Source organism: Euprymna scolopes, chromosome 42, assembly GCF_053919585.1.
Source record: "Euprymna scolopes isolate OS-2025 chromosome 42, ASM5391958v1, whole genome shotgun sequence".
In the NCBI taxonomy this organism is placed as follows: Eukaryota; Metazoa; Mollusca; class Cephalopoda; order Sepiida; family Sepiolidae; genus Euprymna; species Euprymna scolopes.
The window spans coordinates 48,500,073-48,644,251 of NC_136523.1; the positions used below are offsets into that span (position 1 = coordinate 48,500,073).

Sequence of the window (144,179 nt, forward strand, 5' to 3'; positions counted from 1 at the left end):
CATTCTCTTACAATTATTTCTAGCTTCTATAAACTTCTGTCTATTTGAGCTGGACTTATGTCGGTTGAATCTGCGGAACGCACGCTGCCTTTGACAAATGGCAGCTGCACAAGCAGAAGTAAACCATTGGGGAGAGTGGGGCTTGCTATAGAATTTCCGTGCGGGAACATGTGCTTCAATTGCAGTTTTGAACCATTCAGTGGTCTCATTTGCACACTGTTCCGCTGGAAGAGTAAATATATTTTGCCATGGGGCATCTCTGATGAGTTCCCTGATTGCTTCCCAATCAGCCTTTTTGTAATACCTCCTTGTTTTAAGTAGTGGATCTTCAGTTTTAGGGCGAGAATTTAGGCTGATTTCTACCATTATCACAGCGTGATCAGCATTCCCGAGTGGGCTGTGGGCATTTGTTGTATAGTCATCGGGAACCGTTGTCAGAAAGAGATCTAGAAGTGAGGTATGTTGATCTTGCTGGTCTGGGAAACGTGTCGGAAATGTAACCAACTGAGATGTGGAATGGGATATAGAAAAGCTATGTGTTGTGCTACCAGCTACGTCTGTGTGATTAGAGAATCCTAGCCAGTTACTGTGGTGAACATTGAAGTCACCAAATACATGTACTTGTGCGCTAGTATCGAGTATTGTGTTGCATATTTAGTCTGAAGCACATAAAGGCCTGGTCCTCTGATTCTAGTTTTATTTCTCTAGTCAGGGGAAGGGTGTTACGAATATAGACTCCAAGCCCATGCATATGTCTGTCCGAGTCCTTACGGTAGAGTAAGAGATAACCAGGCATGTTAAAGTGGTTAGAGGGAATGGAGGAGTGATGGTTAGTTTCACTTAATGCTAAGATATCCGGGGTGTTTACAAGGAGAAATGACTCAACATCATCTAAGTTAGTTCTAAGCCCGCAGATATTCGTAAATGCAAGCCTCAAGGGAGGAGACAGGTTGGTTTTCTTTGAGTTTGGTCCTGGTTTAAACGTAACTTTTGCTTGAGCTGTCATTTCATTTTATTTAAAATTTTCAGTTAGGGTGGGTGAGTGAGGGGGTGTGGACAAGTAGTTGTGCAGAATACCAGACATGCAATACAAGTAGACCATCAGCTGTCCTCACCCACAGGATTGTGGCCTCAGGAAAGCCCACCGGGGATGAGTGCAGGGTCCCTTTCCATGCGCGACATGGCACTACAAACATCCCGATATTATACAACTGTTGATGGAGCAGCCGCTCTAAGCACTACCAAAGAGTTAGGGCTCCTGTACTATCAGTCGGAAACAGCAGCCAGGAACTGTCAATCCGGTACCCTCAATCCATTAGGCAAAGCCAGCCCAGTCCAACTGCACCGACATATATGGCACTGAAGCACCCCACTGTGTCCAGTTTAGGGGGATGGGATGTGGTGGGAGCAGGGAAAAGCGGTGTTCATTGCCCTAGTCAGGAAACAAGGTCAACCACTGGGTGATTCAGACGAGTCCCTGTGATAGTACCTCTACGCCTGGCCAATAGGCAAAGAAGGATTATGAAAGCCGGGCGATAGACAGATCCTCCCTAAGCAGTTTAGGTTTGCCAACCGGTGATTTGTTTGAGTCACCAGCTCTAGGAAGGTTGTCGTCCGGGACTGAAGAGGCCTCCCTCCCCTAGGTTTAGCTTCAGAGTTTTCCTTCTCCTAGACGGATGACCTGGGAAGATCTACGGGTCCATCAGCTCCGAGGGGGTTCGCCCCGCGCCTGGGTCCTAATCCAGGTATTTCTGCGATCTCGCATGGGTAGTTAATATTAATTGGTTATTTAGGTTAATATCTCCTGAAAAAATCGGGTATTTAGGTTAACATCTACAGAAAATTTTCACTCCTCAAACGTGGTTAAAAAAGGACATTACTATGCTTTCCATTTTCATTTATCGATATTATCCTTCTATACCACCAGTCCACAACAAGCTACATATATATTTATTATACAAACATTTCTGATGTCCTACGCAAATACAATTTCGTTTCAATAAGCCATATGCTTTGAATGGACTGCAAGCTAATATGGAGTAATATGGAGACTATGAACTTTGCATTGTGTTCACTTCAAACGAAGCAGAAATTTGAGATTATCATTCTCTTTATTATTATTGCTCGGCACTTACGGAGCATATGTCTTGCTGAAACGCAATTGCAATTTGAATATTTATATATTGTATATGTAAACGATATTTACAATGTTTGTATAGAAACATTAACTTACAGAGCTCAATTTGTTTATTTTGCATTAGGTTAAGTAACAAGAGTTCTCAACCCGAGACGGAAGAGGGGTGTGCTTATAGACTCATTCACAGACAGAATGTTCCGTTGCATCTTCAGTGTGGCTGAACCAGCACCCACCCTGAACCCCCCAATCATCTAATTAGCAGTTGGCAGTATTTACCACTAAGTTACGAGATAGGCGCTAGTAAATTATATCGATAATACGTTATACAAATATTGACTACAATTTTCTGGTGCTCAATTTGTTTGTTTACATAAGGTACGGGTAAAAATGGCGGAAAAATATAGGGGGACATAGTTTTGAAAGTCGGTTTATCATAATTTTTTTATAAGTTTCCCGCTACTTTTTGATAGTATTTGAAAGATTAAAGACTAAAAATAATTTCCAAAAGGAAAAAATATTGTACACGTAAAAAAAAAAAGGTTCAGTGAAAAAATTTTTCACAGCGAGCTAACAAATTGAGCTAAATTTTAAAGTTAAATAAATTCATTGTAAAAATCCTTTGAAAGATAAATATTAGTTTTCGTGGTCTACTTCAAAGATAATTAGTAAAGTAAAGTCCTAAGATATTGAATTAAATAATTTTAAAAAAAAACACCTTGTTCGTACAAAAACATAGCTTCATTAGTCCCCAAAAGCGAGAGATTCTCGTTTTGCTCAACCAAAAACAAAACGGAAGTCGGTTAAACATGGATTATACGGAAGCCCAAAATGTCAGAAAGTCATAAGGATGTCTGAAAATGGCGTCAGATAGTTAAAGGGGACGTAAGAAGTGTTAGTTTTCTTTTTTCACCAGCTATGCATCTGTACATTCCTATTGTGAACATTTGTATAACTTTTACTATTTTTATATTTATTTATTTTTATGTTCCTGCTTTTAAATTAAAAAAAAAATTTTTTTCAAGATTATATAAAAATAAAGTTACACCGAAAGTTTCACATTCATTCAAGCAAGGAAAATATTAAAATCTTGCATATAAAAATTATGCGAAACCTGTAATCTGAAAAAAAAGTAAAAATATATTTTTCAATTATATTTTTTTGTATGAAAATATTAAATAAACAATGACAATATTGGCAGTTCGAAAAATTAATTTTTCTTCGATTTATATTGAATGCATTAATACGGACTTTAATGGATTTTTTCGTAATGTTCCTGAAAATAATTATTTTTGTAATTGTTACAATTTACGATGCTTTATTTTAATAAATAAAAAAAAGCAAAAATAAATTCATTCATTTTTTTTTTACTAGGGAAAAGTATAACTTTAGTAAAGGTGTTTCATTTTTTTCATTTTGTTTTTGTTTTTGTGAAAGTTTGACAGGGGGGGGGGCATAGATTGAAGTTCAATCAATCACTTGCTATGAAAATAGCGATAAAAAAGACTAGCTTGCAAAGTCTCTTCTGTGTGGAAGAGAAAAGGACATTACCTACTTGGTTTCGAATCCGGTTTTGAACCCTATTGAGGCTGGATAATACGTGCCAGGCATCTCCTGCCTGAATGTGGCAACAGTACTCCATTTTAGGATGTACCTGGCTCTTATACAGATAGAGAATTGTATCAGCAGTGAGATACCTTCTGGAGCAGTAGAGTGATCCAACCATTTTTCCAGCGATATTGGCAACAGATTAGATGCATGTGTTCCATTTCAGTTCAGGAATGAAGATCAGTCCAAGAAGTAGATTCCATGAACAAAGCTTCTTTCTTAGAACTGCATGCCTGTGGAATTGTCTTCCGTTTTCCTGCTTTCCGGCTGACTACAATATGGTTGTGTTCAAGTCTAACGTAAATAAGTTCTTGATGAGCCGTTCCATATAAGTTAACAAATTTACCGAATTTTCATTACTAATGATTACTATATTGTCCAATTTCTACTGTACACTCTTTAACCCTTATCCTTGAGTGGCCTCTTGGCCGTGATAATGTGGTGATGCCTGTGTAAAAAAAAAAAGAAAAAAAAAGCTTGTCAAGATATGGAGCTTGCTCAAGATGAGGACTATTCATTTCAATTGGAACATGATACGGACTTCAGGGGCTTTTGTCCTGAAAAAATTAATTTTTCTTTTTTTATTGTTACAATTTAAAATGCTTTATTTTCATTAAAAAGGCAAAAGTAAATTCATTCATTTTTTTTTTAACTACAGAAAACAATAACTTTATTAAAGATGTTTTTTGTTTTAACAAAATAGTACATTTCCACTAAGATTTAAATAAAAAAATAATGGGTTCATTATATTCCGCGATTATTATTTGATAAATGCTGAAACTTTCATTAACATTGGTTAATTTTCTAATTTTGGGTGAATTTTTAAGTAAAGAGAGGGGGGGTCAAAATGTTTATAGATTTTGAGTATCGGCTTTCATTTTGTACGTACTTAGTTTACAAAGCCCTTTGCATTACGCAAAGTATCAGCAGATCTGATATATATATATATATATATATATATATATATATATATATATATATATATATATAGTAATGTATCGATTAAGCTACACTGAATATTCCGCGTTCCATTCACTCTAGGACTCTTCAGGCTTAAGAGTCCTAGAGTGGATGAAACGCGGAATATTCAGTGTAGCTTAATCGCCATATATATTTTGTAACTCACTAACTAGCTCTACCTACGTATTGAGCACTTTTGAAGTAAATACTTAAAGTTTACGCATAAATCTATACTTTCGTATATTAATTTCATGTGAGTAAATTAAGTAGTTTATATATATATATATATATATATATATATATATATATATATATATATATATATATATATATATATATATACGAGATACCTTCAATAAGTTTCAAGACTTTTGTGTACACGCATTTAAAATTGTCGTCTACTCTTGAAAATTCAATATGTTATTGCTATACATCTTATGAGATGACTGAACAATTTTTATGGTTTCAGAGTTAAATAAACAGATACAGCAAGGATTGGAATACACCCTACTAAAGCTTGATCGTCACAGCTGGTGAATTTCAAAAATGTAATATGGACGTGAGGACACTTTAGAAGACGATATGCAATAAACTTGGAAAAATGGTGAGGGCCCCAGCTTGCGGGCTCTGAGGAGTGTGGAGCCACCCTTTAATTGCCATTGCAATCAAGATTCATTCTGACCCAGAGTGGTAGTACCTGTTAGTGTCCCAACTATGGGTTAAATAGAAACCGACTTGAAAAAAAATATATATATATTCTATTTAAAAAATTTTCTTCAAAATCACTGGATTCGGCATTAAATAACCTGAAAAGGGTTGATATGCCGTAAAACAACCAACCAACCAACCTAAACTTAGAAGAAATGTCAACGAAACTTATAAAATGCTTCAGACTGCTTTTAGCCAATTTTGCATAGATCGAGCATCAGTTTTTGAATGGCATAAGAGATTCAAGGAAGGACGGGAGTCTGCGAAAGATGATGAGATGGGTGGGAAGAGCAAGGAAGTCAGAACACCAGAGTTGATTGGCCAAATAAAGAATTTCATGGATAAGGATCATCATGTGTCAATAGAGACACTAAGTGCAGAGTTTTTTTTTTTTTTTTTTTTTTTTTTTACACAGTGATCACCACTTATCAAGGCCCGGAAGCCACTCAGGGATAAGGGTTATTGCAAGTACATTACGTTAGTGTGGAGATTTGATGGAGTGTTTACTTAAGGGGGCGGTTCATTAGGAATTTGTTAACATTAGACTTGAAGACATCCAAGTTGTAGTCCGGAGGGAAGCAGGCAGACGGAACAGAGTTCCACAGGCGTGCTTTGATGCCAGTGTGGGAATTGTATACACAATTATTCGCAAAAACGTGAAGATGTGGAAGATTTGCACAAAGTTTGTCCTAAGAGTGCTCAGAGAAGATCATCTTTGCTCGCCCTACACTCATGTTTCCATCATTCACACTGAGGAAGGCTGAAGGATCGGTCGAAATATATGCTTTTGAAAGAAACATTTTCGTTTTTTTTAAAGACTTTTTGTATTCCTACACGTCAACACATAGGAAATAAATACAAAAAAAGATATAAACCTTTATATATTTTTTGTATTGATATTTTATTCATATATATATATATATATATATATATATATATATATATATATATATATATATATATACACACTTCAGAATAGTTTTATTTAACAATAAGTTGTTATGGAAACGTGAGATTGTAAGGTTTACAAAATATTACTGGCAGTAATATTCTATAAGTTATCCCATCTAAACAAGAATTGCTCGATATGCAAGATAGAGCAACTAAATTAAATTGTAATCCAATGAATTTCAAAAAAAACTCTCATTGAAATGAATTTCATATCAAAGAATTTTTATTATTCTAAGCTTAGAATAATAAAAATTCTTTGATATGAAATTCATTTCAATGAGAGTTTTTTGAAATTCATTGAATTACAATTTAAAATATATATATATATATATATAGTAATCTATAAAATATATATGGCGATTAAGCTACACTGAATATTCGGCGTTTCATCTACTCTAGGATTCCTCAGGCTTATGCATAAGCCTGAGGAATCCTAAGCCTGAGGAATCCTAGAGTAGATGAAACGCCGAATATTCAGTGTAGCTTAATTGCCATGGTATTGAATTATATAGCGAACTTATAAATTGCAATTAAATAAAATTAAAGGTTAAGAATTAAGTAATACTAATAATTACAATTTATATGGTAATAAATTTGATTATAACATTAAAGAGAGTTTAGTTATGCATAGTTTTAAATTCAGATTAATAAAAATTAAATATAACTGGAAATTGGAAAAAAGTTTTTTTTTATTTTTAGTTTCGTATATGCAAACTTGTGTAATATATTATAATTATTGATGTTGTTTGGGTAAATATGGATAAATTAATTTATAAATAATAAATTTAATAATTAATAAGTAGAACATTTCTGGCAGAATATAACTAAATTAATAGAAATTGTTAGACGGATACTGTCAATATTGTAATTGTCAACTGAATGAAAGGAATAAAATTGTAAGATGGTCAACATCATGAACTTTGGAATATAGACTTTTGTCATTCATTCATTATATATATATATATATATATATATATATATATATATATATATATATATATAAACTACTTCATTTACTCACATAAAATTAATATACAAAAGTATAGATTTATGCGTAAACTTTAAGTATTTACTTCAAAAGTGCTCAATACGTAGGTAGAGCTAGTTAGTAATTTATAAAATATATATGGTGATTAAGCTACACTGAATATTCGGCGTTTCATCCACTCTAGATTCCTCAGGCTTATGCATAAGTCTATATTCCAAAGTTCATGATGCTGACCATCTTACAATTTTATTCGTTTCATTTAGTTAACATTTACTGTTCTTTCTTAGAACTGCACGCCTGTGGAACTCTGTTCCGTCTGCCTGCTTCCCTCCGGACTAAACTTGGATGTCTTCAAGTCCAATGTTAACAAATTCCTAATGAACCGCCCCCTTGAGTAAACATTTCAGCAAATCTCCTCACTAACGTAATGTACTTGCAATAACCCTTATCCCTGAGTGGCTTCCGGGCCTTGATAAGTGGTGATCACTGTGAAAAAAAAAAAAAAAAAAAAAAAAAATCCATCTAACAATTTCTATTAATTTAGTTATATTCTGCCAGAAATGTTCCATTTATTAATTATTAAATCTATTATTTATAAATTAATTTATCCATATTTACCCAAACAACATCAATAATTATAATATATTACACAAGTTTGCATATACGAAACTAAAAATAAAAAAAAACTTTTTTCTGATTTCCAGTTATATTAAATTTTTATTAATCTGAATTTAAAACTATGCATAACTAAGCCCTCTTTACTGTTATAATCAAATTTATTACCATATAAATTGTAATTCTTAGTATTACTTAATTCTTAACCTTTAATTTTATTTAATTGAAATTTATAAGTTCGCTATATAATTCAAGACCATAATTGTTTATAATATATATCTAAATTAATAGAATTTGTTAGTACGAATAGATGGGTTTTAGTGACTTTATTTCTAAATTCAAAATCGCATAATGGAAACATTATAAGGTATTTGCAGCTTCTCTTCCAATTTTCGGATTTTTAATCATGTCAAAACGCACTTAATTTTCCTTTTGATAAATTGATTGTAGCAATTTCTTCTGGTGAGTTAAGGGCAAAATAGATTCACTGATTGATATAATAATTAAGTGACCAATTTTGTGCAATGAAAACGATACTGTCAAGAATTGTAAATGTCAACTGAATTAAAGGAATAAAATTGTATGGTCAGTGCTTAACTAGCTAAAATATTTATCAAACTAAAAATATTTAGCAAGCTAAACGTATCTATCTAGTTAAAAAATATTTAGTTAGCTAAAGTATATATCAAACTAAAAATATCTATCTAAAAAAAGAATCTATCTAGCTAAAAATATTTAGAAAGCTAAAAGTATCCATCTAGCTAAAAAATATTTCACTAGCTAAATATTTAGCTAGCTAATAATATTTAACTAGCTAAAAGTATCTAACTACAAATATTTAACAAGTTAAAAGTATCTAGCTAATTAAATATATTTAACTAACTAAAAGTATCTAGCTAACTAAAAAATATTTAACAAGCTAAAAGTATCTGTCAAGCTAAAAAATATTTAACTAGCTAAAAGTATCTAGCTAGCTAAAAAATATTTAACAAGCTAAAAGTATCTGTCTAGCTAAAAAATATTTAAAAAGCTAAAAGTATCTGTCTAGCTAAAAAATATTTAACTAGCGCAAAGTATCTGTCTAGCTAAAAAATATTTAACTAGCTAAAAGTATCTGTCTAGCTAAAACATATTTAACAAGCTAAAAGTATCTGTCTAGCTAAAACTATTTAGCTAGCTAAAAGTATCTGTCTAGCTAAAAAATATTTAACTAGCGAAAAGTATCTGTCTAGCTAAAAAATATTTAACTCGCTAAAAGTATCTGTCTAGCTAAAAAATATTTAACTAGCTAAAAGTATCTGTCTAGCTAAAAAATATTTAACTAGCTAAAAGTATCTGTCTAGCTAAAAAATATTTAACTAGCTAAATGTATCTAGCTAGCTAAAAAATATTTAACAAGCTAAAAGTATCTGTCTAGCAAAAAAATATTTAACAAGCTAAAAGTATCTGTCTAGCTAAAAAATATTTAGATAAAAGTATCTGTCTAGCTAAAAATATTTGACTAGCTAAAAGTATCTGTCTAGCTAAAAAATATTTAACTAGCTAAAAGTATCTGTCTAGCTAAAAAATATTTAACTAGCTAAAAGTATCTGTCTAGCTAAAAAATATTTAACTAGCTAAAAGTATCTGTCAAGCTAAAAATATTTAAGTAGCTAAAAGTATCTGTCTAGCTAAAAATATTTTACTAGCTAAAAGTATCTGTCTAGCTAAAAATATTTAACTAGCTAAAAGTATTTAACTAGCTAAAAGTATCTGTTTAGCTAAAAAATATTTAAGTAGCTAAAAGTATCTGTCTAGCTAAAAAATATTTAACTAGCTAAAAGTATCTGTTTAGCTAAAAATATTTAACTAGCTAAAAGTATCTGTCTAGCTAAATATATTTAACTAGCTAAAAGTATCTGTCTAGCTAAAAAATATTTAACAAGCTAAAAGTATCTGTCTAGCTAAAAAATATTTAACTAGCTAAAAGTATCTGTCTAGCTAAAACATATTATACACGCTAAAAGTATCTGTCTAGCTAAAAAATATTTAACAAGCTAAAAGTATCTGTCTAGCTAAAAAATATTTAACTAGCGCAAAGTATCTGTCTAGCTAAAAAATATTTAACTAGCTAAAAGTATCTGTCTAGCTAAAACATATTTAACAAGCTAAAAGTATCTGTCTAGCTAAAACTATTTAGCTAGCTAAAAGTATCTGTCTAGCTAAACAATATTTAACTAGCGAAAAGTATCTGTCTAGCTAAAAAATATTTAACTCGCTAATAGTATCTGTCTAGCTAAAAAATATTTAACTAGCTAAAAGTATCTGTCTAGCTAAAAAATATTTAACTAGCTAAAAGTATCTGTCTAGCTAAAAATATTTAACTAGCTAAAAGTATCTGTCTAGCTAAAAATATTTTACTAGCTAAAAGTATCTGTCTAGCTAAAAATATTTAACTAGCTAAAAGTATCTGTCTAGCTAAAAATATTTAACTAGCTAAAAGTATCTGTCTAGCTAAAAATATTTAACTAGCTAAAAGTATCTGTCTAGCTAAAAATATTTAACTAGCTAAAAGTATCTGTCTAGCTAAAAAATATTAAACTAGCTAAAAGTATCTGTCTAGCTAAAAAATATTTAACTAGCTAAATGTATCTAGCTAGCTAAAAAATATTTAACAAGCTAAAAGTATCTGTCTAGCAAAAAAATATTTAACAAGCTAAAAGTATCTGTCTAGCTAAAAAATATTTAGATAAAAGTATCTGTCTAGCTAAAAATATTTGACTAGCTAAAAGTATCTGTCTAGCTAAAAAATATTTAACTAGCTAAAAGTATCTGTCTAGCTAAAAAATATTTAACTAGCTAAAAGTATCTGTCTAGCTAAAAATATTTAACTAGCTAAAAGTATTTAACTAGCTAAAAATATTTAACTAGCTAAAAGTATCTGTCTAGCTAAAAATATTTAACTAGCTAAAAGTATTTAACTAGCTAAAAGTATCTGTCTAGCTAAAAAATATTTAAGTAGCTAAAAGTATCTGTCTAGCTAAAAAATATTTAACTAGCTAAAAGTATCTGTTTAGCTAAAAATATTTAACTAGCTAAAAGTATCTGTCTAGCTAAATATATTTAACTAGCTAAAAGTATCTGTCTAGCTAAAAAATATTTAGCTAAAAGTATCTGTCTAGCTAAAAATATTTGACTAGCTAAAAGTATCTGTCTAGCTAAAAAATATTTAACTAGCTAAAAGTATCTGTCTAGCTGAAAAATATTTAACTAGCTAAAAGTATCTGTCTAGCTAAAAAATATTTAACTAGCTAAAAGTATCTGTCTAGCTAAAAATATTTTACTAGCTTAAAGTATCTGTCTAGCTAAAAATATTTAACTAGCTAAAAGTATTTAACTAGCTAAAAGTATCTGTCAAGCTAAAAAATATTTAACTAGCTAAAAGTATCTGTCTAGCTAAAAATATTTAACTAGCTAAAAGTATTTAACTAGCTAAAAGTATCTGTTTAGCTAAAAATATTTAACTAGCTAAAATTATCTGTCTAGCTAAAAATATTTAACTAGCCAAAAGAATCTGTCTAGCTAAAAAATATTTAGCTAAAAGTATCTGTCTTGCTTAAAATATTTGACTAGCTAAAAGTATCTGTCTAGCTAAAAAATATTTAACTAGCTAAAAGTATCTGTCTAGCTAAAAAATATTTAACAAGCTAAAAGTATCTGTCTAGCTAAAACTATTTAGCTAGCTAAATGTATCTGTCTAGCTAAAATATATTTAACTAGCGAAAAGTATCTGTCTAGCTAAAAAATATTTAACTCGCTAAAAGTATCTGTCTAGCTAAAAAATATTTAACTAGCTAAAAGTATCTGTCTAGCTAAAAATATTTAACTAGCTAAAAGTATGTCTCGCTAAAAATATTTAACTAGCTAAAAGTATCTGTCTAGCTAAAAATATTTAACTAGCTAAAAGTATCTGTCTAGCTAAAAAATATTAAACTAGCTAAAAGTATCTGTCTAGCTAAAAAATATTTAACTAGCTAAAAGTATATAGCTAGCTAAAAAATATTTAACAAGCTAAAAGTATCTGTCTAGCTAAAAAATATTTAACAAGCTAAAAGTATCTGTCTAGCTAAAAAATATTTAACAAGCTAAAAGTATCTGTCTAGCTAAAAATATTTAGCTAGCTAAAAGTATCTGTCTAGCTAAAAATATTCAACTAGCTAAAAGTATCTGTCTAGCTAAAAAATATTTAACTAGCTAAAAGTATCTGTCTAGCTAAAAAATATTTTACTAGCTAAAAGTATCTGTCTAGCTAAAAATATTTAACTAGCTAAAAGTATCTGTCTAGCTAAAAATATTTTACTAGCTAAAAGTATCTGTCTAGCTAAAAATATTTAACTTGCTAAAAGTATCTGTCTAGCTAAAAATATTTAACTAGCTAAAAGTATCTGTCTAGCTAAAAAATATTTAACTAGCTAAAAGTATCTGTCTAGCTAAAAATATTTAACTAGCTAAAAGTATCTGTCTAGCTAAAAGTATTTAACTAGCTAAAAGTATCTGTCTAGCTAAAAAATATTTAACTAGCTAAAGGTATCTGTCTAGCTAAAAATATTTAACTAGCTAAAAGTATCTGTCTAGCTAAAAAATATTTAGCTAAAAGTATCTGTCTAGCTAAAAATATTTGACTAGCTAAAAGTATCTGTCTAGCTAAAAATATTTAACTAGCTAAAAGTATCTGTCTAGCTAAAAAATATTTAAGTAGCTAAAAGTATCTGTCTAGCTAAAAAATATTTAGCTAAAAGTATCTGTCTAGCTAAAAATATTTGACTAGCTAAAAGTATCTGTCTAGCTAAAAAATATTTAACTAGCTAAAAGTATCTGTCTAGCTGAAAAATATTTAACTAGCTAAAAGTATCTGTCTAGCTAAAAAATATTTAACTAGCTAAAAGTATCTGTCTAGCTAAAAATATTTTACTAGCTTAAAGTATCTGTCTAGCTAAAAATATTTAACTAGCTAAAAGTATTTAACTAGCTAAAAGTATCTGTCAAGCTAAAAAATATTTAACTAGCTAAAAGTATCTGTCTAGCTAAAAATATTTAACTAGCTAAAAGTATTTAACTAGCTAAAAGTATCTGTTTAGCTAAAAATATTTAACTAGCTAAAATTATCTGTCTAGCTAAAAATATTTAACTAGCCAAAAGAATCTGTCTAGCTAAAAAATATTTAGCTAAAAGTATCTGTCTTGCTTAAAATATTTGACTAGCTAAAAGTATCTGTCTAGCTAAAAAATATTTAACTAGCTAAAAGTATCTGTCTAGCTAAAAAATATTTAACAAGCTAAAAGTATCTGTCTAGCTAAAACTATTTAGCTAGCTAAATGTATCTGTCTAGCTAAAATATATTTAACTAGCGAAAAGTATCTGTCTAGCTAAAAAATATTTAACTCGCTAAAAGTATCTGTCTAGCTAAAAAATATTTAACTAGCTAAAAGTATCTGTCTAGCTAAAAATATTTAACTAGCTAAAAGTATGTCTCGCTAAAAATATTTAACTAGCTAAAAGTATCTGTCTAGCTAAAAATATTTAACTAGCTAAAAGTATCTGTCTAGCTAAAAAATATTAAACTAGCTAAAAGTATCTGTCTAGCTAAAAAATATTTAACTAGCTAAAAGTATATAGCTAGCTAAAAAATATTTAACAAGCTAAAAGTATCTGTCTAGCTAAAAAATATTTAACAAGCTAAAAGTATCTGTCTAGCTAAAAAATATTTAACAAGCTAAAAGTATCTGTCTAGCTAAAAATATTTAGCTAGCTAAAAGTATCTGTCTAGCTAAAAATATTCAACTAGCTAAAAGTATCTGTCTAGCTAAAAAATATTTAACTAGCTAAAAGTATCTGTCTAGCTAAAAAATATTTTACTAGCTAAAAGTATCTGTCTAGCTAAAAATATTTAACTAGCTAAAAGTATCTGTCTAGCTAAAAATATTTTACTAGCTAAAAGTATCTGTCTAGCTAAAAATATTTAACTTGCTAAAAGTATCTGTCTAGCTAAAAATATTTAACTAGCTAAAAGTATCTGTCTAGCTAAAAAATATTTAACTAGCTAAAAGTATCTGTCTAGCTAAAAATATTTAACTAGCTAAAAGTATCTGTCTAGCTAAAAGTATTTAACTAGCTAAAAGTATCTGTCTAGCTAAAAAATATTTAACTAGCTAAAGGTATCTGTCTAGCTAAAAATATTTAACTAGCTAAAAGTATCTGTCTAGCTAAAAAATATTTAGCTAAAAGTATCTGTCTAGCTAAAAATATTTGACTAGCTAAAAGTATCTGTCTAGCTAAAAATATTTAACTAGCTAAAAGTATCTGTCTAGCTAAAAAATATTTAAGTAGCTAAAAGTATCTGTCTAGCTAAAAAATATTTAACTAGCTAAAAGTATCTGTTTAGCTAAAAATATTTAACTAGCTAAAAGTATCTGTCTAGCTAAATATATTTAACTAGCTAAAAGTATCTGTCTAGCTAAAAAATATTTAGCTAAAAGTATCTGTCTAGCTAAAAATATTTGACTAGCTAAAAGTATCTGTCTAGCTAAAAAATATTTAACTAGCTAAAAGTATCTGTCTAGCTGAAAAATATTTAACTAGCTAAAAGTATCTGTCTAGCTAAAAAATATTTAACTAGCTAAAAGTATCTGTCTAGCTAAAAATATTTTACTAGCTTAAAGTATCTGTCTAGCTAAAAATATTTAACTAGCTAAAAGTATTTAACTAGCTAAAAGTATCTGTCAAGCTAAAAAATATTTAACTAGCTAAAAGTATCTGTCTAGCTAAAAATATTTAACTAGCTAAAAGTATTTAACTAGCTAAAAGTATCTGTTTAGCTAAAAATATTTAACTAGCTAAAATTATCTGTCTAGCTAAAAATATTTAACTAGCCAAAAGAATCTGTCTAGCTAAAAAATATTTAGCTAAAAGTATCTGTCTTGCTTAAAATATTTGACTAGCTAAAAGTATCTGTCTAGCTAAAAAATATTTAACTAGCTAAAAGTATCTGTCTAGCTAAAAAATATTTAACAAGCTAAAAGTATCTGTCTAGCTAAAACTATTTAGCTAGCTAAATGTATCTGTCTAGCTAAAATATATTTAACTAGCGAAAAGTATCTGTCTAGCTAAAAAATATTTAACTCGCTAAAAGTATCTGTCTAGCTAAAAAATATTTAACTAGCTAAAAGTATCTGTCTAGCTAAAAATATTTAACTAGCTAAAGGAGGTTTTGTCATGATTTTGCCATTGCTTATGACCTCACTCAGATTGTTCGCGAACCCACCCGTGTGCCCGATACACCCAATCAATATGCAAGCCTCTTAGACCTTTTTCTTTCAACTTCCCCTGAGCTATGTTCATGTACCGTTCATTCTCCTTTAGGATCCTCCGACCACTCCGTCGTATCAGTTAAGATAAAAACAAAATGTAAGAAGCCATCAGACGTACCCCTCCACCGTACTGTATACCGATACTCTATGGCTGACTGGGATAGCTTCCGTACATTCATATCTGATTTACCTCTGCACTCCATGTTTAAAAAGGAAGTGTCCTCTATAGTATCAGATCTGACCGAATGGTTAATTGTAGGCATAGACCAATTCATACCATCAAAAAAATTCCAACAAAAACCTAACAGCCAGCCATGGTTCTCCCCAGAATGTGCTGCTGCTATCGCGCACAGAAATCACTTTTTCCATAACTACCAACGTAATAGATGCACTGAGACTAAAGCTGCTTTCAGGACTGCCAGCAACCACTGTAAAAGAGTAATAAAAAATGCAAGAGAGCTATATGCCCAGTCTGTTAAATCCAAGGTAGCTGATCAACGGCTTGGTTCCCACCAGTTTTGGCAAATAACAAATAGGATCCTGAACAGAAGTGTGCGTTCTATCCCAACCATTATCAATGGACCAGAGGTTATCCCGTCAGCGTCAGACAAGGCCAAACTATTTGCAAAGAACTTTGCAGCTAATTCTACCCTATGCGACGAAGGCCATCAACTCCCCATATTTCCTCCTATAACACAGAACAAGCTAGGTAATATACAAATATCCGTGCATGAGGTCGCCAAGCTAATAAAAAACCTAGATTCCAGTAAAGCAACTGGCCCTGATGGCATCCCAATTATAGTGTTAAAAAAGCTTCAACCAGAACTTGCTCCCATACTTACGAAACTATTTAAGCGCTGCCTTAAGGAGAAGTGCTTTCCGACCCCCTGGAAGACCTCATCAGTTTGCCCTGTATTTAAGAATTCAGGTGATAAGTCATCTCCCTCTCAATACAGACCAATAAGTCTTCTCTGTGTTATGAGTAAGTTACTAGAATCAATATTAAATAGAGAAATAGTCAACCACCTCAGCAGAAACAACCTTCTTAGTGACACACAATATGGTTTCCGCTCTGCAAGATCTACCGCAGATGTGCTGACGGTTATATCCCACAGGATTAGTGAATCTCTTGACAAAGGCTTCCTTTCTAGGGCAATTGCTCTTGACATATCAAAGGCCTTTGACAAAGTATGGCATAAGGGTCTACTTCACAAGATTTCCAGCTACGGTATAACTGGAAATGTTTTCTCAATCATTAAATCATTTCTCTCCGATAGGCTCATAAGAGTAGTGGTAGATGGACAAAAATCGGAGGCCTGCAATATAAATGCTGGAGTCCCTCAGGGGTCAATCCTCGGCCCAACTCTCTTCCTGATCTACATCAATGACCTCCCTAAACACATACTTAAATCATTCGTTGACATCTATGCTGATGACACGACCATCTACGGCAACACATCAAAGGCTGTAAATGACGAAGTTCTCTCGGATTCTCTCTCCTCTGATCTCGAGCGCGTGGTTCAGTGGGGGAAGATGTGGCTAGTTACCTTTAATGCATCTAAAACCAAACTCCTATCCTTACATCATCAACGCTCTGATCCCAAGCTGGCATCAATTGTGATGGATGGCTCTCGTCTGGGTGAGGCCCCGTGTTTTGACAAGCTTTTGGGTTTGACCTTTACTCCTGATCTGAAATGGAACACGTACATCAAGTCTGTTGCCAAGGTCGCAGGAAAGATGGTGGGATCCTTCTACCGCTCCAGAAGATATCTCACTACTGATGCAATTCTCTATCTATATAAAAGCCAAGTACGGCAAAGGATGGAATACTGTTGCCATATCTGGGCAGGAGCTGCCAAAAACAGCCTATCATGCCTTGACAGAGTACAAAATAGACTTCGTGGTTTAGTGGGGGATGCCCTTTTCTCTACCCTGCAACCTCTCTCCCACAGAAGAGACGTTGCGAGCCTATCCTTGTTTTATCGTTATTTTCATGGCAGATGCTCGTCTGAACTCCAATCCCTGGTCCCCCCTCGCCAAACTTTCACAAAAAACACCCGTCTAGCTGAATCCACTGTGAAAAATTTCCCCCACTCTATATCTGTGCCTAAATCAAAACGCGGATTTCATGAGCAAAGCTTCTTTCTTAGAACTGCACGCCTGTGGAACTCTGTTCCGTCTGCCTGCTTCCCTCCGGACTACAACTTGGATGTCTTCAAGTCTAATGTTAACAAATTCCTAATGAACCACCCCCCTAATTAAACACTTCATAAAATCTCCTCACTAACGTGATGTACTTGCAATAACCCTTATCCCTGAGTGGCTTCCGGGCCTTGATAAGTGGTGATCACTGTGTAAAAAAAAAAAAAAAAAAAAAAAAAGTATGTCTCGCTAAAAATATTTAACTAGCTAAAAGTATCTGTCTAGCTAAAAAATATTTAACTAGCTAAAAGTATCTAGCTAGCTAAAAAATATTTAACAGGCTAAAAGTATCTGTCTAGCTAAAAAATATTTAACAAGCTAAAAGTATCTGTCTAGCTAAAAAATATTTAACAAGCTAAAAGTATCTGTCTAGCTAAAAATATTTAGCTAGCTAAAAGTATCTGTCTAGCTAAAAATATTCAACTAGCTAAAAGTATCTGTCTAGCTAAAAAATATTTAACTAGCTAAAAGTATCTGTCTAGCTAAAAAATATTTTACTAGCTAAAAGTATCTGTCTAGCTAAAAATATTTAACTAGCTAAAATATCTGTCTAGCTAAAAAATATTTTACTAGCTAAAAGTATCTGTCTAGCTAAAAATATTTAACTTGCTAAAAGTATCTGTCTAGCTAAAAATATTTAACTAGCTAAAAGTATCTGTCTAGCTAAAAAATATTTAACTAGCTAAAAGTATCTGTCTAGCTAAAAATATTTAACTAGCTAAAAGTATCTGTCTAGCTAAAAGTATTTAACTAGCTAAAAGTATCTGTCTAGCTAAAAATATTTAACTAGCTAAAAGTATCTGTCTAGCTAAAAAATATTTAGCTAAAAGTATCTGTCTAGCTAAAAATATTTGACTAGCTAAAAGTATCTGTCTAGCTAAAAATATTTAACTAGCTAAAAGTATCTGTCTAGCTAAAAAATATTTAACTAGCTAAAAGTATCTGTCTAGCTGAAAATATTTAACTAGCTAAAAGTATTTAACTAGCTAAAAGTATCTGTTTAGCTAAAAAATATTTAACTAGCTAAAAGTATCTGTCTAGCTAAAAATATTTAACTAGCTAAAAGTATCTGTCTAGCTAAAAATATTTAACTAGCTAAAAGTATTTAACTAGCTAAAAATATTTAACTAGCTAAAAGTATCTGTCTAGCTAAAAAATATTTAACTAGCTAAAAGTATCTAGCTAGCTAAAAAATATTTAACAAGCTAAAAGTATCTGTCTAGCTAAAAAATATTTAACAAGCTAAAAGTATCTGTCTAGCTAAAAAATATTTAACAAGCTAAAAGTATCTGTCTAGCTAAAAATATTTAGCTAGCTAAAAGTATCTGTCTAGCTAAAAATATTCAACTAGCTAAAAGTATCTGTCTAGCTAAAAAATATTTAACTAGCTAAAAGTATCTGTCTAGCTAAAAAATATTTTACTAGCTAAAAGTATCTGTCTAGCTAAAAATATTTAACTAGCTAAAATATCTGTCTAGCTAAAAAATATTTTACTAGCTAAAAGTATCTGTCTAGCTAAAAATATTTAACTTGCTAAAAGTATCTGTCTAGCTAAAAATATTTAACTAGCTAAAAGTATCTGTCTAGCTAAAAAATATTTAACTAGCTAAAAGTATCTGTCTAGCTAAAAATATTTAACTAGCTAAAAGTATCTGTCTAGCTAAAAGTATTTAACTAGCTAAAAGTATCTGTCTAGCTAAAAATATTTAACTAGCTAAAAGTATCTGTCTAGCTAAAAAATATTTAGCTAAAAGTATCTGTCTAGCTAAAAATATTTGACTAGCTAAAAGTATCTGTCTAGCTAAAAATATTTAACTAGCTAAAAGTATCTGTCTAGCTAAAAAATATTTAACTAGCTAAAAGTATCTGTCTAGCTGAAAATATTTAACTAGCTAAAAGTATTTAACTAGCTAAAAGTATCTGTTTAGCTAAAAAATATTTAACTAGCTAAAAGTATCTGTCTAGCTAAAAATATTTAACTAGCTAAAAGTATCTGTCTAGCTAAAAATATTTAACTAGCTAAAAGTATTTAACTAGCTAAAAATATTTAACTAGCTAAAAGTATCTGTCTAGCTAAAAAATATTTAACTAGCTAAAAGCATCTGTTTAGCTAAAAATATTTAACTAGCTAAAAGTATCTGTCTCGCTAAAAAATATTTAACTAGCTAAAAGTATCTGTCTAGCTAAAAATATTTAACTAGCTAAAAGTATCTAAAATATTTAGCTAGCTACAATTATCTATCTAGCTAGAGATTTCTAGCTAGTGAGATAGCTAGGAAGAGATAGGAAGTAGATATTAGGTTGGTGCAAAACTAATGTCGTTTTTTTAAACGTCAAACTATATGTATAAAAACGACATTATTTTTGCACCAACCGTATATATAGTAAGATAATTGTAAGTAAGATCATTGTCTAGCTGGACATTTCTCTTTCCCTCTCTAGTCTTATCTTAGAGATACACAGGACAATTTCAATATTATTAAAGTATTTTATGACACACCTTTGCCTAGCGCAATCGATGATAGGAAAACAGTGGGATGTCGTGTTGTACACGTGAAAACAGATAGTAACCTTTAAAATTTTTTCCATGTAAAACGGAAACTAAAATGTTATAACTATAAGAGTTTAATTGACGAATGTTGAAACTTTTAGGAGAACTCGAAAGGTTAAGTTTTTCTTTGGAAGGGGGTTGATTGAATCACATGAATTTAAGGCCGACAGGAAATGACGACGAGACATGATTTCGGTGCAAAAGAGAAATTTAATATATAAACGGCTATATGTCTGTCCGTCTCCATATTTTCAAACTCCATCTCCTCCGAAACTAAAAGTCGCAGAGCGGCTCTAAGGGCCTCAAACGATTGGATTTTTTATGTACCATTCTTTTATAGGGTTTTTAGCCGGTTAAAAATGGGGTTTAAGGGGTCAAAAATGGGTCAAAATTGAAAAAAATCATTACACAGTTTGTACATTCATCTTCGTTTATTTTTAATCAGTTCATATGCGTGTCACGTTTGTCCAGTGGTAACATCACCAGCTTTGAATGCTACAGTTTCGGTTTCGATTCTAATTAATAGCACCAATATACTTTCTTTTTTTTTTTTTTTTTTAACTTTTGAAATCACGACTATAATAATATATATACAAAATCTGGACAAACTAAGATATTATATGTAAGCGTATTTTATGCCCAGGCAAAGCTAGTAATAATCTATAATATAAATCTCACCTGTCTGTTTGTATGTTTGCCTAAAACGTTCGACAGAGGCAACGGATTTTCATGGGATCAGTATTGTTTTGAAGCTCGATACTTCGGACAACAAATATCGAAAAATTGGCTAAAAACATTAATTCCTTCACCCTCAACTAGGCATTTTTCTACAGGGAGGGGTCGCTTTTTTCACCGATATTTTCAAAAATCATTCCCTCTTTTCAATAGACTAGCCTTAATTTAAACACTCGTCACTTCCGGTTTGGCAATGGGCGCAACAGCAAAGTTTCCGCCTTCACGGTACAGGTTCCAGCCTGCCTACTACCATTTTTTTTTTTTTGCTCTAGACATCTCCAAACATCTGGGCAACACCGGGCACTCAGACTAGATAATAGCTAGACAGTGTTCATTCAAAGAGGTTTATCTCAAGTGGGTTACTTGCAGTCTCTTAAATACCAAAAGTAAAGAGAAATGTAAGGTAGCGGCCATATCCAAATGAATGGGTGGGGGGAGATGTACTACAGGGTGTCTGAATGATGGGTAACGGCGTAGTTAAATGGGTTAAGGAGGTAAATTTAAGACAGCTTTGGGGATTAGAGTATGTGGGTAAATATGATGAAGAGGTCTAGTGGATGGGTTTTAAAAGGGTGCCTATAGACGGACAGGGCCGTTTATAGTATCACCTGCAACGTTTGCCATTTGTATGCACCACTAAACCATGCATGTATTTGAAGTGTTGAAATTAAAGTTTGCCTTTGAACTGCCGAATACCATTAAATCTTTTCCTGTTTTGACATTCGTAGAAAATCCGTCTTTCTTTCTTCCCACAGGCATGCGAATTAATCGTATGTTCAAACGACTCGGAGTCAAAAAGAATGTTCTCCCCAATGAAAGAAACACCAGCTTTTTATATGCTCAAATTCGACCGTGTTTTAATTTGCATATGTCGGTTGGGTTTCGAGTTTGACTGTCAGTGACTTTTTACAAAACACATACGCCAGTACGCCACCCTTGGACGCTTGTTTTCAAGACCATTGTCAGTTTGCTTTACAGATTAAAACAAAATCCTATACTAAAATTATACATCTATTAGTGTAAAATTTTACCAAGATTCCAATAGTAGTATTTATATACTATTAAAAAGTCATGTTTCTTTTGGAGTTTTTGTTCTTAAACATGTGATTGGTAAAAAAAAAAAAAAAAGAATAGGAGAAGTACACATTACTAAGGGAATTTTTATTCCTTTTTTTATGAAGGTTTTATAATTTTTTATGAAGTTTTTATGAAATCAGTACCAGAATTCGAATATCAAACAAATTTTTAAAATTTTTATTAAGATGTTTCTTAAGTTTTGCGATGAGGATTGATTATTCGTATTATTCAAACTACTATTCACAATGTTTCAGTTGATGTAACCACCAATCTTTGCCAAACTCAAGCCTTTTTGCCAAACTCGGGAATCTGAACGGAATTTCAAATGGAGCTCCTTATTTAACCTGATGAGGGGGGGGAAGACAAGGTAGCATGTTCTGATTCCGCCAATCGCCTTGTTTGTTTGGATGACCCATTTAATAAAAAAAAAAAAAGATTTTAAGTGATTCAAAGAAATACATGGTGTCCAAAAAGTGAAAAAAAAAAAAAAAAAAAAAAACGTCAAACACGGAAGAGATATTAAAAACGGTTTTATTAATTAAACAAAAGTAACAGTTCCAATGAACAAACCCTTCAAAAACGTCATTTTTCCAACAAAAAAAAAAAATCATTTTTTTAAATAACAAAATTACAATTGTAAGGCTTGCATAGTAATAGAAATTTGAAGACTTTTTTTTTTTTTAGTGTGCATGCTTCATACTGCAAACTTATCCTGATGAAGTCGTTCAATTAATATAGACAAAATATTAGCTACATTTGAGTTCTGTTGATCTACTTTTGAAAATTAATCGTTAAAATTTTGTCGGATTTTATCCAGCTCACTCGCATTCAAAACCAGTGAGATTAATCTATCCCTGACGATGAATCCAGAAGGATTGAAAAGTACTAGGACAAATATAAAATATAGTGATTATATCAGCCAGTTCCTGCCAGAAGTGAAGTCGTTATTTGAAAGTTGGAAAAGATCAAAAATAGATTATTCGACAAAATGCGTGTGTATATATATATATATATATATATATATATTAGTATATAAATATACGATATACACAGATATATGTGTGTGCATATATATGTATGTATGCCTTCACATAGATATAAGTAATAAATAAAATATACTTAGCCTTAGCAGTTTACTGCAGTTTCATTGTATCACCAACCATCAAGAGCATCTTCAACTAGCATCAATCAATTGGAGACAATTCTAATGATCAGTGAGACCATCAATCAATTGGAGACAATTCTAATGATCAGTGAGACCATGAAAATGCAGTAAACTCTTGCAGCTAAGTATATTTTATTATTCATATAGCGCTATCAAATAGAATAGCGAGCTCTTTATTTAAAATAAAAAAGAAAAAAAGAAAGCCTTCTATCTCTATTATGATTCTGTTCTGCTCAGATTCCGAGAGATTTGCTATATATATAATATATATATATATATCTTTTTTTGTAATATTTTTTCTTTAATTTTTTTTTATGTAAATACAGTCATATCTTGCTACGATGTGCAGACCATTTCAATCATATTAGATATCATCAGGCAAGAAAAATTAAGATACAAAAACTGAAAAGGTTCAAGTTCTTGCTCTTTTATGATTGAACCCTATCAATTATTTTCAATTTTTAGATATCTTCCCACCGGAAAACTATATATACATATATATATATATATATATATATATATATATATATATATATATATATGTATGACACATGTGTGCGTATATATATGTATGTATTATGATGATTCAACTAATTTTTCAGATCAACTTTCAAATAAACAACATACACAAAGGTATTATAATTGCATACAGCTGTTTCAAGAGAATGTTTCTTTTAAGCCATTTAAAACTGATCAGCACAGAACATAGATACCAGCAATTATGTGGTACTTTACTTCGAAGGCATAAAGTAAAATATGCAAGTCAATTTGTTCAAACTAAAAATCTGATGATTTCCTTTCGGAATGAAACAAGTGTAGCTTACTTGCCATACATATATTCTCATACTACTACTAAACTTTACTCATGTAGTGATAACTGTTGAAACTAATACTGAAAATATATTGACACAATATATCAACTTATAATATTACTTGTGCATGTACTTGTAATAATACAGGTGTATATATATATATATATTTAGTGGAGATGGTAATTAATAAAAACTGAAGAAAGTGCTCAATACTATTGTAGAGCAAATATGCGTTTTATTTTTTATTACCGTATCTTTCTGTTAAGTTACATTATTGTTTCGGCTATACGGCCGTTTTTTTGGCCGTCTGTAGCGTCCTCAGACTTTTACAGAAACCGTTTTCTGTAAAAGTCTGAGGACGCTACAGACGGCCAAAAAACGGCCGTGTAGCCGAAACAATAATGTAACTTAACAGAAAGATACGATGATAAAAATAAAACGTATATATATATATATATATATAGACAAATGTATTTAGATGAATCTATATTAATATGCAGTCAATAAATGAAAATGGTTTTACGATATCAATTTGTCCGCTGGGATTCGCCAACGTGTAATAAGCACTTGAATTTGAACTCAAACGATAGAATTTCTGCCTCATATTTAAAAAAAAAAATTTTTTTGTTTTTTTTCCTCTTCGTACAAACAGCAGCTCAGATGATTTTTTTTTTCTTGTCTTGGTAAAAATCAACAAAGTTCATTGAACCTGAAAAATAAAAAAATAAAAAATATAAGTAATATAAAGATACTAGCAAGCCGCCCGACGTTACCCGGTCATAAGATACGCTTAAATATGATATTTCAATTCATGCAGATTTCGTATTTATTATTATTGAGCCAATTCTTTATTGATTATTATATTAAACCTAATATATTGGAATGAGATCAAAACGAAATTATATATATATATATATATATATATATAACTACTTAATTTACTCACATAAAATTAATATACGAAAGTATAGATTTATGCGTAAACTTTAAGTATTTACTTCAACAGTGCTCAATACGTAGGTAGAGCTAGTTATTAATTTATAAAATATATATAGCGATTAAGCTACACTGAATATTCGGCGTTTCATCCACTCTAGGACTCTTCAGGCTTATGCGCGGAATATTCAGTGTAGTTTGTCGTTTTTATATGCGCATCTTTTATTGAAATTTTAGTAAGCCAATCAGCTTTCTAGTATCCACCGCGCCCTTCCTATCAGCCAATGAGAATGCATTTATCGGACAAAGGCCTATTGACCTCTGGTTGACCTGTTCCTTTGTGTGTGCTCTATTTAGCCTAGATATTTAGCTTCTTGATCTGATATATATATTGGTATATTTAGGCAGCATTTTTCATTCAAGCAAATATTATTGAGAATATGGAGACACTTTCCTTTATGATTTTTTTTTTCTTTTTTTTAAGTTTTCGATTTTCCATATATTCTTTTTTGTATCAAAATCAAAAATATTAATAAAAGTTCCAAAGTTGTTGCTGTCACGAGCGCTTTCAATTCGTCCACGAATCATCTTCAGGTGTTGAAGTAAAAGTGCGGTGAGACAAAAATTAGAATTAAAAGTGAAAACCAAAACATACAGTAAACGGTGTTAGGTGATGATAAGTTAAAAAAATATATAGAGTCGATGAAAGTCCGTCCGATACAAACTACGCAAGACATTTTAGAGCGTTACTGCTTTTCTCAAATGCGATATCATTTATAGTGGGTTGAAGGGTTCTAATATACGACGCTTCAACAATTTTTAATTTTTTAATATTATTTTCATGTTGTATAATTTTTATGTTGTCAACGAGGACCTTTCTAAGATTGGAGGGGGGGGGGGACAGTTATGATCTTTTATGGAACGTTTATATATAGCACTATGATTATTTAGATGCATGGTTATTCGCCGGGACAACGATGATGGTACATAGACAGACAGACAGACAGATTTCTCTACATAAGCTGCGCAACACTTTTTTCCTCTAACTAAATGCTAAAATGAAAAAAATGTCCAAGAATGGAGTACTGTTGCCACATCTGGGCAGGAGTTGCTAGAAGCCACTAACCCTGCCTTGACAGAGTTTAAGATAGACTTTGTAGCCAAGTGGGGGGGGGAGCTCTTTTCTCTTCCCTGCAACCTCTTTCCCACAGAAGAGACGTTGTGAGTCTGTCTCTTGCTTTATGATTATTTTCATGGCAAATGCTCATCTGAGCTCCAATGTATGGCCTCCCCCCACTTGCCAAACTTTCACAAAAAACACTCATCTAGCTGAAACCACTATCAATAATCTTTATCTGTGCCTAAAACCTAAACCCAGATTCCATGAACAAAGCTTCTTTCTGTGGAACTGTTCCATTTTCCTGCTTTCCAACTGACTACAATATGGTAATCTTCAAGTCTAATGTGAACAAGTTCTTGATGAGTCATCCACTTAAGTAATTCAATTTACCAAATTTTCACTATTAACGATTGTTACATTTTCCCCATTGGCTACTGTACACTCATTAACACTTATCCTCGAGTGGCCTCTGGGCTTTGATAAGTGGTAACTCCTTTGTCAAAAAAAAAAAAAAAAAAAAGTGTCAAAATCAAGATGGCTGCATCCAGTGAAAAAAAAAAAAAAAAAAAAATATGTAAAGAAGCCAAAACTATTTTCACTTTCATATTGGCAAAATAACATCTCACATTTTCTCGTTAATTTCGTTTTTGCACTTTTCTAGATCAGGAAATTACCAAGTGCGAAATTGAAATATGTTAGAATATTTGTTTTCCTTTTAAACAGCAATATTCAAAATATATACAAAAATCGATCGTCTGCTCGAAGAATCAGAATTGTAAAATAAACAAAAGAAACATAAATTATCAATTGATAATTTAGGTTTATTTCAATGCTGATTTTGGTGAGTTTATTATTCCTCTCCCAACGTCTATGATTTTCTAAGTACTTATTTTAGAAGGGTACTTTGGGCGGAAAGAAAAAAGATATTTTCAGAATTTTTGTATAGAGATTAGTTTCATGTAAAAATTTAAAGTAAAATGATATCTCATTTCTGGACCATTCTAATTTTATAAGAAAACTAACTAATGTTTTTACCACTAACCCTAAGTCTGAGTGACAAGGACATAAAATGATATTCAATACCCAAAAAAAAAAAAAAAAGTAGAACCTCCAGAAAAGAAACGGCATAATTTATCTGACACAGTAAAAAAAAAATGGTTCTCTGCTTTTAGATGCAAAAACGGTTTTAAAATGAGGAATCATTGTATGTTAAATTTATATGCGAAACTGATAAAAATTCTAAATTGCCTTCTTTTTTTTTGTTGTTTTTTTCTTTCTGTTAAATTTTTCAAGATATTCACACGTAATCGCCTAAAAATAGAATCTCAAATCTTTTGGGGAGAGAAGCAGACAAAGTTAACCTACAATAATGCCTTACAATAATTTTATCTGCAAAGTTCTGATATGAAACTTGTTTATCTATAATCTATATATATAAATCTATATATATAAAAGCGAAAATGTATGTATGTATGTTTGTGTGTCTGCTAAAAACTTTTGACCGATGGAACAAAAATTCACAAACTTGGTCTCAGATGAAAACCCCACCCTCCAGACGACAAATATCGAAAAATTGGCCCAAAAGGACCATCAGAAGTGCGTCAACTGATCGATTTTCTGCAGGGGGGCGGGGCAAAAAAATGACATTTTTATGTTAAACATTACATATTTTTAAATCGATTTATAACTGCCCAAAAAAAAAAAAAAAAAAAAAAAAAAAAAAAAAAAAAAAAAAAAAAAAAAAATCGGTAAAAATTTTTTTAACCCAAGCTAAACTATGAACTTCTACACTATGACAACGTTACCAAAGATATTAGCACGTTGCTAAAGATATTAGCACGTTAAAAATAGTTAGATACGATAGTTAAACGAAAAATAACAAGCCAAAAATGTGAAGTAAAAAAAAAAAATATGCTTACAAAAAATATTAACAATCAAAGTTTTTACAAAAAAAAAAAAAAAACAGCCAGACGCCATTTTCTTTTTTAGTAACACTCTTTAGAGTAAGGAAGACGAAGAGAGAGAGAGAGACGCAAACAGAGAGAGAGAGAGAGAGAGAAACGTTAACTTTTTCACCCCGAAATCAACAACGCATGCGTCAGATGACGTCATGACGTCGTGACCTGATTTACTTTAAATAGTTGAAAAACCGAACAAATTTCATATACGTCGCTTTAGCTCAGGTAGTTAAGGCCTTGATTCATTATCTAAATGTTCGAATCGTGGTGTGAGATGGTTTTTTTTTTTTTCGATTTTTTAAATTTAAATATTGAACCCTGTATTATTCAAGCCATTTTTCATGTAACGTTCGTTTTCCTGTTTTTTTTTTGTTTTTTTTGTTTACTTCACTTATTCTTAGCGACACTCCAAAACACCCTTTTTGAATTTAATTGTAGAATGTAAACTAAGAAATCCAATTTTTTTTTTTACAGAAATTTACAAAAATAATTAAAATTTTAATCAAATGTTCTGGATTTATCAAATAAGGGTTGGATATTATTTTAAATTTAAAATTTTTATGTGTGCAAGTTATTTACTTCAAATGCACATCTGTGCCTAAACCTAAACATAGATTCCATGAACAAAGCTTCTTTCTTAGAACTGCACGCCTGTGGAATTGTCTTCCGTTTTCCTGCTTTCCGGCTGACTACAATATGGTTGTGTTCAAGTCTAAGGTAAATAAGTTCTTGATGAGCCGTTCCATATAAGTTATTAAATTTACCAAATTTTCATTACTAATGATTACTATATTGACCAACTTCTACTGTACACTCTTTAACCCTTATCCTTGAGTGGCCTCTGGGCCTTGATAATGTGGTGATGCCTTTGTAAAAAAAAAAAAAAAAAAAAAAACACTTGAATATATTTATTTTTACACGGTCACGATATCAACAGTATATAACTACTGAAAAGAATGAACCACCAATGAAAAAAGATGGGCTCTGCATTCTAATTTGATTGACAATCTTTGCCAGTTAAATTAAAACATGAAAAAAAGCAAAATCTGGCAAAAAGTAAAACTATAATGTGCAGAGTATTTGGAAAAGAAACAGAAAAGCTTGTGAAATGTTCAATTATAAATTTAAAAAATACCAGAAGAAAATGGAACACACTTCATGTAAATGAAAAAAAAAAAAAAACTCAAGATTGTATAGCAATCAATGAGTAGTATAATAATTCTTAGTACTTGAAGCAACCAAGCAAAACTGGTAAAAAATTTAAGGTTTTTGTAAAATTCATTCACAACCGAAAAAGTGAAATCAAGAAAATAATGAGACTGAAAAGAAAAAAAACTTTGTCAAGCAGATACAAGAAATGAATGAGGTATATATATATATATATATATATATATATATATATATATATATATATATATACACACACTCATATAAAACAAGATATTTAAGACAAAAATTGATTAAAAATTTCCTCAATTGTGTTAAGTAGTCTTAAAATGAGGTCAAGGTGACCTTGACTATGTGAATAACATTCCAATGTCTTCTCTTGTTGAGTTGAAAAGAGTACTCTATGAGGAAACACATACACCAACACCAATCGAAAGAGACTAATCACAAAATTATACAGACTTACCATCACAACAGTAAACAATTCATGCACACTCAAATTCAAATCCTCTATCTATGAATCAGAGAAACACTCTTAGATAAGTTACATCTTCTGTGTTATGGCCACCAGACACAAATTTGCAAAAGGCTGAAAAGACAGTACTCCATATTTTATATATCTTTCTTGCATGGATAGTTAGTGTATCTGAAGTGTTAGGCACAGAAAAAATAGTGGATATGTTTGCATCTGTCCATAGAGAGCGTTTGTCTATTTCACAAGACATTATATTTTTAGCTTCTAATAGATGGACATTGATAGAAAAACATTTGGTTTGGTTGTACACCATCTGTCTAGATCTGCACAATTGATTGGTCTGTTAAATGTTTGGAACATTGTGCTTTTAATGCAGTTTTAAATTACATTGCAGTGCAAACTGACAGTGTTCTACGACAAAGACATATAGGCAGGCAGATACATAAAAGACAAGGCCATCAAGCCAGATATAGTAATATGGAACAAGCCCGAAATTACTGCACTCATTATCGACGTCACAGTTCCAAACGACTTTGGCCTTAATAGAGCAGAATGGGAAAAGATAACAAAATATCAGGACCTAAAAAATGATCTAAAAGCAACATGGTCTCTGAAAGTAATAAACATTATACCAGTTGTGACAGGAGCAACTGGCCTAATAAAAAAGAACCTTCCTAAATACTTAGAAGCAATCCCTGGAAAACCAAGCTGTAAGGAAATACAGATAGCACCCATAAAAGGAACAGTGTCTATTCTTAAAAGAGCTTTCGGATATAAATTTAAACTGTAATAGAATCAAGTGTTAGCCCCAGGAAGGAGCCCCTTGATCGCTTCAAACTAACAAAAGTAAAATTTAAAAAAAAAAAATAAAAAATCGAGAGGAATCGTGAAAAAAAATATCTTCCATCCAGACAATTTTGATATGCAACAATAATGATTTGGGTGAGGAAACGTTTTCTGGACATGAAACGACCCACAATAGAAGTGGTTATAATTATACAAAACAATGTATGTCCTATATCAATTACACAATGTTCCTCTGACATTTCAGCTTCATCTCTGAAAAGAACAAGGAAAAAACATTGACGCTACAAGAAATTCTAATTAGCCTTCGTGCAAATCCAGATGCCCATCTCCCTGATTGTTGTGGTAGGAAATTAAGTTCCAGGGAGTTTAATGGATTTAATAAAATGCTTCACCAAATGTAAACAAGTTAATGTAAAGACGTAAACATTAGTGCATGTCTACAAAACAAAATACAATGCACAGATATGTGTAAATGTTGTGAAATTATTGGAAATGATGCTGTAAAAAAAAAAAAAAAAAAAAAAAAAAAAAAGACACTGATGATGAAGTGACAAAACAAATAAAACTACATATGATCTTATTTTGTTGGTCCCCCGACATAAAGAGGGTGGACCTGTAAATTCACCCTTGTCCGTTCGTCTGTCCGCACTTTTCTCAATAACTATGACTTGGAAATTTTTGAAATTTTGCACAAACATTAAACATGATATGAGTAATTAAAAGTAACGGAACAGATTTTCCGGGAAAACTCCGCTTGCCCCCCCCCCCCCCCCCCCCGGGTGCCTTTCGGGTTAAAATAGCTAAAATTGACACTTTTGTGCTTACTAAAAAAAAAAAAAAAAAAAAATTGATGCCTTGGATTTTATAAAACTTTCTGAAAAATTGTAACTGATTTCTATATAATTTTGTTTGTCTATACTTCGCAATAACTCTTGGGTGTGCCCCAGGAGCTCTTTTAGGGCTAATGAAAACACTCCATTTTGGGGACTATTTTACTATATTTGTCCCAAATTTTCTGTTTATGTCAATTTAGCAGTTTTGCATGGTGCTGAACTCAAATTTAAATATGTTAAGGCCTTGGGGACTTTCGGGGCAAAATGGGGAGGAGGGGGCAAATGATGGACTTAGTCATTTCTTTTTATGCATGATGCAGAACTCAAATTTACACATGTTAAGGCTTAAAACTGCACCGTTTGTCCATTTTCACCAGATTTGGACGTACCCTGGGGACTTTGGGGGTTAAAGAGAGGGGCAAATATTGACCTCAGTCATATTTTTTTATGCTTCGTTCACTGTGCACTCATGAGAGACCATGCATGCTTCACTTGCTTTTTTATTTTAAGTAAACCGTCACAGATGATGGTTTCATGTTTATCAATAAGATTGTTTAAAGCTTACGTTCTTATTTGTAACTTGAAGAATAAAAATAGAAATATATAAGCTAAATTTCTTTGCAATAAAAGTTGACAATTGTTGTACACTAGCAGTTCAGCCCAGCTTTGCTCGGGCCCTATGTACTGTTCATAATTTTATGTGCATATGTATATATTAAAAAGTTTGACTCGTGTCTAGGAAACCTACATCTTAAATTACAAGTGTTTAGACTCAAAATTGGCGGAGGAGTTTGGTAGAGTCTTTTTTAAATAGGATGTTTTGCAGTTATTAATTGGGTTGGTTGGTTGTTTTATGGCATATCAACACTTTTCGGGTTATTTAATGCTGAATCCAGTTATTTTGAAGAAAATTTTTTTAATAGAATATATTTTTTTTTTCAACTCGGTTTCTATTTAACCCATAGTTGAGACCCTAACAGGTACTACCACTCTGGGTCAGAGTGAACCTGGGAGCAACGGCCTCACCATCGGATATAGTTTATGGTCATATCCAGGACCATTATTATTTGGGAGAAAGATTCTGGTTTGTTCTTACCTTTTAGTTTTTAAGCTTGATCGGACGGAATAGTGACAACCGCTTCATGGATCGCCTTAGCAACATAATCGAGATTTCCGTGGTTGAGTCCGCACATATTGATTCTACCTTGCTTGATTAAATAAATGTGGTAATTCTTCACTAGAAAGTCCACTTGACTCGCTGGAAAAGAAAAAAGAAAATTAATTATTATCAAAAAAAATTAGGTTTCATTAAAAAAAATATATATATTTTTCAATAGTTTTGCATTTTATTTTTTTTCTTAATAGCTTTCTTTTTTTTTCCTGAAAAAAAAAAAATAAATAAATAAATAAAAATAAAATAAATAAAATAAAATAGGCGCTTTAAAATTTCATATATGGTTTTACCTCCACCCACCCTTACAAAATTTCTTTTTATTTTTTGTCAAAAAATTTAGCTTTCCTTTTTCTTCAAAAGTTTTTTTTCCCTCAAAAAATAGCTTTTTCTTCAAAACAGCTTTTTTCTCTTCAAAACAGCTTTTTTCTACAAAACAGTTTTCTTTTTTTTCTTCAAAACATCTTTTTTCTTAAAAAAAAATTAGCTTTCTTTTTTCTTCAAAAAAAATAAAAAATAAAAAAAATAAAAATTTCTTACAAAAAAAATTAACTTTCTTTTTGTCTTCAAAAGTCTAAGTTTTCTTTTTTAAATTTAGCTTTTTTTTTTAAGTTTTTTTTTTAAAGTTTTTTTTAAGTTTTTTTTTTTTTTAAGTTTTGCTATTTTTATAAAAAATGTAATTCTTTTTATAAATATTTTGCTTTTTGGCAATAATAATTTTTAGATTTATTTTATTTTTAATTTAGCCTTCTTACAAAATTTTTTTTATTTAAATAACAAAAGACTAAAAATCGTTGAATAGAGAAAGTAAAAACGTAAAAATATAATGGCTTTAAAATTATCAATTGTCAATTGCTGAAAAGAATGCCACGTCCACACAGTAACAAAAATGTCTTGTTAACTAGTTTTACAAGTCATTCCTGTATCAACCTTTAGAATTTGTGGTAAGAACACAAAAAGGTCAGTTGTAGGAAAAAGATCAGAACAAAAGCTGTTGCAGTTTGAATTATTCCTGAAACATGTTTTCATTTCTTCGACCGTACAAATCTATTGTATTAGTAAAGGTCATTGTTCTCAAAACACAAAATATTCAACAACAGTAAAAGTTACAATCTATATATCTATAAAAGTGAGAATGTGTGTGTGTGTGAATACATTTCTCAACCTATATACTCAACAAATCTGATCTACAGCCTTGAACTTTAATATATAGGGTATTCAGTCACATACAGCTAGTCTCAAAGGATTCTACACTTTCATGAATCAATTTCTGCCACTTCTATCTAAAGCCATTTATTCCCATTGGTCCACAGATATTCCCTGTATGTATGTATGTCTTGCAAAAACTTTCAACAGCGGCGACGGATTTTCATGAGATTGGTATCATTTTGAAGTTTGATCCTTCAAAAGACAAATATCGAAAAATTGGCCAAACACATTAATTCCTTCACTCTCAACTGGGCACGTTTCTATAGGGAGGGGTTGCTTTTTTCGCTGATATTTTCTAGTCATGGCCTCTTTTCGATTGTCTAGCCTTAATTTAAACCTATGTCACTTCCAGTTTGGCAATGAATGCAACAGCTAATGCATTACAAATTTTTTTTTTTTTTTTTACTTTCTTTTCCCCTTCACAGTACGGGTTCGAGTCTGCCTACATACTACCACTTTGTTTTTTTTTTTGCGCTCGCAATTTTCCTTGTTTTTTTTTTTTGCTCAACCAACACCCCTCCACTTTCTTTTCCGCCTTCGCGTCACGGCCTGCCTGCCTACTACAACTTTTTTTTTTTTTTGCCCAACACACACCTCCAAACGCTCGGGAACACCAGGCATCCAGACTAGTTTTTTTTTTATAAAATATTTGCATCTTATTTTGTCTGTTTCTTTAACATTTCAAATTTTCTTAAAGACGTTTCTAACTACCCCCCCCCTCAAATCTCAGAGTTTTTATTAGTTTGAAATTATTTTTAAACTTATTATAATCAGAGGTTTGGTCTTTAATTAAGTACCATGCAATAAGATATACTTATTTTATTATTTAATTATTTTATTCATAACTTTATTTAAAATAAGATAATTTTTTTTTTTATTTAAGAAAAAAAAAAAAAAAAAAAAATCTAGGATTATTTGTTTGAACATAAAGGCTAACAGTTAGATATACCTACAAAAATAGTTATTTCCCTTGGCCCAAAGAAAGCGGAGTGATAACACTTGGATACGAACGAGTCAGTCATGAAAGTTTAAGAGGTAAACAAACCTTAAACATTACAGACTTTAAAATCATCACACATCTAGCAGCTTCTACATTACCATTTAATCTGTAAGTTGTTAAATCTGTTAACGGTTATACTTAGTCCATTAATCATTTTTGAGTGGTCATTAAACCAATGACATATCAGACATAACAGATTTTGTAAGTGTTGTGGTGGCAACCACTTATTTGCATATGCGAATAACATAACACTATAAATGGCAAGCCTAGGTTGGCCTTGGTGTGTCTTACTCAAATGCCACCAGAAGTGACGCCGAAGAGCGTACATGTCCTCCCACCAAGACTCTCTGACTCGACACCGTCATTTGTACATGTTGTAAATATACCTTTTCTTTAATACACTTATTATTGCGTTATCTTGTTGTTTGCGTCTTCATTGTATTTCCTTACTAATTATTGTTCAACCTTGCAACCACAACAGTTGGCGACGAGATATGAAGCGTCAAATATAACAGTTTGACAAAGAACTATTTAAAAAAAAAAAGTACAACGCAAAGGTTGACCATTTTTTTTAAGGAATGCAAAGTGTTGACGAGCAAACGGATTTTACGCTAAAGAGAAGTTTCAACTCAAGTGAAAAAAAAACAAAAACTCTAACGTGGCAAAAGCGACAATTTATGCCGTTTTCTGGGAATCCGACTTGCAAACGAATGTAAAAGTGAATTTTTGTTTTGTCGCTACACGACAAATCTTACTAAAGGACCAACTTGCAAACGAAAAGCGAATTTTGTTCTGTCGCAAAAACGACAGGTCAGACCCGTATTACGAAAAGCAAGGAAGTAACCTACGAAAAAAGTTCACCAGTGGATTCTAATTACTGTTCTCCGTAAACAAAACAACAACTAAAGGACTTTTTAATTAATGTTTTGGTTGACGTCGGTACTAAAAGGAAATACCACAGCTAAAACTAAAATTCAAGGAAAGGATTTTTTTTTTTTGAAGTTGTCACTGAATAACGGATAATACAGTAAAACGTCACGGAAAAAAAGGTAATCTCAATTTAAGAGGTATTTTAATTACTAAAATACTAGAGAAAAAAAAAACTCAAAGAACTAAATGTACTGCATACATTTATTCAATTGTGACTCGATTAAAAAAAAAAAAAAAAAAAAAAAAAAAAAAAAACTTTTATTTTGTGGAAAGAGTTACTTATTAGTAAGTGCCTGAAAACGGAAAGTCAATTCCATTTCGTGATTCCAGATAAACCTGTTTTATTTTTTTTTTGCAGCGTGACTCGCAAAAAGAATATATTATTGCAAGCAGCGATATTATTATTGAAAACAGGAGCTTACAGCAATTTGTTTTTTGTTGTAACCCAAACCGGTGTATATTGTACATGGTACAATATTTTTTTTTAACTACACACTAAAAAAAAAACAAACATGGAAGACTTATCAAAAATGTTCATGCAATTTTTACAAGCACAGGCTGAGCGGGATGAACGCAGACAAGCTACACAAAACGAGTTTTTGCAAACACAAATACAGGCACAGGCTGACCACGAGGAAAAGAGAGAGGACAGATTATTGAAATGGCAGCAGGAACAAGAAGAAAAGCAGAAAATGGCACAATTAAAGCAGAAAAAACTGCAATTGGAACAGGAAGAAAGGCATAAGAAACTACAATTGGAATATGAAGAAAGACAAGGTGAACGTTTTGCTAAAACACTGGAACTACTAAAGAGTAATCGAGAAAATGTCGATAGTGTTAATTTCTCATACAACTATTTTTAATAGCATGGACACATTTCATTATGTGCCTGAATTTTGAAGCATACTACACAAGATACGAGGATGTTTTTCAACTGGACTGTAAAAATTGGCCAAATAGTCAGAAAGTGAGCCTCTTACTCAGAAAATTGGGTACATCAGAACACAGCAAATTCGTAGATTACATATTACCTAAAAAAAACTGCGGAATTAGAGTTCATGGAAGCTGTAAAATTACTAAAAGAATTATTTAATCCAAATATATCTCTTTTTCATAAAAGATGGCTGTGCATGAATCTAAGAAAGATGGACAACCAAGATTATTTGACATACGCATCAGTTGTCAATAAAAACTGCGATAATTTTAAGCTTGCAGAACTAACGGTAGAAGATTTTAAATGTCTAATCTTCGCTCAAGGGTTAGTTTCCACGAAAAATGCAGAAATACGCAGACGAGTGTTGTCTAAGCTGGAATCTGAGCAAGATTTAACCCTCCAGAAACTAGCAGAGGACTGTGAAAGGGCCATTACACTAAAAAAGGATTCAAAAAATATAGAAGAATCCGGAGTGGCATATGTAAGAAAAGTTAGAAAACCATACGCACCAACCAAGAACTTTACAAAGAAAAGCAATGGAACGGGATATTCCAAAGATAATAACCATAAATATAGTACAGAATATAACAAGCCTCTTCCTAGATATAACTGTAAGAGATGTGCAGAAAAGCATTGGGAATCAGATTGTCCTTATAAGAAGAAAAAATGCTACATTTGTAAGAAGGTGGGACACAAAAGCGATTTGTAAGAAGGTGGGACACAAAAGCGATTGCTGCAGATATAAAGATTACACCAGAAAGAGAGTACAGCAAACAAAATCAAATACAAAATTAGACAAAGATCGGCGAAAATACGTAAAAGTGGAAATATTTAAAACATCAATAAAGTTACAACTCGACTCCGGCTCCGATGTTTCTATAATAAACCTGAATACGTGGAAAAAGTTGGGAAAACCGGCCATGATGAAAACTAGTAAAGCAGCCCGGACGGTAACTGGTGGTGATATAAAATTTGAAGGAGAAGTTGTCCTCCCGATAAAATTGAAAGGGATTTCGAAGAAATTAAAAATATTCGTACTAAAAAATAGTGAAAATCTGTTTGGAATAGATTTAATTGAGAAATTCGGACTATGGGATAAGCCAATCAATACATTCTGTAAAAAATTAGAATGTTCTTCAACAACAGTAAATATAAAAGACAATTTAAAAGAATTATTTCCTGAGGCATTCACGACTAACTTAGGTCGCTGCAATAAATTCAAGGCCTCGTTTGAACTTAAAGAAAACGCCAGCCCAATTTTTAGAAAAAAGCGAAATGTTCCGTTTGCTGGGTTGGAAAAGATTGATAAAGAATTAAATAGATTGGAACAGACGGGAATTCTATCAAAAATAGAACACAACGAGTGGGCAGCCCCCACCGTATACGTAAAGAAAAAGAATGACGAAGTTAGAGTGTGCGCAGACTTTTCGACCGGGGTCAACTCCCTATTAAAAGATCACCATTACCCCCTACCAAGCCCAGAGGAAATATTCACGAAGTTGAATGGAGGTAATATCTTCTTCAAGATAGACTTGAGCGACGCGTATTTGTAAATACCGGTCGAGGAGAATTGCTCAAAAATACTATGCATCAATACGCATAAGGGATTATACAAATACAACCGATTGCCTTCTGGCATCAAAGTAGCGCCTGCCATCTTTCAGCAAGCGATGGACACCATGCTAAGTGGTATTGAGTGCGCATGTGCATACCTGGACGACATTGTTGTCAGGAGCAAATCCCTAGAAGAACATAAGGAACATTTGAAACAAGTATTTACTCGAATACAAGAATTCGGCTTTAAAGTAAAAGAAAGTAAATGTGACTTTTGTATGAGCGAGATTAAGTATCTTGGACACATAATAAACAAACATGGACGACGCCCAGACCCAGACAGATCTGCGGCAATAAAAAATATGCCAGCACCCGATAATGTAACAACCTTGCAGAGTTTCTTAGGACTCGCAAATTATTATCAATCTTTTATTGAAGGAATGCATAACTTGCGAGCCCCCTTAAATAATCTGCTTAAAAAGGATACACCGTGGAACTGGACGCAAGAATGTCAAACCGCTTTTGACAAAATAAAGAGCGCACTAACATCCGAATTATTCTTAACGCACTTTGACACAAACTTAAAAATAGTCGTCGCTAGTGACGCTAGCTCCTACGGCTTAGGAGCATGCATCCAACATATTATGCCGGATGGGTCTAGAAAACCAATAGCGCACGCTTCGAGAACGCTGATACCAGCCGAAAGGGCATATTCACAAATCGAAAAAGAAGCGTTGAGCATAATCTTTGCCGTGACTAAATTTCACCGATATTTATATGGTAGACAATTCATACTTGAAACCGACCATAAACCGTTAGTCACGATCTATAGATCAAAAAAAGGATTGCCGGTATACACCGCAAATAGATTGCTGCGCTGGGGTACAATACTACTTAATTACGATTTCCAGCTACAACATCTAGCATCAAAAAAGATTTGCCATGCGGATGGACTGTCAAGACTGATACCACAGAAACACAATCTGGAAGAATCAGTCATTGCAGCAATTCGGACAAATGTTGAAGTAAAAATATGGTAGCAAACATCATTAAGGAACTACCCGTAACTTTGTCGGACATTAAAAGGGAAGCTGAGAAAGACGAATATATAAAGGACATAAAAGAGAAAATTATAACGGACACAAAGGTGCAGGAAGTTTTCTCCATATGTGACGATGTGTTACTGTACAGCGAGAGAGTGGTAATACCCAAAACATTGCAGAATAGGATGTTAAGAGATTTCCACACAGGACATCCGGGGATAAATCGAATGAAGTCGTTAATGAGAAGCTACGTGTACTGGCGTAACATGGACACTGACATAGCGACAACAATTGATAAATGTAAAGGATGCCAGTTAGCGGCAAAATCTCCACCTATAGTACACAAACCTTGGCCGAAAACCGACCAACCATGGTCGAGAATCCACATGGACTTCTCTGGTCCAGTAGGTGAAAACTATTATTTAATTGTAGTGGATAGTTTCACAAAATGGCCGGAGGTAATGCGTTGCAGGAATCCAACAACGAACAACTCAATAGGGTTCCTACACGAGTTGTTTGCAAGATTCGGTGTACCAGACACACTGGTCACTGACAATGGAACGCAGTTCACATCCGCAGAGTTTAAGGAATTTTGCGACACGTTCCGAGTGAAGCACATCACGACTCCGCCGTATCATCCAAGGTCGAACGGCCTCGCGGAAAGGTTCGTGGACACGCTAAAACGAGCGTTAAAGAAATCCATTGGAACACCAACAGAAAAAGCTTTGCAACAATTCTTGCAAGTATATAGGATTACACCACATCCTAGTACACCATCAAACATATCACCAGCTGATCTAATGTTTGCCAGAAAGGTAAAATCAGCGTTTGACAAACTATTGCCAAGGCAGGCAATTATCCGAAACACTACACACACGAGAAGAAAGAAATATAACTCGGGAGATCGAGTATATTTTAAGTGCTACAGAAATAACACATCTTACTGGGAATGTGGAGTAGTGGATAAACGCATTGGTGATTGTACATACATGATTAAAGGTCCACAGAATATACATAAAAGGCACCTAAATCAGATAAAAAAACGTCATATCCAAGATGATGATACGACAACAGCCGAAGAGGAGGACACCATAGATATCATATACGAATCTTTTAATTTGGAACCGCCTCAAAATGCACCTGAACCCCGAAGATCAGGTAGGAAAAGAAAAGTGAATGAACCATTAATGGTAAACCCAAAAAGAAAAAGATATTGAAATCTGTGTGACTTCAAATCTTGGGAGGGGGGTGTTGTGGTGGCAACCACTTATTTGCATATGCGAATAACATAACACTATAAATGGCAAGCCTAGGTTGGCCTTGGTGTGTCTTACTCAAATGCCACCGGAAGTGACGCCGAAGAGCGTACATGTCCTCCCACCAAGACTCTCTGACTCGACACCGTCATTTGTACATATTGTAAATATACCTTTTCTTTAATACACTTATTATTGCGTTATCTTGTTGTTTGCGTCTTCATTGTATTTCCTTACTAATTATTGTTCAACCTTGCAACCACAACAGTAAGTTAGACCCATATAGCAATCCGTTTGACATATCTCTTTGGTTTGGGCTATTTTTTCAGCAGTTTTCCTCGCTATGTTGTTCGATTTGTATTTTATTACTGCCTCCTCATCATCAGCATAAATTTGTAGATTCTGAAGAAGCCATCAAAGGGGATAAAATAAATTAATTTATCATAAGGCGTAGCACTAACCATGGAAACTTTTTTTTTTTTTTATTAATTATTAAATTATTGATTGGCTATTTATTATCTAGTTGATTTATTTTCATTTTTAACTACTTTTTAAAAATTGGTACTTCGTTATTAGATCAAAATTCAAAAGCCGAAACATTGAATCTCAAGTAAAACCAACGGTATCTACTTAATGTCACAATGATGAACATATCCAAAAATTATGAAAAACAATAAGGTAAAAAAATAATTATTAATGAAAACAGTTTTCAAAGACAATTAGTGAAAACTGAGTTTTGCTAAATTGGCGTAAGATTTAAAAAAAATTTTTTTTTTACATGGAGGTCACCAATTATCAAGGCCCGGAAGCCACTCGGGGATAAGGGTTATTGCATGTACAGTAATCAATGGGATAGTTTCGTAGTAATCGTTAGTATTGGAGATTTGATAAAGTGTCTTACTTAAGGGGGTGGTTTATCAGGAATTTGTTTATGTTGGACTTGAAGACATCCAAGTTGTAGCCAGGTGGGAAACAGGCAACCGGTAGAGAGTTCCACAGGGTGCAGTTCTAAGAAAGAAGCTTAAGAAAATTATCTTCCTTTTGTTATGATTTGAATTCCTTTTTTTTTTTTTCTTTTTTAGCAAACTTCAATTTTCTCTAATTTCCTTTGAAAACCATTTTCATTTTCTACCTTATTGGTTTACATAATTTTTGGATATGTTCATTACTGCGACATGGCAATTAAGCAGATACTAATGATGGGACGATTCCAATAATTTCCCCGATTCTGATACGATCACCAATTTCATACTAAATTCACGATTCCGATTCTTTATAAATCTCTAAATATTTAACTATGAAGTTGTTATTGTTTCCCTGATTACTGTAAACATACGTGTGAAATGTGCAAACGTAAAAACGCACTTGCCAATCTTTCACGAAAAACACCCGACTAGCTGAAACCACTGTCAATAATTTTCCCCACTCTTTATCCGTGCCTAAATCAAAACGTAGATTTCATGAACAAAGCTTCTTTCTTAGAACTGCACACCTGTGGAACTCTCTGCTGCTTGCCTGTTCCCCCCCCAATTCAACTTGGATGTCTTCAAGTCCAACACAAACAAATTCCTGATGAACCGCCCCCTTAAGTAATGACACCTTATCAAATCCCCAATACTAAATATTACTACGATACTATCCCACTGATTAGTGTGCACACAATAACCCTTATCCCTGAGTGGCTCCTGAGCCTTGATAAGTGGTGACCTCCATGTAAAAAAAAAAAAAGATGATCTTTATATTTTAGCGCTACCAGACATTCAAAATCAATAAATATTTATTTTATTATTACTCTCCTTGGAATTATTGCAAGATTTTTTTAGGGAATGAATGAAAACAACTGATAATAGTTACAAAACTTACAGATATATTAAGTAAATATATATGTGACATCTGCATTTAAGTAGCTTGCCAGAAAAAATATGCATAAAAATATTCTTATGGTTAAGGCCTGTGAAACTATACGTTTCAATCTGGGTGATAATGTGCTCCCACGTTATTTATTTTTTTCCTGTCTAGTTAATTTATTTTCATTTTTAATATTTTAAAATTAGTGCCTCGTTTTTAGAGCAAAATTCAAAAATCAGAAAAATTGAATCTCAAGTAAAGCTAATGGTATCTATTTAATGGTTATGTCACAGTAATGAACATATCCAAAAATTACGAAAAGCGATAAGCTAGAAAAATAGTTATTAATGAAAACAGTTTTCAAAGACATATAGTGAAACTAGAGTTTTGCTAAATTGGCTCAAATTTATATGTGACGTCTGCATCTAAGTAGCTTGCCAGAAAAAAAGGAAAAAATATGCGTAAAAATATACTTACGGTTAAGGCCTGTGAAACTAAACATTCCGATCTGGGTGATAATGTGCTCCCACGTTCCTGGAGTTCCGAGAGCCTTTAGTTTGTTGTAGAGTTGTTGTCTCATCTCCTTGATACGACTTGCCATAACTCTCACGCTGTTTTGCCTGGAAATTATACAAAGAAAACCAAATTCAACAACAGATTTACACACACACAAAAAAAAAAAAAAAAAAAATACAAAATCAAAGAAATAAACTGACTTTCAATCATTCTATAAGAAATTCTGAATCGGATCTGTCATCACTGGCCAGTGTCTGGTCAGTACAGATTACAACAAATAACCGAGGATTGTTATAATTTTCTGTTATTTTATTGTATAGACTGATTTCTCTAAAAATGCCACTCATTGTTGCAGGGCTTTACATTACGTAAACAGTAATTTTAATATTAAATTTATATGCGACGTTTGCAATTAAGTAGAAAAAATATGCGTTTACAGATTTACACAAAAAAAAATACAGAATCAAAGAGACTAACTTTGGATCATTCCATCAGAAATCATCAGAAATTCTGAATCGGATCTGTCATCACTGGCTAATGTCTGGTCGGTACAAATCACACTAAATAACCCAGGATTTTGTTATTTTGTTGTATAGGCTGATTTCTCTTCTATGTGTAATCTTTTGCATATGTGTATGACTTTTAGCCAACATCTGTGTTCCGTCCATCTTGTTGCCATTATGCCAGTGACATTTACGAAGAAAGAAGTTCCATGGGAATGTCAAGTTCACAAGTGGTCATCGGTCTCATGTATATAAACTCATTGACATGCTAAAAACATTAATTATTTGCCGGAAAACGGCAAGGCTAGATAGATGGAACTCAAGTCAATATTTTTTATTTAACTCAAGCCTGCTTTCCTACCTGCTGAACCAACTTGCCTTACATGCTTGTATTCCTGTTTTAATAAAATATTAAATAAAGTTGATTTTATTTGTTGAAGATCTCATTTTCATATGGAACCTGGTAACTGTTTCTTCTTCATTTCAAGTCAACTTAATCAGATAAACACATTTTCGGCAAGCCACTCTTTGACAAAACACTCAACGTTTCTGAATTTTTAAGATGAGGATTGGTTATTTGGATTTTTTAGACTACTGTTCTCATCTTGAGTCATTTTCACATTCTGGTCGATGTAACTTCAGATCTTCAGGTACCGAACTCTGGAATGTTTCTAAATTCAGGACATGTGGCACAGTGGTTAGAGTACTATGAAAAAATAATTATGAAAATGATATTCTCCTGAAGGTTGAAGAGTCAATTCTCAGTATAATTATTATAAAAATACAATTGCAAATTACTTAGGATCTCTATCTGGTCATGGCTGATAGAATGAAAGTATGCTATCTCCGTGAAGTAAATAAAGCGTTTCATTCAAAATTCAGTCAAAATTCCAGAATTTGACAGAAACATTCCAGAGTTTGACAAAATACACCTGAAGAAGGTCAGAGGTTACATCAACTGACCCAAACCTGCAGGTACGCTTTTCTTAAATTCAGCAGGGACACATTGGAAGCCAACTGGCGTCACTCTCGTAGCTTGCTGGCACAACATGCATGTTTAGTTCGTGGTGGTCCATCACTGGCCTCACCTTTGCTTTGTTGTGCTGAGCAACCATCATCAGCGGGATCAGGCCTTTGGGAGGTCCAGGTTCTTCATAGGAGTAGAGAATCAACCAGCCATCCTTGATCCATTCGCAGAATTCCTCTTCGTATGCAGGCCTCATTTGATCGAGCACTATTCCGCAGTTTGGCTGGTTCCTGATTTTCCAACCACCTCCATGAGATGGTCCAATCCTTCTACTGTTGGTCAAATTCAGCACTAAAGTCTGATTGGTCGATCCTCCGTGCTGTGCACACTGGGGTACTCTCCTGAAACTGTACTGCCCCGTCTGCGTTATGTGAACACCACTTAGTGCTCTGATGGCATCATAGCCTAGAAGCAGGTTAAAGCTCAACGTTTTTTTAAGTGCTACCAGCATTACTGATTGTCAAGGGTGGGTAGCATTGATGTGTGATGCAGTTAACTCCATTGGATCTGGCTTAACTCATTTTGGGTGAATATAAGTCAAACGGTTCACGCTAATATCACCTTTTATTTAATTAATATTTGGGCAAATGCATATTTTCTTTTAATTATATTTATTTTATTTGATTTCTTATATTATAACAGGAGAGTGTTGCAGTTTGCTTCAAACATTGTGAATCATGTATAGATAGGTTTTTTAAGGCTTTGGCAATGCAGGGGTATGAGCACCACGTGAAATAAAAGAATCAGTGAAAAACAAGATGATATAATGACTAATCATTTTCCTTTTTGCTTCTGTGATCAGTTGCATGTTACACTGTATTAAAGTTGTGATATTTCAAGGATATAGCTCCTTTTCAAAATACACTTATTTCAAATAAAATCAGATTTTTTGGCAAAAAGATTGCAAAGTGCTACATGTCATGTAAAAGGACAGTTAAAAATGAATATACAGAATTTGTTCGGTTTCTAAATTTTTGAGATGTGGATTGATTATTCGTATTATTTGAATTCTTTAAAACTAATATAGTGTTAAAGTAATTGGTAAAATTCGGTTGTAAGTTATACTCTTCTGGACATTGATGGTTCAAACCTCAGTGTGAGAGACTCTCAAAACGCAATTGCAAATTACACAGGACTTATACTCAGTCAAGATATAATAAAGAACTTCATTCGAAATTCCGTGAAGATTCCTGAGTCCAACAGAAAGATCCCCCCCCCCCAAGCTCAACAGAAAAATTCCCCGATAATCCCCTCAGAGATCAACAGAAGGATTTTCCAACCCCTCGAGATCAACAGAAAAATTCCTCCCCATACCCCAGTTCAACAGAAAGATTTCCTGCCACCCCCTTCAGTTCAACAGAAAGATTCCCAGAGTTCAACAAGATACACCTGAAGAAAGCTGGAGGTTACTTTGGCTGAAACGTTATATGAATAACATTCAAGATGAAAACAGTAGTCTGAAGAATCCAAATAAAACGAATAGAATTTGTTACATTTAACAAGTGTATTTTATATTAATGAAAATGTCTCCTGATTATTTCAGCTTTTTTCTTTTCTAAATTTACATTAGTGGCCTTTCAAATTTTTAATAAATTTTTCAGGTCCTGTGAGGGTTGCAATTGTCTATTTCTGCAATTTTTACAAGTCCTACGAGTAAAATAATTAAAAAAAAAAAAAAAAAAAAAAAGAAAACTCACCATTCATTGAAAAGAGAAGGATCATTTAAAACGGTACCAACAATCCGTGCACCATGGTTGGGAGGGTTAGACCAAATTTTTCGGACGATGAGTTCCAGTTGGGAACTGCACCGTTTCATGGCATCAGTGGTGTTGCAAACTAAAGCTAAATTACCAATACGTTCATCTGGAAAATAAAGGCAAAATAAAAGAGTTACTTCCCTTTGTTTAAAGCAGAGAAAATTTTTTTTTTTTTTATCAAAGACCAAAAGCCACTAGAGAATAAGGGTTACTAAATGTAAGGTAAACAGTGAGAAAACACTGTGATAATCACTAATGGTGGAACTCCTTAACTCCCTACATAGTATCTTTGCAAATTATCTCCCAAGTAATAGCGCAATCTCACCCCATATTAATGTGGCACTGTGCTTTATTTGGGGTGAAAAAGCAATAATTTTTTTTTAAACTTGTGGATTAGTTCAATTATATAAAAGGACAACTACAACAAGAACTTATTTACATTAGACTTGAAAACGACCATGTTATAGTCAGCTGGGATGCAGTCCTACGATAAAGTGTGTACATTACACTATCCAGGGAGGTGATAATAGTTAAGTGGACATGGACTGATGACCTGAGTGTGCAGAGTTCAAATCCAGATTGTTCTATAACATTCTCACTTTGCAATTTAGTATATTTACCTTTCTTTATTGTTTTGTCCTTAATGACCTTTTTTCAAACAGACAAAGGAAAGTCTGTTATGAAATGAAGTTCTCATTAAAAAAGATTTTTTTAAAATTACTTATATATATATATATATATATATATATATTTTTTTTTTTTTTTTACATAGGAAGATCTAATTTCACTCAGACTGTTTGCGATGCAGCCATCTTGGCAATTTCAGCTATGAAGAGGGGGCAGGGGAGATAACTCCATCTAATCCTTGAAGTTTGCCAAAATTTGATGAGATTATGTTTACAGTTTTAAATAATTTTAGGGATTCCTTTTTTCTTTTTCTTTCTTTCACAGAATCGTTTCAAAATTTATTAATAAAATTATTAGAACTTCATGTGAGTTTTGACAAACGTCAAGAATTAGATGGAGTTATCTCCCCTGATGTCCCCTCCTTTCTTGGTAGCTGAAATTGCCAAAATGTCTACATCATGACAGATCTGATTAAAATTTGATTTTCCTCTGTAAAAAAAAAAAAAAAAAAAAAAAAAAAAAAAAATACTTGATCAAATGCAGCGATTTTTTTTTTTTTTTTTTAAATAAGAACTTCATTCAATAATGGGGATGTACATCATAAAGATTTTTTTTTTATCTTCTTTTTTTAATATTGTAATATTGGTAATGGTGGAACTTTGGTTGTTTTTGTTTTACGGCATATCAACCTTTTTCAGGTTATTTAGTGCCGAATCTAGTCATTTTGAGGAACGATTTTTTAATGGAGTATATTTGTTTCTGAAGTCGGATTCTATTTAACCCATAGTTGGGACCCTAACAAGTACTACCACTCCGGGTCAGAGTGGACTTCGGATCAATGGCAATTAAAGAGTAGCTCCACACTCCCCAAGGCCCACAAGCTGGGGCCTCACCATCGGATATAGTTTTAGGTCATATCCAGGACCATTGTATAAAGGGTTCTTTTTAAATTTTTTTATAAAGGCCAATTTTTTTTTAAGATATGAGAGTATGGTGTGGGGATTGTTTTTATCAAATAACTCTTTAATATTGTTTTCTTTGTAGAATCGATTTCTTACTGTTACAAAATCAGTAAATTATATTAATATGTGTTTGATTGTGTTTGACAAGGTATACAGATGGGTTGGCTTTCTTTCTTTAGGAGATACGAGTGGGTTAAGTGGGTTAAGTGGGTTAGGGTTAGGGTTAGGGTTAAGTGGGTATGGCCTATTTTTATTCTTGTTAGCTTGACTTCTTTTCTATTTAATTTCATATCTTGTTCTTGTTTTTTGGCATGATTTCGTGAAGTTTGTTGTTAGGGTGTTCATTCCAGTAGGTTTGCCATTTCTCTGTTGTATATGTTGATACGTCTTTTTAGATCCATGTATGGAATTTTAAAATTTGCATCGATTGGGAGATTTAAGGCGTTTTTTGCTGCTGAATCTGCTAATTCATTACCTTTAATACCGGAATGGCTCGGTATCGAGCAGAAAATGATTTCTTTTTTACTGTTTAATTCAGTTAATTTTTGGAGTAATTTTGCGATTAGGGGGTTGCCCATCTTTTTATTTTTAATCACTGCACTGGCTGTTGTGTTATTTTGTTTAGACCCATCTATATAGATGCGTGTGTGGTCTGGATACTTTTCTTTGATTTTATGGAGATCATCATAAGTTATTCGATGAGTGTTTCTTTTCATATTTACTTAAACTTAGGTCGATGTTAGGGGATACGATTTTCCAGGGAGGGGTTTTGAGTAGGACAGTTTTGTGAATTTTGGTTATGGGTAGATTTGCTTCTTTGAAAATCGATTTTATTCTAAGTCCAAAGGTTTTGATTGCATTTTCTTTTTGGTCGAAAAGGTGTTTACAGTTTGGATTTAAAGTGCTATTGTGTGCTGGGTTTGTGGGGTTGGCTGTAAGTTTTGTGTAGTACTTTAGACCAAGGTTTTGATTTCTAAGCATTGGAGGAGTTTCATGTGCTTCTGTGTACAGGCTTTCTACAGAGGAGGTTGAAAATGCTCCTAGTGCTAGTCTAAGTCCGGAGTGACATATTGGCAGATTGATATATGAAGCTACCATAATCTATTTTTGATCTAATTAATGCTCTATATAGTTTGAGTAGTGTGTTCTTGTCAGCTCCCCAATCTGTATGGGCGATGACTCGTAGGAGTTGTAATGCTTTATTACATTTGGTTTTGATGTAATTGATGTGTGGAATGAAATTTAGTTTTTTGTCAAAAATGATCCCCAGGTGCTTGTGTTCGTTTACAAATGGAATTTTTTCGCCTTCAATCTGTAAGGTTGGGTCAGAGTGGAGTTTGCGTTGGTTACAGAGATGGATGCATTTTGTTTTAGTTTTGGAGAATTTTGTTGCCGCATTTCCCGCATATTTTTATTCCTTTACAGGCTTTATGATGTCCATATTTTTGGCAATAGAAACATCTTAATGGAGCTGGGATATATTGGTCTACTTATACATTTAAGTAGCCAATTTTTATTTCTTTAGGAATTGTTGGTTTGTTAAACATTAATATATATGTGTCGGTGGTTATTATTTTATTGTTTCTTTTTATGTTTATGCAGATGTGGTTGATTACTCCTTGTTTTTCTAATTTGGTTTTTATTTCTTCTTCAGTTGTTAGCGATAGTTCATAACTTCGAACTACTCCTTTCAAAGTGCTTAGTGTTTTATGGGGAATGACTTTGCACTGTACTCATGGAAGTTCATTGTGAGTAGAGATTGAGCATCTCTAAGATTGGTTATCTCAACTAGTAGATTTCCATCTTTTGTTTTTTGATCATTTTTGGTTTACTTTTTGTCGATAATGTCTTTTCTATTAGAGAAGGTGATAAATTTCCAATTTTTTTTATTTTCGATTAATTCAATAACCAAGAATCGTGGGAAGTTTCCTTCATCTATAGTTGGAACGGTTTTTCTAGTTTTGAATTTTTGTTCTTCATCTGAGCTTGAGAGGTTAGTCAGAGGAATGGTTTCTTTTAAGGGTTTTGAGGGGGATGCATTTGTTTTTATCAGCCATGGATTTTGGGATTTATTTTTCATCAACCACGCTCCCTACCCACCTCGGAGTCCAAAATTGGGGCATAGTAAGGGGGAAACCCATTCGCCTTGACCATGTTGGGGCTACGTGGAGGATATACTCTTTTGGTAAGGAGTTCTAAAGCACTATATTTTCTGTTCAATATGTCCTCAAAAATACATTTGTTCAGATGGAGTGTTGAGTTCTGGTCTTTACAATTGATTGACCCTTGCCACCGCCTTCTAGCACTTACTTGGTTTGCCTATTTTTTGTAGTGGAGGAAGAAAAAGGTACTCCCATCTTTTTTTTTTTATTTAAGTTTCGTTCTTTGTTGTCGTAGTTGGTACTTTGGGTGTTAGTGCTAAGGCTTGGCATGACTGGCCAATTGTTGGTCAGATCGGGCTTCTCTGATCGCTCGTCTAGCTGAAGTAAGGGCCAAAGTAATGTGTTGCAGTGCCTAGACTTTTATGCACCCAGGTCTAGGTTAGCTCAATCACCAGGATCACATCCTAAGGCATTACGGGTAGCAACCCACGGCTAATTGGTTGCCCCATTGAGGGATTTTTACCCTCTGCAGGGGGGCAGTCGGCTTATTCTAGTGCCCTACCAACAGGGCAAAAAGAAAAGAGAGGGGGAGGGGGGCAACGGGGTTGGGAAGAAAGGAAGGAAAAAGAAAGGAGAGGGGAAGGGAGTTGTTTTTGTTTTGTCGAACATAATTAAGTATTACAAAAGAGAATAGAAAACAAAAACAGAAAATCGATGTAGGTGCATTTCGTCTCAGGAAGCCAATAGACAGCCTGATCTGGTAGCACCAGGGAACTTTGGTAAGGTAATGGCCAAACAAGAACTTGTTTACATTAGACGTGAAAACGACCATGTTGTAGTCAGATGGGAAGCAGCCGTGCGGTATTGTGTTCCACAGATGAACAGTTCTAGGAGAGAAACTCTGCCCATGGAATTTTCATTTAGCTAGAATGCATAAGCACCAAAAACGTGCAATTTATTTTTGCTACAATGGTGTTCACCCTGTTTTGGTTGTTCATCTTTCTCCTCTGCTCAACATATGCACAGACAACTCTCTTCTATCTGCATGTACTACACAGCCCACCCAAAGAAGTAGGTAATACCTGGGAGGTTAGTCTTATGACAGCAAACCAGATACTACACTACCCCCCCCCTAAAAAAAACTAAAAATAAACGAGGTAATACTGGGAGGATGGTATTATGGCGAACAAACATATATATTGCACTGCCCCACTAAGGAGGAGATCATACCTGGGAAATAGTATATTGTTTCCAATCCTCTCAGTGTTTTGACTTATCGTCCACATGATAAACTCATTGACCCTGACTATCGAGTGACCTTTAGACCTTGATAAACGGTGACCTATTAGTATAAAAATGTTTCAGCTTCAGACATGCAGATGCTGAATTTTCACTATCAATAGAAGTAATAGTATAGTTTCGGCTTCAGACAGGTTTTAAATGCAAATATCAACAGATTTCTATCAAGAATTGTTCCTACAAGTATTCAAACTTGCTCCTGGCAATTGTTGCATCTCATTAACATTTCTCGAATAACATTTAGCCTTAAAAATTTGTATCTTAATTCCTAAGCATTTCCTCTTTGCATTTTTCATTCTTTTTAGCTCCTTACATAAAGACACTCTATATCTGGGCAGGAGCTACTCGAAGCACTCTCACTGCCTTGATAGAGTTCAAAATAGACTTTATAGCCTGATCCCCGTCTAGCATCAATTGAAATGAATGACTCTCGTCTTGGGGAAGTTCCCTGTTTTGACAAGCTTCTGAGTCTGACATTTATTCCTGATCTGAAATGGAACACACATCAAATTCATTGCCATGGTCGCTGGAAAAATAATGGGATCATTCTACCGTTCCAGTAGATATCTCACTGCCGATGCAATTCTCTACCTGTATAAGAGCCAAGTGCGTTCAAGGATGGAGTACTGTTGCCACATCTGGGCAGGAGCTGCTCGAAGCACTTTATTCTGCCTTGACAGAGTTCAAAATAGATTTCTTTACCTAATAGGGGGTGCCCTTTTCTCTTCTTTCCCACAAAAGACACGTTGCTAGCTTGTCTCTGCTCTATCATTATTTTCATGGCTAATGTTTATCTGACCTCCAATCTATGGTCCTCCCCTTGCCAAATGTTCATGAAAAACACTTGTTTAGCAGAAACAATAATTTATCCCACTCTTTATCTGTCTCTAAATCTAAACATGGATTCCATGAACAAAGCTTCTTTTTTAGAACTATCCGCCTGTGGAACTGTTCCGTTTGCCTGCTTTCCAGCTGACCACAATTTGGTTGTCTTTAAATAAACGTAAACAAGATTTTGATGAGCCATCCCCTTAAATAATCTATTCACTACTAACAATTACTATGCTATTGTCCCAATAACTACCGTATATTCATTAACCCTCATCCACGAATGGCCTCTGGGCCTTAATAAGAGATGACTCCTTAGTAAAACAAAAATAAAAAATAAAAAAATACCTTGTCTGGATCAATTTTCATTAATAATAAAAAAAAAAAAAAAATGGAACAAAGGGAAGATTACTCTCAGCCAATTAATTTATTAAAAGAAAATGAAAATTTAAAGGAAAAAATACAAAGCTTATTTTTGCTGCGATGGGTTGTTCACCTCTTTCTAACCTATGCCTCACTAGCTGAAAATATACCTATGCATAGAAGACCCTGCTTTATCTAGATTCCTCATAGAATGAATTCGCAAAAGGGAAGTAACTCAATAAAACAAAAAATCAGGTACTTCCCTTTAAAATGGTTGAATAAAAAGCCAGAACAACTAGTTAACCTCCAAGAGTAAATATATAGTTTTTAATATTAACTCTTAATTGCGACAAAGTTGATCATGGATGTAAGTTTATCAGTCTTTGTTTTATAGTTATCAGGGTTTTATGTTGCGAGTGAAATAGTCACATTTGCAAGAGATTTTCCCAAGTCGTAACTAGAAATAATAAAACACTTATCTTTTGCCGATTGTGTTTTTTTCCACAGACAATCTTACACAGCTCACTGTTGAGTGAAAAATGTATTTTTAACTTCTTTTTTGTTTAAATAAAATGAGCAAAGTCAAATTATTTGAACAATAGATTAAATTACTTGTAGTAATTTAAACGTGCAGCAGTTGCTCAAAGTCAGCAAAATGTTATTTAAAAAAGGGGAACATTCAAAGGAAGATGTGTTGGGCTGAAGAAGTAAATTAAAGATTGTCTCTTACAATGTGATTTTATTGTTTGTATTGAACTATGTAGCACAATATTACTTTGAGTATTTATTAGTATTATTAATTTATCTCATTTGGGAGAGTTTCTATATTTAAAATACAATGGACATTATTTTCATAGAAATGTTAATATTTGCTGTGTGTTATTGTTTTTTTTTTCTGCCCAAAAAACTAGTTTATTGCATTATCCTGAAAAATATTAGTTTTATCAAAGCATTTGTTGAATCAATGTTTCTTATTCTGTGGAATTTCTATGTGTCTTCTTAGCATTAAACTAATAGGAAAACTAAATTTATTCCTTCAAGAGTAAAATAAAAGATTGCCTTATATTTAAAAAAAAAAAAAAAAAACTTACTGTAAAGTCCAAAGTTTTTCGAATAAGATTGGGCAGAGACAAATTCAAATCCTCGTGAGACAAAGTAACGAGGAGCCCAAGCATCGGCTTCCAGGTCTCCTGTGGCGAAACCTTGGTATGCGATGTCCATGAGAACATTAAGCTTTTTCTCCTGTCAAAAAAAAAAAAAAAAAAAAAAAAAAAAAAAAAAAAAAAAGGAAAAATATTTAATCAAATTAAATAATTTATATCATTCAGACTACTGTTTTTTTTTTGTTTCTTTTTTTCCGGGTGGGAGGGGCCACCTATCAAGGCCCAGGGGCCACTCTAGGGTAATGGTTAATAAGTGTTAGGTAAACGGTGAGACAACATGATCAGTAATGGTGGAACTTGGGCAAGGAATAATTATTTAAGAGGATGGCTCAACAAGAATTTATTTACATTAGACTTGAAAACAACCATGTTGTAGTCAGCTGGGAAACAACTCCATTGTATTGTGTTCCACAGATGGACAATTCTAGGAAAGAAATTCTGCCCGTAGAAGTTTTTATTTAGCTTTAGGCACAGATAGAGCGTGACGGAAATTGTTGATGGTTGTTGTTGTAGCTTGACAAGTATTTGTTGTCATTGTTTTACAGAAGATGGGGGTGTGGGGGCATAGATCAAAGTCGATTAGAGCACCTGCCATCAAAGTAACGATAGAGCAGAGATAGACTCGCAACATCGCTTCTGGGAGAAAGAGGTAGAAGAGAGGCGAAATGGTCCTCCCCAACCTCTCAGTGTCACTTATTGGATAGATTTCTATCAATATTTGGTAATGGTGAATAAAAGGAGACAGGAGCTTTTAAACACACCGGAAGTTGGCACACGTCTCTCTCAATTTAGCTATGGAAGCACAGAATCGATACAATTTTCAATTATATTTTATGTCTATTTTTTTTTTTTAACTTAATTAAACATAGTTATTTAAAAAGATATGCAATGAGGATTTGTTTTGTTTTTTTCAAATATAGTTTTTTTTATTTAAACCTGCATAATCTATTACAATCTTTTTTTACTAATTATTTTTTAAATTTTTTTAATCGCATTCTTTATCAATTTAAAAAAAAATTTTTTTTTAATCGCATATCTTTTCAAATAACTATGTTTATTTAAGTTACTGTTATATATTTTGTCAAACTATTTATTTTTAAAATATATTTATTTACAGAAACATGTAAAAAAAATATGAAGGCGTCACAGTTTCAGCAGTTTTAAAAAAGGTGAATGTGCAACAGAAAATAGTTTAACAATTTAAAAATGTGAATATTTCACACATGTTAAAAACACTAATGTTGCACAGAGGGGTGGGGTTTTTTTTGTTATTATATAGTTGAGTGTTCATATTGGAGAGAGAAATATATCGTGTACATTTTAAAGAGAGACAGGGGACATGTAATAAACGATGAAAGGGGGATAGAAGAGAGAGGAGAACATTTATACATTTCTGGGAATGTTTCTTCTTAACACATATAGAAGAGGAGAGATCGGTTCTTATGACAAAAGGGGGAACAGTCATTACTTACGATAGAGAGGAAGACATTACTTAAGATGGAGAGACACATTACTTAAGGATGAGGTTAATACAATGTTCATTATCAAGATGAGTGTGGGAACAAAGTTCATTTAAATACGATTTCACATTACCTTCAATTTGGTAGAAAGACAACAACGAAGACGGCAGTTACAAAATATTATGTTTCTTTTATTACTTCGGCCAGTTGCAATGATTTCACATTCAGGAATTCAAAAGTCACTACATGATTACAACTTCTAACCCTTCGCTTCCAAAGGGGGACTCCTTCTGACCAATGTCAGCTCTGTCTCCCATCTGTCCAACTCTCTCCCTGTCTCACTAAAACTAGCCAACTATATTGAGAACTCATCCCCCGGCCATGACGTCATGCACATGTCCAAGAATGTGCTCCTCTCACGTGGTCCTGAACTCACGTGGCTAAAACATGCACTGTTCAGACATGTCTGCAGACGAGAATTCTCTGACCTATTTTCCAACATATTTTTTCTAAGGGACCTGGTTTCAATTCAATTTTCATAAAAAGAATTGAATCATCAAATTCCTCTTCAAACAAACATATCTGCTATTTTATATTAAACTAGCATGGGTGCCCGGCGTTGCCCGGGTGTTTGGAGGTGTATGCTGAGCAAAAAAAAAGGGGGTAATTTTTTAAACTTTGACCCCTATTATGACCCCTGAAAATTTATTGTTTTGGGCTCAAATCAAGTTATTAAGTTAGATCCATGTCCACGGAAGCTATATCTAAAATTTAAAGTGTGTAGACCCAAAATTGTCGGAGAAGTTTGGTAGAGTTCTCAAAGCTCAAATCGTTGGACTTTGACCCCTTAATCGCCAAATTTCTGGCTAAAAACCGATCACATAGATTTTTCCAAATCTCAGTACCCTGTATATCAAATTTCGAGTCTGTAGACTAAAAATTGACAGAGTTATTTCGTAGGGAAATGTACACAGACACACACACACACACACACTTTCACTTTTATAGATATATAGATTTAAAATTTGAGTCTGACAGAATGACAAAATTATATTGCAAACCGATATATTAAACAAACGAACTTCAAAGAGACAAATGAACACATAAGTAAAAACAATTTGTATTAGAAAACATTTATTATTCCACGTCTTTTTTTTACAGACCTGACGACTGAGGTTCGCTCTTAATAAAAATTGTTTTTTATAGTCTTAATTTTGACTTCCTTTTTCATAAAAAACTAAAAAAAAAATCAAGAAAGAAAAGAAATTTAATTTTATTTTTTCATTAATTTCTTTCTGTGCAAAGCAATTCTTTCAAACTTACTCTGTTTCCAAAATGTTTTTATTTTATTCCCCTCCCCCTTCATTCATTTTCCTCCGCATCCTGGCAAGATTACTGTACACATAGATTCGAAAAAATAGTCAAAAACAAATATATAAATAAATGTTATCAAAGGCAAGATAAGTTACTTTTCTACCTAACTGGATATCTTTTTTGTGTTTTTATTCAATGTAATATATTTATTCAGCTCGAAAAACATACAGTGTTTACCGATGTGTTGGAAAATTCAAGATGGCGTCTCACACCCTCTTTAACACCGTAAGTTTGGGAAAAGGTGTTATAAATAAAAAACTATACAAAATACTATTAAAAACCCGCCGAATATATGTCAACCTATGTCACGGTAACATATATTGAGCGAGTTTTTAACAGTATTTTAACAGGGCACATCGTAAAAACTGACCCATTAATTTTCCTGAAGTAAAAACTATATAGTTTTTAAACTTTTAAAACTGTACATTATAAAAAGAAAACTGTTCGAGTGATTTTTTTTTTTTTTTTTTTTTTTTACATGGGTGTCACCACTTATCAAGGCCCAGAGGCCACTCAAGGATAAGGGTTAATAGGTATACATTAGTCATTGTGATTTTAGCATAGTAAACAGTGGGAATTTTGTAACTTGGATTACTTGAAAAAGAAAACTGTTCGAATGATTGAAAATGAAAACAAAATAACAATGTAAATATATTGATAAGAAAAAAACAAAAACAAACGAAGTTTCCGTTTCAGGAACCCGAGTTTAATTTTATGTCGTAATCATTCAACTCGTTAGCGGTTTTATTCAGCGATTAGGGATAACCATACGACATATCTAATTACCAAAGCGATTTTTTTTTAATTTTTTTTTTTTATTAAAACTAAACCTGTTTAGTTTTAATGAACCAATTTTTTTAAAGCCAACACTTTAGTTATTTTGAGAGCGTGCAACTGCACCCGAAAGGTTGATTAGGAAACTCCAAATCCTTTTATGACTCGGAAAAAAAAGGGCTTTTTATCGGCTTAAATGATAAACTAATGTTAAATATTAGTATTTGCCATCGATTCTGAAATAAAATGAAATCCTGACATTGTGATCATTTTTGCAGGTGTTATGTGCCAAATATTGAAATAAGAATGTTTAAATTCAATTATTGTAATTTAAGTCTTTAATTTTAAAGTCGATTTTATTTATAAAATATCTTTTTAGAAATCAATCTCAAAAACAATCTGAACAATAAATCTCTTTTGTTATGGCTAAGTTTTTGTCAAGGGTAGAAATTATAATAGACAAGTATTCATCCATGATGACATTTTACCGATTTCCTGGTTTACAGGTATTCTTGCTAAATTTCTTCGAAAGAATTGACATAAACAATACTTCAACTAAATACGTATATTTCATGCAATAATGACTTTTATTTCTTCTGACTTTTCCTAAACTAAACATAAAACATCGGTTAGGGTTATTTAACATTCTGTAAAAGTACCTTCCGTTTTTTTTTTTGTTTGTTTTTTTTTTGTACTTCTGCAGAGAAGGTAAAAAACCGATAAAAACTGGATATATTTTTTGTGTTTTTATTCAATTTAACATGTTTATTCAGCTCGAAAAGAATACAGTGTTTACCGATGTGTTGGAAAATTCAAGATGGCGTCTCACACATTCTTTAACACCGTAAGTTTGGGAAAAGGTGTTATAAATAAAAAACTATACAAAATACTATTAAAAACCCGCCGAATATATGTCAACCTATGTCACGGTAACATATATTGAGCGAGTTTTTAACAGTATTTTAACCGGTTTTTTTATTTATTACACCTTTTTCCAAACTTACCGTGTTAAAGAGAGAATCGGCCGCCATCTTGAATTTTCCAATACATCAGTAAACACTGTATGCTTTTCGAGCTGAATAAACATGTTAAATTGAATAAAAACACGAAAAATTTGCTTTTGATAACATTTATTTGTTATATATTTGTTTTTTTGCAACTTATTCGAATCTATGTGTACAGTAATACAAACCCGAAATGAATTTAAGACCACGAGTGAAATGAGAAAAAGAAGTCAGCGGGTTTGGTTGCCATAACAACGTGACGGTAGTGAACGTGTGTGTGTGCGTGTGTGCGCGTATTTCGTGTAGTTTAGTTTCGTATAATAGTTTCGTATTTTTTTAATTTGTAAATAACAAGTTATTAAAAAATTAAACCCTTCCAAGATGGACAATAAATAAAGCCATAATATTTTATGGTAAAGGTAAGAGCGTAGAAACGATTGTTTTTTAGGAGATGTGATTATTGGATTAACCAATCAGAAATCGTCTGTGGCACACACACATCTGTTTTTATAGATATATATAGAAGATAGATATAGATATAGATAGATAGAAGATAGATTAAATGTTAAATAGATTTTGTAAATAGTACAGTTGAAATGATTAGAATATTTCCAATATGTAATAAGGTCGAGGTAATTAGTTTAAGAGATTTAATATAATGTGATATGCAAATGAGCATAAGTCATTCGATATGGGGGTGGTTTGTAGAATAGTATATAAAGAAATTAGGCAAAGATTCTTATGTCTCCTATAACAGAAACATCCTAAAATGGGTTCTAATGTTTCTCTACCAGGAGAGATCTACCCTCTTACCTCCTTTATATTTCGTTGATGATGGAGAGCTGTACACACAGACAGAAACACACAAACCCTATTACTTTATAAAAATATAGACTAAACAATGGGAATTCCTTCCTGAATCTATTCCCGACCTATTTCCAAAACTTGCTTTCCAGGTTCAAATCTCGATCTATCCTATCTCATTTTTATTTATTTAATGTTTTTCTTACTTACAAGAAAAGGGGACATGTTCTTGTAACACTAAATTCAAACAACATAAGTATGAATAGATTACGCAGGTTTAAATAATAAAACTGTTTGAAAAAAAAAAAAAAGGAAAAAAAAAACAAAAACAGAAAAAAAAAAGAAAAACAGCCTACATGTTTGAAAAAAATATATTAACAAAAGAATTTATAAAAAATATATAAAAATACATAAACTTTTTTATTAATTGTTTTTTTTAATCGCATATCTTTTTTGCAATTAAAGAATAAAAAACAATTGATTAAAAAGTTTACGTATTTTTATATATTTTTATTATAGGGGGGGGGGTGAAAAAAAATAAATAAATAAACATAAAATGTATTTGAAAATTGTATCAATTCTGTGCTTCCATAGCTAAATTAAGAGACGCGTGTGCCAACCCCAACCAATTTTTTTTTTTTAAACTTTGAACTGTTTTTGATGCTCAGAAGACAGTACGTTTTCGTCAGCCATCTTGATTGCATGTTTAAACTTAGCAGCTCAACAAGATTTCTTTTTCAAACCAAATAAAACCGAATTAAAACGCTTTTCTACCTACCTGGAGAAGTTTTGTGTAATTTATGTTGCTTTTGCTAACATTCATTTGTTACATTTTTTTTTTTTTAATTTTTTATTTTTTATTTTATTCGATTTTCACCCCAAACAAGGAACACTGCCACTTTGAAGTAAGGGGCTACTATTGGGGACATAAGTTGCAGGGGCATTATGAAGGGAGATGAGTAACAAGATGTCTGTTCACATTACACTTGAACTTCTGCATGTCAGTACAGTTGGGAAAGCAGAATTCCGGAAAGGAGTTCCAAAGTCTAGCAGTTCTGGGGAAGAAACTATTAGAGTAGAAGGCTTTCTTACACCAAGGGATCTCTAATGTGAAGGGGTGAGATTTAGCTACTTGTCGGGTTTGTCAGGGGTATTCATGTCGAGGGGAACTTTTAACTTTTTCCGTTTGTTGGTTTCGTCTTATTTTAGTATTTTTAGCTTTGTGCTAATTTAAATTTTATTTCACTCATAACTATTATTCTTATTTTTATTATTTTCTATTTATATTAATGCATTTTTTTTCATAATTTTTCAGAATAGGAAAATAAAAGCGTTGGGCAATGTTAAGTTAATGTTAGAAAATATGATTATTATTAGAATGGTCATCCATATTTTTAAAATTGTTGGCCAAATTCTAAAAACCAAGTTAGAGTTACTTACTTCACAGGCATCAGCAATCTGTTTCCACTGGTCATGTGTGGGATCAACTCCTGTGGGGTTGTGGGCGACAGCATGGAGGATAACCACAGCATTTTCTGGTGCAGCCTGAAAAAAAGAGGCGGAAGGGAGGCAAAATATTAAGAAATATAATCTGAAAATTAAAAAGTGAAACAAAAAAAAACTAAAAGAGATGTAAAGTAATAACAAAAAAAAAAAACAATACAAAAAAACAACAATGCAAAAAAAAAACAACAATGCAAAAAAAAAACAAACAATGCAAAAAAAAAAAAAACAATGCAAAAAAAAAAAAAAACAATGCAAAAAAAAAAAAAACAATGCAAAAAAAAAAAAAAAAACAATGCAAAAAAAAAAAAAAACAATGCAAAAAAAAAAAAAACAGGGGGAGAGAGAGACAGGGACAAGACGGGAGAGAGAGGGGGAAAACCGGTGGGGGGGGGACAAGATTGTGGAGGTCGAGAGACCGGTGGGGTGGGGGGAGAGAAGAGAGACGGGGGGGGGGACAAGACGGGGGGGACAGAGAGACGGGGACAAGAGCTGTGGAGGTCGAGAGACGGGGACAAGAGCTGTGGAGGTCGAGAGACGGGGACAAGAGCTGTGGAGGTCGAGAGACGGGGACAAGAGCTGTGGAGGTCGAGAGACGGGGACAAGAGCTGTGGAGGTCGAGAGACGGGGACAAGAGCTGTGGAGGTCGAGAGACGGGGACAAGAGCTGTGGAGGTCGAGAGACGGGGACAAGAGCTGTGGAGGTCGAGAGACGGGGACAAGAGCTGTGGAGGTCGAGAGACGGGGACAAGAGCTGTGGAGGTCGAGAGACGGGGACAAGAGCTGTGGAGGTCGAGAGACGGGGACAAGAGCTGTGGAGGTCGAGAGACGGGGACAAGAGCTGTGGAGGTCGAGAGACGGGGACAAGAGCTGTGGAGGTCGAGAGACGGGGACAAGAGCTGTGGAGGTCGAGAGACGGGGACAAGAGCTGTGGAGGTCGAGAGACGGGGACAAGAGCTGTGGAGGTCGAGAGACGGGGACAAGAGCTGTGGAGGTCGAGAGACGGGGACAAGAGCTGTGGAGGTCGAGAGACGGGGACAAGAGCTGTGGAGGTAGAGAGACGGGGACAAGAGCGGTGGAGGTCGAGAGACGGGGACAAGAGCGGTGGAGGTCGAGAGACGGGGACAAGAGCGGTGGAGGTCGAGAGACGGGGACAAGAGCGGTGGAGGTCGAGAGACGGGGACAAGAGCGGTGGAGGTCGAGAGACGGGGACAAGAGCGGTGGAGGTCGAGAGACGGGGACAAGAGCGGTGGAGGTCGAGAGACGGGGACAAGAGCGGTGGAGGTCGAGAGACGGGGACAAGTCCGGTGGAGGTCGAGAGACGGGGACAAGTCCGGTGGAGGTCGAGAGACGGGGACAAGTCCGGTGGAGGTCGAGAGACGGGGACAAGTCCGGTTGAGGTCGAGAGACGGGGACAAGTCCGGTTGAGGTCGAGAGACGGGGACAAGTCCGGTTGAGGTCGAGAGACGGGGACAAGTCCGGTTGAGGTCGAGAGACGGGGACAAGTCCGGTTGAGGTCGAGAGACGGGGACAAGTCCGGTTGAGGTCGAGAGACGGGGACAAGTCCGGTTGAGGTCGAGAGACGGGGACAAGTCCGGTTGAGGTCGAGAGACGGGGACAAGTCCGGTTGAGGTCGAGAGACGGGGACAAGTCCGGTTGAGGTCGAGAGACGGGGACAAGTCCGGTTGAGGTCGAGAGACGGGGACAAGTCCGGTTGAGGTCGAGAGACGGGGACAAGTCCGGTTGAGGTCGAGAGACGGGGACAAGTCCGGTTGAGGTCGAGAGACTGGGGCAAGTCCGGCTGAGGTCGAGAGACGGGGACAAGTCCGGCTGAGGTCGAGAGACGGGGACAAGTCCGGCTGAGGTCGAGAGACGGGGACAAGTCCGGCTGAGGTCGAGAGACGGGGACAAGTCCGGTTGAGGTCGAGAGACGGGGACAAGTCCGGTTGAGGTCGAGAGACGGGGACAAGTCCGGTTGAGGTCGAGAGACGGGGACAAGTCCGGTTGAGGTCGAGAGACGGGGACAAGTCCGGTTGAGGTCGAGAGACGGGGACAAGTCCGGTTGAGGTCGAGAGACGGGGACAAGTCCGGTTGAGGTCGAGAGACGGGGACAAGTCCGGTTGAGGTCGAGAGACGGGGACAAGTCCGGTTGAGGTCGAGAGACGGGGACAAGTCCGGTTGAGGTCGAGAGACGGGGACAAGTCCGGTTGAGGTCGAGAGACGGGGACAAGTCCGGTTGAGGTCGAGAGACGGGGACAAGTCCGGTTGAGGTCGAGAGACGGGGACAAGTCCGGTTGAGGTCGAGAGACGGGGACAAGTCCGGTTGAGGTCGAGAGACGGGGACAAGTCCGGTTGAGGTCGAGAGACGGGGACAAGTCCGGTTGAGGTCAAGAGACGGGGACAAGTCCGGTTGAGGTCAAGAGAGGGGGACAGCATTGGCTTAGGTGAGAAACAAAAAAAAAAAAAAAAAAAAAGTGACATAGAATATAAGAAATAGAGGAAATAACAGAACAGTCCAAAAAATTTTTTTGTTCTGAAGCAAACTATTTTCTACACAGTTTATCCTTGATATATTTTGGTAATTAAACATCAGAATAACTTACCTTGAGATCTTCAACCATTCCTTCGATATTCAAACTTCTTGTTTCTGCATCCCAATAACGGTATTCTCTAACATCTGTGTAACCTGACGCTCGGTAGACGCCCATATGGTTGCCTGCAAATAAACAAAACCATTTTTTTTAAAAAGCGATCACTTTATTGTAGCTTATCAAGAGAAATAAAAGCATGCATATCGGTTGATTCTAGCTTATAACAAGATCTATATATAAAAGCGAGAATGTGTGTGTGTGAGGACACTTCTCAACCTGTATACTCAACAAATTTAAGTTAAAATTTGGTATAAAGGGTATTCAGACATGCGGAAAACTTTTAATCAGTTTTCATCCAGTAAAAAGGGCTGTTAAGAGGTCAAAATTGAAAAATTGGTACTTAGGGGTCATCGGATTTTTGTTTTTCAATTGTTTCACGACTGTGCATGCTTGAATCATTCACATTATGTTAAGAATAAGTTTATGATGGCATGCACCTGAGATGGGGTGATTTCCAGATTGTCTAGTGTGGCATCTGTCCGCAAAGGAAAGTCAGGGAGGGGGTGGTTTGCAGGGTCCAGTGTGGAGTTGGAGGCAAACCGACTGGCAAGCATGTTAGCCTTCTCGGTTGCTGAGCAAACAGCCTCATGATTGTTGGATAGTGGAGGAATTGTTGATTGCTCATTATTTACTACACTGTTGTAGATTTTCCAGAAGTCACGGGTTCCTAATTTCTGTGCTTCGATGCGTTTTTTGGTGGTTTCAGTAAATTCTCTCTTAGCTGTCACTATTTCTTTCTTACAGTTATTTCTGGCTTTTATATACTTCTGTCTGTTTGAACTGGACTTATGTCGGTTAAATCTGCGGTACACATGCTGCCTTTGTGCAATGGCAGCTGCACAAGTAGAAGTAAACCATTGAGGAGAGTGGGGCTTGCTATAAAACTTCCACGTGGGAACATGTGCTTCAATTGCAGTTTTGAACCGCTCAGTGGTCTCATGTGCGCACTGTTCAGCAGGAAGTGAGAAGATATTTCGCCATGGGGCGTCTCTGATGAGATCCCTGATGGCTTCCCAGTCAGCCTTTTGACAATATCTCGTTGTTTTGAGTAATGGCTCTTCTGTTTTGGCTCTAGAGTTTAGTGCGATCTCCACTATTATCACTACATGATCAGCATTTCCAAGTGGGCTGTGGGCATTCGTAACGCAATCATCAGGGACTGTGGTCAGAAACAGATCCAACAGTGATGTGTGTTGTTCTTGCCATGGAAGTAACGATAAAACAAAGACAGGCTCGCAATGTCTCTTCTGTGGGAGAGAGGTTGCAGGGAAGAGAAAAAGGCTTCCCCCACTAAGCCACGAAGTCTATTTTGTACTCTGTCAAGGCAGGATAGGCTGTTTTAAGCAGTTCCAGCCCAGATGTGGCAGCAGTCCTCCATCCTTGGGCGTACTTGGCTTTTATATAGATAGAGAATTGCATCAGCAATGAGATATCTTCTGGAGCGGTAGAAGGATCCTACCATTTTTCCAGCGACCTTGGCAACAGACTTTATGTACATGTTCCATTTCAGATCAGGAGTAAAGGTCAATCCCAGAAGCCCATTTCAGGCCAGGAATAAAGGTCAATCCCAGACACTTGTCAAAACATGGAGTCTCCCCAAGACGAGAGCCATCCATTTCAATTGATGCCAGATGGGGATCAGAGTGTTGATGATGTAAAGATAAGAGCTTGGTTTTAGATGCATTAAAAGTAACCAGCCACCTCTTCTCCCACTGTACCATGCGCTCAAGATTAGAGAAGAGAGAACTTAGTCATTTAATCACATCGAGACGTCTAATCACTTGGTGATTTCCAAAAGCGCTTGAAGGGTATTATTTTTTCACTACATCATATTTGTCTATTTTTATAATAAAATAGTTATTAAAAAGGTTTCTTTAATAATATTCTGTATTGTTTTTGTTAAGTTCGGTAATATTTGTTAACATGTAGTAAAAAAAATAGAAAATTAAACAATTTCTAGAAGCTTCTTTACATTTTTCAATGAAAAATGAATTAAAATAAATGTTATGTTTATTGTTAATTTGTTAAAATGTTTTTAAAAAGTGGCTGATATTTACTTTAAGCGAACAGATAGCCTCTCCTCTAACCCTTGCATGATTGGCGATGGGGGGGGGCAGTTTTAACCTATAGATTTTAATCTCTTGTAAAAAATAACCCCAAAATTGTCAAAGGGGATAAAAATTTAACGTACATAATCACATAACATTATTACATAAATTGTAATTTTTTCCCTTGGGTGATGATTAATTGTCTCGGTCAAGTGATTAAATATCAACGTGATGAAAAAACCATGTGATGAAATGTCTAATGATTATATGTCCATGATTAATAGGGCTATAACAGCATATTCTTTTCATCATTTTGACTCGAGTGTGTATCCATTGATATCTTATATGCTTTTATATAGAGTGATGTGGTTCTCAGTTGATTGATTGTGTCAGATATATACTGATTAGTCAGTGATAACAAGGGCTAGGACAACAGCATATTCTTTTCGTTGTTTTGACTCTCGAGTGTGTATCCGTTGATATCTTATATGCTTTTATATAGAGTGATGTGGTTCTCAGTTGATTAATTGTGTCAATTGTGAGAGTCAAAACAATAAGAATATGCTGTTGTCATAGCCCTAGTGATTAATAGTTGGGTTATTAAACGTCAGGTGATTAAATGTCTGTAAACCTTCAACACATGCCAGCATGAACTAGCTGAGCATGTGGGGATCCTTTTCTATAAGTGAAATATTTATTTTCATCAGGACTAATGTTTGTGCAAATTTTTTTTTTAAAAATCCAAGGTATGGTTATTGAGAAAAGTGTGAACAAGCAAACGGATGACCGGGAGTGAATTACTAGGTCCAATCCCTTCTTTGTGGGGGGACCAAAAATGGATTTTAAATCTGATAATGTGAAATAATAATGAAAATTAAAAAAAAATTCCGGGCAACGCTGGATAGGGACAGTTAGTATGTAATAAATAGATTCAGAAAAGGTCAAGGAATAATTCAATAAGTTTAAGAGATAAAAAAAAATAACTAATAAACAACAACAAGCTAAAAGAAAAAAAAAACAAAAAACAAAAAACACTTGACCTCCTTGTCAATTTAAATGCCACTTGTGCTTTTTTTATCAAGCTGGTTAATAAACAAATTTTTAGAAAGCAAATTATACAGCAAGACATTTTTTCATGTGTTTATTTTTTTTTTTTATTATCTGATACAAAGATTTCAAGGTTAGGTCGCTAATGAGAAGACAGAGGAGACACAAAATTTTATGAACAAGTCCATAGTCTAATAAAAATAAACAAAACAAAAATATTTCCCATACTGCAATAAAGACCAATGTGTATTTAGATATATAATCTTCAAAGTTTTTCAACCTTTAAAACCGTAAAAGAAAAAAAAGAAAAACCTTTGAATTCCAAATCCTTCATTAGAAAACTCATTTGTTCGTCAATTAAATCTCTCGTGCATTAGTTTCATTCCAAGAATTTATGACAGTCTTAATATTATTGTAGGGATCATAAGTTGCTGACCATGAAAAACGGTTTCGAGGATTTAAAAAAAATAAATAGTATTCTATTGGCTCCCCAGCAGTGCTGATTAATCACCACCTCCTTCAAAACATGAGAACAAAAACGTTCCAGATATCAATGATATCTATATCTATCTATCGATGTATATGTATTTGCATGAATTAAAATACACTACTTATGCATATTTTGCAACTAGGCAACACCAGTGGCCTGCTAGTATATATATTATATACTGGCAGTTCAACCAGACTTTGCTCGGGCCCTATGTACTGTTCATAACTATGTGCATATGTATATGTATATATATATATATATATATATATATATATATTAATAAGTTTGACTCATGTCCAGGAAACCTACATCTAAAATTTCAAGTGTTTAGATCCAAAATTGGCGGAGGAGGTTGGTAGAGTCTGCAAAGGTAAACTCTTTCAACTTTGACCTCTTGGCAGCCAAATTTTTGCCCAAAAACTGATTTAAAAGAAGCTTGCTGCATTTCTGAATGGTTAGTAAAAATGATACAAGTTTGAGTTACTGATACATTTTTTTGGTCAAATTATTTTTAATGTTCATTTGTTTTATTAGGGTGGTTTATAATTATTAAATTTTGACCATCTGCTACGTATGCATCTGGATAATACTTCCTCTTTTAGGTTTAAACATGTTGATTGGGTGTCATTGAATTTCAATATAGCCAGAGATTCAAATCTACAGAGTACAAAATTCATCCCCAACTCTGTATGTCTTCAAGGAGCTTAATATTTCCCATTTTATATGAAAGGTAATTTTCCTATCTTTCAGGTTCCATATGTATTTTGCTAATTTGGTTTTTTAAGAATCTATTTTTAAAGGAGTGCCTGTGGGTACACAGGCCGGCACTTCTTTAAAAATAGATCCTAAAACGTTAGCAAAATATATATGATACCAGAAAGATATGAAAATTCCCTTTAATATAAAATGTGAAATATTAAGTTCCTTCTTTCCTTCTTTTGTGTTTCAGGTTCGAACCCATCTATTGTGGCTAATTTTTAATTAAAAAAATTTTTTTTTTCAGTCACACGGGCACTCGCTATTTTGATTGAAAGAAAAGTAGCTTTGATTGATTTTTTTTTTTTTTTAAGGGAGGTTGTCACCTACTTTTTGGGGTGATTCTATTCTTTTGTGAGGGTTGCTTAGTATAGCAACTGTGTCCAAACTGAATTTTATGTCCACCCGAACAACACCGGGTATCCCTGCTAGTCTATCATATAAAGGAGACCTGTGTGTGTGTGTATGTGTGTGTGTGTGTGTGTTTGTCTGTGTTTCTATGTTTACTAATAACTTTCGGCAGCCGCCTCCAACCAGGTAGAAACTGGTACCATCTGAAAGAACAATGCCTCGGATGCTTAATATGTGAAAATTAAAAAAAAAAAGATAAATTTTGTGGTGATTAACTGGACCATTTTTTGGAGGGGGGGGGTCAGCTTTCACGTCGCATTTTTCGCAAGTCACACACATGCATCAAACTGTATAAAAATGTTATTTTGCAGTGTCAAGACGTCATACATAAGCAATGGTGGCTGTAACAGCTTTTCTCTTCTTTTCACCTTTCAGGTTTGAACCCAGTTGCCACGGCTAATTGTTTGTATTTTATTTATTTATTTATTTTTTTTTTAGTTGCACGGGCACTAGCTGCTATTTTGATTGAAAGAAAAGTTGTTTTTGACTCCTTTATTTTATTTTTATTTTTTTGTAGAGGGAGGGGTGGGGTTCCAGCACAAGGGCAAGAAAAAGTGCTTCTCTTCAGCCGAAATATCTTTTGTCACCAATATCTTTTTTTGTATTTTTGAAACTGCTGTAAGGGTATCGATGAAAGTGTTCAATATCCTTAGCAAAGCAGGTGTGTCCAAACCAAACTTCATGTCCACCCAGGCAACGACAGGTATCCATGCTAATAATCTATACATCTATAAAAGTGAGAATGTGTGTGAGGACACTTCTCAACCTATATACTCAACAAATTTTTGATTTATAGACTTGAAATTTGGTATATAGGATATTCGGGCACGTGAAAAACTTTAATCAGTTTTCATCTGGAAAGAAGGTCTACTAAGGAGTCTAAATTGAAAAATTGGTACTTGGGTGGGGACATCAGATTTTTATCTGCTTTACGACTGCGCATTCGCAAATCGTTCACAATATGTTAAGAATAAGTAGGTTTGAAAACATTTTTTAAAGATCGTGTCAAGCTGGTCTAATGGTTATCATATTTAACTCACTGTCTTTAGATTTTGGTTTCAATCTCAGCTAGATTTTTTTTTTTTTTTTACTTACAAGAAGTGAACCGTTTAGAAAAAACACAATACATGCATGCACACGTCTCAGTTCTTTCCATTTTTTTTTTTTTTTAACTTTATTTTTTTAATGAATTTAACGATATGTTTAATATTGTGACCGGTTGGGTATTTCTAATAATTCCATAAAAAAAAATTTCTTCAATCTTACCCCAAGTTGGTTTAGAAACTAACACAGTCTCAGCTTTCCCAATATTCTTGAAGAACTCTGCTGAGAGTCGGATAGCGCCGGTTCCACCCAAGGCTTGTACACCGACCACCTACAAAATAAAGTCACAAGTAGTAAACATTTAAAACAATAAATTTTTGTGGAAATTTGGTGCTCAAAATCTGGCCATCAAATTCGTTTTAAATTTAATTACAAGTTTACGAATATTCTTAAACTTTAAGTTTGACCATTTTGTGAGGTAATGTTATGACAAATAATTTGGGAAGAAACAAAAATCTGTGATAGAAATTAGTGTTGGCATGATTAATCAGAATCGGAATTGGGAATCGGTAAAAATCAGAACTTTTTGGGGTATCTGAATCAGTATCAGAAAAATTTATACTTTTTTCTGATGCAAAAAACGATTCTTTAAATTGTGCTTTTTTTATTTGATTTCGTTTGAAGCAAAATCTTCCACTGCTGATAATAATGATTAAAAAATATTTGTTGATTTTGAACAAACAGTAAAACTAAAATAAAATCTAAAAATCATCACAAGTGTTTTTTTACGTGCGAGAAAATCTCTACACGTTTAACATGCGTTTTTATGGTAATCGTGAAAAAATAACTATAGTTAAATATTTAGAGAATTATAAAGAATCGGAATCGGTAATTGTATCAGAATCGGGCAAAATACTGGAATCGTCACATCACTGATAGAAATGCTGAATGAAGCTTTTGACAATTGGATTTTCTTTATAAAAGATTTATAAAAAATCAGAAATTTAGTACAGAATCGGGGAAAATTATTGGAATCGTCACTTCACGGATAGAAATGCAGTTCTGTGCAATAGAAATGATGAATGAAATTTCTGACAATCAGATTTTTTTTTTTTTTTTTAATTACGAACGAGTTGCCACTTATCAAAAACCCGATTGAAATTGAAACAAAATAAAAATCCAGACTATATTTTGTATTATTAATGTTATCTACTTTGTTGCATTTAAAAGAATTCGTCATTTTTTTAATGATATTGAAGATGTCTTTTTTTTTTTTTTTAAATTCCATTTTCACCCCAAACAAGGCAAAGCGCGAGTTTGAAGTAGAGGGCTACTATCGAGGACATAAGTTGCAGGGATATTATGAAGGGAGACGAGTAGCAAGATGTCTGTTCACATTACACTTGAACTTCTGCATGTCAGTGTAATTGGGAAAGCAGAATCCCAGAAGGGAGTTACAAAGTCTAGCAGTTCGGGGGAAGAAACTATTAGGTTTTCTTTCACCTACGGATCTCTACTGTGTAGGGGTGGGATTTAGCTGCTTGTCAGGTTTGTCGAAGGTATTTACGTCAAGGGGGTACAAGTGCTTGTAGTTCATCAGAACATTCACCATTAAAATACTTGTAGAACAGGCAGAGGGATGCAACATTTCATCGATGAGACAGAGGCTGAAGCTTAGATGATAGTTCAGGCCTATCGGGTTGACGACTGTCTTTTTAAGCCTGTCCAGGAGTGAGAGACTAGTAGCAGATGTGCCAGCCCAAATATGACAACACTACATAGACAGATGGTGGCCTTACAGAGGCACAGGATACTTATTGATTCTTATGATAATATCACTAAGGAGCATGTTTTGGTTCATTATTTAACATTCATATTTATTTTCTGATGATAAACTTTTTTTGCACTCTGCAACTAACTTTCCACAGTGAAACCAACTTATATCAAAAATCTCACATCATCACTGATATGTTTGAGGCTAACAACTGATAAAATTGTTCAAGTGTTCACCTTGACATTGATTGTGAGAGTTGCAACCTTGGTTGAAGTGAGTGTTCCTAATGATGGAGGTCTGAACAGAGCTGAAAGGGAGAAACAGACCAAATATCAAGGTCTCATGTATGATATGAAAAGAAACTGGAATCTTGGAGAAATATCAATCATACCAGTTATTATAGGTGTCACAGGGCTTATGAAGAAGAACCGGAAGTCCTACCTAACTAATATTCATGGTGAACCAAGTGCAAAAGAGATCCAGACAATTGCACTTAAGGGAACAAGGAGGATACTAAAAAGAGCTCTCGGTTGGTTTCAATAAAAAGGAGGGCAATATTGGCAGCTGGTTTGGTTGCCCCATACCCAGCGTTACAATCTTCAAAGGAAGAAAATTAAAAAAGATTTTTAAAAAAAAAAAAAAAAAAAACCTTCAAAGGTGAACCATAAATAAAGGGTATTCTACAAGTCAGGAACACATTTGGACATTAAATATCTCAAAAACTATTAAGGATATAAAAATGCTGATTATATACGTAGTCGCGCAAGATGGGACAGTGGTAGAGGTTTAGGCTTCTTTCCATGGGGTCCACTTAACTATCCATTTCTGCGAGTCAACTTTTTGATTGACATAGCTAAATTTGAACGCTTTTCACTTCCTGTCGGGTCATAGCGCAGCGGTAAGAGGTCAGGTTTTCTTTCACTTTCTTTTCCGCCTTCACCTCACAGGTTCGAGCCTACCTGCCTACTACCACTTTTTTTTTGTACTCAACACACCTCCAAACATCTGGGCAATGCCAGGAACCCCCGCTAGTTAGTCATAAATTGCAAAAACGATGTGCTCAAAAAACAAACCTCCATTTTTCGCATGTTTTTTAACTGACATGAGTCAGTTAAAAAACATGCGAAAAATGGAGGTTTGTTTTTGTTCTTTTTCCCTATTCTCTTCATTTTTTGGGTGTTTTTAACCGACATGAACACATTTTCTTTTGCAATTTATGACTATCATAAATTGCTGTTTTTATGTAATGCTTTAACCAGCAAATTCTAGCTCAGCTATAATTGTAATTTGTTAAGTTCTTTCTGTTCTGTTATGAGAAGAATAGCAAGAATAGCATTCTTTGAAACTCTGTGGAATAAGGATTTATTTGAGAACTAAATTTATCTAATTCAACTTTAATATTAACTAATATATATATATATATATATATATATATATATATATATATATATATACACACTTTTTTTTATTTTAAAGTTTGTTTTTGAAATGTTACTTTCAATGTATACCATTTTCATTTAACGGGTCTGGATTGTTATTTTAAAACCATTCACCGTTAATTTTGAGTCAAGCTCAATGTGTCTATTTAATAGGGACACAGCATATATAGTGCAAAGTTTTGTTGAAAATTCAAAGACTCACGTTTTTTTTTTTTATAACCTTCGTTTATTTCCTGGATTTTTCCATTACAGCTGTTTCATTAATGAGTGGCAATTTTACGATTTATGTTTCCGTAAAAATATCCTGTCTCCACCAACTTCTTCAGATGTTTATCCATTAGATTTTTACAACAAATGGTATATTTTTAACATGCTGGACATCGTATTCGGAGATTATATATATATATATATATATATATATATACACACACACATAAAAATCATTAATATTAAAGTGGAACTAGATAAATTTGGTTTTCAAATCATGTCACGTTCATTTAATGTATATAATTCAATAGATATAAAGTCTTGAAATTTTCCCAAGACTTTTGGAACACCATGTATTTTGATTGGTTTTGTTTTACAGCATATCAACGCTTTTCAGGTTGTTTAATGTCGAATCTAGTAATTTGGGAAAAAAAAAGTTTTTATGCTTCAAGTTCTTTATATCTTCAAATATTTATTCATGGTGTTTAGTTTAGTAATTGTTTTCGGTTTTGCATGGCATGATTGAGTTTTGTAAAGGAACAGAAAAAAAAAACTAACATCAATGTCTGGTGTATTTTAGGTCAGACAGCCAATATCTGGTAGCATCAGTAATCCTAGAAGGGAAGTATATTGATTATCATATTAATGGGAGTTGATCCATATTTGTTTCTTTAAGGCTTTTTTTTTCTTATATACTTTAATAACAATAGATATACTAAAATATACCTTAGTTCTGGGATTGAATTATATTTGAAAAGTAAAAAAATGAAAATTCTTCCAATTAGCTGTAATTTATAATTAACTCAACATGTAAAGAGTGATGGAGCATTACCATCTAATGTACATCTGTGCATCTATACACACCACAAACACACACACACTATATATATATATATATATATATATATATATATATATATATATATATTGTTGTTGGTATGACAGTCACTCTAGGCAGGTTGAACTGGCTTCCTCTAAAGGAGGAAGTGTCAAGAGAATATAAAATTCACAGGTGGTCCCCAGTCATCTGTAATATTTAGTGCATTTTGGGTCAGGATTGGTTGGTTGGTTGTTTTTGTTTTACGGCATATCAACCCTTTTCAGGTTATTTAATGCCGAATCCAAAGATTTTGAAGAAAAATTTTTTTAATAGAATATATTTGTTGTTTTCAAGTCGGTTTCTATTTAACCCATAGTTGGGACCCTAACAGGTACTACCACTCCGGGTCAGAGTGGACCTGGGAGCAATGGCAATTAAAGGGTGGCTCCACACTCCCCAAAGCCCGCAAGCTGGGGCCTCACCACTGGATATAGTTTAAGGTCATATCCAGGACCTTTTGGGTCAGGAAGCCAATATCTTCAGACAGCCTGATCTGGTAGTACCAGATGCCCTAACAGGTATCATCATTCTGGGGCAAAGTGCGCCTGGGAGTAATCTTCTATTATCTATCTATTATATGAAAGGTAAATGTGTGTGTGTGTGTGTGTGTTTGTATGTCCACTAAAAACTTTTGTCATCCGCATCGAAGCAGCACGGATGTGGTACCGTTAGAAAGAGCGACCTTTGGCACATAATATCGAAAAATTGGAAAAAATAGTTAATTATTTCATGTAGAAATGTCGTTTTGCTTTCGACGCTGTCTGTAAACCGCACAGGTGCAAACAGGCAATGCGTTCTTTCATTTTGAAAAAAAATTATTTACGTTATAACATCTATGTCATTGTAGACCCATCGATAACATATTCACTTACGAACTTAACTTTTACGAGTTCACACCCAGCATGCAACATTTTTTTCTTTTTGCTTACAAATTTTTTCTTTCAGTTTTGCTTCTGGCTTATGGCACCCAAGTTCTGTTTTGTTTTTTGTTACAATGCCAGGCACCCCCACCCAGCCAGTGGTAAATAAGAGGCAACTTCATATTCTCCAAATAGGGCCTCACCACTAGATGTCTTCTATATATGAGAGAGAGTAGAATGTGAACCTTCGGTTTACTTTTGACAGCTTCATAACTTCCTTTATTTCGTCAATTAGTCCTCATATACCTTGAACAATGTTTCTAACAAGGTATAAAAAAAAAGTGCAATTTTCTAGATCAGAATCTAATACTTATTGTTAGCTAGTTTTTGATCTTGAAGTAGTATTTTTTTTTTTTAGTTATTTACATCAAGTGGTTTCATACCTTGTCTGGAGTTGTTTCCATTAAAAAATTTAGATGACAAAAATAAATACTATAATACTTATAATACTTATTATTAGCTAATTTTTTATCTTGAAGTAGTATTTTTTTTTTAGCTATTTACATCAAGTGGTTTCATACCTTGTCTGGAGTCGTTTCCATTAAAAAATTTAGATAACAAAAATAAATTCCTTTACTTCAACATAATACTAAGCAACAATACTAACACATCTATAGATAATTATAATAATGATAATAATAAAATAAAACATAAAATAAAATTGAGACGATATAGATACAAATCTAAATAGTGCAAGCAAAACAGGACATTTGAAAACAATGAAAGCCAATTCTACCAAAATGTGAACGGAAGAAAAACAAAAACAGACTGACCAAACCCGACAGAAACAAAACTCTACTGGACTAAGATATGGAAAGAACGACAGGATCGCAATATGATGGCAGAAAAACATGAAGAGTTACAATAAATCTAATACTTATTGTTGGCTAGTTTTTGATCTTGAAGTAGTATTTTTTTTTTTTTAGATAGCAAAAATAATAAATTCTTTTACTAATCAACAATAAGAATACATCTATTAATAATAAAAATAATTAAAAAAATAATAGACAAAAAACAAGAAAACAGTAAATGCAGACTGTGGACAAAGAAACAAAACAATAAACCATATAGTAAGTGAATGTAGCAAACTAGCTCAAAAGGAATACAAGAGCAGGCACTACCAAGTAAGAAGGGCAGTACACTGGAAATTGTGCAAAAAACTGCACCTCGAACGCACGGACAAATGGTATAAGCATAAGCCAGCAACAGTAATTGAAAACAAGAATCACAAAACCTTATGGGACATGAACATACAAACTGATAAACCCATCCAAGCAAGAAGACCAGATGTTGTAATAATTAACAAGAAAGAAAAGTCCTGCCAAATCGTAGACTTTGCTGTTCCAGCTGATCACAGGAAAAATATCAAAGAAAAGGAGAAACAGAGTAAATAAGCAGAGCTAGTCAAAGAGCTTAAAGGTATATGGATGATAAAAAAAAAAATCAAGATAGTACCTATAATAGTAGGAGCACTAGGAAAAACTTTGAAAAAAGAATGGGAGAAATTGGAATCAGAGGAATGGCTGGAAAGATACAATGAATAACAATAATAAAAACAGCTGAAATGTTAAGGAAAACCCTTGAATGCGGAGACTAATACACATAAGCCACATACACGGACTACACAAGCTACTGCAGAAACAAAACATGAAGAAGCGTTACATGGAACCAAGAACATTGGAGATGCATATCCATAAGTTCTCTATTCCCTTCCCCATTCTCTCCCATTATCCAATCACTGCTGTCCCCCCCCCCCAAAGAATAATGCCAAATAGCCAAGAAGGGTCGAGGAGGATGGAAAGACCGAGGAGAGAGCACTAACCAGACCTCTGTTGGAGAAGTGCAAAGGGAACTGGGACCTTGGGGAGGCTTACTGCCACTCAAATTCCAGTGGAGACCAATGGCCGCTGCTAGTGAGAAATCAATGGTAAGCGGCTGTTGCAATAATGCAAATTTATTTGCAAATGATATCAAGTAGTGGAGAGTACTGAAAAACTGGGGAGACTTGTCACCCAGCTTCCAGGAAACACCACAGGTTGTTTTCAAGGAGAGTTCCTCTATGACCTGTGTGAAAGCTACTTGTGAGCCAATAATAATAATGATAATAATAATAATAATGATAATAATAATAATAATAATGATGATAATAATGATGATAATAATAATGATAATAATGATGATAATAATAATGATGATGATAATAATAATGATGATGATAATAATAATAACAATAATAATAATGATAACAACGATAATAATTGCCACTCAAATTCCAGTGAAGATCCAAGGCCGCTGCCAACAAGAAATCAATGGCAAGCAGCTGTTGCGATAATGCAAATTTATTTGCAAATACCATCAAAAGAGGTGGAGAGTACTGGAAATCTGGGGAGACTTGTTGTCACTCAGCTTTCAGGAAACACCACAGGCTGTTTTCAAGAAGATCTTTGATGACCTGTGTGAAAGCTCCTTGTGAGCCAATAATAATAATAATAATAATAATAATAATAACTGAAATAGAAATAAATTTAAAAATGCCCCTTCCTGAGAGGTGCTAGTCTGGGGGGGGGGGGCTCTGAAAGCCGAACAACAGTTGTTTTTGAACTTAAATAACTTGTTTGTCCTCCATCAGTCCTCCTGCTTTCAGACAACTTGTATTTATGGTTTCGTGCTGTGAAAATCCCGACAGTAATATTTGTCGAAAAGGTCAGAAAGAATAACACAACGAAAAAAAATATAATCTGGTAAATATATTTGTAAACATGACATGTTTATCATCAACAATTTCAAGATTAAATTACAAAGTTTTCGGGTCAAGAAAGACAGACAGACAGACATCTTTATCTAACATATAAAAGTAAGCAAGTCCGATTTTCAAAGTTATACCTAAATAGCAATGCAGCTGCATCACCATATCAGATTAAATGTCAGATAGCTTTTAAAAATTGACTTCCCAACTAATATACAGGCTTATTGGAATATAACGCCTTATTATTATTAAATGTTTGTAAATTTATTACTGAAATAGAATTGTTACAAGAAATGAATACAACAAGAAAAAGTGTAGCACCAGATTTTAATTATAATTCAATACGGATGCCAAGTAGCAGATGCGAAGGCGAGATGCAAAGATAACAAAAAACCGTATAATTTATAGTAATAGATGGATAAAACACAGGCTTCTTCAGTCTTTGATAGACTATGGATACCCACGTAGGGATGCCTGCGCGTGAAATTTTTGTGGCAGGAGGTGCACAATCTCCAACCACACCTCTCCTGAGTCGACCCTGCCAAGTGAAGTGTATGTACAGGACGACTGGAAACAAATGCCGAGATAAGCAGAGAGCATACACAGCACCTAGAATTCCCAAATGGTCACCCATCTGGTACTAACCAGCCTCAACATTGCTTAACTTCGTGATCTGACAAGAACCGGTGTGTCTACTCGATTATGCCGTACAATAGATGGATAGACAAAAATATTACAGATGCAAAGGCTAGACGGGATAGTAAGAAATTCTAAAGTATAGAATTTGCAGTAACGGACACACCGGTATAGAATTTGCGGTAACGGACACACCGGTATAGAAGTCGCGGTAACGGACACACCGGTATAGAAGTCGCGGTAACGGACACACCGGTATAGAAGTCGCGGTAACGGACACACCGGTATAGAAGTCGCGGTAACGGACACACCGGTATAGAAGTCGCGGTAACGGACACACCGGTATAGAAGTCGCGGTAACGGACACACCGGTATAGAAGTCGCGGTAACGGACACACCGGTATAGAAGTCGCGGTAACGGACACCCCGGTATAGAAGTCGCGGTAACGGACACCCCGGTATAGAAGTCGCGGTAACGGACACCCCGGTATAGAAGTCGCGGTAACGGACACACCGGTATAGAAGTCGCGGTAACGGACACACCGGTATAGAAGTCGCGGTAACGGACACACCGGTATAGAAGTCGCGGTAACGGACACACCGGTATAGAAGTCGCGGTAACGGACACACCAGTATAGAAGTCGCGGTAACAGACACACCAGTATAGAAGTCGCGGTAACAGACACACCAGTATAGAAGTCGCGGTAACAGACACACCAGTATAGAAGTCACGGTAACAGACACACCAGTATAGAAGTCACGGTAACAGACACACCAGTATAGAAGTCACGGTAACAGACACACCAGTATAGAAGTCACGGTAACAGACACACCAGTATAGAAGTCACGGTAACAGACACACCAGTATAGAAGTCACGGTAACAGACACACCAGTATAGAAGTTACGGTAACAGACACACCAGTATAGAAGTTACGGTAACAGACACACCAGTATAGAAGTTACGGTAACAGACACACCAGTATAGAAGTTACGGTAACAGACACACCAGTATAGAAGTTACGGTAACAGACACACCAGTATAGAATTCACGGTAACAGACACACCAGTATAGAATTCACAGTAACAGACACACCAGTATAGAATTCACAGTAACAGACACACCAGTATAGAATTCACAGTAACAGACACACCAGTATAGAAGTTACGGTAACAGACACACCAGTATAGAATTCACGGTAACAGACACACCAGTATAGAATTCACAGTAACAGACACACCAGTATAGAATTCACAGTAACAGACACACCAGTATAGAATTCACAGTAACAGACACACCAGTATAGAATTCACAGTAACAGACACACCAGTATAGAATTCACAGTAACAGACACACCAGTATAGAATTCACAGTAACAGACACACCAGTATAGAATTCACAGTAACAGACACACCAGTATAGAATTCACAGTAACAGACACACCAGTATAGAATTCACAGTAACAGACACACTAGTATAGAATTCACAGTAACAGACACACTAGTATAGAATTTACAGCAATAATCTTCCAATTTTACTTACTCGGTTCTCAACAATGGCTGGGTTGCCTTCTCCTAACAATAATTTCAGAGAAGCATTGCGAAATTCTGGTAAGCCCAAAATTGGTAGGTACTCATGGTTGAGAGTCGTGTCGGCAGCCATCTTGGACTCCACACTTTGTACTACTGGAAGAACCCATGGGTTTCCTTCTTCTGTGCGATAGGCTAGATAAAAAGCAAAAAAAAAAAAATTTTTAATTGATCTCATCATATAAAGCTTCATCTTTTAAGAATTGAAACAGAAACCAAAAAAACTGATGCAATTTTAAAATGAATAAAATTATTTAAATTTTTTGCATATTTGCATTTTGATACTTTCGATTCAAAGGCCAGCCTAACCAAAATCTATTTGATTTTCTCTCTTCAGATCTTGAGCCAAATTTTCGACCAAAAACCAATTAAAAAGCCTGCCCTGTCTGAATACACTTTATGTAAAATTTCAAATGTTTCGACCAAAAATTGGCTGAGAGGTCAAACTTTTTTTCAACTCCAATTTTGACCCCTTAACATTTTGTTTTGGGGTCAAATCAAGTTAAAAAATTTGATCCATGTCCAAGTAACCTACATCTAAAATTTCAAGTGTTTAGACCCAAAATTGGCAGAGGAGTTTGGTAGAGTTTTCAGAGGTCAAATCGTTGAACTTTGATGCCTTGACAGACAAATTTCTGTCCAAAAACCGAATAAAAAGATTTTTCCAAATCTCAATACCCCTTATGTCAAATCTCGAGTTTGCAGTAGGAAAATGTACTCACACAGATACACAATTTCACATATATATTTTTATACAACCATCATAAACTGTATATATGTACATAAATGTTTAATTTACATAAAAACTCCCCCTTATTAGTTTCTCTCTCTCTCTCTCTCTCTATATATATATATAGCCCTAAACATTTAAACCCTCTCGTCATTGACCATCCCTCCTGAGAAAGCCCGCATAAGACGGGCGAAACGTTGAGCCTCTAGGTCTCTCTGCCTCCATCTGAATTTCATGTATATATGTGTGTGCATATGGTGTGGCTAAGAGGCTAAGGAATGAAGGCAGAAAGTTGTATGTTTTGGTTTCAGTTCTAGCTGATGGTACCCAAGTCATTTTTTTTTTAGTTTTGATCTCACTACTATACATTAGGTTCAATATAATAATCAATAAAGAATTGTATCTATAATAATAAATACGTAATCTGCATGAATTAAAATATCTTATTTAAGCATATCTTATGACCGGGCAATGCCAGGCAATCTGCTAGTATGCATTAGAAACAATAATGTAGCAAGAATAAAATCATTTATTGGTTTTTATATTTTTATTTTGAGACTTACAATGTAATATAGCTTTCTAAATGCAAGACTTATTTTTTTCTTATTACTTTATTGGTATTAAACTGATACATACATACATTTAAACAGATAGTTGAGATTTATATTATAGATGAAGATTTGGTATTTGTCTGAAACCGTTACTATATTATTACTAATGGAGATTTATCATCTGTCTGAAACTATAACTATACTATAACTAATATATATATATATACTAACTATACTATAACTATTCCTATATAGGAACTATACTATAACTATTCCTATATAGGAACTATACTATAACTATTCCTATATAGGAACTATACTATAACTAATATATATATATATATATATATATATATATATATATATATATACTAACTATACTATAACTGCAACTAACTAATATATATACTAACTATACTATAACTAATATATACTAACTATACTATCACTGTACTATAACTAACTATACTATAATATATACTAACTATATTAGAACTATACTATAACTAACTATACTATAACGAATATATATATACTAACTAAACTATACTATAACTATACTATTACTAACGGAAATATATCTGTCTGAAATTATACCTATATTATTACTTCTATTACTAATGGAGAGTTGTAAATGAGAGTATTCTTCAAGCCAGCTAAATATGAGAGTATATATATTTTTTTTAATTTGTTCAAAAGAGAAAAAAATGAAATCTAAGAAAGTAACGAGTTTTAGTCATTTCTTTTATGGTGAAAAGTTTATGAATTAAAAAACAATAGGAAAAAAAGAGAAGGAAAAAAGAAATATAAAATGGGGAGCGTAATGAAAAGATGTACAAAAAAAATGTAAACAAAATGTAAAAAATGTGTCAACTGAAAAAGGAAAAAAAAGAAAAGATAAAGAAAGAAAAAGGATTTTTTTTTAAATTAAAGAAAAAAAAATCAAAGAAAAAAAAAAGAAAAAAAATAAAAGAAAAAAAAATAAAAGAAAAAAAAATAAAAGAAAAAAAAATAAAAGAAAAAAAAAATCAAAGAAAAAAAAAATCAAAGAAAAAAAAAATCAAAGAAAAAAAAAATCAAAGAAAAAAAAAATCAAAGAAAAGGTCACATCTTGAGATAACAATTCACAGTAACTAAAGTAAATCTATTCATACACCAAATGTTAACGTTCCTTTCTTTAAAGCTTTTCTTCAATAATTAATCAAATACCCTTTAGCCTGGGTGTCCGGTGTTGGTTTGGAGGTGTGTATTGAGCAAAAAAAAAAAAAAAAAAAAGTAGTAATAGGCAAGCAGGCTCAAACCCGTGATGCAAAGAAAGTGAAAGAAACTCTGACGTCTTACCCCTACTCCATGACGCCAGCGGAAGTTCAGAACGTGGAAATTAGTGAAGTCATTCCAACCGATATGATGACTTGCAAAACTGGCGACACAAAAAAACCGACCCTCCTTGTAGAAAACTGCCCAGTTGAGGGTGAAGGAATTAATTTTTTTAGCCAATTTTTCGATATTTGTCATCCGAAGAGTCGAGCTTCAAAACGATACCGATCTCACGAAAATCCGTCGCCTCTGTCAAAGATTTTAGGCAGACATACATACATACATTTAAACAGACAGGTGAGATTATTATAAATGGTAAAATATTTCTTAGTTTTGGGATTGAGCACATGTTGTGTGATACACTTAGCTCTTATTTTGTACAATTTCTATTACTCTTAATTCCGCCTCTTTCTATTTTCATTAACAGTCATAGGTAAGAAAATTATTAAATAGAAGATTTCACTTATCTAATATAAACAATAAGGTATATCGCTACAAGTATTAATACTATTTAAACTAACGCTAGGAAGAGAGGGAGGGTAGAAGAAGAAAGTGAATAAAGGGAACGGAAAAAATAATTTTTTATTTTGCCTTGATTCTTTTTTTTTTTTTTTTTTTTCTATACAGCTGCCTTTGCAAGTTTGCTTTTTCCTGGTTTAAAACAAACTAACCCAAACTCAGTGACTCAGATCATCACATGCGTTTGTAGTCTTATTTCAGATAAGTCTAAGCATCTATGTAAAAGGTTCTGTCGGTCTGTTACATTTAAGAGATTTCCACATGTGGAACACTCAGGACTGCTTCCCTACAAACTACAACATGGCTATCTTCAAATCTATACCATGGTGCTGCTTCCCAGCTGACTATAATATGGTCATCTTCAGGGCTGACATAAATAATTAAACATACCCAAGTTCAACCATTACTGACTCTCACAATGTTGTCTCACCATCCGCCTAATATTAATCCTTATCCTCGAGTAGCCTCCGATCCTTGATATGCAGTGACTCACAAGTAAAAAAAAAAAAAACAATGCAACAAAATCCTGCCATAAACTGCTCTATAAGAAATTAAACACCATCAAAGTTAGTACTTCCATAGTGTTCTTCAGCTTTAAACTGACCATCATTTGCGTCTCATTAAACACTGATCCTCGAATGGCTCCTGGCCTTCATAGTTTAAAAAAATCCAATGTCAACAATATTCTGTCATAAACTACTTCATAGGAAATTAAACACTGTTCATAGCATTAATTAATGCTAGTACTTCTATAGGGTTCTTCAGCTTTAAACTGACAATGTCCATCTCATTAACTCTTTATCCTCAAATGGCTCCTAGCCTTCATAGTAAAAAAATAAATTTAAAAAAAAAATAAACGGCATTATAATCACTAAAGGCAGACATCTTTATAATATGAGTTCTTGTATTTATAAGGTCAAGGTCACACGTATTCTAGTTGACCCTCAGATGACCTGATCTTTTCTTTCTTTTTCTTTTCAGCCGATTTGCTATATTCCCTTTCAATGACTTTTAATATACTATTATTTAATCGATGCCTACAGTTGCTTTATATTTGGGAAAAGGTAATCTAATAAATAAAAGGTAAGCTACATGTCTGTTCGTCTCCATATTCTCAAACTATCTCCTCCAAGAAACTAAAAGTCGCAGGGCGGCGCTAGAGATCTCAAATGATTGGATTTTTTTTTATGGGCCGTTCTTTTATGGGTCTTTAGCCGGTTAAAATTGCTTTTTTAAGGGGGTCAAAAATAGGCAAAATTGAAAAAAAAAAATCGTTAAACATTTGTATATTCATCTTCGTTTAGTTTTAACTTTTAATCGATTTATATACATGTCACATTAGTACAATCACCCACTTTGACTGCTATAGTTTCGGTTTCGAGTCTAGCTGATGCCACGTAAATACTGTTTTTTACTTTTGAAATCACGATTCTGTAATAATATATACGAAATCTGGACAAATTAAAATATCATATTTAAGCATATTTTACGCCCGGACAAAGCCAGGTGCCCCCACCCCCGCTAGTAATAATATAAATGACTAGTTAGAGTAACCCTGTGTTACCCAAGAGTCTTTATTTTATCATTTTTTTTTTATTTTTTATTTTTTTTTGACCTATGCAGTTTTGGTTTGTTTTTTGTTGACTTTTTAAACCAATTATTTTGTATTTATTTTTATTAAATAGGATTTGAGATTTGTATTTTTGGTCCATAATTTATAAAATTAGAGCACTTCTGCAGTTTATGGACCGTACTATTGTTTTAGGTAGGATTTTTTTTTTTTTTTACTCATGTTAGAGTAACCCTGTGTTACCCGAGAGTCTTTATTTTATTTAGGTAGGATTTTTTTTTTTTTTTTTTTTACTCATGTTCACCCCTTACAAAGCATATCACCACTTGGACGTAAGGGGCTACTATTTTGGGGCCATGTCTAGGAAAAATTAACAAGATATCTGTTTATGTTACATTTAAACTTCTGCATATCAGTACAGCCAGGGAATCAGGCAGTAGGAAGGGAATTCCAGAGTCTAGCTGTTTGAAGGAAGAAACTATTAGAATAAAAAGCTTTCTGGCATTTAGGGACAACAGTGAAGGGGTGAGATCTTATTGCTAAGCGGGTTTGTCGGGGATACATACGTTGAGGGGGTACAAGTGAAACAAGTTCATCAGAACACATTCCATTAAAATATTTGTAAAACAGGCACAGTGATGCAATATTGTGGCGATGAGACAGGGGCTGGAGCTTAGTTGATAAAGTGGGACCTATTAGATTGACTCTTTTTTTGGATTTATCTAAGAGGGAGACGCTAGTGGTAGATACACCAGCCCAGATATGGCAACAATACTCCATGCATGGGCAAATGGTGGCCTTGTAAAGGTACAGGATAATCTCAGGCGTGAGTAGTTTACTAGCCCGATAGAGGGAACCCACCTGCTTTGCAGCAGCCTTTGCAATGTCCTCTATATATTTGTTCCAGTTCATATTGCCTGCAAATGTTAAGCTGAAGAGTTTGAAAGTAGAATTCTCAGGCAGGGTGCTATTTGTCATGGATTGGAGAGGCGTCTTGTAATTGTTAAAGGAGAGCAGCTTAGTTTTTACTAGCATTAAAGGATCATCAAGTAAATTCAGTTTTTACGGACCTTTTATTTATTCAATTGTAATATGAAAGTACGGAATAGTTAAAGACCCCTTCCCCCCTTCATCATGTTAAGAATGGTTTTCTAAATATCATTTCAGCATGGTCTATCAAGTATAAAGGTCATTCCAAAAGTAATACATCCTATTTTTTTTCTTTAACTAAAAAAGAAAAAAGTTAAAGAGCTACAAAGACGGGAGTGATTCTATTAAAACGATCGACCTTTGATGCTCCAGAATTTAATTTTCTACATAGTCACCAACATTCTAAATGCAATTTTGCCAGCGATGAGATAGTGGCTGTGCATGGGCATTCAGAGCACGCTTTGTCACTCACATCTCGGTTGGCACACTAAAACCGACAAACTCATCTTCTAACTGTACCAACATAAACTGCATTGGTTTCATAAACATTTAATAGGCACCAATCAATGTTGAGCAGTTCGATTTTTTCAACAGAAAGGAATTCAATGACATCTCTGCTTCTGACACACATCCATGACAAGGTTGCTTTCTGAACATCTCCACCATCAATATCTGCAACAGAGAGACGAAACTTTCAGGTCATGAATGTCTAAGTTCAGTCACCATAAAAATGCAATTTGCAATCCCCTCTGATCCACTGAAGCGGAATAAAAAGATAGGAGGAAATACTTTTGGACGCCTCTCATGCCAAAATTTGAACTAATCGTTTATTGTTTTAATCTGTATTTGTCCAATGATCCCTGGTGTTACCAGATCAGGCTGTCTGAAGATATTGGTTTCCTGACTCAAATGCAACATACAATTAAAACCTTTTGGTGTTTGTCTTTTAACTCTTTGAAAAACAAAATCATGTTCTGCAAAGTGGGAAACAAAAACAACAGTCACCCTCCCTTCCCCCATCCTTTTCTTTCTCCCTCATTTGCTTCAAGATTTTTCTGTATTTTTTTTTTTTTTTTTTTTTAAATAAATGTAATTCTACATAAGCACCAAAATATTTTTTTATCTTTTTTTTTTTAACAGCTGTATAATGATTTATTAAGTCTCAGAGGCTACTCAAGGCTAAGTGTTAGAAAGATTGAAAACAGTAGGTGGAATGCACAGAAAAAGTATTTGTTTGCATTAGACTTGAAGACGAGCATGTTATAGTCAGTTGAGAAGTAGACTCGTGGTATCCTGTTCCACAGACGGCATGTTTCAGGAAATAAACTTTGTTCATGGAAGCTTCGCTTGAGATTATATATATATATATATATATATATATATATATATATGTGTGTGAACACGTCCATAAACATGAGTGCGCGTATCCTGTGTGTGTATATGTACGTGAAGAAGCATTTGTGGTAGTGCGCGAGTGTATATACATGTATGTTCACGTATACGAGTGTGTTAGTGGGGTAGCGTGGAGGGACTTGGTTTGGAATAGAAGCCACACAAGTTGCTGACCATTCCAAGTCGAAAATGCTGGAAGGGTCATATTCAGATAGATCTTTACCTTAATGGCTATACCCGTGCCCCTTCCCCTCGCTGCTAACTCTGCCCGCTCCCTCATGTTTTCTATCATTCACACTGAGGAAGATCGAAGGATCGGTCGAAAATTATGTGCTTTTGAAGGAAACATTCTTGTTTTTTTTTCAAAAGACTTTTTGTATTCCTACACGTCAACACACAGGAAATAAATACAGAAAAGATATAAACATTCATATTTTTCGTATTGATTTTTTATTCATACATATTTGAATATATATATATATATATATATATATATATATATATATATATATATAGAGAGAGAGAGAGAGAGAGAGAGAGAGAGAGAGAGAAAGAGAGAGAGAAAAGAAACCCCTTTACTGTGAATGTAGCTAGGTGAATGTTTGACAGGAGAGGGGTTCAGAGATGGGAACTCTGTTGAGTGGTACACCATGAACATAAAAATACAGGTTTTTTGCAGATTTTCATGATCGATTTTTCAAAGACTTTTCAAGGCCTGCTCCAGACAAAATTCAAGTTTTGAAAACAAAATTTGATATATAAACAATGATATAAACCTAAAAACTTAGAAATTAACATTTTGAATTGAAGTTTTGTGATAAAGGGACATAACTCTTAGTAACAATACCAGAAATAATACAATGCAATTTCAGAAGAATATATTTCAATTTTATCGTTAATATTTAAAAAAATCTTTTAATAGTATTTCAATTTGTATTTAAAAAATATTTTATTTTGAGTTTATTTTTAATATTACGGTGCAAATTTTGATTTAGAGATACTGAATTTTTAATATTACGATACAAATTTCGATTTAGAGATACTGAATTCCAAGTCAAACCAATGGTTTCTACTAAATTGTGATGTCGCAGTAAGGAACATATCCAAAAATTATGAAAACCGATAAGGTAGAAAATTAATTACTATTGAAAACTGTTTCCGAAAACAATAAGCGAAAATTAAGTTTTGCTAAATTGGCCAAAGATTTGCAGTTTTCAGAAAATATTTATCTCCCTTTTGTTACAATTAGAACTCTCCGGCTTCTTGTTTTTGCGAAACCTCAATTTTGCTAATTGTCTTCAAAAACTATTTTCATCAATAATTAATTTCTACCTTATTGTTTTTCATAATTTTTGGATATGTTCATTATTGTACGTAACATATGAATTCAGCAGATACCTTTGTTTTTGTTTGTTTGTTTTTTTTATTATATTTTCACCCCAAACAAGGCATAGTGCCACTTTGATGTAGGGGGCTACTATCAGGTACATAATTTGCAGGGATTTGTAGGGAGCTGAGCAGCAAGATGTCTGCTCTGCACTGCTTGAACTTCTGCATGTCAGTACAGTTGGAGGAGCAGGGACCTAGAATTCCAAAGTCTAGCAGGTCTGGGAAAGAAACTATTAGAGTAGAAGGCTTTCTTACATCTAGGGATCTCTAATGCGTAGGGGTGGGACTTTGCTGCCTGTTGGGTTTGTTGGGGGTATTTACATTGAGGAGGTACAAGGGTTTGTAGTTCGTCTGAGCATCCACTATTAACATACTTGTAGAACAGGTAGAGGGATGCAACAGAGGTTGAAGCTTAGATGACAGTTCAGGACCTATCAGGTTGGCGAAGGCCTTTTTCAAGACAAAATTTAAGGCCTTTTCAGGCCTGTGCAAACCCTGTTATAGTTCTTTTGTCTGCAGTAAATTTCTCACGCTTATAAAAAAAAAAAAAAAAAAAAAAAAAAAAAAAACTGGAAATTCAACATTTTAAAGACGTAAAATTACAAAAGTTAAAATAGATCATAAAAATAGTTCTATTCTTATACATTACGGAAATTATCTTAAGTGAAACTAGTTTTCACGTTTACTCCCCAAATTATTTTTACTATTCAACAAATGCATTTGACAAAAAAAAAAAAAAAAGTTTTTTCAAACAAGTCACCACTTATCAAGGCCTGCAGGTCACTCAAGGATAACTTATTTAATTTGACAATATGAAACACACAAAGTTCTATTTTATATAATAGTAGAAATAAAGATTATATAAAAAGAACTTTATTTATATTAATACGACAGAAATAGTAAGGAGGGAAATTTTCCATATGCTTACACCTATTTGCCTTAAATTCAGTGCAATTGTAAAAGTCTACACGTTTACAGCACGTCATGTCTTATTTGATAACGTGGTGTAGACGATGCATATATTTTTGATAAATTTTCACTGAAAAGCAAAACTTATTGTTTACAATATCTATAAAAGTGAAAATGTCTGTGTGTACATTTCCATACCAAGTAACTGTCTATTTTCGGTCTACAGACTCGAAATTTGATATACAGGGTATTGAGATTTGGAAAAATCTTTAATCGGGTTTCAGCCAGAAATTTTGCTGTTAAGGGATCAAAGTTCAACGATTTAACCTTTGAGATCTCTATCAAACTCCTCCGCCAATTTTGGGTCTAAACTCTTGAAATTTTAGATATAGGTTATTTGGACATAAATCTAACTTTATAATTTGATTTAAGCCCAAAACAATAAATGTTAAGGGGTCAAAATTGGGGTCAAAGTTTTGAAAAAATTGATATCTAGGGTCTCTAACAAATATGTCAGCCAATTTTTGGTCTAAACATTTGAAATTTCACAAAGTGTATTCAGACATCAGGCAAGCTTTTTAATTGTTTTTTTTTTTTTTTCTGAAAATTTGGCTTCCAAGGTGTCAAAGTTCAAAACATTTGACCTTTGCAGTTTCTAACAAACTATTAAGCCAATTTTGGGTCTAAACATTTGAAATTTTACATAAAGGGTATTCAGACTTTCAGCAAGCTTTTTAATCAGTTTTTGGGGCGAAAATTTGGCTGCCAAGAGGTCAAAGTTGAAAGAGTTGATATTTGAAGATTCTACCAAACTCCTCGGCCAGTTTTGGGTCTAAACACTTGAAATTTTAGATGTAGGTTACTTGGATATGGGTCAGACATTTTAATTTGATTTGAGCCCAAAATAATAAATGTTAAGGGGTTACAATTAGGGTCAAAGTGAAAGAAAATTTGACGTCTGCAGTCTCTAGCAACTTTTTTCTATGGTAGTTAAGGAAACCTATTATATAGAAAGGCATTACGGTACATATGCACATTTTTTAATATATACATATGCATATAAAGTTATTAGCAGTACATAGGGCCCGAGCAAAGCCGGACTGAACTGTTAGTAATTAATATTAGTAAAATTTATGACAACAAAATTTGCTGATAAATAGGCATCAGAAAACCGATTAATCAAAGGCCGATTAATCGGTAATCGGCCAATTTGATAATCAGTACATCCCTAATATATATATTTACCCGCCTCCGATTTTTTTTTTTTTTTTTTAAATCTCTAAATGTTTAACAATAGAGTTATTACTTATTCCAGATAAACCGTAAAAACGTCAAGTATGAAGATATTTTCTCAAACATAAAAGTACACTTCTAGATGATCTATCCATTTTAGTTTTAGTTGATTTAAAATCAATAAAAATAAATGTAGTAATTCGGGAAAGAAAGACGTTTTAATATTTTTTTCGTTTTGAGCGATACAAAAAAAAAAAATATATAGAACATGGCATCTTGTAAGACTCCATTTTGTTAAAATTCACATAATATTGGGATCGTTACCAAATTTCGTTTTATTGGGAAACAAATATAAAAACAAAAGAAAAAAAAGGGACAAATAAGAACTAGATCCGTGAAGTAAATTAGTTCAAATTTTATTTAAAATTTAAAAAAAAAAAAAAATCAGTTGATTTATTTCCCAAAGCAAGGGTTAAATTACCCTTAAATATCTGGGCAGGAGCTTCTAAAAACAGCCTATCCTGTCTTGACAGAGTACAAAATAGACTTTGTGGCTTAGTGGGGGATGCCCTTTTCTCTACCCTGCAACCTCTCTCCCACAGAAGAGACGTTGCGAGCCTATCTTTGTTTTATCGTTATTTCCATGGCAGGTGCTCGTCTGAACTCCAATCTCTGGTCCCCCCTCGCCAATCTTTCACGAAAAACACCCGTCTAGCTGAATCCACTGTGAAAAATTTCCCCCACTCTATATCTGTGCCTAAATCAAAACGCGGATTCCATGAACAGAGCTTCTTTCTTAGAACTGCCCGCCTGTGGAACTCTGTTCCGTCTGCCTGCTTCCCTCCGGACTACAACTTGGATGTCTTCAAGTCCAATGTTAACAAATTCCTAATGAACCGCCCCCTTAATTAAACACTTCATCAAATCTCCACACTAACGTAATGTACTTGCAATAACCCTTATCCCTGAGTGGCTTCCGGGCCTTGATAAGTGGTGATCACTGTGTAAAAAAAAAAATACCAATTCATTCATTCAAATAGTGTTCTGCCTGGTTCAGGCATTGATGTCTTTGACTCTCCATCTATTTTTTTTTCCTCAAGGCATTCATGAATTCATTGTTGCTCATCATTCACAAACTCATTCATGCTGTTTTTCTCGGAAGTGTTTTTGATGTATTGCCACAGCTTTCTTTGCTGTTGTACAGACAGTAGGCCGCAGTTTCTTTCTGTCTGAGCAGTACCCATACTGGGCGATTGAGCTGACCATTGTACCCAGAGAGATGGTCTGCCCACCAGCACGAGATACAAAACCATGAACAGAATTATTCCCGATCACTTCCATATTACATCGGTCACCTGCTTTCCATGACTTCACGTTACCCTGATTAGGGGGCTGAAGTGGATTCTCCACCTTGCCCAGGGGTCTCCCACAGTATAGCAGAGGGAAGGAGGTGTCTAACTTTGACAGCAGTGCTGCTCTGCCATCCTATACAGCATCTAGTATTCCCAAATGGTCACCTATCTAGTATTACTCAGGTTCATCGTTGCTTAACTTCGGTAATTTGGTGAGAACTGATGTGTCAATGTGATTATGTTATATGCAGTATTGCAGTACCAATCAACAAAAAAAACATGGGTTTGTATTACTGTACACAGATTCGAAAAAATTCTAAAAAAAAAAATATATATATATATAACAAATAAATGTTAGCAAAGGCAAAATAAGTTACTTTTCTACCTAACTGGATATATTTTTCGTGTTTTTATTCAATGTAACATGTTTATTCAGCTCGAAAAACATAGTGTTTACCGATGTATTGGAAAATTCAAAATGGCGCCCGACACTCTCTTTAACATGGTAAGTTTGGGAAAAGGTGTTATAAATAATAAACTAGAAAAAATACTATTAAAAAAACACCGAATATATGTCAAGCTATGTCACGGTAACATATAATGAGCGAATTTCTAACAGTATTTTGTCTAGTTTATTATTTATAACATCTTTTCCTGAACTTACCGTGTTAAAGAGAGAGTCAGACGCCATCTTGAATTTTCCAATACATCGGTAAACACTGTATGCTTTTCGAGCTGAATAAACATTTTATATTGAATAAAAACACGAAAAATGTATCCAGTTTGGTAGAAAAGTAACTTATCTTGCCTTTGATAACATTTATTTGTTATATATTTGTTTTGTTTTTTTTTTGACAACTTTTTCGAATCTATGTGTACAGTAATACAAACCCCAAATTTATCATCCAAATCGATTTTTTAATCATGAAAAACTTTCCCGTTTTCATTAATTAAATCGAAACATTTCCAATTAAACAATTACGGATATATGTTTTTTCACTTTCTTTACTTTTTTTTCATAGTTCTTTCCAGAAGTAATTAATATCTAGCTTAATTTTTTTGTTGTTGTTGTTATTTATTTCCTACTTCGGCCATAATTTAAAATACTGATTCTCCCTAAGATTTTAACGACAGGTGCGCGAAAAAAAAAAATGGTGTCTCCATTTTCGGCGATAAACCGTAGAAGTAAAAAAAAAAAAAAAAGGAACAAACCCAGTTGTGTTCATCAACGTTGCGTCTTTATTGCGAGCTTTGCTCTGGATGAATGAAAATATATTTTTCAAATATTTGTACTGGTGTTTTGTTTTCTTAATTTCATCCATCCAGCATTCCAGCAATTCCATTCCATATATAACAAAGTTGTATTTTCTTTAAATAAATAGAACAAAGAAAAGGTTTTGGTTTAAATTTTGTAGAAGCACACACACATATATATATATATATATATATATATATATATATATATAATTTGGATTTTCTTTGTGTATTTCATATTAAAACCCCTATATTTTTTTTTTTTTTTCCTGGTAAATTTTTACGATTTGCCCCAGCATATTATAAACACCCCAATCTCCCCATGTTAAGAATGGCTCTCGGAATACCCCCCCGCCCCACCTCGAAAACCGTTCTAAGCATTGGGAGGTTGGGGGGTATTCCGAAAGCCGTTCTTAACATGGGGTGGTTGGGGGTGTTTACTACGCTGAGGCAGGTCGTAAAAAATACCCTAAACTTTATAGTATTTTCAGATTAAATTCAAGTTTTGCGGTATCTTTTGTTTATTAAATTGGTTGGTGACAGTACATAATAGTTACAAAACACTCTCTCCATGTTAAGAGTGGGTTTCGAAATAATGTTATTATTTCAGTACGGTACCTTCTCTGCATAAGTACAATTAATTTATTAAATTTATCGGATTTGTCAGAGATACGAAAAAGTGGTAATAAACAAAAAAAAAAAAAAAAAACATATAACAAATAATTTATCCTTAATACTGTTTTTGTCTTAACAGAATTGGTGTTTATGCACTTATCGTACCGCGCTGAAATAACGTTATTATTTAGAAAACCATTCTTAACATGGGGAGGGTGTTTTATAACTATTCTGTACTTTCACCTAACAAAAAGAAAACCTATTGTTTCACGATTTATCTCCCTTGTTTGATCTGTCGCCTTTCTTTGTACCAGCACCGTGACATTATACATTATTTTGATCGGTCATCGATACCAGCGGTTTCACACAAACACCACCGGGAATCCCGTTAGTTAGTATCAAATGTTTCCGTTTTTCAACTGTTCTGAAAAATGGTATATATATATATATATATATATATATATATATATATATATATATATATATATATATATATATATGAGTTGTAAATGCTTACCTCCGACGCTAAGGTTGACTTTCTCCGGGTGCGTGTCTTCCCTGAAGGCCGCGCTCACGGCAAATACCTCGACGGGGGCCGCCACGGCCACATCGGCGTATTTTGAAGTCATCTTGGTTTATTTTTGTCGGTTGAGAATCCCAATTATTATACGAAGAAATAAATAACGAAGCTGACGACTGGAGAGGGCCTACCGATGTGGTTAGAAGTTATTGAAGGTCAAGTCGACTGTAGAAGGCCGCCGTGTTGAACGGTGCAATGCCAATGGGAAACGAATGAAAGAAAAAAAAGCGAATGTTGTTGCTTTTTGAAGGTCGAACGGAACGAAACGAAGAAGGAGGATGGGGAGTTCGGCTTTTTCCGGAAAATCCGACGGAAACAACCGAGTGACGTCACGCATCGCATCGACCGTGCGCGAAAAAAAATATGAACGCGTTCTGTTATCAGAACGCGTACCATTTTCCTTTCTCTCTCTCTCTCTCTCTCTCTCTCTCTCTCTCTCTTCCATTATATATATATATATATATATATATATATATATATATATATATATATATATATATATATATATGTGTGTGTGTGTGTGTGTGTGTGTGTGTAATTTGAATTAAATAGGTTTAAATTTATTGCACTAAAGGCCAATATTTTCCAAGTGCTCAATACATATGTAGAGCTAGTACCTCCAACGTACCACAGTTTTAACTTCCCCTATATGTAACACGATGTAATTTTAATTTAATTTAATATTATCATCCTAATTTTTTTACCATTTAAAAGAAGTTTCAAATAAACTACTAATATTAAAAAAAAAAAAAAAATGTTTACAGCTTACAAAAATAATGAAAATGCGAGACAAAATCGTGTTTACATTATTGACGCTTTAAAAACAACGTCCCTATGTAGTTGCGTTTTTTAAGCCGTTCGCTCACACACGCAGGTTTTAAAAATCTAGGAAAAATCAAATAATAGTCATATTTTCCTGAAATTTTCGATATTTATTCATTATTAAATAAACTTACATATTAAAAGTAGATTTCGTTAAATATATTAGAGGAAATATTTTGTTTTTAGGTGTTATAGCCCCCCCCCCTTTATTTCATGGTCCGAAAACTAAACAAAGTAAATGTGGGTTAATAAAAGTTCCAACATTTTTTAAAGGCCGAAAAGATCAAATAATTAAAAAAAAAATAGGAATTTTTATATACATATAACACTTACCTCAAAGTTGTAAATAAGATTGGACATAAATTCAATATTATGTTAAAAAGAAAAAAAAAAGAAAAACACTTTTTCTTGATAATTTTTGTTCTCGGTAATATAATTATTCGAATTACAACAACAACAAAAAAAACAATTATAAAAAATAATTATTTTTAAAAAGCTTTAAATTATACTAAATTCAAATATTACGCGATATGAAGTTTAAATTGATTTTTTTAATAGCAATAATATAAGAGAATATAAGACTATTGGTGTTTGTATTACTGTACACATAGATTCGAAAAAGTTGTCAAAAAACAAATATATAACAAATAAATGTTATCAAAGGCAAGATAAGTTACTTTTCTACCAAACTGGATATATTTTTCGTGTTTTTATTCAATGTAACATGTTTATTCAGCTCGAAAACCATACAGTGTTTACCGATGTATTGGAAAATTCAAGACGGCGTCTAACTCCCTCTTTAACACGATAAGTTTGGGAAAAGGTGTTATAAAAAAAAAAACTGGATAAAATACTGTTAAAAACTCGCTTAATATATGTTACCGTGACATAGCTTGACATATATTCGGCGGGTTTTTAATAGTATTTTTTCTAGTTTTTTATTTATAACACCTTTTCTCAAACTTACCGTGTTAAAGAGGGGGTGAGGCGCCATTTTGAATTTTCCAATACATCGGTAAACACTGTATGGTTTTCGAGCTAAATAAACATGTTACATTGAATAAAAACACGAAAAATATATCCAGTTTGGTAGAAAAGTAACTTATCTTGCCTTTGATAACATTTATTTGTTATATATTTGTTTTTTGACAACTTTTTCGAATCTATGTGTACAGTAATACAAACCCGACTATTGAGATAATAAAAATTGTAAATCCAAAATCGACCTTAAAAAATTCGTTTTGATTTTATTTAAATTGATAGAGGGTGGTCTTGGTCTGGTCCTCATGTTTGACGGTTGTTTTTTTTCAAAAATGTACAGGGGCTTGTACGGAACATTATCTTTAAATACATGTGTCAACAGCAAAACAAAATAAACCAAATACAATACGCAAAAGTCCAGCTAGAATTCGTCACTGACAATTTTCTCTCTCAACTTCCAGCACGTCTCTCCCAACTGCCTCTGCCAACACAGTTTATCAGAAAACTGGCCCCATTCCATTTGCATACATGTGCAGTGGAAGATGAGATCTCGTGAGATTCCACGAGACTACACCTTATAAATCCATGGCTGCCATCTTTAATTTCTCTTTCTCTCAGATCCCATCCGAAGGTAAGTTGTATGACCACACGAAACACACACACGGGGGGGGGGGCGCTTTCCTCTTTGATTATTACATTCAACTCTACACTCCTCCTGGTCTCCAGACCATACATTTGGCATGGTGGACGTGGTCGTTTGTTGTGGGCACTCCTACGAAAGGGGATTGGCTGGACTACTTCATCTTCATTGGAGCTCTCAGAAGTTGTGTCAGAACCATAAGCATCAGCGTTAGGGCGTACAGTCATACCATCAGGCTGGACTTCTTCATCTTCGTCGGAGCTCTCAGAAGGGGTGCTGGAACTATCGGCATCAGCATTGGTGTTCACAGTTGTACGATCGCTGGGAATAGGACGGATCCACAGGTCATCGTTGGATGATTCACCATCACTGCTACTCGCCAACTGGTTCATATTCAGGGCAGGCCGGATATCCTTCACATGGTGTGGAGTACCATTCACTAGCACGGCTTGCTCACTGATGATGCCAGTGATTCGTCCTCTTTGAAAGCTGCTGGTGCATCGATTATTGGGAGGCTTCACCCAAACAGTGTCCCCTAACTCATACAGCCCTTGGGTTTCCTACCGATTAGGCAGACGGGCGTCAATGTCCTTGATGCGCACTCAATAACAATGGATCGCATTGGTGGGTGCGCTTGCAGCAGTCATGCCATCTTTTGAAGTTGCATTATATCTATAGACCGCCTCTGTGATCGTGCATTGTTTTCTTGCTGCGATCCTCTTCACGCTTCGATGACATCGCTCTGCTATGCCGTTGCCACTTGGTACATATGCACATCTGTGTCTGAGCTGGATCCCCCACTCATCTATGAAACGTCTGAACTTCCCACTGCAGAAGGTCGTGTCATTGTCTATGAGGATCTCTTCAGGCAGCCCCCTTTCATAAAATATGGACTCCAATTCACGGATTACACTGGAGGAATCCTATCTTATTAACGGGTGCCAGATTGCAAACCTTGTTGGTCCACAATCGATCAGGGTGAGGAAGTGCTGGCTGCCGCAGTGGGTTATGTCCATACCCAGTCGGCTCCAAGTTGCGCTTACTCCCAGTTGACTTTTCCGCCATCTGGCCGGGGCAGGGTCGATTGACTGGCATGTTTGGCATTCCCTGACTACCGCTTTCACTGCACTTTTGGACACCGACAGATTGGACAGCTGCACAAAATAACATGTCTGTCTCACTCCAGGGTGTCCACTGAGGTGGTGTATCGTCCTGATTTCATCCGCCACCTCAATAGAGGCGGCACATAATGGTACTGGCTCGGCTTTCTTCTTCATGGTGTCATACCATCTATGTGGCACCCGAGTGAGCCTATCAGCAAGGTTGCAATTTGAAGTGACCAGTACCGCATCCACAGACAGGTTGTACTCTGTTACCAGCTTTTTTACGGTCTCCAACCTCCGTCTGATCAGCATCTCGCTGGCTGCCTTAGTGTGCACCCTAGTCTTGCCTGTCAGTGTGTCTGATATCCAGTGATACACGCATAATGAATCTGTGTGTATGCATAATTTCCTGACTTTCCACTGGAGTGCCAGGTTGATACCTTTTATCACCGCATCGAGCTCTACCAGGTTGATATGAGCAGCGTCACTCGCCGGTTGCAACCAGCAAGTGTCGTCAATCACCTTGTTTGGGGTGAAATTGCAATAAAAACAAATAAAAATTATTTATTCTTTCTTTCCATTGGTTAAAATTAATAACACCCTGAAATGTTTGCAAAACTATTAAAATAAATAACTCTACAAACACTTCAGGATGTTATTACTATTGCTAAAGCTAATTTTATTAATAGTTGTTTTTTTAGATTTTATTACTAATGCTTCTAGTATTTCAAGTTTCTGTTTACTATTGGTTTGTTCAAATATAAATGTGTCGTCAACTAAAATTTTCCTAAATTGGGACAGAGGACAGGAATGTTGGTTAGTCAAGTGGTTAAATATAGCGCTGTTTTTGGAGCGATGCAAGGTTAATCTCCTCAATAAAGTGGTGGTAGTTAAACCTATATATATATGCTTTCATTTTTATTGTCAGAGACACAATCTCCCAAAGGGCATTTGAACTCATACACTGTTAGTCCTATCAAGCAGCTCAGCCGAAGTATTTGTGTGTGTGGGGGGGGGGGTTATTAGTTATAATCTGGTTAGAGGTTTTAAATTTATCATAATAAATGATTAATTTTATTTTTTTATTAGGATCTATAGGTTGCACATTTTTATTAATAATATTTCTTAATACTTTTTCGCCTATTCTATAATTATAGTGCATTTGATTTTTATAATAAAGTTTTATATGTGTAGGTGTGAATGCTGTATTATTAAGGTTAATATTTTTAAATTTCCCAGTTTGTCCATCAATAATAACATGGTTGGGATATCCATTATTTACTAAATATTTAATATTGTTGAATTCCTGTTCTAAAATAGTTGGAGAAGAGGATATTAAGTTATTTCCACGAACCCAAAAATGACTTCCATCGCCACAGGACCATTTTAATAGACAAATGCCTGAGGGAGTATCTATACACAGATGATGTTACAGAGTCTTAGCTTTGTACAACAGCTAAGTCTCTCTCTCAGTTCAAAATGTTGAGATCCAGCAACAAGCAAGAGCAAGATAGCCAGCAACAAGTTAAACTGCAGACCAGCTTAATGTGGGTACTGGTCTCCTGCCTTATGTCTTTTTAAATCAGAGATTTGCTTCTCCTAGAAAGGTTGCCTTCACCACGGCTTACAGGAGCCCTCTCCACCCCAACACACACACACATACACACAAACACAAACATACGTGGTGCTAGTTGGCCGTTGACGTTGAAAAAGGCTTCATTCGCCCTTAGGAAGGTTTTGTTTTTAATCCTTCAGAGAGACTAGCCACCCTCCTCACCAAACAAGTCTGGTGGGGGAACCAGGTTAGTCGTCGGTGACCCGACCATGAGGCACATAGTACTGGGTTACATGGTACCAGTAGTATATTACATGACCTGACATAAACATACATACATACATACATTTAAACAGACTGGTGAGATTTATATTATAGACTAGCCTGGGTGCCTGGCATTGCCCGGTATTGCCCGGTATTGCCCGGTGTTTAGAGGTGTGTGTTGAGCAAAAAAAAAAAGTTGTAGCAGGCAGGGAGGCTCGAACCCGTGACGCGAAAGCAGAAAAGAAAGTGGAGGTGTGTGTAAGGGTGTTGGTTGAGCAAAAAAAAAAAATTGTGAGCACAAAAAAAAAAAAGGAAATAGGAGTAGTATGCAGGCTAACCCATAACACACCAGAGGAAAATGGGGCGAAAAAAACAAACTGTCTTATCGATGTGCCTACCGCAGTTGTGACATCACGGGCGGTTAAAATAACGCCTTTTAAGCGACGTCGTGAATATGAGGGTTGAATGACTTACAAGAAAATCGATCCTCCCTGTAGAAAAGTGCCCAGTTGAGGGTGAAGGAAATAATGTTTTTGGCCAATTTTTCGATATTTGTCTTCCAAAGGGCTGAGCTTCAAAATGATACCAATTGCGTGAAAATCCGTTGCCTCTGTCGGAAGTTTTAAGCAGACATATATACATACATACATACATACATACATTTAAACAGACAGGTGAGATTTATATTATAGATGTACAGCCAAAAAGATTTCTCTAGAGACAATTAACAACGTAACAGCTTTCATTTCTTTTTAATTAGCCTTATTATGTTTATTTTTAAAAGAAGCCAAGGTTATTATTTTATACATAAAATAAATTTTTTTTATCTCTTTAAATTTATGCATCTTTATTTATCTTTTGTTTTTTTTTTTTCGACTCATAAAAAAAAACAAAAGTGTAAGGTTCCTCCTCTCTGATCATCTGGCCAAAGTGTAAACTTTTTCATAGATAATTTATAAAGGTCTATTTTAGCATGGACGTCAAAATAAAAATGGCACAAATAAAATAACACGAAGGAAAAATATAAATAAACATACCTCGTTAAAAACGTGCAAAAGTTATAGCCCACTGACTTAGAGTGAGTGCTTTATGTCAAATTGATGGTTGAATATGTTAAATTTGTGCTCATTTTATCATTAAAAACTAATTCCTATTAATCACTAACTGTGCATCAAATGGATACCATAATACTTAGTTCGCTGCACCTTATCATAACAAAGGTCCATACAAAATTTCATCAGATCGGCTCAGTGTAAAACAAGACTAATTGTGTTATTTTTATCTGTATAATTTTGTTAATTTTTATTGCATACTTTTCGATAATGTCCTTTTTCTTCTATTTTATTTCAATAAATCGTTTCACAATAGAAATACTGAAGAACAATAAATCGAATTTTATGACTACACGAGTCATAGGTTTTTCATCGGCCATCTTTAAATCTGATGAAATAACTAAGGGAGAGACTACTCAAATTGAACTGTCAAAGTAAAAAATCAGCCTTATGTTCAATACAGTTTAGTAGTAAAATCGTAAAATTTGATTTTGTTAATTTTCATTGTATACTTTTTGATAATGTCCTTTTCTTCTATTTTATTTCAATAAATCGCTTCACAATAGGAATACTGAAGAACAATAAAAGTGGAGGAACTGATTTGCCTTGTCAGTGCTCCTAGTAGCAGCCGCTCTGGAATTTAAGAAGTACATTAGCTGACTATAACCTAATTGCCTAAGACCGTCCAACACATTTTAAATATATTGGCTTCCTGACTTAAATAAACATGTTATAGTTTTTTTTTATTTCCTCAAAGTCAAAAACAAAAATAAAAAATGTTCTCTACAAAACCACCAAACTAAACATCTTGTAAAAATATTTGAAGATATAAAAAACTTATTGAATTCGACATAAAATAACCTAAAAAGGGTCGATATGCTATAAAACAAAACAACCAAACCAAACTCCATGAATAAATATTTGAAGATATAAAGAACTTGAATACCATTTATATCAATGCAATTGGATTGGGTTGATTTTTTTGTCTGATAGATTGAAGGTATCAGATTGACAGTTTCTGGCTGCTGTTTCTAACTGATAGTACATGTGACCTAACTCTTTGGTAGCACTTCGAGCAGCTGCATCATCATCAGTTGTCTAATATTGGGATGGTTGTAGTGCCATGTTCCACATGGAAAGGGACCCTACACCCATCTCTGGTGGGCTTTCCTGAGGCCACAATCTTGTAGATGAGAAGTCAGCTGATAGTCTACTTGTGTTGCATGTTTGGTATTCTGCACAATCCACTTTGTCCAGCACCTCTCACCCAAAAACTGAAACTTTTAAATAAAATAAAATGGGACTTCAATCAAAAATTACGATTAAACCAGGCATAAACTCAAACAAAACCAATTTGCCTCCTCCCTTGAGGCTTGCATTCACAAATATCCATGGGCTTAGAACTAACTTAGATGATGTTGAATAATTCCTATTAGCAAACACCCCGGATATCTTAGGACTAAATGAAACTAACCTACACTTCTCCATTCGCTCTAACCACTTTAACATGTCGGGTTATCTTCCACTTGGCCATAAGGACTCAGACAGACATATGAACGGACTTGGAGTCTATATTCGAAACACCCTCCCTTTGATTAGTGGAACAAACTAGAATCAGACGGCCAAGCCTTTATGTGCTTTAGTCTTAACATGCAACATAACATTAGCTACTTTTATTTTCTCTACCGCTCTCCCTCAACCCAGGACTATACCCTAATCAACCAAGTCTCTAACAGCATAGATACAGCACTCTACCTTGATATTTGGTGATTTCAATATCCTCCACGGTAATTGGCTTGGATTCTCTACTTACATGGATGCAGCTGGTAGCATAACACTAGCTTCTTTATTCCTCATTCCCTATCACAAATGGTTATGTATCCGACATATTTCCCAGATCAGCAAGATCAGCATGCCTCACTTCTCAATCTATTTCTGATCACAGTTCTCGATGATTGTATAACGAATGCCCATAGCTCACTCGGAAAAGCTGACCATGCAGTGATAATGGTAAAAATCGCCCTAAATTCTTGACCCAAGTCTGAAGAGCCATTGCTTAAAACAACGAGGTCTAATAATAAGGCTGACTGTAAAACCATCAGGGATCTCATCAGAGGTGCTGCATGGGGAAATATCTTTTCTCTTCTCACCGAACAGTGCGCAAATGAGACCACTTAATGGTTCAAAATGGCAATTGAAGCACATGTTCCCATGTGGAAATTCTATAGCAAACACCATTCTCCCCAATGATTTACTTCTACTTGTGTAGTTGCCATTGCTCAAAGGCAGTATGCGTACTGCAGATTTAACTGACATAAGTCCAGTACAAACAAACAAATGTTTATAGAAGCTAGAAGAAATTGTAAGAAAGAAATAGTGAGAGCTAAGACAGAAGATACCAAAACCACCAGAAAACTCATCGAAGCATAGAAATTAGGAGCCTGTGATTTCTGGAAAATCTACAACAGTGTAGTAAATAATGGACAATCAACAATTCCCCCACTATCCAACAATCATGAGGTTGCTTGCACAGTAACCAATAAGGTTAACATGCTTACCAGTTAGTTTACTTCAAACTCCACATTGGACCCAACAAACCACTCCCTCCCTGACTTTCCTTTGCAGACAGAAACCATCATAGATGATCTGAAAATCACCCCTTCTCAAGTGTATGATATAATAAAAAACCTAGTCACCTCAAATGCATGTGGACCCGATACATCCTGGCTGTGCTATTAAAAAAATGCTTTGCCGAGATTGTTCCAGTCCTCTCCAAACTTTACAACAAATGCCTTAATGAATCTTGCTTCCCTGACTGCTGGAAAACTGCTTCTGTGGTACCAGTTTATAAGAATTTTGGCAAAAGAACTAACCCATTAAATTATCGCCACATTAGCTTCCTTCTGCTTTTCGCCAACATATTTGAGTCCATAATTAATCAAGCTATAGTCCATCACCTTACAACTGCTAAACTTCTGACCGACCAACAATATGGATTTAGGCACACCGGTTCTACAGAAGATATCCTAACTGTAATCTTTGATAATAATAATAATAATCTGAATAAACAGGGGAGGGTAGAACAGTAGTCCAAGATATATCTAAGTCTTTTGACAGGGTATGGCATGAAGGTCTTCTCAGAAAAATCAGATCATACAGTATCACTGGATGAATACTTAACATGATTAAATACTTCTTAAATAAGAGAAGAATCCAGGTTGTCCTCGATGGTCGTACATCTAAACAATATGATATAAATGCGGGTGTACCTGAGGGGTTTATCCTTGGACCTTTATTATTCCTAATTTTCATAAATGACCTCCCTGATAAAATTATCTCTGAGATGGGTATATTTTCTGATGACACCATGCTCTATAATAAGTATGGGGAGAAAACAAATGAACACATATCTAAGGAAATGGCAGAAATACAAGAGGAAGACCTCCAATCTGTGGTGGAATGGGGACAAAAATGGATGGTCACATTCAATGCTTCCAAGACTAAGCTTGTTCCCTTCAATAATTACAAGAAAACTTCTCAACCACCAATAGCCATGACTAAAGATACATTACCTGAAAGTACTCCTGCCAAACTCCTTAATGTTCATAGGGAGAAGGAGTTGGAACAGATACAGTGAGAGGATTGCCAGGGCCGCTGTGAGGAAGATGGGCTCTCTCTACCGTGCTAGAAAGCTACTCACGCTTGAAGGTATCCTGCACCTCTATAAGGCCACCATTCGACCACGTATGGAGTATCGTTGTCACATTTGAGCTGGTACATCCGCTATTAGTCTCTCATTCCTGGACAGGGTTCAAAAGAGAGTCACCAGCCTGGTAGATCCTGAACTATCATCTAGGCTTCAACCTCTGTCCCATCGATGAAATGTTGCATCCCTCTGCCTGTTCTACAAGTATTTTAATAGTGGATGCTCCGACGAACTACAAGCCCTTGTACCCCCTCGATGTAAATACCCCCGACAAAACTGAGAAGCAGCTAAATCCCCTAAAGAGACCTCTAGATATAACTACTCTAAATTAGTTTCTTCCTCAGAACTGTTAGTCTTTGGAACTCCCTTCTGGGATTCTGCTTTCCCAACTGTACTGACATACAGAAGTTCAAGTGTAATGTGAACAGACATCTTTCTTCTCAACTCCCTACATAGCTTCCCTGCAACTCATGGCCCCAATAGTACCCCCTACATCAAAGTTTTGGGGGAAAATGGAATAAAAGAAAAAAAAAAACTTCAAGCATAAAAACTTATTTCCAAAATTACTGGATTTGACATTAAATAACTCAAGAAGGGTTGATATGCCATAAAATAAAAACAATCAAACAAAACATTTATAATGTGCCTTTGAATTTATTTGTTTAAATCTTCAGACTCTACAAAGCAACCAAACCAAACACCATGAATAAATATTTGGATATATAAAAAAACTGGAAGCATAAGGACTTTTACCAAAATTACTGGAATCAACATTAAATAAGCTGAAAAGAGTTGACATGACGTAATAAAAATGAAACCAGACAAAATATTTATGACGCATCTTTGAATGTATTTTTCAATCTTCAAACTCAATATCAAGGTGAACACTTGAACGATTTTATCAGTTGTTACTCTCAAACTTATCGGTGATGATGTAAGATTAGGCAGTTTGTTTTTATAGAAAGTCAATAAACTCTCTAACATTATCCTGATTTATTTGACGACAGTTTTTCTTCCTAGTTTGATCAACACAAACTTTTTGAATTAAAGATGGCAGATTTGCTCGAAAAGTTTTTCTATGGTCACCAGAGGTCAAGCGACCAGCTGAAAAGCCTCATATTACAATCAAAACTTTTCTTGTGAAGGACACTGGCCTTTCAAATTGTAGCTTTTCGCTGCAATGGATGCTGGAAAAATTCTTCTATGGTCACCAGAAGTCAAGTGATCAGCTGAAAAGCCTCATATTACAAACAAGACTTTTCTTAAGAAGGACACTGGCCTTTCAAATTGTAGCTTTTCGCTGCAATGGATGCTGGAAAAATTCTTCTGCTTCCTGGCTTGCTCGCTCATTCTTATAACTTTTTATATGCTACCGAGATGATAATATCTAACACTTACAAAACAACGTCGTAAATTCTTTTATTTCAGCTACTTTTATCTTACAACAAAATTGTGAATTTGTTTTCGCTGCTGCTGCTGCTGCTGTTGCTGCTATGACGTGATATTTGATCTACAAAACGACTTGGGTTTTTAAATGCTCATTTTCGACTCTCCTAAAGTCCCTACCTTTGTGGCGTGATGCTATGTCATCAGACTATTAACCTCAAGGCTTCGGGTTCGAGCCTACCTCCCTCCCAAAACTTTTTTCACTATTTTTTTGTTTTGTTTTGTTCGTTTTTCTAATATTTAAACAGGGTTATTAGTTTTAGTTTTCATCTACAACCCCCCCCCAAAACACACAAACCTTTTTCTTTTTATTTTTCAGATTTTTTAAGAAGTTTTAGCATCGTTCGTTTAGCATCACGTTCGTTTTTTTTTGGGGGGGGGGAGGGTCCATCACATTCGTGTTTTCTTTTTTAGTTTTTGTTTTTTCCAATTATTTTAAGAAATTTTAACATCGTTCGTTTGCATTATGTTCGTTTGTTTTTTTTATTCCTTCGCTTATTCTTTTGTTACGATTTCCACCCCCACCACACACACCTCTAAACACCCGGGCAACGTCGGGTACTCCTGCTAGTCTATAATATAAATCTCACCTGTCTGTTTAAATGTATGTATGTATGCATATATATATGTATGTATGTCTGTATTTCTGCCTAAAACTTTCGACAGCGGCAAAGGGTTTTCACAAGATTGTTATCGTTTTGAAGCTTGACCCTTTGGACAACAAATATAAAAAAAATTGGCTCAAAACATTAATTCCTTCACCCTCAACTGAACATTTTTCTACAGGGAGGGGTCGCTTTTTGCGCCAATATTTTCGAAAGTCATCCCCTCTTTTCGATTGACTAGCCTTAAGTTAAGCATTTGTCACTTCTGGTTTGGCGATGGCGCAACAACAAAGACGGCACTTTTATTTTTCCATGTTCTTTTCCTCCTTCGCGGTATGGGTTCAAGCCTGCCTGCCTACTACCACTTTATTATTTTTTTTTTTTTGCTCAACACACACCTCTAAACACCCAGGCAATACCGGACACCGAGGCTAGTATTTCACAAATCTGAATTTTCACTCAGAGATTTCATCTCCTCTTTATCTCTTTATGGTATAATCATGTTCACACACTGCTTCTCACTTGATCACCGAAGTTAAGCAATGTTGAACCTGATATTTTTTTTTAAACAGCCTTTGTTAAAAAAAAAAGAGTATACTGTTTTATTAAACTTTTATTGTTTAAAAAATTTAACTTTGATCGTTTTATAAAAAAAAAATTTCATTCAGTAGTGAACTTTGGAAGATTGTCAGCAAAAGAAATGTAATCGCCAAAAGATAAGCGTTTCATTATTTCTAGTCGCCACTTTGAAAAATCACTGTTTCACTCGCAATATAGAGCCCTGCATGTCTGTTTGAATTTAAGTTGTATTTAACAGTCTTGCGTCTATGAATAAAAAAAAACAAATACAAATCAGCACTTCTATATTATACAATCAAGAAAAATATTAAATTTCAAGAAAAAACAAGGGAGTACCTGTAGTGGCCAAAACTTGCTACAATTACAGGCAGGAACTAATTTTCGTGGCTCGAGATTTCAAATCCTAGCTTGTCCAATCACAAGCCAGCTCTCAATCACGTGGCCGAGTATATAAAAGGTGAAATCACAAACCCCCTGTTTCTTACTTCCTGGCTTTAGCTGGCAGCAGACTTCACTTGGGCCTTTGGTCCCAAGCTGAACGTAAGTACAACAAGCTAACATGACGACCTTCTCCTATTTTTCCCATGATGACCTTCTAACTCCCACATGCGGTACCCACATGAACATACTTTATCATGCTACAGAACTTCTCTCGTCGATGCACCAACACACACACACACACACACACACACACACACACTACAACACTTAACTACACTGAAGACTTTGCTCTTTCTCTCTCCTTTGTAACGTAATCCCCCATTGAGGAGCATTAGAACTACGCTGAGGTAGCTTTTGTATTCCCGGGTGACACCAGATAACCCAAGGATTTAAGATAGAGAAGATAAATATACATATTTTATTTCATGTCAAAATAGATATTGTTTGAAAACCAGAGAAATATATTTGTATGGCTAAAAGTTGACGACAGGAAATTTCACTTAGAACCTTGTCTGGCCTTAAATGAACCCAGGGTCAGGTGTCAGAATTGACATCTGTCCTTGAAAATGGTGAGAGAATTTCAGGTGTGGGAATGGTGCCCACTCAGGGACCTGGGGCTTAGGATTTTGAGGAGATTTTGTGGCGAAATCTTATTGGCTGGGGAGAATTACTACCCCATCCACACACCTTATTATATATACGACTGTTGGGCGAAAATTAGTGAGAGTTTCAGATCAGAGTGAAGAGCAGAGTAGAGTTGAGTCGCAGAGTAGAGCAGAGACGTGACCCCTCCCCACCTCATCCATCCGTCTGTCGCTGTCTGTGAAGAGAGTTGGGACTTTGAAAAGAACTTACAAAATCTGAATGAGAATTGTAAAAACATTTTGTACATAATTTTATGAGAATTAAGCTTTTGTAGATAGACTACAATCGTTTGTCTTTCTTCCTGTCTGCCGCTTCGATATTCGCTTTCAGCATACCAGATTTCATGCAACAGCCTCAGAGGAGTCTAGACGTCACGTGCCGAGAATCCAGAGAAATAAGAGTCCTTAACCACCTCCTCGAGGGAGGCGTTACACCTTTAATCAGCCTCCTTTGTTCCAGCAACTGCCGGTTGCAGGCACATGTGAATGGAACTATTCTCTCCTCAACAAACCGGCAATATATTAAATCTATCTTTACACAAGAACACTTCCACCTCCTAACCTGTTTCTTTCTTGTACCTGCTACTAACAAAGATAACAAATAAAGTTGCTTTTGAATATAGAATGAAACTCTATTTTGCTGTCTCTTATTCTATAGTACCTACGTAATTGTCATGTGACAAATAGTAACATATCGCAAAATTATGGAAACGATAAGGTAGAAAAATAATTATTAATGAAAACCTGTTTTTGATAAAGTTTATATGGGGAATAAATTTTGTCCGACATTTTGAATTATGTTTGTCACGTAATGTAAGCAAAAGAAATTAATTATCTCCCCTGTCAAATTATCTCTTTTTGTAAACGTAATATAGTGATTTTGCTTCCTTTCACAAATTTCTTTTTTCATTAATGTGTTTTTCTACCTCATGGGTTTTCGTCATTTTTGGATATGTTACTATTTGAGATCTGGCAATTACATAGGTACCGTTTGTTTAACTTGAAATTCGATATTTTCGTTTGTATAATATAGAAGCACCTAAAAATCTAAAAATCTCGTTTGTAAGAGAAAGGAGTAGGCACGTGCAAAATGAATGCCGATGCTCAAAATATATAAACATTTTGACCCCTCCCTTGACTTAAAAATGCACCAAAAATCCGGAAATTAACCAGTTTTAATGAAATTTTCAGCATTTATCATATAATGATCACGAAATATAATAAACTCATTATTTTTTTTTTAAATCTTAGTGGGAATTTATTATTTCGATTAACTTTACTAAAGTTATCGCTTTCAGTAGTAAAAAAAAAAAAAAAAATGCATGAATTTAGAATCGTAAATTATAACAATTAAAAAAAGATTATTTAATTTTTACAGGAACATCATGAAAAAAAAACCCTAAAGTCTGTATTAATGAATTCGATATAACTCAAAGAAAAATTTCTTGAACTACCGATATTATCATTGAATTAAGCATTGTTTATTTAATATTTTCACACAAAAAATTATAATTGCAAAAATATTTCTACTTTTTTCTTTTTAATTACAGATTTTGCATAATTTTTATATGTAAGATTCTAATATTTTCCTTGCTTGCATGAATGTGAAACTTTCGGCATAACATAATTTTTACATAATCTTGAAAAATAAAAATAAAAAAAATTTAATCTAACCATTGACAACTAAATAGTTTCGTAGGAACATAGAAAAATAATTAAATTAAAAAATGGTAAAAATGATACAAATGTTCAGGATAGGAATGTACGGATGCAAGTCTGGAGAAAAAAAAGAAAACCAGTACCCCCTACCTTCTTTTAACTACATAACGTCATTTTCAGACAGCCTTTCGACTTGCCTTAGATTTTGAGCTTCCGTATAATCCATGTTTAAAAAACTTTGTGATTTTGCGAAGGGCAGAATCCCTTGCTTTTTGGAGCTAATTAAGCTATTTTTTGTACAAACAAGGTGTCTTTTTATTTTAATTCAATATCTTAGGACTTTACTAATTATCTTTGAAATAGATTTATCTTTCAAAGGATTTTTACAATGAATTTATTTAACTGAATTGGGTTAGCTTTCCGTGAAAACATTTTTCGTAACTTTTTTTTTGATACTTGTATAGTTTAGTCAAGACATTAAAAAATGAAAATATCGAAAAAAGTTTAAATTGTATGTATCCGTTATGGGATGAAGTTCTCTGAAAAAAATTTCACTTAATTTCATCAAGTAGTTTTTTTTTTTTTTTACAGCGAAAAAACAATTTGTTATGATACCGAGCAAAATGTTCGATTTTTAGGAAGAAAAGCTAGTATTAGAAATGGGGAGGGGTGTCAGCGCTTTAACTGGAGTTATCGCCCTTTGTAATTTCTAAAATTCAAACAATTTTTTTTTTAATCCAAGATGGCCGCCTTCAACGCGCTCTCATAAAAACGTGTTTTTCCGCTGTAAAAAAAAAACAAAAAAACTACTTGATGAAATGAAGTGAAATTTCTTTTCGGAGAATTTCGTTCTTTAACGGATACATAGAATTCAAACTTTTTTTTTCGATATTTTCATTTTTTAATGTCTTAACTAAACTGTACAAGTACCTTTTTTTTTTTTCATGTGTACATATATTTTTTTTTCTTTGGGAAATTTACTTTAGTCTTAAAAACACAATCAAAAAGTAGTCAGAAACCTTCAAAAAAATTATGATGAATCGGCTTTTAAAACTATGTCTCCCTATCTTTATTCGGCCATTTTTGCTCATACCTAGAAAGAAGACAACCAAAAAATGACTTAATTCCCAATTCATTTAATTTAATTTACATAAGAATGCTGTTAATACACAAATCTACATCTCGTAATTTAATATCCAAAAGAATATTGTTGATAAATAAATAGATTAAACAATATTTTTTCATAATTTTGTGTAAATGTATTTTTTTATGAGGTAGAAATATTTTAAGTTATTTTTTAGTTGTCTCCCTTTATTTAATACCCCCCCTCCCCTTAAGACTTGGAATTTTAATTAAATTTTTATGTTTTTAAGGGAGGTAACTCTTCAATAAAGGGAGGTAATTTTTAAATTTCTTTTTATAATTAAATACGATTTTTGAATATTCTGAAGTAAATGAGAAGATCGTATGCCAAAACACTACGATAAAAAGGATTTTTTTTTACAGTAGTCAACACAACAAATAAGGAGTGAATATATATATATATATATATATATATATATATATATATATATTACTAAAGGCAAGATGAGTTACTCTTCTACCTACGTGGATAGGATTTTTGTGTTTTAACTTATTTTAAAACATTTATTTACTTTGAAACAAAAGTAGTATCAATTCTGGTAAGTTAGAACAGAAATAAATTAGCGGTCCCTCACAGTTATGTCAACCTCGTCGCTCAAAAAGCGAAAATTAAATATATATTTGCGCTTTTGCAATCGCCGTCATTTGTTCATGGGAGATAATTCTATTCTACTAAACTTGTCATATGAAATTGAATTCAATTTTCGTAAAAATAACATAATTTTTTTCTTTAAAGTGGGGAGGAGGTCGTTACCGAAATACGTTTTATTGTATAACAAATATATTTTTTAAAAATGGTAACAAAAAAAGGTTAAAAACAAGGTCTCAAACATAGAAGCAAAGGGGAGCAAAATCAAAAATGAGCAAATGAAAACTAAACCGAAAAAGTATTTAGTCTAAGTTTTAGTTTTATTTAAAAAAAAAAAGAAAGAAAGAAAGAAAGAAATTCCGGTTTTTATTTTTTTATATTTATTTATTTATTTATTTATTTATTGTACTTGAGAGTCGCCACTTATCAAGGCCCGAAGAGGATAAAGATTATTGAATGTAAGATGGTAGTGTAGAAATGATGCAAATTGGGTAGAATTTCATTATCTATGTTCTATTCAACCGGGAAGCAGAACAACAGACCAGTGTTCCTCTGGTGTGCAGTTCTAGGAAAGAAGCTTTGTTCATAGAATCTGCGTTTAGATGTAGGCACGGATAGGAAGTGGGGGAAATTGTTGATAGTGGTTGCAATTAGTCGAAAGTGTTTTATGAAAGTTTGGCACAGGGGAACCATAGATTGGAGTTCAGTCAAGCATTTGCCATGAAAATAACGATAGAGCTGAAACAAGCTTGTAACATCTCTTCTGTGGGAAAGAGGTTCAGAGAAGAGAAAAAGGCATCATCTACTAGGTTTTGGAGCTGGTTTTGAACTCTATCAAGGCTGGATAAGGCGCACCAAGAAGCTCCTGCCCAGATGTGGCAACAGTTCTCCATTTGGCTCTTATACAGATAGAAGATTGCATCAGCAGTGAGATACCTTCTGGAGTGGTAGAGTGATCCAACTATTTTTCCAACGATCTTGGCAACAGATTTGATATATGTGACTTATTTCAGATCAGGAATGAAGATCAGTTCAAGAAGCTTGTCAAGCCATGGCGCATCCCTAGACGAAGGCTATTCATTTCAATTGGGATCAGATGGGGATCAAAGCAATTGTGATGAAAGGAGAAAAATTTGGTTTTCAATATATTAAAATTAACCAGTCGCTTTTTTCCCCATTGCACCGCATTCTCAAGATCAGAAGAGAGAGGATCAGAAGAATCTTGATCATTGCTGGCCTTTGAAGTGTTGCCATGGATTGTGATGTCGTCTGCATAAATATCTATATTTATTTCCCAAAGCAAGGCTCCAAATTTAACCTTAAAGTAACAATAATGAAAATAAAAATAGAAATAAAGTTTAAAATAGAAAAAGGGGTTTTTAATTGAGAGACTATTCCAAAATTAGCTCTATTAACTGGAACAACAAAGTTAAATTTATCATTGAAACGATAGCAACAAATTATAGGAAAAACTGGGAATCCTCGTTTTGTTATTTAAAAAAAAAGAATAATCTAACTTGATAAAAAAAAACCTGAAAGGCAAGAAACATGCAAACATTTACATGATTTTTAAAATGTTCTCTTTCATTTTTTTTTTTTTTTTTTTTTTGAGAGAAGCTCTCTCAATCTTCTGGGACCTTCTGGTCCTAATGTTTTTTCTTTTAAATAAAAATGTCCTTCTATGAAGGAGGTTCTTTCTCTAACCACTTCAGGTTAAATTATCTTCCAAGATTGTCTATTCTTTGAAGTTCTTTGAATAAAGAGGAAACTTCTTTTCCTGGAGACTGCATGAGGACAGCCGATAACCTGCTTGCCTTCATCTTATTTGGTTAGTTAACGAATTTAAATTTTGTTTCTTACAGAAAAAAATCTAAAAAAAACACACAATCTGTTTCTTTTGCTGGTATTCTTGGGACAAATTATTCCCCAGTTGACAAGACCTTTTTGCCTTGTAATTAATGGGGAATAAAATTATGGTGGAAGTTTCTATATATTTAACTTCAAAATTTGCAGGGAAACACTGTCAGCAACCGTTTCTTAGAGTCAACTACACTGGATCTGAAGAAAACGGATAAGGAGCGCTCCTCCCTCACCCTCTCACTCCTGTTAGGGTGAGGAAGGTGACAGATCAATAGTATCTTCTACACTGAGCAGAAAGGGAGAAAACAAGGCAAGAAGTGCAGGCTTCTCACCCCCACAAAGGCAAAAAAGGCCAAACCTTCCACCTTTCTTCTAGCACCGCTTGATGGCTGAGAGGGTTAAATAAACTTTGTCCGCCATTTTGAATTACGTTCGTCGCATGACGTAAGCAAAAGAAATTAATTATTTCCACTGTCAACTTACCTCTTTTTTAGTAAGTATAATATAGTGATTTTGCTTCCTTCCACAAATTACTATTTTTTTATTAATAATTATTTTTCTACCTCATGGTTTTTCGTCATTTTTGGATATGTTACTATTTGAGACATGGCAATTACGTAGATATCATTTGTTTCACTTGAAATTTGATATTTTTCGTTTGTATAATATAGAAGCACCTAAAAATCTCGATAGGAGATAACCAAAAAATAACTTAATTCCCAATTCATGTAATTTAATTTTCATTTAATTTAATTTACATAAGAATGCTATTAATACACAAATCTACATCTCGTAATTTAATATCCAAAAGAATATTGTTAATAAATAAATAGATTAAATAATATTTTTTCGTATAAAAGTATTTTTTTTTATAAAATGAGGTAAAAATATATTTTTTAAAAGTTATTTTTTAATTGTCTCCCTTTATTTAATAGTCACATATGAGTTGGAATTTAATTAAAAAATAAAATACCGAAAAAATTTGAATGTGTGTCGAAAATAAACATGGCGACCAGTGAGAACAGTATGGAATACATTGAATAATAAAATATCATGAAAACTACTTGTCGGCGACATTTTTAAATGTTTAATTTAAATCAACCGTCAGTTGGTACTCTAGGGAACATTGACCATTAATTATTGCCCTTGAATTGATAAATGGAAAATCATTTATATAAGAGAAGTGTGCATGTTCTCGACAAGTGGTTCCAATATGGGGGATCGATTAGATTAGTATTAGAAACTTTGCACACACGTAAGTATACCAAAGAGTTTTCTTGTTAATTTTTGGGTTAACTTAAAAATTGTAAATGTCAAGTGATGTAACTTGAAGATTGCTTATTAAATAGATAAATAAAAAAAATTAAAATGAAAAAAAAAAACAACTTGAGAAATAATAATAAAAAAAAAAGACGAGACCAATTCGTTTCATTGCCCAGCGCTGAAAATGGAATTTTTACGAGCCTCCTTCAAAGAAGAGAACTGGACATGCGACGAGGCATGCTTCTGAAAACTATCTACATGGCTACTGTCAGTACATATTTGGAAGGAGTGTAATTTTTTAAAATACCTTATTTTACGTGGCTACGGTCTGCACGTAATTGGAAGGAGTATAATGATTTAAAAGGACTTTAAATCTAAAAAAAAAAGAAAAAGGCACGTGCCTGACTGGTTTTCAATTTGTGAGTATGCTCCTAAAATTTATTACATATGAGAGTGTGATTAGGAGATACTATTTTGAATCATAATATTGGGTTCGTTCATGGATACGACATTTTAATACAAGAACCAGTGTTATTTTTTCATTATATGTTACCTTGGCATTTTTTGAATTTAATTCCTGCAAAGGGAAAAATTTTCAACTAATTTTATTGTAAATAAAATCTCTTCTTTGTTTTGAAACAAGACCTTTATATTTTATTCTTTACCTCCTCCCCCTTTTATTTCATGCTTTTATTTATTTTTTTTTTTTCAGGCTAGTTACTTTCGCATCGAATTTATCTGGAAACAAGATAAATTTCAGACATTTTGCAAGTTTTTTCCCTCTATTAAATGTATTTTGCAAATTTTTGTCCCTTTACGTAAAAGTAGTTTGGAAAATTTCTGCTTTTATTTGAAAGCATTTTGCAAATTATTTTCCCCTATTAAATACATTTAGCAAATTTTTGTTCCCTTTTTTGGAACACTTTGAAATTTAAGTGTAACCTTTTCTAATCAAGATACATTTTAATTCTTTTTCTTTCAAGTTAGGATTAAATATTTAACCTCTTGAAATCTTTGTTACCTCCACTGCCTGACACTATCAACTTGTCTCTTAGATTCGTTCGACTACTGTGAATTTCTTCCGTTATTTAAAGGCATTTTCCAAATTTTCGCCCCTTCATTTAAAAGTAGTTTGGAATGTTTTTCCCCTTTATTTAAAAGCATTTTCCAAATTTATTTTCCCTTATTTAGAAGCATTTTGTAAGTTTTCTTTTGTTGTTTAAATATATTTAGCAAATTCATGTCCCTTATTTCAAAATACTTTTCAAATTAAGTTACTATTCGCTCTGTACGATACGATACGCATGCTTTCCCCTATGTCGAGACCTGTTTTATTCTCATTCTGTCAATGCGGTACTTAGCTAGGGTTAAATACACTCATATCACTGGCCCACTTGTTGACTCTTTCTGTTACCTCCCTTCCCACATTGTTAACTTGTAACTTAGCGTCCCCCTAGAAGATGCGACGACTACTATCACCAAGGAGTGTAGGTGACTGGTAATTTTGTGTGTGTCTCGAACATTCGACATTCGCTTAACAAAAATTCCAAAATTTAGCATAGTACGTCTGTACAGGGATTGGAATGTTATATCTAGAATATTCCTGAATTTAGCATTTTTATGTACATCTAATGTTTTTATTTATATCTGTCTAATATATTTTACATATGCCTAGTGTAGCACATAGTTTTTCACATATATTTTTCTTAATAAAAAGATTAAGCAATACGTATATACTTTCCATTTTCTCCCCCTTTAGAATTGAAGTTGTAACTTTCGTAACCCTCTTTCGAAATATAACTTACATTTTACTTGCATTAGTTGAATTTTCACGGGTATTGCGATTTACGTTTGGAGAAACTATAGCCTTTTCTGTCCCTAGTCAGTGATAAGAGATACTGCTAGACTGAGGTAATTTTATTTTCCGTCCTAATCCAGTGTGTTCGATATTTTTTCGAAGCTGGATTTTCCCCACTTTAAGAAATGACTTTTATCTAACTATACCCTCGTGGGGAGCCTAGTAAATAGAGATGCTGTGTCCAAAACCGGTGTTAGTTATATGTTGGTATTTTTCCCCAATATATATATAAAAAAAAAAGGGAATAAGTATATACTCCACTGTTTTAATTTGTAATGAACACGTGCGTTCTCTCACATGTACTTGTGAATTAACCGGACGATAGTATCACAGATATTGTATTATGTGTTGAAGTCTACTTTACCTAAAACTTGTTGAATTCGCATATGTGCGATTACTTTCGTATTTTCTTGCAAAAAAGGATTTCTTATACGTTGAAGATATTTATAATTTTCAATGGCGAGTTCAGACCCATTTGCTTTGCGACTGTGTTATACTAAGAGTTTGTGAAAAAACAAGTTCCCCTTTCTTTATCTAAGCCCGTATTTGTATTTGGTTATTTGAATTCTTTTGAAGATACACATCTGACATAAGTGGCATGGACTTTCCCCCGACGTAGTTGTATATTTAAACTCTCTTCCCACTCGTTTCGTAGATTGCATTTCAGCGAAGATACTACTATAAAGAGTGTTAAACGTTATTCTTCATTTCCAGTCAATTAACTTCCATATAGAAGTTTGAATTTTAAATCCACTTAATTGTAATTTTGAGCCATAGTGACCCTTTTAATTTGTAACTGGGGATTGTATCCCTTGATATTTTCACTGCTCAATATGCTGTATTAGTCTTGTTTTGTTTGTGCTATTAGGAAGGAATTTTATGCATATACCTTTGTAACCTTTGTGTGTGCATTTTTTTGTGTGTATAATATTTGAACGCCTATTTTTTGTATTTGTTTGGATTTAGTCCATATTTTTGAAAAAATAAACACTGCACGATGTTGGTCACTCATTCTTCCGGATTCTTTGTAAGGAAAAGAAAGTTTTATTTTAGGGAAGATTATCGTTGTCTTAGATTTGTTGCGGTTGCAGAGGGAATTACCTCAGCCTTATTTTATGACAATGAAGGCTGATGTCGATGAATAGTTATTATCGATAGATAATATAACTGAATTGTTGGGTGATCGTTCCTTGCATGAGGACGTAAACTGTTCGCTTGTAGAAGCGGATGCTGTTAATGTTGTAGTGTTCTCGTCCAAGGTTCGATTCATTCTCTCGAGGTTGGCAGATGGTGTTGAGTGTGATTCCTTGTGTAACTCTGTGATATTCGAAACCCCTAGGGAGATGCTTGGCGAGTTACCAACTACTAAGCCCGAATGTCCAGACTCTGAAAGCTGTTTGCTGAGTGCTGGCAAGCTTGGCTTGGAAAATGTTGCATCACAGTCTGAAAGCAGTGTTGCAAGTGCCACTTCAGAGGATCTGCATAGTCAGGCGCTGAAGTTTGATTTTTTTGACGGGCAGTTTGCCAGTAGTATTTTAAAGAAAAATGTATTGGGAGTGAGATTCCCAGGTATCATGAATGATACCACTCGTGTCCACGACTTGTTAAGCGTGGCCATGAATATTGTGAAATTCATGGAGGGATTTCCATGGAATGTTGGAATTGTTTTACCCTCTAAAAATGTGAGTTTGAAAACTCGCATGTGTGGTTATCTACCGCAACTTTGTCAGAATAATGAGGAACTTCGTCATGACAGTGAGATATTACTCAGGTCATGCAGTTCTGACAATAGCCAGTGGTTGAAGGACAGAAGTCAATCCTGTTTGAAAGTGCAAGTTTTGTGCACTTCTTTAAGTGCTAATGTTAGCACTGGGAGAGAAATTCTCCAAGGGTATAGGGCAGAAAGTACTATATCCACCTGTCAACATGTAAAAACCAAGAGGAGAATGGTTTTTGAAGAGTTACGTGAACTCAAGTTGGACTGGGGCGTTCAGATTCAGGTTGAGTGTAACTCGATACAGAATCCCATAATGGATCCTGTCGAATTTGCTGACTACATGGTGTGTAGTTCAGTTTCTCCGAGTTCCTACGAGAATGTAGGATATGTTGTGCAGAGATCGCTTGCAGAACCTTCATTACGAAGTTGCTCCTTTAAGTAGAATGTTTCCTGTTTTAGAGTCACATGCAAGTGTTATCGTGTTTAAATGTTTTTTGAAGATCTGCCTTGATGTAGCTTACTGCAGTATTGCAAGAGCTATCGAAGTCAAGCTCGATTTGTCCTGGGGTGTTTCTGAGGCGCTCAGGACCATCTTATACTTAGTTAGGAGTGAGTTTTCTGATGCTGAGATGCTTGTTTTAATGCTGAACACAAGAAGATTGGATCTCTCCTTGATAGGGATCTTCCATAAATATTAGATCTCCAGCTACCTAGGTGTTTCTGACACCTATACTCAACTTTGTTTGTTTGGCTATATGTATATGGCTATACAAACGTTTAAAACTGTAATTGCCTTGAATAATTTGGGTTTCACTTTTATTTCATTCCACCAAGTTGAAGAACTTATCAAAGCATAGGGTTGATTGGATTCGTCCTTCTTGTAGCACCGGTGTTGATCTCATTGGGCTCTTATGGTTACGAAGGAGCTGAGATATTTTGGTGTTCGCCAGAGATCCTATAAGGATGAGGCGGTTGGATGGTAAATTATGTGAACTTCCTAAGCCTTTATACTTTTTTATATGCAAATAGTTATCTGGCGGAATGTTCTCCGTTCAAACGTCTGTTGCGACCTTGGATCTGATCATTAGTTTTAAATTTATGAATCTTGTTAGGTACTCCTCTGTTCAAACCTAAAACATGAAAGTTTTCATGTGAATTTTTATAGAATAAACTTATTTGAATTTTTCTGTTTTTTGTTCTGATATGTGTTTCCTAGAGTTCTTCTGACCATACATTGTGTGGTATATGTATATATATATAAAGAAAAAATGTGTATTATAATATTTACAGGTGTCACCCAACTGTAGGTTGACTGCCATTTCCTGTTGGGGGAGAATTTTAGATTTTTTTTTGTACCAATAATAGTGCCCCCCCCCCGTTTACATTTATTATTTTTTATCTGGTTCTTGTATTTGATTTCTTGTATTTTGTATCTTTTTTGAGTCTTAGTTTCGTACATTTTGAGTTTGTACGAAACTCCCTTTAATTTGAAGAAAAGGGAAATGCTAGCTCCTTGATGACGTCACGAGCCCAAAAATAATGAAAAAAGTGACTTACATAGGTGACGGCACCTCTGTCTATGCTGTCTGGTGACGGGATAGACAGAGGCGCCATTGCTTGTGTAAGTCACCTTTCAAGAATGGAAAGAGAAAAGAAAAACTTTTGTTTATAGGCAGTTTATTAATATACATATGGAATTAATTTGCATGTAGTTTCTTTTTTGTTGTTGAATTTGAATTATTTTTCTTCCAAAGCTAAGCAATGTTTTTGTTTTTTTTTCAGTAAGGGTTTTTTTTTATTGTTGAATTTCAAGTATTTTTCTTTCAGATTCAAGCAATTTCTTTTTGTTCAGTGAGTGTTTTATTTTTTTTGTTGAATTTCAACTGTTTTTCTTCCAGAGCTAAGCAATGTTTTTTGTTTAGTGAGTGTTTTTTTTTTGTTGTTTTTCTTTCAGATTTAAACAATTTTTTTTTTTTTTTTTGGTCAGTGAGAGTTTTTTTTGTTGTTGAATTTCAAGTGTTATTTGAGTTTTTTCGTATTTGGAAGATGAAATTAGATTTTGTATATTTTGTAGTAAAAAAATTTGGAAGGACTGATAGCTGCACTTCAGTTGAAAATGTATAAACCGAGATTGTGTTTAATATTTATATCACATGCAATAATTTCAGACATTATTTGTTGGAAATTTTGGCCCACCTTGTAGGTTAATTAATTACTTAATTAAAAATCTTTGATAGTTAATTATGAATATACCTTGATTGTTTCAAATAAATTCATATTGGAAGTCATATCAACAGCTGACAAAAGATAAATCAATTAAGATGTTAAGATGTAACAATCTTTTAGTTTTACGCACACATATGGAGAGACACGTCTGCTTTATTTACATGATGAGACATGAAGAGAACAATTACATGTAAACACTCGTTTAAGCAAACAATCAAAGGGGAGATAACTCCAAGTTATTCAAATGCTTAAATGACAAGTCGCCTATATTCAGACAAGGAAAGCAACTCTTTACAAATCGTTCAAGGGTCAAAAGTGTAATAATCTTATTAAAGTATTAAAAACCTGAATGACATTGACAATTTTCCAATACACTTTGCTTTCAATACTTATGCAAGAGATTCGTCTCTTGTTTGCTGGTTTTCTTTGAAAAAATATTGTAACATGGTGCATATAAGTGCATGAGAAAATATCAGCAGCAGCAAAGTATGGCTGGCTTGTAAAGAGATTAGCAGCAAGCAGCAATAGCCAAAAAGAGTGCATATGCAAATTAGGAAGTATACGCAAGTTGGCACGATAAGAAAAAGAGAAAAAGGTCACCAGCTGCTCGTGGAGAAAAAGAAAAGTCAACGTCAAAGAAAATGGACGTGTAAAGTCCATAAGTGTTTATGTTAAAAAGGAAAAAAAATGCTGCCCCTGATTTTTCTTTTTTCTTTCCAGTTTTATTTTCATGAATTATTAAAGTAAAGTGTGACGACATGTAACGTTACATAAACATTTTCTCACACCTATCAGACTATGTATAGAGTATTATTTGCACAGATGAATCTCTACACAATTTGATAAGGTGCAGTAACGTATCTGCAATTTTATTGATCCTGCTCCACCCCAACTTTTTTTTTGTTCAGTGAGTGTTTTTTGTCGTTGAATTTCAAGTGTTTTTCTTCGAGAGCTAAGCAATGTTTTTTGTTCAGTGAATGTTTGTTGTTTACATAAACACCTTCTCACACCTGAGATTAGTCTCTATCTCAAAAAAGCCACTATCAGACCATGTATAGAGTACTGTGTATATTTGCATGGATGAATCTCTGCGCAATTTGATAAGGTGCAGTAACGTATCTGCAATTTTATTGACCCCCCCCCCAACTTTTTTTCCCTGTTCTGCAACCTTTCTCACACAAACGTGATGTTGCTAGTCTCAGTCTTGTTTTTATAAATACTATTATGGTATGTGTTCTTCAGAATTGTCTGATGTATTCCCTGCTTCCTTTGTTTCAGCTCGTTTGACTCGTTGGTCTAGTGGTCTTCATCGATTCGCGGTTTTGATATCTCATTGTAATACACTTTATTATTCTGGTAAATTCTTTCCAATAAACCCAGGCTTGTGGAACTCTCTTCCTGCTGACTGTTTCCCTTATTTATTTTAATATTGGTATTTTAAAAACTTTATACATATATATATATATATATATATATATATATATATATATATATATATATATATATATATGTAATGGTCACACTACATATGGGCTAAGTTGAAAATTTTATATAGTGTTAATGTTTTGATAGATTGAACTCAAATTTCTATAATCGAAGATCATAAGTGGTGGCGCAAGTAACGTTAATAAATGAATTTGTTAAAAAAGAAAAAAATGCTAACCCTAACCCTAACCCTTTCCTCCTTCACAGTATGGGTTCGTGCCTGCCTGCCTATTACCACATTTTTTTTTTTCTTTGCTCACCACACACCTCCAAACACCCGGGCAACACTGGGCACCCAGGCTAGTTTCAAATAAATTCAGAAAGGTTTTTGATTAGTTCAAAATATAATTATTTGTTTTTATTTAGGATAGTGCATGCGACAACGATTTACGTACAAACTCGTTTATGCATTTTGATTTTGTATGTCGATGTACAAACATCGACATACAATGCACTTATGTTAACGTGCAATTTTTTAGATAGTATTTTCAAGTTACATTCAAGTTTTACGATATCATTTCTTATTAAATTGTCAGGTGAAAGTACAGAATAGTTACAAAACACCCTCCTCTCCTCATGACAAGTCCTCTCCCCATGATAAGAATCGGTATTTAAATAACATTATTTTAGCATGGTAACATAGGTGCATAAGTAGTTTTATTTTGAAAAATAAATAAATAAATAAAAATTGCTGCCAAGAAATGAATAAATCTATCTATATATATATATAAAAGTGAACGTGCCTGTGTGTGTGTGTGTACATTTCCCTACGCAAAAACTCTTTCAATTTTTAGTCTACAGACTCGAAATTTGATATACAGGGTACTGAGATTTGGGAAAATCTTTGTAATCGGTTTTCGGCCAGAAATTTGGCTGTTAAGGGGTCAAACTTCAACGATTTGACTTTTGAGAACTCTACCAAACTCCTCCAACAATTTTGGGTCTACGCACTTGAAATTTTAGATATAGGTTTCTTGGACATGGATCTAACTTAATAACTTGATTTGAGCCCAAAACAATAAACTTTAAGGGGTCATAATAGGATTCAGTTAAAAAAAAATTGACGTCTGCGGTCTCTTCCAAATTACTCACACAATTTCTGGTCTAAATATTTGAAATTTTACATAAAGGGTATTCAGAGATAGGGCAAGCTTTTTCATCAGTTTGGGTCGAAAATTTTTAGTTACCAATATATAAATATATGTATGTATGTCTGTTTGCATGTCTGCCTTAAACTTTCAATAGAGGCGACGGATTTTACCAAGATCAGTATCATTTTAAAGTTCGACCTTTCATACGACAAATATCGAAATATTGGTTAAAAACATTAATATCTTCCCCTTCAACTAGGCACTTTTCTACAGGGGAGGGGGTCATTTTTTTCGCTGATATTTTTGAAAGTTATCCTCTCCTTTAGATTGTCTAACCTTAATTTTAAAAAGTGTCGCTTTCGGTTTGGCGGTCGTCGTAACAGCATAAACGTTAGGGTTTACCCCGTTCTTTTCCTCCTTTGCGGTACGGGTTCAAGCCTGCCTTCCTACTACTACTTTTTTTTTTTTTGCTCAACATACACATCCAAACACCCGGGCAACGCCGGGCTGAAATGCTAGTTATAAATAAATAAATTAGGAACTGAAAAAATGAATCGAAATAAACACCACAACACATCAAATTTAAATTGATGTGAATTTATTGAAAAATAAAATAGATTGTGTAATTACTTATTTTCTCGTTCCGTTTTCACATTTCTTAAATCAACTTCGAGATCAACTGTTTCGTTTGAGGTGATTCGGGCCGATGCAGACCGAATCACAACAAAGGTAGACTATTTGTCATATCAGCCAATATTTTCTTCTATAATATGAAGCTCACCTGTCTGTTTAAATGTTTGGATGTGTGTATGTTTGTAGGTCGGGCCAAAACTTTTGACAGACGCGTCAGAACGTTACGAAACCAGTATTGTTTTAAACCTCAAACTTTCGGACGACAAATATCGGAACATTGGCCCAAAACATTAATTCCTTCACCCTCAACAGGGCAGTTTTCTACAAGGAGGTGTCACTTTTTTCGCAGATATTTTTGAAAGTCATCCATTCTTTTCGATTGACTAGCCTTACTTTTGACGTTCGTCACTTCCCGTATTGCGATGGACACAACAGCAAAGACATCACTTTTCTTTTTTTTTAACGTTATTTTATTCCTTCGCGGTATGACTTTTATGCCTACTACAATTTCTTTTTTTGCTCAACACACACCTCCAAACGCCCGAGCAACCAGACTAGTTTAATATAAAATAATCGGGAAATGACAAATTTCAAGCCAAATTTTAAATAAATAAATAAATAAATAAAAGGGCCAAACTGCTTAAAAAAATGCTAAATTCGCAAAATTTGGTCTAAAAACATAGTGGTTCTAAAATCGGTGATCGCGTTACTAGAACGTTGAATTAGAAACTGAGCACCCCTACAAATCTTTGCTGCTTATCCAGATTTAGCACTTATGGCGACAATTATGAGTAAAGAAAATACAGAAAATTCTATACGATGTACGTACTCATTACTTCTAAAGTATGACATCTTCGTTTTGAGAACGAGGATGTCATATTCCAAAAATTACGTAAATCGATCAAGTAGCTGGAAAGATGGTGGGATCCTTCTACCGCTCCAGAAGATATCTCACTACTGATGCAATTCTCTATCTATATAAAAGCCAAGTACGTCCAAGGATGGAATACTGCTGCCATATCTGGGCAGGAGCTGCTAAAAACAGCCTATCCTGCCTTGACAGAGTACAAAATAGACTTTGTGGCTTAGTGGAGGATGCCCTTTTCTCTACCCTGCAACCTCTCTCCCACAGAAGAGACGTTGCGAGCCTATCCTTGTTTTATCGTTATTTCCATGGCAGGTGCTCGTCTGAACTCCAATCTCTGGTCCCCCCTCGCCAATCTTTCATGAAAAACACCCGTCTAGCTGAATCCACTGTGAAAAATTTCCCCCACTCTTTATCTGTGCCTAAATCAAAACGTGGATTCCATGAACAAAGCTTCTTTCTTAGAACTGCACGCCTGTGGAACTCTGTTCCGTCTGCCTGCTTCCCACCGGACTACAACTTGGATGTCTTCAAGTCCAACGTTAACAAATTCCTAATGAACCGCCCCCTTAAGTAAACACTTCATCAAATCTCCACACTAACGTACTCTACTTGCAATAACCCTTATCCCTGAGTGGCTTCCGGGCCTTGATAAATGGTGACCACCATGTAAAAAAAAAAAAAAAATAAGAAAATCAAAATTTACGATTTTTAGCGATTTTACTACTAAAGTGAAAGTGCATTGAACATAAGGCTGATTTTTTCACTTCGATTTTTTAAAAGTTTTTAATTGGCGCCATAAGTGCTAATTCGAATAAGCACCCAAATCTTTAAATATTGATTTCTTTATTTTATTTTTTTTTTGGTAAATTTTCAGATTAGTTCCACCTCCACACTTTTTTTTTAATTGACGATTTTTCAAGTTTTCGACTATGCTGAATACGAAAACCGCATTGAAATTTTGCAGAAATAAGTAGTTATCGAGATATAAAAAGTTGTATTATGCATTGTATTCTTTGGCGGCCATTTTTTTACGCGCGTGTGCGCGCGCGCCATAAACAAATCTACTCATCTATGACTGGCACTGCACGCGCGTAAAAAGATGGCCGCCAAAGAATACAATGCATAATACAACTTTTTATATCTCGATAACTACTTATTTCTGCAAAATTTCAATGCGATTTTCGTATTCAGCATAGGCGAAAACCAAAAAGGTGTCATTTAAAAGAAAATTGTGGAGGTGGACCTAATCTAAAAAATACCTTTTTTTTTTTTTTTTTTTGATAATCTAGTAGATTAGTGTCCATTCGATAATAACCCCCCCCTCCCAAAAAAAGACGAAAATGAAAATATGGGGGGGGGGGTACACGTGCGTTTTGTTTAGATTCGGCGATCTCATCATTTTACCTAATAAAGTTATCGTCTAGAAACCAACTCTTAAACCGAGGAAGGCGGAGAGAATAGGATGTTAACTATTCTCCAACTTGATCTGTTCTTGGTGGTTCAGCAAAATTACGCCAAGACGAACCCCGCCTAGCATGGAAAACTGTCCGGAAAATAAGTGGTGAGTGGAGTAGTGAGTGGTCGTAGTGTTTGAATTTGCGTTGTATCCGTTCGCCATTAGACGAGAAGGAAGGAAAGAAAGAGGAAGGGATAATCAGAAAGAAAGAGAGTAACGCGAACGAATAAACAGAAAGGAAGGAAGGGAGGAAGGAAAAGTGAACAGGCTTTTCTTTCTTTTTTTATGTCGATTGATGAGGATGTTGTTGGCGGCCTATTTTGTCGGCAATGGGACGAGCGTAAATTTCTGAGTGACGAACCCAGTCCCAGAGGTAAGTAGTAATTATTCTGTTAAATAAATACAAACTTTAACCTGCAAACGTTCAGTTTAAAATAAATAACCTATATATGTAAAGAACTGGCAAAAGATAAATAAATAAAATAAAATAAATAATCAAGGTGCTGAGTGCTCGCTCGACTTCATTCGAGTAGTAAATATTATTTTATTGGCGCTTTTTCAATATTTACCCAACACTTGTTTTGGCGGTTTTTACGGACTATATATATATATATATATATATATATATATATATATTCTCTGTGTTTGGTGACCGGAAAATCGGGCAATTTTCGCATTGTATGAAAAATTATGTCAACTATGGAATAAAATATTGATTAAGAATAAATTTTTAGGGCTGGTCTTGAGGGAGATATGGTTTTACGCAGAATACAGACTTTGCTAAGTCGTGTACTACACGACTACACGACTCGTGTAGTCGTGTACTTCAATTACGAAGGCCACAGCTAAGTTTAATTTTTACCGTATCTTGTTGGTCCAATTAATAATTTAATGACCAAACACCGAGTAAACGATATTGCGTTATCTTAACGATTACTGTTTCCATTTCGCTTCCGGTTACTCATTCGTTCTTAATTCCCAAGCGATTTTATTTGCTATAAAACAATTTTTTTTTTTTTTTAATTTTATCGCGCTATTTTTTAAATAGTATTTTAAAATTAAATTCAAGTTTTGCGATATCTTTTTTTTTTTTTTTAATTGTTAGGTGAAAGTACAGAATAGTTCCTCTCCTCCTCATGTTAAGAATGGTATTCTAAATAATAACGTTATTATTTCAGCACGGTACTATACGTGAATAAATGCCAAAACATTATTGAAGAAGGAAGTCGATATTTATGCAGATGTCTATGCTTAAATAATAAAGATTTGAATTTAACTTGAAACTCCCAGCACGGTCCTTTTTTTTTTTTTTCTGCATAAATATCAAATCAAATAAAACTGGACGGACGTCTGAGATTCTCCCCTCCCCACACTTCTAAATTCCACAATTTTCACTTTCTAATACTTTTTTTTTCCGGTTAATCTCAGACTCATCGATTACAAACTTTCAGATTTAAAAAAAAAATTTTAAAAAATTATGACTCATCGTCTGGGATCAGTTTTCAATTATAAAATTCTAATAAATTGAACACCCACTTTGTGACCATCATCTAGAAAAAATAGCGACTCTTCCGTTCCCGTCTAGGAAACGAGTTAGGAAGGAACCTTTTTTTAATCTCCTCCTCTCTCTAGATTTACCTATCTCTCTCATTGCCAACTTAAGACTCACTTAAAAAATGACGGGCTTTACAGGTCTTCGGGTATGCTGAAAACGAACATCACTGTTATGTCTTATTTTAGCATCGAAATTTTTACGGCCTAGCCCACCCCAGTGCCCCAGCGTAGTATAAACACCCCCCAACCTCCCCATGTTAAGAACGGATTTCGGAATAAACACCCCTCCAACCTCGAAAGCCGTTCTTAACATGGAGAGGGTTGGGGCTGTTTATACTATTTTGGGTTAGGTCGCAAAAATAATACCAAAAAGTTTCCAATTCAAACAAAAAGTTGTATAAAAATGAATAAAAACATATGCTTAGGTTGGGAGGTCACCAATTTATAATCGAGATTTATCAATTTATAAGACCGAGGTTGTGTGTGTTGCAATTTTATTGAAGTCGAAAGTAGGAGTGTATCTACGGGACCATTAAAGGTAAATTTAATGGGATTGCCTATTAATAGAAAGGTTTCACCAATTCAACCAACCAGGCTCCTTCAGTCTTTGACAGACTATGGATACCCACGAAGGGGTGCCTGTGCGTGAAATTTTTCTGGCTAGAGGAGCGCAATATCCAACCACACCAGTGGCAAGTGAAGTGTTAGGTGTATCAGAAAGTGGCCATTAAAAATAATTATCAGAACTTTAATAATTCAACTTACTATTTTTTGAAGCTTATAATTACTTGAAAAATGTAATTTAAACCCTATTTTTTTTTTTTTCAATTAAAGGAGAAAAGACCAAATTTTAAAAAAATAACAGGTTTAATAGCAAATTATGCAATATGTTTTTTTTTTTTTTTTAAGCGGTTTTCTTTAAAAAAAAATATAAAGAAAATCAACATATTTTGACTTGCTTATAAATATATGTATGTATATATATATATATAAATGCCAAAAAATCACTTACCTAAAAAAAATACTATTAAATTCCATTCTTCATTGTTAAGAATTTATCCATATTTATATTTTAAATTCCATTTATTTTTTAAATAAAAGTATTTTTTAAAGTGAGGGTCGTAGAAAATCGCATTTTTGTAATGTGTTTTGCGCCAAGCTTAAAAGAGCTCCTCCTGCTAATATGAAATTTATCAAATATGGATTCGTCAAAGGGACATAAATAATATCTCTTTTTTATTGCGTGTGTTAACCAAAATTAGTATTTTTTGTCCTCCGTAGTTAAAAAGAAATGCACATTCACTTATAAGTTTTTCCTCTAAAACAAAAAATCCAGTTCACCTTCAATTGTTTTTTTTTGTTTTGTTTTTAATTCTTTTAATGAAATACACGAGTTTTTGATTGATATATTTTAATACTTCTTTATCAACTAATTTTTTTTTTTTTTTTTTTTTTAATATCTAAAAAAAAAGATATGGATGAAATAGAAGAATTTGCCGTCAGCGTCCGGTATTTACTTGACGACATAACGAGCTTTCATTAAAAAAAAAAAAAAAAAATCAACATAGTTTTTAAAAAAAAATAGGTTTTACACTTTTGACTTTACAGGTAAATTTCAAAAGAACTTCTTTTATTTTGTTTTAAATTAGAATATTTTCTTTATTGATCTTTTATCTTCAATTTGTGATATATAAAACTTTGGTACATAAATTAATTATTAAAATTTTAATAGACATTTCAAAATGGGGGGGTGAATTAAAAAAAAAACCGTTTGTCTAAAATATATTTGGTTTATTGGAAAGAGCATAAAATTTCACATTAACCCTGAAAATATCGTAAAAATTGAACCAATAGAAAAATTTTGATAGATTTAAGTTAAAAAATTGAAAAATATTTAACTCGTAAAATTCAATTGATTTCATTACGTAAAAAAAATGGCTGCATGAAGGCACGCCGGCATTTTGTAAACATTTTATAAACACTGTTTTTTAAAAATAAAAAAATAATATTTGTATTATTTTTTAAACAACTTTAATAGTATATATATTATTTTAATTGGAATTCAGATGAGTATTTATTTATTTATTTAATATTTATTTATTGCGGACTATTATTCTCATCTTAATTAGTTGTTGTTTCACGACTATTCCTCTGGTCTTCGTCAGGTCGTAACTGCGACGGATAGGAACTTTGAATCTCCTAACTGTATTCTCAGCAATCACTGCCATCCGTAGTGGTTGTCATCTCACCACGTTTTGGACAACTAATTCTCTGGCCGGCTTTGGGTAGGATTGAAACCGCTATCTTCAGACAATTCTCATCTGGAACCGTAGAGATTCAACATCTCTATCAACTGCGCCACGGGCCCCAAAGGGCGATCAAGGTTGGATTTTTTGATCTTATAAATCCACGTTTATTTATTATCTGATCTTCCATGGTCGGGTCCGTACCGAATGGTATATAGGTTTCAATCCTACCCAAAGCCGGCCAGAGGCTTACTTGACCAAAACCGTGGTGAGATGACAACAACTACGGATGGCAGTGATTGCTGAGAATGCAGTTAGGAGATTCGAAGTTCCTATCTGTTGCGGTTACCACCTGATGAAGGCCAGAGGAATAGTTGCCGAAACGTTGTGAAAACAACAACTAATAGAGATGAGAATAATAGTCCGCAGTAAAATAAATTAATATAACTTTAATAGTTTATTTTGGAAGTATATTCCATACAGAAAATAAACAACTCACTTTAAAAAAGAGAAATTACAAGTTTTTTATATTTTATTCGCAGTTTTCTGTTAGGGGTGTCAAAAATTCCTCCAAATTTCTGATACACCTAGTGAAGTATATGTACAGGACGACTGGAAGCGAATGCCAACATAAGCTGAGAGTACATACAGTGCCTAGAATTCCCAAATGGTCACCCATCCAACCAGGTTTAACGTTGCTTAACTTTGGTGATTTGATGGGAACAGGTGTGTTAGCAGTGTCAGAAATTTCGTGAAAATAGTGAATAATTCCACCCCATCTTTCCAAGCTTATAACTCCTCGAAAAATGTAATTCAAGCCCTAATTTTTTTTTCAATTAAAGGAGTAAGGACCAAGGTTTTATTTAAAAAAAAAAACAAAACAAAACAATGTGTTTTTTTTTTTTAAAAAAGGTTTTAAACTTCGGACTTTACAGGTAAATTTCTAAAAAACTGATTTTTTTTTTGTTTTAAATTTGAATATATTATTTATTGACCTTTTCTCTTCAATTTGTGATATATAAAACTATTAAACATAAATTAATTATTTACTTTTTAATAGACATTTCAAAATGAGAGGCGTAAATTATTCGACCCCCTATCTTTCTAAGCTTATAACTCCTCGAAAAATGTAATTCAAGCCCTAATTTTTTTTTCAATTAAAGGAGCAAGGACCAAGGTTTCATTAAAAAAAAAAAAAAAAGACAAAAAGAAAAAATGTGTTCTTATAAAATAAGGTTTTAAACTTCGGACTTTACAGGTAAATTTCTAAAAAACTGATTTTTTTTTTTTGTTTTAAATTTGAATATATTATTTATTGACCTTTTCTCTTCAATTTGTGATATATAAAACTATTAAACATAAATTAATTATTTACTTTTTAATAGACATTTCAAAATGGGGGGGGCGTGAAAATGGGGGGGCGTGAATTTAAAAAAAAACGTTTGTCTAAAATATTATATTCGGTTTATTGGAAAGAACATAAAATTTCACATTGACCCTGAAAATATCGTAAAAATAGAATCAATAGAAAAATTTTGATAGATTTTTAAAATTGAAAAATATTGAGTTCGGAAAATTCATTACTGTTTTAAAAAAAAATAAAAATATTTTTATTACTTTTAAAACAACTGTAATAGTTTATTTTGGAAGTATAATCCATAAAGAAAATAAATAACCCACTTTTAACAGAGAAATTACGAGATTTTTATATTGTATTCGCAGTTTCGTGTTAGGGGTGTCAAAAATTCCTACAAAAATTCTGATACTGCTACAGGTGTGTCAATGCAATTATGCTGTATTACTTCACCAATCCATATAAAGAAATTTTTATTTAAATAATTTTAATTTTATTTAAATAATTTTTATTTAAATAAATTTTATTTAAATAAATTATTAAATAAATTTATTAAATGATTTTATCTAAATAATTATTAAATAAATTTTATTTAAATAATTTTTATTTAAATAATTTTTTTTTATTAAGATAATTACTTCACCAATCAATATAAAGAAATAAAAAATGAAATCCGGAAAATAACGACACTCGACAAAGAACACAAAATCACAGTATTAACACGAAATAAACAACATTTATTTACATGTTAAAAATATTAGTTTAAATTGTTTCTAACATAAGTGTTTTCTTGTGTTGAATGTTCATAATGAAATATCAATGAAGTGGGGTTTTGTGAGAATAGCACGAGGCTTAAAATTACTGATTATTTTTTTTTTTTTTATGACTAGCAGTTTATCCCGGCTTTGCTCGGCCCCTATGTACTGTCTATAGCTTTATGTGCGTATGTATATATTAAAGTGTGAATATGTATGGTAATACCTTTCTCCATAATAGATTTTAAATTAAACCACTTCAAGCTGTGAATGAATTTGCATATGTGCAAAAGTAATAGAAATGTTGACATGTTGAATATATATATATATATATATATATATATATATGGTAGTCACCACTTATCAAGGCCCAGAAGCCACTCGGGGATAAGGGTTATTGCGTGTACAGTAATCAATGGGATAGTATTGTAGTAATCGTTAGTATTGGAGATTCGGTAAAGTCTCTTAAGGGGGGGGGGGCAGTTCATCAGGAATTTATTTATGTTGGACTTGAAGACATTCAAGTTGTAGTCAGGTGGGAAACAGGCAAATGGAAGAGAGTTCAACAGGCGTGCACTTCTAAGAAAGAAGGTTTGGTTATGGAATCTACGTTTTGGTTTTGGCACATATAAAGAGTGGGGAAAATTTTTGACAGTGGTTTCTAGCTAGATGGGTGTTTTTCGTGAAAGATTGGTGAGGGGGGGACCAGAGATTGGAGCTCAGACGAGCACTTGCCATGGAAGTAATGATAAAACAAAGACAGGCTCGCAACGTCTCTTCTGTGGGAGAGAGGTTGCAAGGAAGAGAAAAGGGCATCCCCACTAAGCCACGAAGTCTATTTTGTACTCTGTCAAAGCAGGATAGGCGTTTTTAGCGGCTCCTGCCCAGATATGTCAGCACTACTCAATCCTTAGATGTACTTTTATACAGATAGTGAATTGCATCAGCAGTGAGATATCTTCTGGAGTGGTGGAAGGATCCTACCATTTTTCCAGCGACCTTGGCAACTGACTTGATGTACGTGTTCCATTTCAGGTCAGGAGTAAAGGTCAATCCCAGAAGCTTATCAAAACATGGAGCCTGCCTTAGATGAGAGCCATCGATTTCAATTGATGCCAGATGGGTATCAGAGCATTGATAATGCAAAGATAGGAGCTTGGTTTTAGATACATTAAAAGTAACCAGCCACCTCTTCCCCCACTGTACCGTGCCCTCAAAATCAGAGGAGAGAGAATCAGACAGAACTATGTCATTTACGGCCTTTGATGTGTTGCTATAGATGGTCGTGTCATCAGCATAGATGTCAACGAATGATTTAAGTATGTATTTTGGGAGATCATTGATGTAGATCAGGAAGAGAGTTGGGCCCAGAATGGACCCCTGAGGGACTCCAGCATTAATACTCTGATTTCTGCACATCAACCACTACTCTTATGAGCCTATCAGAGAGATGATTTAATGATTGAAAAAGCATTTCCGGTAATACCGTAGCTGGAAATCTTGTGAAGTAGGCCCTTATGCTATACCTTGTCGAAGGCCTTTGATATGTCAAGAGCAATTGCCCTGGAAAGGAAACCTTTGTTAAGAGATTCACTAATCCTATGTGATATAACCATTAGCACATCTGCTGTAGATCTGGCACAACGGAAACCATATTGCATGTCACTAAGAAGGTTGTTTCTGTTGAGGTGGTTGACTACTACTTTATTTAATATGGATTCCAACAACTTACTCATGACACACAGGAGACTTATTGGTCTGTACTGAGAGGGAGATGACTTATCACCTGAATTCTTAAATACAGGGCATACTGGTGAGGTTTTCCAGGGTGTTTGGAAGCACTTCTCCTTAAGGCAATGCTTAAACAGTTTTGTAAGTATGGGGGCAAGTTCTGGTTGAAGCTTTTATTACACTATAAATGGAATGCCGTCAGGGCCAGTTGCTTTACTGGAATCAAATTCTTGATTAACTTGGTGACCTCACGCACAGATATTTGTATGTTGCATAGCGTGTTGTCTGTTATAGGAGGAAATACTGGGAGTTGATGGCCTTCTTCGCATAGGGTAGAATTAGCTGCAAAGTTCTTGGCAAATAGTTTGTCCTTGTCTGATGCTAACGAAATGACCTCAGGTCCATTGATGATGGTTGAGATAGAATGCATGCTTCTGTTCAGGATCCTGTTTGCTATTTGCCAAAACTGGTGGGAACCAAGCCGCTGCTCAGCTACTTTGGATTTAACGGACTGAGCATATAGCTCTCTTGCATTTTTTATTACTCTTTTACATTGGTTGATGGCAGTCCTGAAAGCAGATTTAGTCTTAGTGCATCTATTACGTTGGTTGTTATGGAAAAAGTGATTTCTGTGCGGGATGGCAGCAGCACATTCTGGGGAGAACCATGACTGGTTGTTAGGTTTTTGTTGGAATGTTTTGGATGATATGAATCGGGCTATGCCTACAATTAATCATTTGGTCAGGTCTGATACTGTAGAGGACACATCCTTTTTAAACATGGAATGCAGGGGTAGATCAGATATAAATGTACAGAAGCTATCGCAGTCAGCCGTAAAGTATCGATATACAGTACGGTGGAGAGGTACGTCTGAAGACTTATTGCATTTCGTTTTTATCTTAAGTGATACAACCAAGTGATCGGAAGATCCCAGAAGAGACAGAACGGAACATGAACACAGCTCAGGGGAAGTTGTGAGAAAAAGGTCTAGAAGGCTTGCGTACTGACCGGAAGTATCGGGCACACGGGTGAGTTCGTGAACAATATGGGTGAGGTCATAGGCAATGGCAAAATCATGACAGAACCTCCCCTGATCATCTGTCTTGTTTGAGTGGGTCAGCCATTCCACATTGTGGACATTTAAGTCACCACAAATGTGGATGTTAGCGGAAGGATGAGTAGACAGGATGTGGTCAATTTTCTCAGATATACTCTTAAAGACAGTAACCCCGCTGTTGTGGGGGCGATAGAGGGCAAATATAAATGCTGTGGTGTAAACAAGTGCAACCCAGAAGCACATATAAGGTAAATTAGAATCTTCTCTAGAGATATCCCTGCCACATGGAAAGCCATCTTTAATGTAGGCACATATTCCATGCCCATGGAGATCTTGGGGGTCAGATTTAGATGTTAAGTTAGAGTATCCTTTAATTATGAACTCATCTAGGGAAGTGGTCAGCCCTATGTTAGTTTCGCTTAGGAAGAATATGTCCGGTTTCGTCTCCTGTAATTGGGTTTCAACCTCTAGAAGGTTGAAATGTAGACCCCTGATGTTGGAGAAGGAGACATGGTAGTAGGGGTCTACGTTGGAGGATGGGGTTCTAGGTTTATTTTTTTTATTATTTATTTTTTGTTTTTGAGGTTTTGGGATTTGTGGAACAGGTTGACAGACTTGATTAGAGCAGGACAGAGAGAGGAAGTAAGAGAGAAAAAGACAGGATGTTTTTTTTTTTTTTTTTTTTTTTTTTAGCACATAAGGCCCCACCAGAAACTATTACAACCCCAGTACTTTGCACCTGCTTATAGGACAGCCTCCTTAATGGTTAATCCAAGGTTCGGGTCCTTGACTATCAGGCGGGTAACGTCAGCCCAAATGAAACGTTTACCTCCAGCACCCTTACTAGTGACATGGCCACAAGGATAGACATAGAAACAGAAAATTTCCGACATCTCAGGCTACTGTTCACGAAGTACTGCCGACCTAGAAAGCAGCTTTTTCTTCACCCTTTGTCAGAAAAATCACTCATTGGAAATGTGGATTGAGGGACAAATAAGGAGAAGCGAGAGCAACGAGAGCTGCCGATAACGCATCCACAATGCATTGTTTACTCTCCATTAAAAAAGAAAAAAAGTTTAAAAGGACTTATTAATATTTATTTAGTATAAGTCCGTAGCTCTAATTCAAAATTAAAGATATGTGAACATAAATTCCTCTCCCATATTTACGAATGAAATGAAAATGGAATACGTTACTGTAATTGCCGTTTAAAGGTATTAAACGTTTTTCTTATTCAAGAGACACCTCCAACGCATTGGCGTTCCATTCATCGACTCTTGCTTTTGGGTTGTCGGTGCTTATGGCAGACGAGAAGATTTCGTTTATATTTAAAGAGGAAATAAAGCAATAATCCTAAAACAATTTTTTTTTCTTTCTTTTTTTCTTGGAGGAGGGCAATATTCTAGATACTTTTGCATTTAACGACTGAAATTAAATATTAGACAAAAATTAAGTCAAATAAAGAATTATAATAAGGAGAATTAAGCACCAAAAAAAAAAAATACTGATGGGGAATTATCACGTGTTGGGATATTCTCCCCTAACATGTCGATTGAAAACAAGAGCCTTACGAAAGCGGCGTTTGTTTTGGGCTTTCTTGGTTGGAGAAAAGATAAAACAAAATACAATAAAAAATGGAATACGTTACACTAATTGCCGTTTAAAGGTATTAAACTTTTTTCTTCTTATCTAAGAGACACCTCCAATGTATTGGCTTTCATTCATCGACTGAAATGAACATTTTTGCATTTCAATTTGCCGACATATTTCTGTATTCGTTATAAACCATCCTTTGTGTATGGTTACTATTTCCTATTAATTTCAGTGTTATGTGATTAGTAGTTTAAGAGTTTATCGGTTAAATATTTTCACACACACAGACATACATCTACTGTTTTATTCATAAAGATTAAAGCTTTGGTACTTATTTAGAATTACACTTGTTTACAGAAAAATCTTTTATGCATTTACTCGTCATCAAATGAAGATGCCATATTCCAAAAAACACATAACTTGATCAAGTACCTTTTTTTTTTCTTTTTTTTTGTCTTTTAATACTAAATTGTATCATTATAAGGCTAATTTTGATCTTAATAGTTCAAATTGAGTTGTCTCCCTGTTATTTATATATCATGGCTGATGAAAACCATATATCTCATTTTGTGATAAAATTTGATTTTCTTAGTTAAAAAAAAAAAAAAACACTTGATCAATGTATATGATTGTTGGAATATGACATCTTTGTTCCTCAATGAGTGCATACTTAAAGATTTTTCTGTTTTTTTTTTTAATTGTTTTTTTTAAATCCGTGTAATTCTAACCAGGCACCAAAACTTTAATGAGATATGAGCATTTTAAGTTGTCATAAGTATCGATTCTGAGCAGCATGGCCATTTTCTTCAGCCACTTATTTGTGTTACATTTCCTGTGACTTAAGATGATTACTATGCTCAGGACTGATATTTATGACAACTGAAATTTTTTTTTTCTAGAGGGGTTTACTTTATTATATTTAAAATTACATGACCACTTAGTTCTTGATCACACAGATTATATCGGGAACGAGTAACCATTTTTTTTGTATTTCCAAAATGGTAACCATTTCTGACATCTTTCTTCATTTTTTTATTTTTTTCCATCACACCTATAACAAATATTGGTGCAACTACACTACAATAGTGAAATTTAAAATTTTTAATATTGAATTTTAAGGCAAACCAATGGTGTATCTACTTGTCATGTTACCTTAATGAATATATCCAAAAATTTAAAAAAAAAAAAACGATAAGGTAAAAAAAAAAAAAAATGAACAAAAGCATTTTCTGACAAAAATTAGCAAAAATAAAATGTTTGGCTAAAAAACACTGAAGAGTTCAAGAGGTGATAAATAGCATGGTAACCATTGCCAATTTTTTAAATCAATTGTGCATTTTGCCTTGTTTTTAGCAAAATGAGTTGCTTCCCTTGTTATATGGCAAGTTTTTAATGATCGAAAACTCATGATTGTTTTTGTTTTTTTTAAATAAAATGGTAATATTTCAGTACTTCTGATATGCCAATTAAGTAGATATCATCACTTTTAGTTGAAACTAGCAGGCCACCTGGCATTGCCCAATTGTAAAATGTGCGTAAAATGCATATTTTGTATTTATTATCTTATATTAAACCCCATAATATATAGTAATGATTTAAAAAGTTAAAAAAAAAAAATGATTCGGCACCACCACCGAGAATCAAAACCAAAACATTTAGTTTACGATTTACTTTTTCCTTTGACATTAATTCCTGAACTATGAAGATATTTTTGCTGCAAGGCTAAAAATTAAAACCTGAACCAATAGCTATTACGTTACGTATGCATATATACGGGGGGAAAAAGTGTAAGCCCAACGTGGTAATGTTTTTTATTCCTTAGAAAGTTGAAAAAAAAAGTAATTCTTATCTTTAAAAAAAAAAAAAATAAAACACTACTTTATTATAAACTGTTATATTTTAACTTGTTTGTCATGAAAAAGATTTAACCTGAATTCAATATTTGAATGTTCATGTATGCAAATGAGCTCTTCAGTTTGAAAAGAAAAAACTGTTTGTTTTTTTTTTTGAAAAAAATAAAAAAGAGAAGAAAAAAAACGAAACGGTCATTGTTAAAAGTGTTGACTTAATTCGGCACATAGTGACTTGGTTAAATAATTATCAAATAGAATTAACTCATATATCTAAATTGAGAATATTTTCTCTTTACGGCTAACGTTTGTTGGAAAGCATTTTATTTTATGAACTGGGAAAACTGAATTCAAATTTTTTTGTTTGTTTGTTTTGTCTTAAGTTTTGAATATTTTTCTTTCTTTTTCTTGACTGTGATTGGAGGGGAACATTTTTATTTTATTGAAACATTGACATTATTATTATTTTTTTTTTTTTTTTTACTAGCAGGCAAAGAATGCCATTTTTGTGGCAGTAAATTTTATGAATAAATTCTTCCCCCCTGTTTACACACAAAAAAAAAATAAATAAATAAAATAAGACATTTAAGACATTTTTCTTTTTTTTTTTTTTTTTTTTTTTATTTTGCCTTCAAGAATTTTCTTTGCTCAGTTTCAGAAGAAGAATAAAACATTGTTGTCCTCCGCCTGGAAAGGATATCCAATTATGGAAGACTTTAAGACCATGATTACACAATTACTAAATCCACAGAAGTTGGAAAGTTTGAAAGACCAAATTCACCAACAGATAGAGCAACAATATATGTTGGAGGAGAAATTGCTTCTGCAATAGAAGGAACAAGACTAGAAATTGGTACTTCAACAGATGCATTTAACTACGTACTTGAGCAGGATATAACGTTTGATGCTTTTTATGGGAGATACAAGGATTGATTCACTGTTGACTACCAAGAGTGGAGCAACATCAAAAAAGTCCGCCTACTTCTAAGGAAACTAGGGACCACAGAACACAGTTTGTTGACTATATTTTACCTAGGAAAACGAGCGAGCTGGAATTCTCCGAAGCAGTCTATATTTTACCCAGGAAAACGAGCGAGCTGGAATTCTCCGAAGCAGTCTATATTTTACCCAGGAAAACGAGCGAGCTGGAATTCTCCGAAGCAGTCTATATTTTACCCAGGAAAACGAGCGAGCTGGAATTCTCCGAAGCAGTCTATATTTTACCCAGGAAAACGAGCGAGCTGGAATTCTCCGAAGCAGTCTATATTTTACCCAGGAAAACGAGCGAGCTGGAATTCTCCGAAGCAGTCTATATTTTACCCAGGAAAACGAGCGAGCTGGAATTCTCCGAAGCAGTCTATATTTTACCCAGGAAAACAAGCGAGCTGGAATTCTCCGAAGCAGTCTATATTTTACCCAGGAAAACGAGCGAGCTGGAATTCTCCGAAGCAGTCTATATTTTACCCAGGAAAACGAGCGAGCTGGAATTCTCCGAAGCAGTCTATATTTTACCCAGGAAAACGAGCGAGCTGGAATTCTCCGAAGCAGTCTATATTTTACCCAGGAAAATAAGCGAGCTGGAATTCTCCGAAGCAGTCTATATTTTACCCAGGAAAACAAGCGAGCTGGAATTCTCCGAAGCAGTCTATATTTTACCCAGGAAAACGAGCGAGCTGGAATTCTCCGAAGCAGTCTATATTTTACCCAGGAAAACAAGCGAGCTGGAATTCTCCGAAGCAGTCAAACTCTTATCTGAACTCTTCAGCCTGAACGAGATGCTTTTTCATAAGAGATGAAAGTGTTTCAACCTGGCAAAACGTGACAATGAAGACAATCTCACTGTCTATTGTTAACAAACACTGATTATCAGCGGATGATTTCAAATTTTGAGTTTTGCGTAGGTTCTCGTCTCAGCAAAAAAAGGCAGAATAAGACAAGTCAGGTTTGTGCTACTGTACACATAGATTCAAAAAAGTTGTCAAAAAACAAATATATAACAAATAAATATTATCAAAAGCAAGATAAGTTACTTTTCTACCAAACTGGATACATTTTTTTTGTTTTTATTCAATGTAACATGTTTATTCAGCTCGAAAAACATGCAGTGTTTACCGATGTATTGGAAAATTCAAAATGGCGCCCGACACTCTCTTTAACATGGTAAGTTTGGGAAAAGGTGTTATAAATAATAAACTAGATAAAATACTATTTAAAAAACACCGAATATATGTCAACTTATGTCACGGTAACATATAATTAGCGAATTTCTAACAGTATTTTGTCTAGTTTATTATTTATAACATCTTTTCCTGAACTTACCGTGTTAAAGAGAGTGTCGGGCGCCATTTTGAATTTTCCAATACATCGGTAAACACTGTATGCTTTTCGAGCTGAATAAACATGTTACATTGAATAAAAACATGAAAAATATATCCAGTTAGGTAGAAAAATAACTTATCTTGCCTTTGATAACATTTATTTGTTATATATTTGTTTTTTGACAACTTTTTCGGATCTATGTGTACAGTAATACAAACCCGACAAGTCCTATCTAGACTCGAAAATGAACAAGAGCTCACTTTCCAGAAGTTGGCCAATGATTGCCGACGTGTATTTAGTGTAAAGAATGACTCACAAAACATCGAGAAATCGGGCGCGTCATACGTGCGAAGGACTACTTTCAGGCCAAAGGATTACTCTCATGGGGAAAAAACAAACAAACGAACGAGAAGAAAAACCAGGTACAACCAAAGTTTAACCATCCAAATCTCCCAACCAAATTCGCCTACAAGGCCGTGCAACCATTGTGGGGGACAATGTTGGTCCGATAGATGTTTTTACAAAAACAAACTATGCAATGAGTGTGACAGAAAAGGCCACAAAGCAATATATTGCAAAAGGAACGAAACCCACAGGGTTCGACAAATAAAATTCCACAGGAAAATCAAAAGTAACCGGCAGAAATACGTCGCTGTCAACATCCTCAATAAGATAGTTGAGTTACAGTTGGACTCTGGTTCAGACCTGTTCATAATCAACCTACAGACATTGAAAAGGTTGAAGAAACCAACCATGTGTAAGACGAATAAGTCAGCTTGAGCAGTCACAGGCAATAAAGTAAAATTTGAAGAACTAATATTCCCTGTGACATTAAATGGCACTACCACAAAAATTGAAAGTTTATGTGCATAAGACATCTGAAAACCTCTTCGGAATAGATTGGATGGAACGATTTGAATTGTGGGGCCAACCGATGAACAAATTCTGCCATAAAGTAGATGTGACTCGTCTACAAGCGCGCAACGACTGAAGGACGAATTAAAGGAAAAATTTCCAAAAGTTTTCTCATCGGGTCTCAGAAAATGTACCAAGACTATAGCCAGATTCGAACTGAAGGAAAACGCTCAACCCGTTTTCAAGAAGAAACGAAACGTCCTGTTTGTGGCAATTGAGAAAATCAGTAAGGAACTGGATCAGCTACAAAAGGCCGGAATACTATTAAAAGTAAGCAGCAGTGATTAGGCAGCCCCTACCATATATGTGACCAAAACGACAAATCAGATTTGTGTATGTGCAGATTTCTCAACGGATCTTTTTTTCTCATACACTGATCCAAACCTGGAAATAATAGTGATGCAAGCTCGTATGGTGTTGGAGCTTGTATACTTCATATAACATCCTTGACGGTACCCAAATGCTGCACTTAAGATAATTTGTACCAGTCAATGGAGGGGAAACCCTCTAAACTGGGACAATTATTATTTTTGGTAACCAGAGTGCCTCCTTTTTGCCTACTTTTAGGGGAGCTGGTTTTTACCCCACATTAAAAACGGCCTTATGCCTAATTTGCTTTGGTGGGGAAGCAAATAAATACATTAAATAGCTGGCAAGAGTCATGTTTATATTATAACTTAATATTAAAAAAAAAAAAAAATAAGCACCATTAATTAAAAATCTATGTAACAGAACATTTTGAAATAATGGAATTTTAATGGTTTTAATGTTTTAAAAATTAATTAATTTTTAGGAAGTTTCTTTTTCTTGGCAATTCAACTGATTGCAGTATATATGATTAGAAAAAGAGCGCTATTAAAAATATCTTTTATTTTAAAAAAAATCTTGCCCGCGAATATTCGTCAAAATTTAATATTTAAAAATATTATTTTCAAAATATATTAATTGTCGCTGAAGTTAATGTTTTAAAGAATAATTAAATAAATATTGAATTGTCTTAAAAACGCATGCAGACCCCCCCCCCCAAAAAAAAAACACGGTACATAAAAATCAATCTTGGTCGCAAAAATCCGAAACAGAAAGAGACACCCATTTATTTAAATATCTTTTATTTAAATACGTTCGTTTTGTTACTTACTTTAAAAAATGTTTTGTAAATATATACTTTTTCTTTTAAATCTTCAAAAGTTTTGTAAATATATTTTTAAAAAAAAATTGCTGGCGAATATTCGAGCATGTTTGCTATTTGACGTGTTTACAAATAACCGACGCCATGTGCTTGTGCCAATGTCAAGGTCGAATCATCGGTGTTAGTTGAAATGTGCGCCGGGCACCGCCAGGCGGCGTCGTCTGCTACAGGGTATCTATTCTTTACTTGGTCCGAAAATTTTTATGAAATATTAAACGACCCTTCTGCTCGGTTAATGTTACTTACGGAAAAACGATTAATTAAACTTCAGAAAGCACCTGTAAAAAAAAAACTATACAAGTTCTATACTTGAATACCCTCCTCCACCCCCACCCCCAAAAAGAACGAAAAACAAAAATGATTTTGTAAAAACAGCTCGTGAAAACTTACTGACAGCATTCTTTTTACTATTAAATGAGGTGAAAACTATATTTTATGAAAAAACATTTCTTGTAATTAAAACTGTCCGCCATGTATTCATGCGCCTTGTGAAACGTCACGTGACTACGTGCGTGCACACATTTCAGTAAGAACCGCTATTACGCGCAGCCTTAACGAAGGGGATGAAATCGTGCAAAATAGTCTGAGTCCAGGGGTTAATACCATGCAAACAGTAAATTTGCCACGTTTTTTTTTTTTTTTTTGATTATCAGATTCATTGTCAGCGACCCCGGAAAGTCTTGAAAAAACAAATTTTATGGGTCGGTATTTTGTTGTAGTGAAAATAAACATTTTTGTGTATTTTCTTTACTTTTAATTGCCGCCATAAGTTCCAATTTGAATAAGCACCTAAAAATCTTAATTACGGGTGTACCCCAATCAATATTATCGACGTAATTGTCTTTTCTACAACGCCTTCGGGACAAGATCAAAGGGTAGTATTTGTTCTTTAGATACTGCACTTCTATTTCTTGTTCTCTTTCGGTGGAGGAAAAATCCTTCACGACTGAGACAATTTTTATTTTTGTACCTTTTCTCCACGTTAAAAAACGACCCTGGTGTCTAACTCTGTCCCGTGGGGAGGCATAGTAAATAGGTACAACTATTGAGTACTCCGCAAAAAAAAAAATAATAATAATAATTAATAAGTAAATAAAAGTAAATTTTAAAAAAAAATCAAAGATCAATATTTGAAAAAATAAATATAATAATAAAAATAATAATGAGAAATCTACAAAAATCAAATTAATACGGTAGATTAATTAAACACTTCACCGTTTGCAAAATTAGACAAAAAAACTAATCGGTCTACTTTGACGACCGGTATTTTGAAAGCTAACCACTTCAATGTAGCAGTTCCAGTTGGTAATTCACGGGGAACGTGGGCCTTGCGTAAACGGGTTTTAATTTAATGGTTCCTCCCTAAAAAGCGTAGTCACAAAAAGGTTTTCATTAGTTTATTTAATCACGAAAACTTTTTGGAAGGTACTATGGGGGGTGGGGGTCAAAGCATTATTTGAATGTATGAAAAAATAAATGTAACAAAAAATAAAAATATTAGTGTGGAAAATATAATAATAAAAATAAATTAAAATAAAATGAAAACAAGTACGAAATAAAAGTATGAATCAAATTTAATTAAAAAAAAAATAAAACAAATTAAAAAAAATAAAATAAGTACACGCTCGAATCGCTCGATTACACAAAAGTGTATATATACGAAAGAAAAACTCAGGGTCAGGAGGGGTCAGCCATTAAATTAAAACCCGTTTACGAAGGGTCCACGTTCCCCGTGGAGTGCCTATTTATTCCCCTGTATTTTCAGGACGTGTAATTGAACGAAAGATTTTTTTTTTTTTTTTTTTTTTTTTAATATATATCCCTTGACTGTGTAGGGGCAAAGATTAAAATTTAGCAGAAAAAAAAAAAAAAAAAACGTGGTCGGCCAAAATGTCCGTTGGTTAAAAACTCCGCCAACCACCCACACGCGCACATGTTCATAAAAAAGAGAGAGGATGACAGACATGAACTGTTTAGTTTAATATATTTGTTTTAAGCCGGTCTACCTGTACCTGTAGTTAGAAATTAAATTCTCTATTTTCCGTTTGTGGACTTGTTTGGTTTTAACGAACTTAAAACCAATTAAAGTAAGTATTTTATTTGAATTAAGATTTACTTAAATAATTGGTGCTTTTTTTTTTATGTTACCGTGCTATTTTTTAATAGTATTTTCAAGTTAAATGCTAGTTACACGATATCTTTTTTTTTTTTTAATTGTTAGGTGAAAGTACAAAATAAGTAAAAATAAGTAAAAAATACCCCCCCTCCCCATGTTAAGAATGTTAAGGTTTGCTAAATAATAATTTTATTATTTCATCGCGGTATCGGTACCAAATTATTTAACATTTTTATTTTTTCTTTTGTGTAAAAAAAAAAAAAAAAAAAAAAAAAAAAAAAAAAAAAAAAACGCGTTTTTTTTTTAATTTATTTATTTATTTATTTCTAAACCGCGCATTTTCTTTTTTTACAACACAAAAATTAAATTCGGTTTTATGTAATTTTTTGATTATCTTATTCAAATAATTCTTTTCTATATTTTTAGTAACCAACAACTTTAAAATACTTGGCTTTCCAACTGAAATCACCAAAAGTAAGTAAAAAGAAATTCATTTAGCACAAATAACTTTCCTTTTGGTTAATTTTTACGACGTGCCCCAGCATGTTAAGAACGGCTTTCGAGGTTGGGGGTGTTTATTCCGAAAGCCGTTCTTAACATGGGGAGGTTGGGGTGCTTATAATACGCTGGGGCACGTCGTAAAAATTTACCTTTTTTATTGTACAATTTTAATTGTAA

At 34.0% G+C, this 144,179-nt stretch overlaps 1 protein-coding gene across 1 annotated transcript; it reads right to left on the reverse strand.

The window, feature by feature from the left end:
- Nucleotides 1-24,444: 24,444 nt before the first annotated feature.
- On the reverse strand, nt 24,445-93,453 carry LOC145267096 (aspartate aminotransferase, cytoplasmic-like). The gene is made up of 10 exons (XM_080123093.1): nt 93,074-93,453; nt 78,749-78,930; nt 68,828-68,936; nt 62,762-62,874; nt 60,097-60,201; nt 53,169-53,319; nt 45,837-46,002; nt 42,571-42,713; nt 32,245-32,406; nt 24,445-24,561 (listed from the first exon to the last, which is right to left on the reverse strand). Exons 1-9 carry the CDS (start codon nt 93,183-93,185, stop codon nt 32,255-32,257), a joined length of 1,233 nt encoding a protein of 410 aa, XP_079979219.1. The 5' UTR covers nt 93,186-93,453; the 3' UTR covers nt 24,445-24,561; nt 32,245-32,254.
- Nucleotides 93,454-144,179: the final 50,726 nt, after the last annotated feature.

What these genes read in the sequence shown, in the direction of transcription:
- LOC145267096 (XM_080123093.1), bottom strand. Translation starts at nt 93,185, where the DNA reads ATGACTTCAAAATACGCCGATGTGGCCGTGGCGGCCCCCGTCGAGGTA. An exon ending in AGTTTCTAAACCAACTTGGG is followed by an intron (nt 62,875 to 68,827) that starts GTAAGATTGAAG and finishes GTTTATTTGCAG; the next exon opens with GCAACCATATGGGCGTCTAC. An exon ending in AGATTGCTGATGCCTGTGAA is followed by an intron (nt 53,320 to 60,096) that starts GTAAGTAACTCT and finishes TTTTTTTGACAG; the next exon opens with GAGAAAAAGCTTAATGTTCT.